General features: G+C 40.1%; 7 protein-coding genes across 10 annotated transcripts; 4 read left to right on the plus strand and 3 right to left on the minus strand.

Annotated features, from left to right (window-relative positions):
- Nucleotides 1-1268: 1268 nt before the first annotated feature.
- On the minus strand, nucleotides 1269-4483 carry LOC134678758 (enkurin). Its single transcript, XM_063537456.1, has 5 exons — nucleotides 4292-4483; nucleotides 3555-3679; nucleotides 3045-3207; nucleotides 2193-2409; nucleotides 1269-1486 (listed from the first exon to the last, which is right to left on the minus strand). Exons 1-5 carry the CDS (start codon nucleotides 4375-4377, stop codon nucleotides 1319-1321), a joined length of 759 nt encoding a protein of 252 aa, XP_063393526.1. The 5' UTR covers nucleotides 4378-4483; the 3' UTR covers nucleotides 1269-1318.
- Nucleotides 4484-4969: 486 nt separating this feature from the next.
- On the plus strand, nucleotides 4970-36169 carry LOC134678727 (pyruvate dehydrogenase phosphatase regulatory subunit, mitochondrial). 3 transcript variants are annotated; one of them, XM_063537394.1, is made up of 17 exons: nucleotides 4970-5372; nucleotides 7246-7458; nucleotides 7959-8122; nucleotides 8374-8507; nucleotides 9463-9565; nucleotides 10282-10383; nucleotides 17118-17290; nucleotides 26458-26650; nucleotides 27111-27260; nucleotides 28353-28516; nucleotides 29120-29268; nucleotides 30069-30276; nucleotides 31724-31813; nucleotides 32527-32706; nucleotides 33057-33257; nucleotides 34203-34309; nucleotides 35163-36169. In XM_063537394.1, exons 1-17 carry the CDS (start codon nucleotides 5125-5127, stop codon nucleotides 35284-35286), a joined length of 2703 nt encoding a protein of 900 aa, XP_063393464.1. In that variant the 5' UTR covers nucleotides 4970-5124; the 3' UTR covers nucleotides 35287-36169. The 3 variants fall into 3 exon arrangements, with proteins under 3 accessions (XP_063393464.1, XP_063393465.1, XP_063393466.1); XM_063537395.1 differs by lacking the exon at nucleotides 4970-5372 and having other exon boundaries at nucleotides 7339-7462; nucleotides 35163-36168; XM_063537396.1 differs by lacking the exons at nucleotides 4970-5372; nucleotides 7246-7458; nucleotides 7959-8122; nucleotides 8374-8507 and adding an exon at nucleotides 8650-8709.
- Nucleotides 36170-37589: 1420 nt separating this feature from the next.
- On the minus strand, nucleotides 37590-38981 carry LOC134679059 (cytochrome b-c1 complex subunit 1, mitochondrial-like). Its single transcript, XM_063537898.1, has one exon. It carries the CDS (start codon nucleotides 38979-38981, stop codon nucleotides 37590-37592), a length of 1392 nt encoding a protein of 463 aa, XP_063393968.1.
- Nucleotides 38982-39259: 278 nt separating this feature from the next.
- Nucleotides 39260-41187, plus strand: LOC134678505 (cytochrome b-c1 complex subunit 1, mitochondrial-like). 2 transcript variants are annotated; one of them, XM_063537079.1, is made up of 2 exons: nucleotides 39260-39616; nucleotides 40092-41187. In XM_063537079.1, exons 1-2 carry the CDS (start codon nucleotides 39307-39309, stop codon nucleotides 41171-41173), a joined length of 1392 nt encoding a protein of 463 aa, XP_063393149.1. In that variant the 5' UTR covers nucleotides 39260-39306; the 3' UTR covers nucleotides 41174-41187. The 2 variants fall into 2 exon arrangements, with proteins under 2 accessions (XP_063393149.1, XP_063393150.1); XM_063537080.1 differs by having other exon boundaries at nucleotides 39463-39585.
- Nucleotides 41188-41908: 721 nt separating this feature from the next.
- On the plus strand, nucleotides 41909-46625 carry LOC134679060 (mitochondrial-processing peptidase subunit beta-like). The gene is made up of 3 exons (XM_063537899.1): nucleotides 41909-41929; nucleotides 44862-45054; nucleotides 45530-46625. Exons 1-3 carry the CDS (start codon nucleotides 41909-41911, stop codon nucleotides 46609-46611), a joined length of 1296 nt encoding a protein of 431 aa, XP_063393969.1. The 3' UTR covers nucleotides 46612-46625.
- Nucleotides 46626-47948: 1323 nt separating this feature from the next.
- LOC134678778 (protein bric-a-brac 2-like) lies at nucleotides 47949-76644 on the minus strand. Its single transcript, XM_063537479.1, has 9 exons — nucleotides 76439-76644; nucleotides 76157-76345; nucleotides 71571-71744; nucleotides 62577-62722; nucleotides 62186-62299; nucleotides 60625-60698; nucleotides 59070-59295; nucleotides 58141-58218; nucleotides 47949-57276 (listed from the first exon to the last, which is right to left on the minus strand). Exons 2-9 carry the CDS (start codon nucleotides 76340-76342, stop codon nucleotides 57204-57206), a joined length of 1071 nt encoding a protein of 356 aa, XP_063393549.1. The 5' UTR covers nucleotides 76343-76345; nucleotides 76439-76644; the 3' UTR covers nucleotides 47949-57203.
- Nucleotides 76645-82700: 6056 nt separating this feature from the next.
- Nucleotides 82701-85935, plus strand: LOC134678750 (UDP-sugar transporter UST74c). Its single transcript, XM_063537445.1, has one exon. It carries the CDS (start codon nucleotides 82920-82922, stop codon nucleotides 83907-83909), a length of 990 nt encoding a protein of 329 aa, XP_063393515.1. The 5' UTR covers nucleotides 82701-82919; the 3' UTR covers nucleotides 83910-85935.
- Nucleotides 85936-105205: the final 19270 nt, after the last annotated feature.

The raw sequence follows: 105205 nt of genomic DNA on the forward strand, positions 1-105205 counted from the left end.
GCGCTTCGGCCGGTTGTTGGCGCTCGCGCGCTCGGTGCGGCTCGCGTGATGCGTGATGTTTGAAGTACTGGTTGATTTCGCGGAGAGATACGTAATGCCATATTACGTGTTCGAGAGATATCTCATTTGTGATATTACGAGCATTACTTACACATGTCTACAAATCACCCCGATATATTCCTATTAGCAAAATATTACAATTTTAGCAGCTTTATTGTTACCTTGAGTAAGTACGAGTAATTCATAGCAAGTAGTAAAACTTCTGTAAGTTTTGTCACATCGAGTAAAATTTATTGACTTAAATACCATATTGTGGTTTGTTTACATTTAGTTCAATACCTATCTAAAGAAATACACTATAGCATAACACATCGCCGGTGCGCACGTCTGCACCTATAGTTTTTTTGCTGTTGTATTTTTGATTATTAAGTGCAATTTATGGTGACTAAAAATGTACCATATATTTGATTATTTTTCTCACCTACGATTCCTACGAGTCTGATTTGTAAAAAAGCAAAAAAAAATTAAATAACATGGTGTTTTTTGGAGCTTTCAAAATTTCTCGAGATACTCGAGAAACTCGAGAAATCTTGGTCGAGAATTCCCGTGCCTCGAGAAATTAAAAAGGTCGAGAAACCAGAAACCCTAATCCAGCCTGACTGCCAATGCCTCACTCTCACCCACTGGTCACCGATCAGATCAGGCAAAATAACGAGGTCGCATCGTGATTGAGTGACAAAAAAGGCCCATATAAGTATATGTCTGTATCTAGAATGTGACATTAGTGACGTAACCTTATATGCATTTTAATATGGCTATGGTGTGTTGTACTATAAAATTAAACGCCTCTGAAAGAAAAGTACTTTAAAAACCTACAAGCGAGGCGGATAGGGGCGGCAAAATCGGCATAGCCTACGGGCGGCAAATGTCTAAATCCGGCACTGGCAATAATATTGGAGCGACGTTAATAATAGCGTAAGCGCCAATGGCCATAATGTACCTTTACTCCTGGGACGTCACATGTGTAGGTACTAACCAACTTATTTCCGATACAATGTGTCCAGAACGGACAGGTAAAAGCCATAACGTAAAGGATGCTGTCTACAGAAGGCCTACCGCGAACAGGCATATCAACGTTGAATTTCGCTTTCGAAAATGAAACAAATACCTATTACATACACAGTTTTATTTCACACGCACATACGCATTCTTTCCATATAATAAGATTAATTAATACATAATAACAAAAGAGATTCTCTACCAAGAGTAGAATCGACCTCCTGAGATAAATTTAGTTGCGGCCCCGTATTATGTACACTCAATAAATGTATATATACGGGTTGGACTCGACGAGCTGTATGTCCTTCTCGAGCTGTTTCAGCTCCTGCTCCATCTTAACTTTCTTCATGATTTTCGGCACCGTGTCTGTGAGCATGGGTAGCTGGAGGAACGCCTTCTGCTTCAGCTGCCATTTGTTTTTCAGGTCCTGGAACAACACAAATCGATAACCTTTTTTTATCAAGTATAACCGGACAAGTGCGAGTCGGACTCGCCCACCGACGGTTCTGTACTTTTTAGTATTTGTTGTTATAGCGACAACAGAAATACATCATCTGTGAAAATTTCAACTGTCTAGCACGGTTCGTGAGATAGTCAGGTGACAGACGGACAGCGGAGTATTAGTAATAGGGTCCCGTTTTACCCTTTGGGTACGGAACCCTAAAAAAGCACACCGGTCAGTTTCAGTCAAACGGGTAGGTACCATTAACTTTTTTCTATTCAAAGTCACGAGGCCTATTGAATCGATCGATCGAGTAACTTAGTCATTTAGCATAGCCGGCCCCCCGCTAAAAGGAAGCAACTTCTCATAAACTCAGAGCAGTACCTAATATATCTACTGTACCTAGGTTAGGGTCTAGGCTCTTTCTTTCACAGTAGCATTGAGCTACTTACGACCCGTACGTACCAGAATCCCTCAATATACATTTTCCTCGTACCTTGGGTATCGTCTTGGGTCGTCCCATTCGTTTTTCGTCAAGTTCTTAAATTAGTCCGATTCTCCTTTCGTCACGCATTCTACATTGAAAGCCACCGACAATTATGACGAATGTAGAATGGGTGACGAAAGCGGAATAGGACTAATTTAAGAACTTGACGAAAAACGAATGGGACGACCCAAGACGATACCGTACCTTGAGCAGTTTCTCTCTCTCCTCATCAGCAAGCTGCTTGCACAGACTCTCCTTGTGATCATCAGCGTACTGCATGGCTTCCTGTTCCATTCTGATTCTCCTGTTGCGACGCACCAGGTAAGCCGGCATACGCCCGAAGTCCGGTCGGAGACAGTATTCCGGGACTTCACCGGAGCCCTTGATCTTCTTTATATGGCCGTCGCGGGTGTCTACTAATCTGAAAACGTTAATATTGGTCAAGTAGCTTATTATGGCTCTTCTACACGATGGGCCAGCGCCGGCCGAGCGCCGTTGATACCGTTTATGACGAGCAATCATAGTAGGTCGGAATTATAATAAAAAGTTAGTTTTTAAGAAATAATCCTGTGTACTTCCTCCAATAAGACTTTTTGAATAATTTGCATTTGTTGATGAATATACCAAATCGCTATATGTATGCCTATGACATTTGAGGAATTCCTCATAAATCCCATTACGTATCAGAACTGGATTTTTGCAAAAAATGGGACCAAAATGTAACTATATTATATGTCTACTTTTAATCAGAAAAAAACGTTTTCCAAATCGATTCAAAAATGACGGCGTTCTGAGGTATTTAACAAACATACATCAAAAAATACGGTCGAATAGATGAGGGGAGTTTTGACGTCGGTTAAAAGTAAAACGTACACTCAGCAAAACTGTTACCTAGTTTAGCTCTCTGCATACAAATGTGTGTGCAGGGGTACGTGGGGCATACTGAAAATTTCTGGATTGTGATACCTATATGAGACGACTTATATTATCAAAGTGGCCAGTTCCAGCTAACAGCTTTGCCGACTGCACTTATTAAAACAAACAATAAAGTCATACCTCGGCTCTACGGGTCTACCCTTAACCTTGACGGCTTTCTTAATGTTGAGTACCCTAAAGTTGACCTTAGGTTTTTCTGGCCCCTTTCCTGGCGGGGGTCGCCTCGGCACGGCGGGTAAGTCGCCCTTGATGCATTTGTGGTCTGACTTCTTTACGGGTTGACCTGGACAAAGGGAGGTTAATATTAAATAAGTTTTGTCTCCATAATCCACCCGAAATTCAACCTATAGGACAGTATCAGTTCAGTATCTCATCTACTAATAAAGGCATTCATGCTATCTATAAAAAAAAAGATATCTATACCAGTGGCGGATCGTAAAATCAGGCAGATCATGAAATTCCTAGGTAATAAGAATATCGTGCATCGTGTAAATCACTGCCTCGTTCTATGAGTCGACGTATTTCTAGAGTCCCCCTCCCCTATGATCCTCCCCTCCACAGAGTCCCCTTCTAAGTTTGCGCTCTAAGACTTCTAAGCCTAATACCTACTCAAGATGAAAGAGAACTCACTATATCCTTCCCCCTTCTTAAGGAACTGGTCAGGGGGGTTGACCGGCGTCTCCGCGTACCCAAATGTCCGACGCAGTTGGGGTATCTTTCGGGCCTTCAGCTGTTTCTCTAGCTCAGAGTGGTACCTGGTGAACATAGGCAAATATTATGATCTAAAAGTATCCTGCTCATGCGGATCCTGGGCCCATGAGAGTTATGAGAGTAAATATTAATGAAATGACCCCCATGGCTGGATTAAAACGGCGCTACTCCATCTTAATATTCTTGACAACCGCGCGTTTGTATCGATTGTATCGCTCCTGTCGCATGTTAACGAAACCCAGCAATAAGTCTCCATTTGCGACCTGTCAGATCAGAGCCTACAGGACCGGGAACAGAACAATGCGCTGTTACTTATGTATGGATCTAATTGTTAAAATGTCCTTCGCGCTACGGTTTTCCACGGCAGACCCGACAGGTCAATTTTTGAATGACTACCCCTAGTTGCATTATTAAAAACGGTCTAATTGGACCAATTATCACTTCAACTTGACGTCAGCATCATCATCTTTATCTCTAGGTATTCTAGGTTAACACAACATTAGGTAAAAGTAAACAAAGTGTAATCACTAGAGCGAGATTAGTGTAGGTAACTAAAGTAAAAAAATAATAGGAATATTAATTTACTGTACGAGAATGGACATTTTCTTTAATTTAGGATGGTCATGGGTTGGTCTTGTAGGAAGTATTTTACAAACCTGGGCGTCTTCGGTGGATCCGGTGGGGGTTTGTCGAGAATGGTGTAAATGACTTCGTTATGGTGTGCGATTTCCACTATCGACATGCCTTTACCTATACAAAATAACTAGCAAAAATATATTATGATTTACCGTAAATATTCTAAGGCCTAACGCCAAACACTCCCCCGGTTTCCATGGATATATAAGTTACTCTATGGAAACGAGTTGGACAACTGTTTTATAAATAGTTTTATTTAAAGCGAGAAAATATATAAGTTACAATTAACTTAATTAGAAGACATATTGTATATGTGTTAAAGTTAGAGTTAAATGTTAGCACAATCTCGATAATATTTAAAACTGTGGCCTATTTTATAAAGCTACAAGTTACAATTTACAAGCGGAAGTCTCGTTCTAAAACATAGGGTTAGAAAGAGACTTCCGCTTGTAAATTGTAACTTGTAGCTTTATAAAATGGGCCACTGAACGCAATATTGACGCACTACCTTACAATAATACTTTCCGCTTTTGCGGGTGGCAAAAAAAGGAACTAGAGAATATTCGATGCAATTTCTTTGTGTTTCCATTGAAAATAGAAATGCGCATGTCCAATGCAATTTAATTTGAATGCTGGCGCCACACCACACCCGCAGATAGATCGTGATTGGCTCAAGGGTTGGACTGGGAAATATTTCGTCTGACAACACAGTTACCCAATTGTCAAAACAAAATGTCTTTTTCTTCGTGTTGATTCTTCCCTGAATATTATTTTTAGACATTTTACGTTTTATCCAATGCAGTTTTTCCGGAAAGATCTTTTCATTTTCATTTTGAGGTGATAACCGGTGAAAATGTTGATAAGGCGGGTGCACAGGCGCGACGTTTCGCGGTGCATAAGCCTATTCGGCGCGGGGCACCGTCAGTTTTCGAGTCGCTTAGATGCCCTGAATCATGAAGAGAAGCTGGACGGGTGCCTGGAGAAGTTGCCGTCGGAGGCGAAGGTGGTGATATGCGGCGGGGGTGTGATGGGGGCGGCGGTGGCGTACCACCTGGCGAAAAGAGGCTGGGGCGACAAGACTATACTTATCGAGAAAGAGAAGTAAGCGTTTTTGAATAAATTAACTTTTGTAACGTAAAAATCTGCCGCTTAAGCTTTACTTGGCGTTTGATAGTGAGTTTTTTGGATGTTTAGAATACTTTTTTAGCTAGTGCTGCCAAATGTGTCGTGAATTGGTGATATGATAATTGTTCATTGATTTTTTGGTGCCAATTCGATAGGTAGGTATGTAGTGACAGTTGTGCATCGGGCGCTAGAAGGTGGTTGCGTAGTGCGAGCCAATTGCATTCACAATTGCATTGTTAAAAGATTTGCTTCTTGTCACCTTGTGAGACTTCCTTTCAATGCTTTAGACAGTTTGATTAAGGAAAATGCTGGCCTGTTGCACAAAAGTGCAAGTGCATATTGAAAATAGATGAATCAATACAAAGAAATCTTAAGCACCTGTGGATATGAAGGTAGATTTAAATTGTAGTATTGATTGGGTTAGTTATTTTTTCAATTAATAAAGATTTTTAACTTATCACACATTAAAAATTTACTTCGTAAGCATGTTTTATTAGGCTCTCAATGACTTTAATTAATGTTACCATTTTTTCTGTATTGAGGGCCCAATTTTGAATCAATAGTGGGTAGTTTCATACAGTATGCACAGTCAACATTAGTAATTTTTATTGGGACTTAATAAAATATTTTTTATGCTCAGACTTTCCTACTGTTTTATCACAATATGTTGATATAAATTCAGGAGTTATGTGATTGCATACCTGTTAAGTCCAGACTGGTTTTGAAGGAGTTATTGAAAACACCTGGTACGATGGATAACATACACAATTTTTGAACAAATATCGATGCTAATCACAGTTATTACAGTAATCCAATTTTGGTCTTGGACTCAAGTGCTGTTGTGTGGATGTAGGGGGCACCTTGAATCCCTTAGCCCCCCTAAATCTGCTACTGATGTGTCGTCCAAAGATTTTTGTAATGTATGTAATTGTTGTTTTTATGGTTCCGTACCCCAAGGGCAAAAACGGGACCCTATTACTAAGACTTCATTGTCCATTGAAATTTTAAATTTTCACTGATGATGTACTCGTATTCCTGTTGCCGCGGTGGTCTGACTCACATTTGTCCGGTTTTTTTATTTATTTCTTTTTTTTACTTGTTGATGTTATTGCATGTAAATTGAATTGCTGCATCTTTGCTATTTCTATAATTTTGCGTGTTTTTGCTCCTGCGACTTTTATGTTGTTAATATTGTCATTGTGTTAATGAACAAATACATTTAATGGCGACGTCATATTATGGCACCATTTTTGCGTGATGGGTTGAGGCACTATTCTTGCCAACCTAACTCTACCAATAAGCCTAGCAGACCTTTGACGTTGCTGACGATTTCTAGGAGGGATCCGGTGAACTGAGGTCGGAGTACCGGGCACAATGGTACTTTGTACCCTGTTCTCAAAACATATTTCTAGATGTTTGAGTAATGACGAAAGCAGTTTAAGCGTGAAGGTAACAGATAGGCAGGAGGAGTTACTTTTGCATTTATAAATTTTAAAATATTATGTAGGGATCTCTCTCTCTCTCTAGCCTTTTTCTACCCTTCGGGTGTAGGCCTCCTTCATTTTACGCCATTTGTCACGGTCTTTTGCAACCTGGAGCCACTTCTTCCCCGCAGTCCTTTTGATGTCGTCGTCCCAACGCATCTTGGGTCTACTTTGGGGACGCTCTTCCCCCCATGGTCGCCACTCAAGTAGTCGTTTACTCCACGAGTCGGTCTTTCTTGCTATATGACCCGCCCATTCCCACTTCAAATTTGCTACGCGTTTCACAACATCCGTGACCTTGCTCTGCTGTCTCAGCCACTCGTTTGTTTTATTTAGGGATAAACTATTTGTATTTGTTATCGCAGGGTCGGTGCCGGCAGCCGCTGGCACTCCTCAGGGCTCATCGGGGCTTTCAAACCGTCCCTCGCCCAGGTCAAGCTGGCGCAGTCCTCTATCAAACTCCTCGAGGAGTTGGAGACGGCTGGACAGATCACGGGGTGGAAGCAGTGCGGGTCCCTGCTGCTGGCGAGGAATAGGGATCGTATGACCGTGTATAGAAGGATGAAGAGCCAGTCTGTGTAAGTACGTATACCTACTGTAAAGCCCCGTCTCCATTTCGCGTGGCAAACCATCGAACACTGGCTCGCGCGGCAGCCGCGCGCAATGGATACTGGGCTGCCGCGCGAGCCATCGAGTTGGCTGGATCGATGGTTTGCCGCGCGATATGGAGATGGGGCTGTATGTGAATACGAGTATTATCAAAGTATATAAGACATTTCGAAATCATGCACGTGGGTGGGTTTGGGCGATGCACTTACGCAAGGAACAAATATGGTTAGGTACACGTAAGAGTCCGCCCCGGAGATTTTGCTGGATGCCGGCCCGGAACCGCGTTATTTCCGGCTCAGCTGTTATCCGATTTAATTTTACTCGTTCCTTTATAACGCATCGTGTGACAATTTTACAAGCCTCTGCTGTAACCTCAGTCAGCCGTAACTTAGTACAATGTTAACTGGATTGAATTTTACTGAAATTATTTTTTAACCAACATTTTTACAACTAAAAATTTTTCGTACAGTTCATGGGGCATCCCTTGCGAGCTAGTCTCCTCCGCTCGCTGCCGGGAGCTCTGCCCCCTCCTGAACGTAGAAGACATCTTGGGCGGCCTGTGGATACCTGGCGACGGTGTAGCTGACCCTCATCTAGTTTGCATGGCGCTTATGAGAGAGGCTGTGGCCAAAGGTAAGCGGTGACGAAGCCTTCAAGGGGCAACGCCCCGTCTGATCGTGGAAAACATTTTAAACAGTCCTTGGAGATGGTGTAGCTGATCCTCATCTAATTTGCATCGCGTTGATGAGAGATATGTGTCTTTAGGGGCATCACTCCATTCTGAACGCAAACATACGTGTGTAAATTACAGATACACTATTCACGGCTGACTAGAACTGGACATTATTTATTTATTTCGCGGAATAACTAACGAATGCCCCCAGGTGTCGGCGTAATGGAGAACTGCTCCTTAACCGCCGTGCACTCTAAGGACGACCGAGTGGCGGGCGTGGAAACCAGCCACGGGTCCATACAGTGCCAACACTTTGTCAACTGCGCGGGCTTCTGGGCGAGGCAGGTGAGTGGTGCCCACGAGGCAAGTGGATAGGCCGCGAGTGCGTTTGCTTCGCCCGAGGCACGTACGAGTATACACAGACCGAGCTGCTCGCGGGGCGAAATCCTCGCGAGGCAGCTCGTTCTGTGTAGACTCGACGGAGACAAGCCATTGGTTCATGCAGTGCGAACACTTCATCAACTGCGCGGGCTTCTGGGCGAGGCAGGTAAGGCCCATTTGTACCATTTCACTAACCCGCGATTAACCGGTTAAACCTGGAGTTGCCATGGTTACCAGTACACTTTGACAGTAGGTTAACGGTTTAACCGCTTAACCCCGAGTTAGTGGGATGGTGCAAGTGGGCCTAAGTGATGCCCACGAGGCAGGCATAATTGAAATTATCCGAGGCGATATTCCGGCTCAAACTTTCTGTTAAACGAAAGGCATTGCTTCTTTTATGCAGCGCGGCTAGCTAGAGTAGCTACCGAATCTCGTATGAGTGAAAAGAACTAGCCCGTTTAAAAATTAATTTTACAGTAACTACTTATGGCGTTATTATTCATAAACGCGTTACTGGATTGAATTAGCTATGAATTGTTTGTCTTTATCTGTCATTTTGACTTATGTATTTGTAAGAAAAGGATAAAACATAATTTAACTAAATCAGGCCCATTAAAAAAGGGGGTTAGTACTTATACAGTTCAAATTGGCATTTGAAAGATAGGCAATTTTATTCATTGTGGGTTGTGTTTTGCACTATGTACATTGCGACATACTTATGTTTTGCCACTACGTATAATGGCTCCTCTACACGATGGCCCAGCGCCGGCCACTCCAAGGGACGCATTTATGCGTTAGAGGGAGCAAGTGATATTGCTATCTCATTATACCGCATGGCTGCGTCCCTTGGAGTGGCCGGCGCTGGCCCATCGTGCAGAGGAGCCATATATAACAACTTATATTTATTATTAATTGAAAGGTGGGACAGCTAGCGAAGCCCCAAGTGAAGGTGCCTCTGCTGCCTTGCGAGCATTACTACCTGCACACGAAACCCATTGACGGACTCGACCCCATGACGCCAGGTAAAACTAAATATCTTTTATGTGATTTGTTGAAAAAGTAATTTTTATACGATTTCTTTTATCTTTGACTGTATTTTTAGGGTTTTGTAGTCACTTAGAAACCCTTATAGTTTCGCCAGGTTTGTCTGTCTGTCTGTCTGAGGCTTTGCTCCGTGATCGTTAGTGCTAGAAAGCTGCAATTTGGCATGGATACATAAATCATGCATTGCGACAAAACGGTAAAATAAAAAGTACCAATATTTTTTTTAGGGTACCTCCCATACATACATTTTTTGATTTTCCTCCTGGGTCAACGTTGCTCAAACGCTCTGTTCAAAATCCAATACAAAAATAGACATAACGCAAACGCGAACGCTCGTCACGCTATCGAATGAAATTTACACTAGGGGTTCTATGTGGCTACCATTAGTTTGGCACTCACATAAACGCTATCGAGAACCTAACTCACTTTCTATGCATCTCGCTTGTACTCGCATATTAGGGCCCCCCCCACATCTGGCGTCTGTCGGCGTCGGTCCAGCGCTATGAAATATGACGTCGCTGCGCAGTTGCGTCGACGCTGCGTCGACGTTGCGTCGACGTCGGCCATAGAATTGTAGACGCCGACGCTCGAAAGACGCCAGATGTGGGGGAGCCCTTAGTGCGAGCGAGATGTGTAGAAAGTAAATTACTGATGTTGATGACTAATTTGAGATGAAAGTATTTCATTCCCGCAGTGGTACGAGACCCGGACGGGTACATATATATGCGGGAGAGGGACGGCTGTATCCTGGCGGGCGGATTTGAACCTGTCGCCAAGCCTGTAAACGAGGAGGAAAGTAAGTTCTTAGAAAAACCTTACAAATTAATCGTCAGCTGACAACCAGAGGGACGATTTTTTTATATAGAGCGCTCTATTTCATGTGGCTCCCTTCAATACTATCCCCACTACTAGGCATTGTCAGGCGAGCCTTGCCGGAAGCGGAGATATTTTCCTTTAAATAAATAAATAAATATTATAGGACATTTTTACACAAATTGACTAAGCCCCACGGTAAGGTAAGAAGGTTTGTGTTGTGGGTACTCAGACAACGATATATATAATATATAAATTCTTAAATACATATAAAACAACCATGACTCAGGAACAAATATCTGTATCATCATACAAATAAATGCCCTTACCAGGATTCGAACCCGGGACCATCGGCTTCATAGGCAGGGTCACTACCCAACCCACTAGGCCAGCCCGGTCGTCTTTATTCCTTTAATAGAACCGTTTTTCCCCCGAAGGGTAAAAAACGGATATTTAGGTTCCTGCCGAAGCTTGAACCACATTATGAGATAACACCCTTGTAACTCAGCCCTAATCAAGCGAATTCATCAACTAGTAGCGCTATCTATCGCGCCATTCAAGTACTAATGTCGCCCGGTTGCCAGCGCTCGGCTGCTTTCTCTTCAGTACCACATAAGCCGGCAAGGCCCTTAGGTGTGGTTCAAGCTTCGGCAGGAACCTAAATATCCGTTTTTTACCCTTCGGGGGAAAAACGGTTCTATTTAGGTGTCCGTGCCTTCGCTTGAACCACATTATGAGACGTGTTTAAACCTCTGCCGGCGCTGGTCCGGGCGTACTGTGACTGATAATATTTATATATATGCAAAAATCACATAATAAGAACGTGGGCTTGAAATTTATTCCATATAGATATACTAAAGGATTGTTTGCGTCAAACCTTAACTAGATTTTCCTTATTTGGAATTACCGATAGATGAGACAATTGTTAGCACTGACTGGCAACATAAGTTATCCGTTGCTACTATAAAATTACTTAACTTTTTATATAAAACAACTGTGTAATTATTAGTTGAAAAGTTGTCCCTAAAATCATAATTAAAGACATAAGAAGGTACTTGTAGGTTGTACAATTTTTAAGTGTAACCACTATCTGAAGTAGTAGCTCTGATGCATGTAACGTGAACCACATCGAGTGAGTTTTACACTAAACCCGTCCAAACTACCTCTGATGCTCTGATGCTTTCCTTACAATAGCCCACTAGGTGATAAAGGTTTTGCTGTATGATGTAATGATATTACTACTACTTATCTACTGCTTACCACAAAAATAGCACTGTCGGCCCATCTACTGTTAAAAATTTGTAACTAATTGGAAAAGCTTGGGTTCTCTCTGATTTATCGTATTTTCCAACAATTTAATGTAAATTGGTAAGTTGCATCATATGATAGGCCAGATGTAATGTTATATAGGTCTATGTGGACAAATAACCAAATGTTTGTAAGTATAGGTACCCACTAGAATACGACATTGTCATTATTTAGATATAAACAGTTATTGACTAGGTATACCAGGTTTATTTGTTAATGGGCTATCATTACATAAGGACAACATATTCCTTAAGCAAACGTGTAAAAAAAAAAAAATATAAACATAATGTACTTATTTGTGGAAGCCATTGAGATTTATTTCGAATCGAGTACTCCTCTGCCTGAAAGTAGCGTCAGAAAGTGAAGAAGAAAATACAACACTTCATGACTTGATGCATGCGTTGCTAACTAGTAACAACTCTCAGCAGTAGATAGTTTCAACTGAGCCGATAATACATCCTACCTTACTGATTAGTTTTAGGCGAGGGTTGCTTTAAAAACAACCATATTAATAGTAATTCATGAATAGATATTAATTCTTTTATGAAAAGGTAGGCCTCCTAGTTCTCCTACCTATTTCAAGTGTCAATTATGAATCACAGATAACTGGAAACATGTCAATTAAGCTGGTGCCGGGTCAACCAAGCTTTTATATTATATGCTTGTCAGTCATGCAAGCGAATGTATTTAACGAATGAACAAAATCACTGACACGCAGGTGACAATCGTATGAAGGCGATGATTATGAATTTAAAGTGATGCTGACAACTCCAGTTGTTGTGGATGACATCTCTCCATGATATTGTGCATAGACTGAAGATCCGTCTACCATGTAGGATATTTTAGAAGATTTTTTAATCTTTGAATAATTCCAATGCCTTCACCTATAATTTTTAGGCTAATTATAACAAAGGCTTGTAATTGTAGGTTGTTTAATGTTCACTCTTTCTGGTGGTAAGCTGATTCCCAAACTGAAGATTTTATGGTTCGCGCGCTGGTAATGGATTGTACGATGCTTTATTGTTAGACTTAGCGCGATTTGTGAGTTTTTAATGCTTTCGTATACATACAATCTTCTATAAGAGTGTAAAAACCTCTTGACTGATGGTGGAAGACTCTTTGACTAAGAAAAGAGTGCAACCTTTTCAAACCAATTGCGAAACTTTCGTAACACCCAGAAAAATTAAAACATTATTATTATTTGTATATGGTGAGAACCAATAACTTCTTGGCATTATAGCATTGTAGTTGCACAAGCCACGGGTGTCTCATGATATCATCTAATCTCAAGTGCTGCGCCAGCAACGGCGCGCGCGGGCGATGCTGTGGCACAATTCCTGTCAAACCTTAACATGTGTAGACGCATTAATTACCAAATATTAATTTGATTACTTAATTTGTACTTTGAAGCCCCAATCCGCATTAGGCCAGCATGGAGACCCTAACCCAAGCCCTCTCGCGAGTGAGAAGAGGCCTGTGCCCCGTAGTGGGACGTATATAGGCTGAATTATTATTATTAATAATTTGTAGGTACTTTGGTTAGAAATTTAGCAATACAAGGACGTTGTATGATATTTATTGGCTTTCGTGCAATTAAGTTGTGTATCAATTGATTTTAGACTGTTTTTATTGTCGTGAGGGAACCCTAGGGTTAATTAGGCATCATGATGCCCACAAATAAACAATTATTTGATGATCTTGGCCTCTCTGCGACATATTATATTTATGTCACTACCTTGACGTAATCATAGAATAAATAATAGTATGTACTGTAGGTACAGAAGGTTCACTCTCTAACAAAACGCGTCTATTACGACAGATTATGACCGCAAGGTGGCGCAAACGCGAGCAGGTGTCCGTTACATAACGGTGCGCGGCAGCTACTAGTGCTAGACACCAAAATTGGTGTGGGCCGCATTTACTTGGAGCGACGCGACAAAATCGCGGAGTGAGCTACGCCTGACGTAACACTGATATATGTCTACAGATATCTCATATGCAATGATGTAAGCATATTATCATGAATATATAAATATATGAATTGTAGTTGTCTTCACAACTAATGCTGTAATTCTATTAGCAGCACATCTGCCCTTTAACCAAGACACGATGATTTTGTAGGGTACTACACCTGGAACTCTAATTGATTGCATTGACGATGATGTTTCCAATTACATGCCCTACGAGACTTGTTACAACAGTATGCTGTAAACCCTGGACTACTACCTTTCAGCTAAGCTTGTAGTACTTAGATCTGGCAATGCTGCAATGTCGGCAGAACTAGTGTTGATTTTCAGAGTAAATTGCAGGCTCTATTTAACCGGCGAACATATTTGTAGTCTTGATTCACTACCAGGATCACATTTCGCTTAGATCTTGCATTTTGCCTGAACCACCGTATGTTGTTATTCTTTATAAAATCATGTGAGTACTTCCTTATCTGCCAAGGAAGCCTCTCATCTGGAAATCGAAAGAAGGATATTTCTGGTCCGTGTTCTTTCAGAATCCGGTATCTGCTATCAGTGACTGCCTGCAAATATTTTCTACATATTACGGATAGTATGTACGTTTACGTACGTTGTACATTTGTATGTATATTGGCTTGCTCCGCAGTCCACTTGGTTTCAAAGTTTCTGAAGTGACTTCATTTTAAGTTATCTATTTGGAAAAATTAAACAATCATCGTTTAGATGTAGGTAAAGCCGTGGACCGTGGCTGTTGGTTCGACAGTTTAGTCCCTTAGTCGGCTTCACCTCTAATTCAATACGTGATTTTTCGAAACAGAATCAGTAACTCCACTCTAACTAAACTACCGAAAAATCTTTTCATTAATTCTTTATTTATTTGCATAATTTGAAGGGGTGCTTCATCGTCTACATAGGCATAACATTTACCACTATAGAAGCCGATGTTTCACGTCCTATTTAACAATCATGGGTAACTATGCGGATTGCTGTACTAAATTAATATTGTACTATATAGGGTCCTTTTAGACATTATGTAAAAGCACCTCCTACAAATGCCGTCTGTTTCCGATAGTTATATCACCAGTAGGAGTTCATTTCCTTTGAAATTGAACTATGTAACGTTTACGGTCAACGTTTTATGATGCATGATTGTTATACCGACGGCGCAGGTTGATTGACAAACCGCTGCTTAGATACTCTTCCGAAGTGGAGCTTGTTGCTTACAGCATTAAAAATGCCTTTGTCAGTTCGGTCTCATGGACGGAATGCGATCCTGCCCCTGTGTTTTCTAGGTATTACTCTTAGTTCAGTGGTCTCAGTTTCACAGCTACATAGTAGACGATTTAACCTAAGTAAAAGATTTATCTGTGACAGGTCGCAATTTTTTAGCTAATTGTCAATATTTAGAGATGCTTCAGTATTCCCAAAGACACTATTAAGTCGCATAGTCATTCATCATTTAAGAGAGGGATTTAGTGCGACGATTATACACTCATATATATCATTAACTCTTTATTTATTTTCAGGTTTAGAGCCGCAATAAAGAGATATCCTTTGTAAGCCTATGACAGAGCCGTTAATGAATTGGCATTATACGTGTATTGGTATTCCTATTTAGAAGCGAGAGCTTTAGTCTTCTTTCCTTCTTTAAAGCTAACGTCAATTTTTCTTCCCTCCCCCTCTCTCTTTTTGGTATAGGATCTAGTTGGGCAAAGTATAACACACGGTTTTTCACTTTGTACTCTTCCCTTTTCACAGTTTCTTAACTGCTATTTTCCATGGCCAGTTAGTCATTCAGTTTAGGATCCTCAGAATGTATATTTTTGGTTTGTTTGGTATCTCACGGCAATTGAGATGGCAGTTATCGACCAAGACCAACATTTGTACACGACCAAGACGGAAACCTGCCTTTTTCCCCGGCAGGTTGAAACAATTACTGTAACTACATTTCGTTATCAATTTCGCGCCAAACCCGCCAATAGAAATTCTGCTGCTCGTCGTTCTAAAAGGTGACACACCATTTGGTCAGCTACAATGATGATGACGCCCACTGACTGGGTCGCACATTGGTTCATGACCATGCAGACCTTAAATGCGAGTCCGGCCGTGCAGACATCGAACGATAAAGCGACCAATAAGACGTCCGCTACCGTATTAGTGGTAGACCATGAGACTGATGTCATTTCAATTTCAATGTCTTTTCAGAGGACGATGCGATATCGTCTCATAGGACGACGCATTAATGTCTCACGATACGACAAAATGTAGTTTTATGGAACAACGCAATGTAGTCCAATAGCCCATAGGACGCAATATCCTCTTACGGGACGACCACAAGATGGTGAAATGTCTTCTCACATGATGACATAACTCATCGCGATGCCTGTCGTATCACAGGATGACGCCTTATTGTTTACAGGACGACGCTTGATGTCCCACAGGACAATGTCATGTCAACTCACGGGACTATGCTATGTCGTCTTACGCAACGACGCTTGTCGTCCAACGGGACGACGCCATGTGCCATTTATACCCGTAGGTATTCTGTTTATGATGATGGCTATAGGAGCTCACTTAGTCTCATCGCTGGGCCACGGGCACTGAGCGGAATGTCACAAGGTCTTTTACCGAGACGATGCTCGTTGTCTTGCAAGACGCTGCCATGTCGTCTGTCAGGACGATCACGGGACGACGCCATGTCGTCTCACGGAACGACGCATGTCGTCTCGCGGGACGACGCCATGTCATCTTGCGGGACGACGCCATGTCGTCTCACGGGACGACGCCATGTCGTCTCACGGGACGACGCCTTGTCGTCTCACGGGACGACGCCTTGTCGTCTCACGGGACGACGCCATGTCGTCTCACGGGACGACGCCATGTCGTCTCACGGGACGACGCCTTGTCGTCTCACGAGACACGAGACGATGCTTGTCGTCTCACGGGACGACGCCATGTCGTCTCACGGGACGACGCTTGTTGTCCCACAGGACAAGGCCATGAGGCGTAAGTACCCGTGTACTTTTTATGACGGTGCCTGTAGGAAGGTCACTGCGTCTCGTCGCTGGGCCATGGGCACCGAGCGGAATGTCACGAAGTCGGAGATTTTCAAAATATTTTTTCGATTTAAATTTCTCGATCTTTTTAAACTTGCTTTGTAAACGTGTTGCTCGGCTGAGTTACAAAAGCGTACTGAAGAGAAAGCAGCCGAGCGCTGGCAACCGGGCGACATTAGTACTTGAATGGCGCGATAGATAGCGCTACTAGTTGATGAATTCGCTTGATTAGGGCTGAGTTACAAGGGTGTTATCTCATAATGTGGTTCAAGCGAAGGCACGGACACCTAAATATATAAATTTGTGATATGGCTGGCAGACGTACCTGCTTAGTAAAATTAGTATACATAGAGAAGTTTGTCCAAAAAGATTAATCGGTTTTCTAGTCGACACGGCGGCCCAGAGATGCGTCCAAGAAGACTGGGACCACTTCCACGTGTTGCTGCAACAGCTGCTGCGTCGCGCGCCGAGCCTCGCCCAAGCGCAGCTGCACAAACTGTGCAACGGGCTGGAAGCCTTCTCCCCGGACTGCAAGTGGATAGTGGGCGAGGCGCCTGAGGTATGTTGCTGTAGCTGTTGCTGTAACATGCCCCGAACACAAGCGGTGTAACGGGCTGGAGGCCTTCTCGCCGGACTGCAAGTGGATCGTGGGCGAGGCGCCTGAGGTATGTTGCTGTAGCTGTTGCTGTAACATGCCCCGAACACAAGCGGTGTAACGGGCTGGAAGCCTTCTCGCCGGACTGCAAGTGGATCGTGGGCGAGGCGCCTGAGGTATGTTGCTGTAGCTGTTGCTGTAACATGCCCCGAACACAAGCGGTGTAACGGGCTGGAAGCCTTCTCGCCGGACTGCAAGTGGATCGTGGGCGAGGCGCCTGAGGTATGTTGCTGTAGCTGTTGCTGTAACATGCCCCGAACACAAGCGGTGTAACGGGCTGGAAGCCTTCTCCCCGGACTGCAAGTGGATCGTGGGCGAGGCGCCTGAGGTATGTTGCTGTAGCTGTTGCTGTAACATGCCCCGAACACAAGCGGTGTAACGGGCTGGAAGCCTTCTCGCCGGACTGCAAGTGGATCGTGGGCGAGGCGCCTGAGGTATGTTGCTGTAGCTGTTGCTGTAACATGCCCCGAACACAAGCGGTGTAACGGGCTGGAAGCCTTCTCGCCGGACTGCAAGTGGATCGTGGGCGAGGCGCCTGAGGTATGTTGCTGTAGCTGTTGCTGTAACATGCCCCGAACACAAGCGGTGTAACGGGCTGGAAGCCTTCTCGCCGGACTGCAAGTGGATCGTGGGCGAGGCGCCTGAGGTATGTTGCTGTAGCTGTTGCTGTAACATGCCCCGAACACAAGCGGTGTAACGGGCTGGAAGCCTTCTCGCTGGACTGCAAGTGGATCGTCGGCGAGGCGCCTGAGGTATGTTGCTGTAGCTGTTGCTGTAACATGCCCCGAACACAAGCGGTGTAACGGGCTGGAAGCCTTCTCGCCGGACTACAAGTGGACCGTTGGCGAGGCGCCCGAGGTGAGCATTAGATACATAGTTGGGCGATTTTTGACCGAAGCGTAGCGAAAGTCTACGTTTTGACTCGGGCATTTTGCTTTTCTTCTCCTCTACAGGTCACAATTCTCAACCGTATCTCGTGAAATTTTTTGACCAGATTTTATGATTGAGTAGATTTTTTGGTCGATCCGGTTTTCGGAAATATTTAAAAATGGCGGAGTCGTGATCGTGATACCTCGGGCCTAAACAAATAGTCGTATCGATATCATAAGAATTTTGTTATTTTTGAGACATATTTACAGAGTAAACGGCAAGTAATGCAGAAAAATTATATAGCTGGTTTAGGCGATATTAAGATATTGACTCGAGAATAAGTATCCGAATTTCGTCAGCTTAGCTAAGAACTATAATGGCGCATTTTGAAACCATTCGCTTATTTTTGTTTGCACACGGAAGGTCCCCGGTTCAATCAGTAATTGTATGCTAGGACATAACTTATTGTTTTGTTTTTACACTCAAATTTCGTATTGTTTTTTTCATTTATGAATATATTTAAAATTTCGTATTGTTGAATCACGGTGGGATGAACTATGCTCGCGACTTCTATAGTTCACAGAGACACTAGTTATTTTATCGCCCAATATGTTTTTAATCAGTAGGTATATTAGACAGCTAATCAAGACCTGGAACCTCTGAAAATATCTTCAGACAGCTTATCAAGACCTGGAACCTCTGAAAATATCTTCAGACAGCTAATCAAGACCTGGAAAGAATCCTTTGACGGGTATGAAAGACCTGGAAGAGCTGGAAACCGAGCGCTCTCGGCTCGTTCGATCTCGCGTAACTTGGCCGTGTCCGTGCGCTAAATTCGTGACATCGAACGTTCCGTGGACGCTGTCAGCGACGTGAAGACGATACAAGATGATTAGAAGATGCAACAAATAAAATGATTACGATTATGAAATATATGTGAAACTAGAATACAACTGCAGACTACGTGTCCCGATGGATATGTTCTCGTCTAGTCACAGCAATTTCTGAAGTTCTCCCATTTTGTTAAAAGTCAATAGTGTACGTACATCAGCATTTTCCAAACTATTGGTCGCGACGCGACCGAAATTTGAGTGGGCCCTGATACATTAGATGACATGCCGACCAATCGGGTTAGAAGCCGATACTAATAATTTTTCATGCTGACTCTTTAACATGGCCAAGAAGAGTTGGATCCTGAACTTGGCACTTTTTGTTAGGTGGGTCGGAGTCCAGGCAACTTTGGGTGTAGATTAAAAAATCAATAATGTTTAACACTTTGACTACCGAGAACCCGCCTGGTAGGCACTCGTAATGTTTGCTCAGATGCCGGACAACCCGCCCAGCGGGTTCTTTTGTACGCAGATATAGACGACCGGTTTCTGGGGTAGTGCACCGTTTTTTGCCCGGTTGCGAAAGTGTTAACACTAACGGCCGTATTCGAACAATGCTTATAAGATACCACAGCGATACGATACCTATCTGCCAGTGTCAAAAGTTACGATCCTATAACGATGTATTGTTCAAATACGGCCGTAATACTAATGTACTTACTTTTTTACATGGAAATATTGAATTAACACATTCAGCGCCAGCCCGAGCTACGCGCTACGAGCGTGGCCGATAACACGGGAAAAACCGTATGTAGCGAAAAGCGCCTACGAACAGTGAACTCCCCTAGGCAGTCACTAGCACTGAATGTGTTAAACAAAATTATAATATCTTGTTTTCTTGTCTTGTAACATGGCAAACCTGCATGTACAGTCACCGCGCGCACTGGCCGGTTGTAAATAAAAAAGCTAAGGGTCTCGCCCGTCTTTTGTTTTTTATTCATAAATTTTTCCTTTGGAAATGTTGTTGGAGATAGCAATTCTGTAATTATTATTTTAATAATACTGTATGGTTATAATTAGTGATAAAGTTTAATACTAGGGCTGCCACTAATGCAGGTAAAGTTTGTATAATTGTATATATAGCATTAAGTTTAGGTTTATGTTGAAATTAAACCTAATCCAAGTCTTATTTGTATAATACATGTCACTGGTTCTTGTAACGGAATAAGGCTTGGGTTAGGTTTCGACTACAAGTCTAAGAACGTACGATTGTTCCAGCCCTTTCTTCTACCTTTAAATTGAAGAGCTGTTTATTACTGTTGCTGTTTATTATTTGGACGTTTGCTGCTGAAGCTTTTCTCTACCCACGGACCTCGCTGAGCCTGCGTTGCCAAAGCTGACTCCCGCAACCGCGGCCTCATAAAGTTGATCGTACGGTTCGACAAAGAATGGGATTCAAGAACGCTAAGGCCAGTGACGATATTTTATTGGTTTAGATTCAAGTACTGACAGAAACTAGTTTATTTTATTGTACCTACATATTTTCATATTATATTGTTTATTGCAAAGAACTTGGTTTTCTTTTACCGCTCTAGCTAGCCGGTTACATTGGCGCCCAAAGGGTTTTCTGTCAGTACGTGGGTCTTTAAAGACTTGGATTGGGTTATGTACATACTTGTAAATACTTTATGTGTTTGTACATACCTTATTAATTTTATTGTATATGCTGTTTTTTTTTTCGTAGTTTTTGTGTACTAATTAAGCATATAGTCATTAATAGACTTATTGGCGTTACCAAATTTGCAGTTTGCATTTTGCCGTTTTATTCGTATGCATATTAATATACCTAGCTAAGTATACACTTCTTATAGTATAACGTATACATAGTACATATTATGTACTATTTATTTGTATGTATGTCTGTATGTTTTTCTTGTAAATAGTCTGTTTTATTTGTACTTGCGTTATTTCATAGGGATCTAACATGGATTTGTCTAGTGTAAATGTAAATATGTTAAATAAGTCTGAACTTATTTACGAAATAAGTATCAGACAAGAAAAGCCTCTCGACACTGTTGTAGAACTGAGACAACAGTTGAGTAACTTGTTAATAAAATATGCGGATGAGGATTTGCTCTCTAGTTTTTCAGTCGCCGATGACTTGTCAGGCGCTGAAAAATCACTTTCCTTTATTGAGGATAAGATAGTATTATACGAAAGTACCGGTGACTCAAAACTTGTAAATAAAATTCAGGCCTATCTTGTACATATATACATGCGCCTTCAGCGTATTGATGCGGACACTGAGCAACATCGTAACACTTATAAAGGTCTCGTATCTAAATTCAGCGCGTTGAAAATGCGTTTTGATACAAAAAATGTTAACAACAGCGATTCTTCATCTTCATTTGTTACCGCGAGTTCTGACAAAGGTTCTGAGGGTAAACTTATTGTTCATTGTGACAGGGCGGTAACTAGCGAATTTCGGAAGTTTACATACGCGGGTGAAGGTTGTCCCCGTAGTTTTGTGCAGAAGGTTGAGGAATTTGCGATTTCTAGGAGCTTGCCTACTAGTACCTTATTAAAACATTCTTATGAAATATTTACGGATGCAGCACTTCACTGGTTCCGTGCCTACAAGGACAGTTTTTCCACCTGGGAAAGCTTAAAAGTAAAACTGTTTGATGATTTTGGTGTTCTGGATTATGACTATAAACTAATGCGTGAAATTCAGGACCGTACTCAGGGTAAGGATGAGTCGGTCGTTGCGTACTTTGCCGTTATGTCAGGTTTATTTGGCCGGCTCAGCTATACTATGCCGGAGACGGATAGGTTGCAAATTTTATTCAGAAATATCCGTCCTGAATACGATTGTATGGTAGCTCAAGCTGATATTAAAACTATTGAGCACTTGAAGGCTGTATGTAGGAAGTATGAGGCGTGCCTTGATCGCTCGAGGAACTTTAAGGAGCCTCCTACTGCCAGTCCATCGTCTTTGACTGATGATTTTGTATATAAACCTGTAAATAGTAAGTCGATAAATATAGTTAGTTCAAGTAAGCAGTTTTGTGTGCGCTGTAGAGTGAATGGCCATTCTTTGCGTTCATGTAAGGAACCGCGCAAGATAGTGTGCTTTAAATGCGGCCAAGATGGTTACCGCAGCACTGAATGTCCTCAATGTAACAAGTCTACTCGTACTACTAGTATGCCAAAAAACGAGTAAACGAGGATCAAAGATTGGATGTAAATAATAGTGATAAGTTTTCACGTCGCGAGTGGGAAGATTGGCTATCAGTTGTTCGTCTTTTCATGTTATCATGTAAAACATCTTTGATCCTCTTTGATGATCAAAATGATCACGATCGGCCGTATGTAAATATTAATGTAAATAATTTGTCTCTCTGCGGTCTCTTGGACAGTGGGAGTTCTCTTACTATACTTGGTAATAATTCTCACCATGTTTTACTAGAACAAGGTTTTGTTCTTAACACATCACACAAACTCTCTGTACGAGTTGCTAAAAAACAGAACGCTTCCGCTGACTCTATTGGTTACATTGACTTACCAGTATGTTTTGATAATAAATGTCTTAACATTACTGCACACGTTATCCCTGATATTTCGTCACATCTAATACTTGGTATTGATTTTTGGAAAGGATTTGACCTTTTACCTAAATGTGTTACACACGCTAAATTGATGCAACCTTCTAATTGCTCTACTTTAATTGCGAATAATGATACAAATACTACTAGTACTAATAAACAAGTTCTTCCTTTTGAAGACTTATCTCAAGAACAACAGGCTCAAGCGAATGATATTATATCGCGATTTCATGAAGCGTCGACGGAATCTAGTCCGCTCGGTCGCACGCATTTGATTGAGCATCGAATTGACACTGGTGAACATGAACCGATCAGGCAGAGATGTTATAGACTCTCTCCTGAAAAACAAAAGGTGTTGGTAGATGAAGTTGACAAGATGCTTGCTTTAGACATCATAGAACCGTGCGAAAGTCCGTGGTTGAGTCCTGTTCTTGTTACTCCTAAAAAGGATGGAAGCTGGAGATTCTGTTTGGATAGCAGAAAACTTAACTCAGTTACTAAAAAAGACGCATATAAGCTGCCTTTTATAAATGAAATACTAGACAATTTACGTGATGCAAAATATCTATCTAGCATTGATATTGCCAAGGCCTTTTGGGAAGTGCCTCTACGCGAAGAAGATAGGGATAAGACCGCGTTTTATGTAGCAGGCCGTGGCATGTATCGTTTTAAGGTCACTCCTTTCGGTCTTACGAATGCGCCAGCCACCCAGCAGCGTCTAATGGATATGCTATTTACTCCTGAATTTGAAAACCGCGTGTTTTGGTATTTAGATGATATTATTGTAATATCAAACAGTTTCGATGAACACATTTCTTTACTATCCCGAGTTTTAGACAAGTTAAAATTTGCTCAGCTTACAATTAATTATGAAAAATCTGCGTTCTTTCGACGTGAGTTGAAATATCTTGGTTATATTGTTGACCACAAAGGCTTAAGAACCGACCCTGAAAAAGTGAAGGCAATTCTTGATATTCCTGTTCCTACCACGAGACGTGAACTTAAAAAGTTTCTCGGTACGGCCAGCTGGTACAGGCGTTTTGTACCTAATTTCAGTACTTTGGCCGCTCCTCTTAATATGCTTACATCTACGGGAAAAAAGACTCCTCCATTTAAGTGGCATGAGGAGGCTAGCATTGCTTTTGACAATATAAAGCAAGCACTTGTGTCTAGTTCTGTTTTGGCTTGTCCTGATTTTTCTAAAACATTTTCTGTCCATTGTGATGCTTCAAATTACGGGATCGGTGCTATGCTGACACAAGATGAAGACGGTATTGAAATACCTATAGCTTATTTTAGCCGTTCCTTATCAAAACAACAACAAAATTATTCAATAACGGAACGTGAACTTTTGAGCGTTATTCTAGCATTAGAACACTGGCAATGTTATTTAGATAACGGTCAGAAATTCATTGTATATACTGACCATGCGGCTCTCAAATGGTTTTTAAGTTTAGACAACCCTACTGGGCGTTTGGCTCGTTGGAGCGTCCGTTTGTCTTCATTTAATTTTGAGATAAAACATAAAAAGGGTAAAGATCATGTGGTGCCTGATGCTTTATCGCGCTCAGTACCAGTCGATTTGGTTTATGTTCAGTCTAACGACGACTGGTTTAATAACCTCTTACAAGGTTGTCAGGACAACCCTTCTGAATTTCCTGACTACAAAGTTGTAAATAATAATTTGTACAGACTCAAGCGAACTAGTTCTTTTCTGACTTCTGAATATGATTGGAAACTGGTAATTCCAAAAGAAATGAGGCAAGATATTATCCATGAGAATCATTCACAGCCTACTGCTGGTCACTTTGGTATTTTTAAAACGCATAAAAGGATTTCTTTGCGTTATTTCTGGCCTGGCATGTACAGGGACATCAGTAAATATATAGCAAAATGTGAGACATGTTTAGCCTATAAGTACCAGAATCATCAAACTTTGGGGATGATGGGCAAACCAAAAGAGTGTTGCAGACCGTTTCAGTGTTTGTCTATCGACCTTGTTGGCACATTACCAATGACTCGTAAACAAAATCGGTACATTTTAGTTGTCAATTGCTGCTTTTCCAAATACTGTTTAATATTTCCAATTAAAAAGGCAACGTCTAATATAATTTGTAAAATTTTGGAAGATTTTGTATTCTTGGTACACGGTTTTCCACGGACTGTTATAATGGACAATGGTGCTCAGTTTATAAGTAATGATTTACAGGATCTTTTTAGTAAATATCAAATCCCTGAAGTACATTTTACTCCTAAATATTGCCCTCAAGTAAATTCTGTTGAGCGATACAATCGAACCTTAATGACAGCTGTTAGCTCTTTTGTAGAGAACGATCACAGAAATTGGGATCTTAATATTCCTAAAATCCAATTTGCTATGAACACCAGTGTTAATGAAGTAACTGGGTTCAGTCCAGCTTTTCTGGTGTACGGTAGAGAGCTTGTCCCTTGCGGGTCTTTCTATGGTGCCCCCAATTCAAGTGAAATCGATTATGACGACTTAATTTTTGCACCGCGTGATATATACGCTGAGAACTTAGGCCACTTGTCCCCTATTCTCGACAAAGTGCAGGCTGCAATTTGGGATGCACATGTAAAAAATTGTAAATATTATAATTTAAGGCGTAAACATGCAGAGTTTAATGAAGGCGATGTTGTTTGGCGTCGTAATTATCAGCTTAGTGATGCTGGTAAATATTTTACTGCAAAACTAGCGCCTAAATTTGTAAAATGTACTGTATTAAAAAAAGTATCTCCTCTTGTATATGAACTTGCCGATTCTAATGGGCGTGCCCTGGGTAGATGGCACATTAAGGATCTGAAATTGTAAATATTGTATAATATAGGTATTTTAAAGTTTTTTTTTTCTTTCTGGAATTTTCCTTCATGTTGTATTCTGGAAAATTCTCCTGGGCGCGAGGGGTACTGTAACATGGCAAACCTGCATGTACAGTCACCGCGCGCACTGGCCGGTTGTAAATAAAAAAGCTAAGGGTCTCGCCCGTCTTTTGTTTTTTATTCATAAATTTTTCCTTTGGAAATGTTGTTGGAGATAGCAATTCTGTAATTATTATTTTAATAATACTGTATGGTTATAATTAGTGATAAAGTTTAATACTAGGGCTGCCACTAATGCAGGTAAAGTTTGTATAATTGTATATATAGCATTAAGTTTAGGTTTATGTTGAAATTAAACCTAATCCAAGTCTTATTTGTATAATACATGTCACTGGTTCTTGTAACGGAATAAGGCTTGGGTTAGGTTTCGACTACAAGTCTAAGAACGTACGATTGTTCCAGCCCTTTCTTCTACCTTTAAATTGAAGAGCTGTTTATTACTGTTGCTGTTTATTATTTGGACGTTTGCTGCTGAAGCTTTTCTTTACCCACGGACCTCGCTGAGCCTGCGTTGCCAAAGCTGACTCCCGCAACCGCGGCCTCATAAAGTTGATCGTACGGTTCGACAAAGAATGGGATTCAAGAACGCTAAGGCCAGTGACGATATTTTATTGGTTTAGATTCAAGTACTGACAGAAACTAGTTTATTTTATTGTACCTACATATTTTCATATTATATTGTTTATTGCAAAGAACTTGGTTTTCTTTTACCGCTCTAGCTAGCCGGTTACAATTATTTCGGGAAGGAATTTAACAGAATATGTAAAAAGGGCTATTATTAGGGAAAGCATTAACCTGATATCGATTCGAAGTCGAATCGATAGGAACTAAAGGATCAAAATCAGCCATAAAATGTTTGCGCCCGCAGATGTTCAATTATCACGTAGCGGCCGGCATGAAGACCGTAGGCATATCAGCGGCCGGCGGCGTAGCCGAGGCGACCGTAGAGCAGCTCACGGACGGCTACACGCGCTACGACATGCACGAGCTCGACATCAACCGGTTCCTGGGTCTGCACAACAACAAGCGCTTCCTGAGGGACCGGATCAAAGAGGTGCCTGGTCAGTTCATACTTAAAATATTCTTGCCTACATTTGCTACGGCGTATTCGATACCAACGTAGAACACTCACGGACAGTTCTACTAATTTTTATACTCTACGAACGGCTAAAAGTGCTACAGCGTAGCCGATGCCACCGTAGATCAGCTCACGGACGGTTATTTTATCTACTTCTGATACTTTGAAAGAGGTGCTCACTCAATTCATACTTAGAAATAACATTCTGGTATTTTATTATATTGGTTGGTCTTAGCAGTGTAAGGCAGTAGAAAAACGAAGCAAGTTACATAAATCCTCAAAGAATCGTGATTAAGAAAACTATAATAGGGCCAATGAAATCTATGCGTTAAAATAAACACAATTTTGAAGTGATTTAAATTAGTTAAATAGCTAGTGCCTATCTACTGTCAAGTCAGAGATTCCTATTAAGCAATACAATTAAAACATCTTTGTTTTCACAGGGGTCCACTACGGCTTACCGTACCCGTTCCACGAGTTTCAAACCGGTCGAAATCTGCGCATGTCCCCCATATACCCCACACTACGAGACAACGGCGCCGTGTTCGGCCAGGTCATGGGCTACGAGCGGCCCGCGTGGTTCGAGCCCGTCGGTGAGTGTCAACTATATTACACCCACAAGCCTTTAGGCCTCGGCATCTACGAGACAACGAGGTCATGGGCTGCGAGCGGCCCGCGTGGTTCGAGCCCGTCGGTGAGTGTCAACTATATTACACCCACAAGCCTTTAGGCCTCGGCATCTACCAGACAACGGGGCCGTGTTCGGCCGAGTCATGGGCTACGAGCGGCCCGCGTGGTTCGAACCTGTCGGTGAGTGTCAACTATACTACACCTACAAGCCTTTAGGCCTCGGCATCTACGAGACAACGGGGCCGTGTACGGCCAGGTCATGGGCTACGAGCGGCCCGCGTGGTTCGAGCCCGTCGGTGAGTGTCAACTATATTACACCCACAAGAGGCCTCGGCATCTACGAGACAACGGCGCCGTGTTCGGCCAGGTCATGGGCTGCGAGCGGCCCGCGTGATTAAAGCCCGTCGGTGCCATATATTCCGTCCGAAGTTTCGCGCTGTGCCACATCTTTTATCCCATTCTAATTGCTAATTTAGTTTCTAATTAATTAAACTAAAAATTTAGATTAATACTGGAATACCTGAAACTGGAAAGGCGGTGAAGAAACAGCTCGCACGGCGTGTCCGATCTCGCGATACTTGGCCGTGCCTTTGTGCTAAATTCGTGACATCGGACGCTCGGTGCAGCTTACACTAGCTACCGGAGCGACGGCGATCCGAAGAATAATTATACATATTTAGTTTCACCGCACCAGCTTGTAAAGAATCTTCTTTAAAAACTGAGAAGGTTGCATTCTGTCCTCAGGGTTGACGTTGAATTTTGAGTTATTTCCTCATGTTGGCTAGTACAATTGACTTTTAAATAATTCTTTTGAATACACAATCCAAATGAGCACTTTAATTAGGATCTAATTCGTGATATTTTACTGTTAGTCTTCTCCTCGAGTTGGCTGGTGAGAAATTTTGACTTCTGAATATTTTTATTATTGCATAGAAAGCATATATGCATACATGCACATAATAATTCTTTATATGTTTTCTCGGCTTTTAAACAAGACATTACAAATTTAATTGTCTTTAAATAATACAATTATGATCACAATATACATTGTGCAGAAAAATCACCCGACGACACGCTAAAACCTCGTCCGTTCAAGATCGCCTACACGATGACGTTCGGCAAGCCGCACTGGTTCGACACAGTGCAGCGCGAGTATTGGGCCTGCAGGGAGGCCGTGGGCCTCGCGGATTACTCCTCATTCACGAAGATAGACCTGCAGGTAATGTGACACACACGCTATGACAAACCGCTCTGTATCGATACAGTGCAGCGCGAGTACTGGGCCTGCAGGGAGGCCGTGGGCCTCGTGGATTACTCCTCGTTCACCGAGATAGACCTGCAGGTAATGTGACACACACGCTATGACAAACCGCTCTGTATCGATACAGTGCAGCGCGAGTACTGGGCCTGCAGGGAGGCCGTGGGCCTCGTGGATTACTCCTCGTTCACCAAGATAGACCTGCAGGTAATGTGACACACACGCTATGACAAACCGCACTGTATCGATACAGTTCAGCGCGAGTACTGGGCCTGCAGAGAAGCCGTGGGCCTCGCGGATTACTCTTCGTTCACCAAGATAGACCTGCAGGTAATGTGACACACACACTATGACAAACCGCACTGGTTCGACACAGTGCAGCGCGAGTACTGGGCCTGCAGGGAGGCCATGGGCCTCGCGGATTACTCCTCATTCACGAAGATAGACCTGCATGTAATGTGACACACACACACCACCCTAAATGAAAAAAAAAACAGGCTTAACAAAATTTGACGCTCATATGCATCATCGACATTACCACTTGTTTTATGGTTTGTTCAACAGTCGAAAGGGCGCGAGGTCGTCGACCTGCTCCAATACCTGTGCTCCAACGACGTGGACGTGCCCGTCGGCTCCATCATACACACGGGCATGCAGAACGAGAGGGGCGGGTACGAGAACGACTGCAGCCTAGCCAGGATATCGGACAACCAGTGAGTGAATTACTGCATTAAAACTATTCTCTCCGTACATTAATGTGGCGCCGCTCTAGCGGATGTGGTATTACTGATACTGGAATTGCTTATGTGATAGTTGGCAGCTTTCAAATAGTACCACAGAATAAATAATGGTACTAGGTACAGAAGACTCACTCTCTAACAAAACGCGTCTGTTACGATCAGCACAGATATGGCTTTCCCCAAAATTGGTGTGGAACGGATGTACTTTTAGCTACCTGTACTGTAGCAAAGCGACGAAATCGCGGAGTGAGCAACGCCTGATAGTACGAAGATGTCGTCCCATGAAAGTTCATGTTTTCACCATTCCCCCTCCAACAATTACGCACTTAGCCAATTTCAAACTTGACATACACTCCAAGACTCGGAAACCGGTTAAATTTCCAAACCGTTATCTTGTACTTGACGCAAAACCTTTTAATTTGGGTTTCGCTCGAAAACCGTTATTTTTAAACCGGTTCTTTGAAGAAAATGTATATAAAGTTCTTGTCTAATGTGTTTTAGAACAATAAACACCGGTTTCTTCCTATGTCGGTGTCTATCGCCGTCGAATAAACCGGTTTATTTAGGTTACATTAAAGTTCTTAAAAAGTTCGCGTTATTGTTAAGGTTCGGAGGAAAACCTAAATAAACCGGTAAATACCGGTATTTTATAAACCGAGTCCTAGATAAACTCTCCTTTGATTCATTTTCAGCAAATTCTTTATTCATATATGGTACAAAAACAACTCAAAAAACAATAAATAAAAATAACCTAAAATTAAACTATATTTCAGCTACATGATGATAGCCCCGACAATCCAACAAACCCGGTGCAAGGTGTGGATAAAGCGTCACCTGCCGCGCGACGGCTCCGTGACGCTCTCCGACGTGACGCCGATGTACACCGCCATCTGCGTCATGGGGCCCTTCACCAGGAACCTCATGTCCGAGCTCACCGACACCGATCTCTCGCCAAGCAACTTCCCCTTCTTCACGTTTAAGGTAAATAAATAAATAAATAAATACATCACTGGCTCAGTGACCCAAAGAGGATCTTGGCCTCTGACACAAGGGAGCGCCATTCTGCCCTATTCTGCGCCACTTCACGCCAGTTGGGTATTCCGAGGGCGGACAGGTCTTTGTAAATAAATAAATAATAAATAAATATTATAGGACATTCTTACACAGATTGACTAAGTCCCACAGTAAGCTCATGAAGGCTTGTGTTGTGGGTACTTAGACAACGATAAATATAATATATAAATACTTCAATACATAGAAAACAACCATGACTCAGGAACAAATATCGGTGTCATTACAAAAATAAATGCCTGGGATTCTAACCCAGGACCATCGGCTTCACAGGCAGGGTCACTACCCACTGGGCCAAACCGGTCGTCAAAACCGGTATGATGCCTATGTGACTCATTGAGCGAAAAATGAGTTTACAGTAGAACCTCGATCTGTAAATTATATGTACACCCCAGACCAAAAGTATGTAAACAAGCTTATATATCTCAATAAAAAGAACTGATTTTCATTGTCACCCGAGTTTTCCTCGCCAGGCTTGGGATGAACCCAGAGGAAAATCACGGACATTTCATCATCATCATTCATTTCGGCCTATATACGTCCCACTGCTGAGCACAGGCCTCCTCTCATGCGCGAGAGGGCTTGGGCTATAGTTCCCACGCTAGCCCAATGCGGATTGGGGACTTCACATACATCTTTGAATTTCTTCGCAAATATATGCAGGTTTCCTCACGATGTTTTCCTTCACCGAAAATCTAGTGGTAAATATCAAATGATATTTCGTACATAAGTTCCGAAAAACTCATTGGTACGAGCCGGGATTTGAACCCGCGACCTCCGGATTGAAAGTCGGGTGTCATATCCACTCGGCCACCACTGCTTCACGGACATTTAAAGTTTTTAAAATAACTAATAAACCTTGCAAATCCAACTCTGCCAAAATATATTAGTGACATAAAAAAGATGGATTTTTACTACTCATTGACAATTAGAAAACAAAATAGTAAAAATGATAATAGGTAGGTATATTGTTTTAATACATATGGTGTATTTTTAATCATGTGGTATGGCGTAATTAATGTAAGTTTTTGGTTAACAATATACAATAATAATAATAGAATCATGGGATATTACAGAGAAAAACGTTTATTCCATACTTTGGGCTTGGGGTGGATATACTCAAGGCTCGGAACCGGTTTTTTTATTCATACAATAATTACCAGTATTATTACGTTCTTTTTCGTTCTTTGGTTTATTATTTTATTTCTAATGGGACAATATAATAATACGAAGTTGTCAATAAATACATGATTCAGTCCCACGTAAACACCATAAAATGATTAAAAATATTGAGCTAAAAAAAACCAGTTCCGAGCCGGATATACTATACTATTATTTCAAAAACGTTTGTTGTCAGGAGTTGGACGTGGGTCTGGCGAACGGCATTAGAGCCATGAATCTCACTCACACCGGCGAGCTGGGCTACGTCCTCTACATACCTAACGAGGTAAGGAAAACTGTATGAGACGGTACGGACTGTGGTGACATGCCGTGTACGACAGCCGTAGCGAATTTTATAAGTTTCTTTTATACTGTGAGAAAGAATTAAAACAAATTTCCATGTACGTTTTTCTCCATAAATCAATATACATAAACTGCACGTTTTTTTTATGTGTTTATCATTGATTTTCAGATTGGAGTTTTTTTATGGGTCTAATAATTAAGCTCAAAAATAATTATTGAATTAAAAAGCTGAAAAAATATGCACGAAATCGAATGCGTTGGTACGGGACGGCCCGTTTCACACTACTGATTTTTTTGGTTATTCCCACTAGTTACCAACTTACCATAAAGTTCTTACCAGTGGTAACTACTGGGAATTTTTTTAGTATTGAACTCTACCAAAATTTTGGTGGTAACTACTGGGAAAAAAAAAATCCCACCTTTTACCAGTGGTAACTACTGGGAGTAAAATTCCCAGTAGTGACCACCAAGCCGAGTTAGTAAAAGTGGTAAAAGGTGGGAAAAAAATCCCAGTAGTTATCACTGGTAAGAACTTAGCGGTAACTAGTGGGAATAACCCAAAAAAATCAGTAGTGTGAAACGGGCCGTCCCGTACAAACGCATTCGATATTGTGGATATTTTTTAACGTGGTAACGAGTGGGAATAACCCATTTTTTTCGAAAGACAAAACTAAAAACATTGCCACACTTGTTCAGTTCGCGCTGCACGTGTACCAGCGCATCATGGCGGCCGGGGCCAAGTATGGCATCAGCCACGTGGGGTACTACGCGTCGCGCGCGCTCCGCGTGGAGAAGTTCTTCGCGTTCTGGGGCCAGGACCTGGACACCACCACCACGCCACTAGAGTGCGGGAGGACTTGGCGCGTCAAGTTCCAGGTCTAACAATAGTTATTTGTTTTTACAAGGGGGCAAAGTTGACTTTGATCCTTGTTCTATTATACTGTTTTTGTTATTTTTTGCATTCTTTTTTTTTTTAGCTTGAATAATATTTTGAAACAATAATTTGTGTCAACACTAAGATTTTTTATTTTCCTCATAGTTGATATGAAAAGCAGTATGTGTGATACGGTATCAAAATTATTTCGTCTTGGGCGTTAACACTTGAATCCCTCATTACGCCCAGGATTCTACTTTAGAATCCCTTGTAACACAAACTACTATTGCTTTTTTGCAACGACCACGATATTTTTGCAAAAAAACCCTCAACTGATACATTTTGAATACAGAAAGACATCCCGTTCATCGGTCGCGCGGCGCTCGAGCGCCAACGGTCGGAAGGCATCCGCCGGCAATACGTGCAGCTGCTCCTGACGGATCACGAGCACGAGCTGGACCCGTGGTGCTGGGGCGGCGAGCCCATCTACCGCGACGGCGCGCAGTGCGGCTCCACCACCACCACCAGCCACGGGTTCACCTTCAAGAAACAGGTACACTCACCACACCATCATCGTCAATCACCACAGGATCTCAGATCATCACAGGATCTTTGCAGATGATAGTTGCAGCGACTAAAGAAAGTATTTTGAGGAGGTAGTCTACAGCCTACATCGACTGCGATGACTGTATAGACCAATGGCCGATCGGCACTTCTTGCCGTATCGATCACAGACGTGTCTTGACTCCTGGGGTGGTCCAGCAGCTCTGCGATTTCGTTTCTGCCTGAGTTGGTCCAGCCAGAGCTCGTCATGCTTTGCCATGCCTTCCCGCAGTTTACGATGCTACTCCGGTCTCGTCTCCGCGCGTTACACCGCATTGTTAGAAATACGAATGGTTTATTCGCAGTAATATGGTTACAATAGTGGTCTTAAGTAGGTACAAAATTGTTCTACATATTACGCCTTTTCTTGCGTGCGAATATCAAATGAAAAACTTAACTAATATATTACAGAGTACTAGTTTATTGAGTAAAATACTCTATGAGTAAGCCATTGGTGGAGCTGAGCTTTGAATTTATTCAAGGGCAAGTTACTTACGCCATGGGGGTGTTATGCCATTAAGGGGCCCACTCGTTACCAGTTCGCCGGACGATGTCAGCCTGTCAGTTAAACGCAAAGGAGTATTCCGCGGGCTGTCCCGTACAAACGCATTTTATTTCCTGTGTTGCGACTTTTTTCGGCATTTAAAGCAGGCGATTATTTTTCTGTGCATATTTTTGACTATTTGTCATAGAAAAGGAAACTCTTATTCTATTTAATTTACAGGAGTACTGACGTAATATGTAGTGAGCGCAACTGAAATAAGAGGTGGCGCTCCCACACTAAATTTGTACGGGAGCGCTTATGGGTGGTGACCTCGATTCTCTTATATCCATGCACCGTAGTTGAGGTGTTCTGTGGTCTAAATAATTACGTAATCGACTGCTTTGCCTTTAGGTGTGTCTCGGCTTCGTCCAGAATCTGGACGAAAATGGCGTCGCGCAACGCGTCACCAACGACTACGTGCTCAGCGGACATTACGAAGTTGACATAGCCGGGATCAGGTAAACACCTCTTATAATTATTAGAGTTTCGGCAAAAAACTGATTAGATCGGAGAAGGGCGAGACGAAACTTAAAATCCTCAAAAACCCCTCACGTAATGGTCGCCCCCATAAATAATCTGTGCTATGGGACTGTCCATAAATTGCGTCATCGATTTTTTACGAGTTTTGACCGACCCCCCCCCCATTTTATTTTAATTGATTTATGGTTCAAGACATAATAAATTCTCACTTTCGTAGTCTCTTGTCAGGCGTGGCTCACTCCGCGATTTTGTCACGTCGCTACAAGTACCGCCCACACCAAGTTTGGTGTCTAGCTGCAGTAGTTGCCGCACACTTGTGCACAAATCACGCGAGTATCGATAGGGGGGGGGGGGGTCGCGAAAAAATCACGACAGATCACGGTGGGGGAGGAGGGTATAAGGAGACCTCACGTGTATTCTACAGTGAACGAAACTAAGAAAAAACTGAGTAGATACTTTTTCTCGGTTTCGTTAAACATAAATCTTCACTACGCTCTTCAAAATAGCGAGTCTATTTTACGAAATTTTGGAGCGAGTGGCCGTGACCCGTCGGATAGAAAAATTTCAATAAAATACACGTGAGGTTATGTATTGGGGTAGCCAAAAACCTCAACCAAATATCACCAGGGGAAGGGAGGGGTCAAAAGTAGCCGGAAACACCTCGCGTGATTTGTGCACAACCCCCTACGGAACGGACGCGTGCTCGCGTTTGGCGCAAGTAATAGACGCGTTTTATTAGAGTGTGAAAATTCTGTACCTAGAACAATTATTTATTTTATTCTGGGCTCTTGTGTAGAGTTCCCCACATTAACCAAACTGTTGTTCACACAGATACGCAGCGAAAGTGAATCTGCATTCGCCCAACTTGCCGACCAAGTACCCGGATAAAGAGCGGGACGTGTACCAGGCGACCAGGAAACACGACCAGCACCTGGGCAGGCACTACCAGCCCTAGTTTTCCAAAATATGCTGTTAAAACTTTATAAAACTTTCCCGAGAATTGTACTTTTAACACATTCACTGCCCCCGATGCACATGTGCGTCCACCGTCTTACAAGTTTGTTCCTAGGCCACGCCCCCTGGCAGTGAATGCGTTAAAAAGGTAAGCAAGGCTTGGAACCGGTTTTTTCTTCATAAAATAAATACCGGTATTATTACGTTCTTTTTCGTTCTTTGGGGTTTTATTTCAATTTTAATAGAACAATGTAATAATACGAAGTTGTTACCTAAATACATGATTTAGTCCTATGTAAAGAGAATAAAATATTTAAAAATATCGGGCCGTATCGGGGTTTAGAAAAAAAACCGGTACTAAGCTTTGAAGGTAGGTTCCTTTAGATTCGCGTAGGACGTGAGAAAATTAAGCTTCCGTGTTAAGGTTGTTTAGTAATTTGAAAACTTTCGGTATTTAAAGTTAGTATTTGTACATAATGTACATGGCTGTCGAGTTTAATACCTAAAAGCGGAGAAGGCTAGAGTCCGACCAAGACAACTCTGCATGGCTTTGCAATGACATTTAGCTAATAATCGTTTGTCCTCATCTGTCATTTTGACTTATGTATTTGTAAGAAAGGGATAAAACATAATTTAACTAAATCAGGCTCGTACAGTTTTATGAATAAGGGGATTCTAATGTATATAATCATTCTTTGATATGTATATTATCATTATAATAGAATTATATAAATATAAATAATATATAAATGACGCCAAGCGTCAATCTTGCCTTATTATGGACTAGCTCAATTTTTGAATTGTATTATTAGTTGAAATTAAGCAATAATAAGCCAATTATGAGTAGGTAAGTGTCAATTTTATAAGTGATTCTGATTAATAAATGTTAGATAAAAAAATTGTTTTATTTTTATTAACTCTCTATTCGACACAAAACCGGACATGTGCGAGTCGGACTCGTCCACCGAGGGTTCCGTACTTTTTAGTATGTTTGTTTGTTATAGCAACAACAGAAATACATTATCGGTGAAAATTTCAACAGTCTAGCTGTCATGGTTCATGAGCCTGGTGACAGACAGACAGACGGGCGGACAGCGGAGTATTAATAGTAATAGGGTCCTGTTTTTACCCCTTGGTTACGGAAGCCTAAAAAGCACTGCTTGAAAATCCACATTCATTTAAAAGATTTCCCTTATCATACATGACCAGATTTTTTCGTGTCCACACTAGTAATCAAACCATAATGACCGAATAAGTGTTCCGTGGACAAAGTTTTGTACGGAACACTAAAAATTAATGATTTATCGCAATAATAACATTTTCGCAGATAATAAATAATGATACGGCCCGCAGGTCGCATTCGATCCGCAAAAAGAAAGCGGAGGCCAGAGCCCAGAAGACCTACCGCGAACCACGTTCGACGTTTTGCCTCTCTGTCGCACTTGTAGATTCTTACGTAAGTATAACAGGGAGGCAACATGTCGAGCGTGGTTCGCGGTAGGCCCTCTGGCTGCGGCCCCCGGATTCAAGTTTAGATACCCTGTTATTTGCATATCTATCTTAATATAATATGGCTCTAGCGACTCTTCTTTGGACGGCCAATGAAGGCAAGCCAGAGCTGAGAGTCCTGCGGGTCCCCTTGGGGCCGGCTCCGACCGACGAAGACACGCCGGAGACCCTAACCGATTCTCGGGAGCACTCGGGTCCGTGGGGTCGTTACTCCCCAACAGCTCGCCACAAGCTGCCAAGTAAGTTTATTAATAGTTTTTGCAAATTAACAAAAGAATGGTGGATGAATAAAATTACGCAGTAAGCTCGATTTCGCCTTCATTTTAATTTCGATCGGCTCTCTACTCACTTTGTTAATAAATCAACGTCATTTCGTTTTAGTCTTACTTTAAACTTTTAATGGGTTAAAAATTTAATGGTAGAAAACGGAGGGAGCAGGGGGCCGATTTTTGAAATTCGACCACTGGATTTCGTGTATTTTGTTAAATGATATCTCCACTACTAGGCGTTTAAATTCTACTAATAGAATTGAAATCGAGTGGTCAATACCACTAGATTCCAAAATTCGATCGCTCGTATTTCAAAAATTAGCATTTCGCCGTTTTCCACCGATTTTCGAATGACGAAATCGAGTGATCGAAATTCAAAAATCGGCCCCCAGGTGATAATATTAAATTTTAAATGGCGCTGACAGATTCATGAATACAAGACGTCTTGTTATTTGTATTCTCCCTACGGTTTCGTTCTCTTTGATGTCTACGGGGCAACGTAGTATTGATGTTTTACTAAAATCTTTTACAATCGAATCCAATACTGACTAGCAGCGATCCTGTTATAGTCCGGTAAACATTCCGTCGGGCCCGCGGCCGATATCACCGGCTGCGCGTTGTAGATCATCTTGAAGGCTAAATCCTTCAGCTCATACGTCTCCATGATGTCCACGGCCCGTCCGTAATCCTTCAGTGACGGCCGCATGCCCCTATACAAGAGCTCTTTACCCATAGAAACGCTCGAGTTGTAAGCGCCAGCTCGTTCTTTAAACAGCTCCAACTTCGTCGCCCGCTTCGCGCGCTTAGCGTCGCTATTCTTCAACGAGCAACACATATATTTCAAAACATCCTGCCAATTGTGTAAGAAATCTTCCGAGTCCATCTTATCGCACACGAAGTAAACTCCCCAAAGACCGACGTCACCAAAAGTTATGTAGAAGCTCTCGAAACTATTGCAGAGTTCCGTGTCAACGCAACGCATGGCGAGCTCCGGCCACGCCCCGAACATAGAGTCCGACTTACTCCAAGATCCGATTACATTTTTAAGTACTCGCATAGCAACGTAATCATCGCTTAAAAAACCAGGTGCTTCAAAAGCCACTGCCACATGAACGAATTCTTTAGAATCGTCACGGAAAATGATAGAAGAGCCTGTGTATCTTCTGCCGCCACGGTCGGAGTCCGGACAGGTCGTTGGCATGCAATTAAGCATGTTACATACGTCGGCGAGTATGCACCCGTTTTGAACGGGAGCAGAGCTTGCGAACGCCAGTCTCCAAGGCTGGTAGTGAGCGCACATGTACGTCTGAGCCATGCAGCCATCAAATCGGGCTATATTCGTCAACGACCCGACCACCTTCTGGCTGAGACTCGTACCTTGAAACGCTGACTGTATCAAGTTCTCAAAAACGATTGTTTTGAAATTCCTGTCTCCGTCTTGCAGCTCTAGGCACATATTGTCTTTTTCTCGTTCGACCTCGCAGTCGTCCAATTGCAATTGGTTGACTATTCCGCACAGAAGGAGAGTAGCAGTCTGGATCCATTCGGGATTACATGTGATGGTGAATCTTTGGTACTCCTGGGTAGTTTGAGCGTCCAGGCGCGAGCCGGAAGCGTAGTAGAAGTTTTCTACAGAGCATTTGGGCCTGCAAGTTGAACCTTTGAAAGCCATGTGTTCTATAAAGTGGTTTATTCCATTGTATTCACGATTCTCGTAACGCGGGCCTGTCTGGATGAAGAGGGAAATGCAGGCGAGAGGAAAACACGTTTGCTCAGTGCATACTATAATCCCATTGTCGGTAGTCGCCATTACAGTCTCAGGCTCGTAATAATCTGCAGGAATTGGACATTCTGCATAACGTTTGCTTGAGAATATCAGCCGATGTACTTTTAAAAGGTTTCTAGCAATCCTGTTCATTGTTTCAAAATAAAGATTATAAGTTTTTCGGATACTGACAATAAAATGTCAATGTTTAAATCAAAGAGTAATTTTTTAATCATTTATTTGGAGCATAAGAGTAAAGCATGGAGTATAGATTTGGTATAGATAAAGTAAAAAGTATAAAATACGAGTTTCTTTGGTCGTGATAGAAGTAGGTACTACATTCTTTGGGTCTAATACTTCGTGATCATAAATATATAAATAAAAAAAATAACACTAATCTATGGAACTTGTACAATACCTGACAGAAAACATTGTTAAAAGCTCATAAGCCAACTATTTTTTTAAATATCACAGCATAATGCAAAGATTACTACGCCACCATTTAATTCCCACGCTTTCTTTTACTCGCCAATATCGCTATCCAACTACCTTCCTCCAGTACCTTCGAAACCAGCCCAAGCCCCAACATACTCAGCTTCTTAATGGTGTGAATGTTGTGACACTGCAGACAGAGGGATGTAAAGCATGTGTGGGTATATTTGCGGATATTGGGTCGCGGTACGAGTTGGAATTCGAAAATGGCATAGCACACCTGTTCGAGCATATCGTTTTTAAGACTACGAAGTGTACGTCGAGGGTGAATTTGAGGAGGAAGATTAATGCTTTAGGTTTGGTATTTACAATCATATATTCATAACGTATGCGCACAGAATAAATGATAGTACTAGGTACAGAAGACTCGCTCTCTAACAAAACGCGTCTGTCTCGATCAGCACAGATATGGCCGCTAGGTGGCGACAGCGCCACGCGCGGCTTATGGCTTTCCCCAAAATTGGGGTAGAACGGATGTACTTTTAGCTACCTGTAGCAAAACGACGAAATCGCGGAGTGAGCCACGCCGGCTAGGTCACTTCGGCAAGCCCGTGGGGATTGTAGGAGGACCATGCGATTCTGGATTGTGTATTTTGACGTGCAGCTAGAGCATAGGCAAACGGATAATTAGCGTCATTTTTAAACTAAAATTAAACTATTACACACCCACCTTTTAGTTTCTGTAAAATTAGAATTCCTTCAAGTTTTGAGAACATGAAAATGTAGAGCTAAAATCTAATTTGCTTGCGCTAAATAATCGTAATTTTCCAGGCATAAAATTACACGCGTTCACAACTCGAGAGATGGTAGGCTATTACGCCTACTGCCTGCCGGAGAACGTAGGCGACGCCGTCACCATCCTGTCCGAGTGCGTCATTAACAACGCCCTCGCGGACAACGACATCTGCTGCGAGAAACTCACCATCTACGAGGAAATCATCAAACAAGACACGGACCCTAAATCCTTAGTGTTCGACTACCTACATTCCACCGCTTTCCAAGGCACCGGGCTAGCCAACACTGTACTCGGCACCACAAGAAATCTTTACAACATAGACCGGGCCCTAACAAGCCAGTATTTGCTTAGAATCATGCATCCGTGTAGATTCTGCTTATGTGCTGTAGGCGCTGTGTGTCATGAGCCGATAGTCCAGCTGGCGAGCAATTTTTTTTGTTGGTCCGTACCAAGTACCTGTACGGAAACACTGTACAGATATACCGGGTCGGATGTACGCTACAGGAACGACGCAATGCCAAAAGCGTACGTAGCTTACGCCTTAGAAGGTCCAGCGTTTACTAACATTGATACGGTGTTTATGGACTTGGCTGCGACTTTGATAGGTGGTTGGGATAAAACACAAGTCGGAGACCAAAATCATGGAGTGAGTGTGGCTAGGAGAGCTTCGCTAGGCGACTTCTGCGATTCTTACAAATCGTTCAACATAAAGTATAAGGACACTTCGCTTTGGGGTGTTCAGTTTATATCCTCTACGTTGCAACTGGAAGACATGATTTACACCCTTCAGGACTCCTTGCTCGGTATATGCACGATAGTTACTGAAGGCGAATTGGAGAGAGCTAAAGAGCAATTGAAGAGTAAGATACTATACGAAAACGCGACTTGCTACGGCGCAGCGAAAGACTTGGCGACTCACATGTTGTACAAAGGTTGTCACTGGCAAGCGATACCGGACAGGTTGGAATTTATTGACAAGATATCAATGGAGGACTTCAAGAGTACGCTGTATGACTATATTTACAATAAATGCCCGGTCATCTCGGCAGTGGGCCCCACAGAAGGTTTGCCAGATTATACACGGATTAGAGGTGGCCAATACTGGCTTAGACTTTAACATTAGCATTGTGCCTTCTGTACGGCTACCATCAGTTTGGCATTGACATAAACGCTATCGTGAACGTAATTTACTTTCCATGCATCTCGCTCGTACTGACATGTTCGTGCGAAAGAGATATATATAAAGTAAATTACGTTCACGATAGCGTTTATGTCAATGCCAAACTGATGGTAACCGTACAGCTCTTTAACGCAGTATCTTGGTACGTTTTACAATTGTTTTGGTGAATGACAAAAGGGTTCTCCCTTAATATGCGGAACGAAATTATTCTATTATATCGGCATTTGACCACATGAAAAAAACTGTAAAAAGTCACTTGCTCGCTTTCCGCGGTAAGAAGATTACGACTGATCATCAGCTTCGTTGTTGTTATATATTTTTTTATAATTCCTAAATATGTATTAGAAATACAAAAATATTCAATACTTTTTATTTGTTCTTTCTTCTGTGCTATTACAATGTAACAAAGAATAAGTTTCCCGACATCGCATCTTAGCATAAATAGCATTCGATGCCGTTATCGGTTATGTTTTGTAGTAGCTAAATTATAAAACTTGACAACGCCTGCTACATACAGTTGCCATCAGATATATCGAAGCGGCCATGGTGCTCACAAATACCCAAACACGTCGCTATTGTCAGGGCGCTGGAGTGACGATTAATTAGATGGAAACGGAGTAAGTATGTGTACATTGCAATGCACAATGGGCATTACGAGTTAGGATAACTCTGATGGATATGAAGATCGCAAAGGCAGCTTAGCAATAAGCACAGCAAAGAAAGAAATCATCGCTTTGCACAAATATTTCGCCGAAAGCTCAAAATCATAGACATTCGCCGAACAATAATCGAATAAAGATGTAGTGCATAATTGTTTTCCTTCGTATCTTCTCGGAAACGTTAGTATTTGTCACGCTACTTCAATCAACCTCGCTTTTTGTACCGAGACTGACTGATATAGCAAGACACGTTCTAAAGTTTCCGTGAAAATACGAAGGAAAATGATTTTGCACTACATCTGATCTGTAAGTGAAAGAGGTTTTTGAGGCCGTACCGCGAACATCGCAAATCGAGATTTCATAATCTGCCTCTATATCGCTCCAGTATTGCAAGCAGATAACGAAATTTCGATTTCGACGTTCGCTTTAGTTCGATGTGGCTCATATTTTTTTGTGTGTACCTATATCTAAATGCTAGTTTTACTTTACATGATATATCATTAACTTCATTCATACCAGCTTCGCAGGAAGACAAATCACATTTACATACTATTGAAAGAGCCTTACACTTTTAATATCTAAAACGTTATAAAAAGAGAATTAAAATCAAACAACTTCTTACAAAATTATAATTTATTACGTTAAGACTAACATATAAAAATATAAAAAAATTATTGAGTACACAAAGACTGAGTTCCAACTAGATACAAGACAAATATATACATAAAAGACAAAAAATGACACCGTTTAAGTGGGATAGAGATTCATTGAGAATACTTTAACCTAAAATCGAATGAAAACTTGTGGTCAGGTTAAACATGTACATTTTTCACATAATTTGAACCTTTTTTACACTTTCGTCTTTTATTAGGTTAAAATTACGTAAATCTTGCGTGATTTTTTTGTTCATAATTTTATGAATGTTTTTTTAATTGATTCAAAGAGTAAAATTGAGCACCGTTTCTGTATATTTCATATATCGTTTAATATATTTACCAAAAAATCTCTGTTATTACGTATCAGTTCAAAAAAAGTGCATTGAAACGCTATGTATAGGTACATATGTTAGTGAATAGAATGTCGTTTAAAATACGTCATTATTTCGAATTGACGATGCTTTAAATAGCTCAGACTTTAAATAATACTAAATTACATTCAGTCATAACAGACTTGCAAAAATATTGATTATAACATCGAAAAGTTACAAAACTGAATGTTTAATAATTTTTAGCATAAACATTTGAACGCACTATGTGAAACAAAAATTATTAAAAAAATATATAAATTAACGATCACTTCATGATTGAAAATGATTACAGACACTCATACAAATGTTGTTGATCTAAAAGACATAAATAGACATTCAAATACTAAATTGACATATAGGTATAATTGTGAATTTTACTTCATCGTGAACAAGTTTGGTTCATACTTTCACAAGATTTAGTGATTTAGTATCAGTATGGTATAAAATATCTAATATTATGAATTACGAAGTTCATAGAATCTATCTTTTCAATCACAAACAGAGAGTAAATAAGGTACCTATATTAAGATAAAATAGAGACAGTATTAGAAAAAGTGTTGTAGAAGATTATCATTCGAACCCAAACTTGTTCTTTTTCACAAAATCGTTTAAAACGAGTATTCTTAATATAACGATATCATTCACAGTAGACAATAGTCCGTTACAGTAGTATAACTAAAGTATTGAAGAAAGCATTACATGCGCCAGGTTGCGGCCGAACGAGAACGCGGTTAGTACAGTCAGCATAAATAGTAGCTGATGAAACAACGCGCCAAATGTATCCGCCACCCTGGATCACTTTTCCGAAAAGATATATATCTCTACAGTTCGCATTCAAAAGTATCTGTTATATGTGTTATATATGTATACATATAGAAACATATCTCTTTTTTCTAAAGTTATTAGAAAGTGGTACATAGATCCTTTTGACGCGCAGTCTGACCCACTACCAATTTGTGGCTTGACGTTTATTACTTCGTCAACGTGGCGACGCAGAGGTTGATGCTGACTGTACCACTTACTATACGCAAAATTCTTAACTGAACATTTGTGTACCCTATGTGTTTACAATAAGGTCTACAAGTTGATAGTTAACAGTGTGCGACAGTACATTCGATATTATTTTTGAGTTCTATGAGTACCTGATCGATTATCTATAATATATTATTGTTTATTAAGATTTAGAGAGCATTCGCGGTAAAAACATCGATGTACAACATCAAATACAAATTTACTAACAAATATTATACGCAAAATCTCGAATGAAACTTGATTGTGTTAAGTGCGGTAAGCGTCAGCGCAATTTGCAGAAACTGTTTCTTAAATACCCCTTGTTTTATTTTAGTTAACATGAGATTATGGTTCTTTGCACTGACTACAAAAAATTACCTATTTTAAGACCAACTCTCAGTGGGCCCTTCTTTAATTTTGTTCCAATTTATCGTTATGAAAATGTTAAAAGCTTTTCCTTTAATCAGTGCCCCATACATAGATCACAACCGCTTTTCTATTCAAAGATTAAATGCTTAACACCCTGTCAAAGTTATTACTATAATTCGTACTTTTATACTTTTTTCACATTTTAGCCGCCATCTTGCCTTTTTAACCTTTTTAGGTTACAAAGAAGCGTTAACATTAAATAACGGGTGCGAATAACGCGTTCTGTATACTCCTATAATGTTCAAAACCTACCTTTTTAATCACAACATTCGAAACTGTATCACAACTTCGTTTACAATGTATACCAGCCTTTAGTTACGTTGAGATTCTATCTCTTCTGCACCTCAATACATGTTCAATACTGGCCAGTTACATTTTAAAATGTTCAAATTTCATTCGATAAACGTACTTATATATTAATATGTAGGTATATAATATATAAGAAGACACATCAAGTGTAGGTATATTATACACTTATCTGCTTAATGGTACTACTCAGCTTCTTAATGGTGTGAATGTTGTGACACTGCAGACAGAGGGATGTAAAGCATGTGTGGGTATATTTGCGGATATTGGGTCGCGGTACGAGTTGGAATTCGAAAATGGCATAGCACACCTGTTCGAGCATATCGTTTTTAAGACTACGAAGTGTACGTCGAGGGTGAATTTGAGGAGGAAGATTAATGCTTTAGGTTTGGTATTTACAATCATATATTCATAACGTATGCGCACAGAATAAATGATAGTACTAGGTACAGAAGACTCGCTCTCTAACAAAACGCGTCTGTCTCGATCAGCACAGATATGGCCGCTAGGTGGCGACAGCGCCACGCGCGGCTTATGGCTTTCCCCAAAATTGGGGTAGAACGGATGTACTTTTAGCTACCTGTAGCAAAACGACGAAATCGCGGAGTGAGCCACGCCGGCTAGGTCACTTCGGCAAGCCCGTGGGGATTGTAGGAGGACCATGCGATTCTGGATTGTGTATTTTGACGTGCAGCTAGAGCATAGGCAAACGGATAATTAGCGTCATTTTTAAACTAAAATTAAACTATTACACACCCACCTTTTAGTTTCTGTAAAATTAGAATTCCTTCAAGTTTTGAGAACATGAAAATGTAGAGCTAAAATCTAATTTGCTTGCGCTAAATAATCGTAATTTTCCAGGCATAAAATTACACGCGTTCACAACTCGAGAGATGGTAGGCTATTACGCCTACTGCCTGCCGGAGAACGTAGGCGACGCCGTCACCATCCTGTCCGAGTGCGTCATTAACAACGCCCTCGCGGACAACGACATCTGCTGCGAGAAACTCACCATCTACGAGGAAATCATCAAACAAGACACGGACCCTAAATCCTTAGTGTTCGACTACCTACATTCCACCGCTTTCCAAGGCACCGGGCTAGCCAACACTGTACTCGGCACCACAAGAAATCTTTACAACATAGACCGGGCCCTAACAAGCCAGTATTTGCTTAGAATCATGCATCCGTGTAGATTCTGCTTATGTGCTGTAGGCGCTGTGTGTCATGAGCCGATAGTCCAGCTGGCGAGCAATTTTTTTTGTTGGTCCGTACCAAGTACCTGTACGGAAACACTGTACAGATATACCGGGTCGGATGTACGCTACAGGAACGACGCAATGCCAAAAGCGTACGTAGCTTACGCCTTAGAAGGTCCAGCGTTTACTAACATTGATACGGTGTTTATGGACTTGGCTGCGACTTTGATAGGTGGTTGGGATAAAACACAAGTCGGAGACCAAAATCATGGAGTGAGTGTGGCTAGGAGAGCTTCGCTAGGCGACTTCTGCGATTCTTACAAATCGTTCAACATAAAGTATAAGGACACTTCGCTTTGGGGTGTTCAGTTTATATCCTCTACGTTGCAACTGGAAGACATGATTTACACCCTTCAGGACTCCTTGCTCGGTATATGCACGATAGTTACTGAAGGCGAATTGGAGAGAGCTAAAGAGCAATTGAAGAGTAAGATACTATACGAAAACGCGACTTGCTACGGCGCAGCGAAAGACTTGGCGACTCACATGTTGTACAAAGGTTGTCACTGGCAAGCGATACCGGACAGGTTGGAATTTATTGACAAGATATCAATGGAGGACTTCAAGAGTACGCTGTATGACTATATTTACAATAAATGCCCGGTCATCTCGGCAGTGGGCCCCACAGAAGGTTTGCCAGATTATACACGGATTAGAGGTGGCCAATACTGGCTTAGACTTTAACATTAGCATTGTGCCTTCTGTACGGCTACCATCAGTTTGGCATTGACATAAACGCTATCGTGAACGTAATTTACTTTCCATGCATCTCGCTCGTACTGACATGTTCGTGCGAAAGAGATATATATAAAGTAAATTACGTTCACGATAGCGTTTATGTCAATGCCAAACTGATGGTAACCGTACAGCTCTTTAACGCAGTATCTTGGTACGTTTTACAATTGTTTTGGTGAATGACAAAAGGGTTCTCCCTTAATATGCGGAACGAAATTATTCTATTATATCGGCATTTGACCACATGAAAAAAACTGTAAAAAGTCACTTGCTCGCTTTCCGCGGTAAGAAGATTACGACTGATCATCAGCTTCGTTGTTGTTATATATTTTTTTATAATTCCTAAATATGTATTAGAAATACAAAAATATTCAATACTTTTTATTTGTTCTTTCTTCTGTGCTATTACAATGTAACAAAGAATAAGTTTCCCGACATCGCATCTTAGCATAAATAGCATTCGATGCCGTTATCGGTTATGTTTTGTAGTAGCTAAATTATAAAACTTGACAACGCCTGCTACATACAGTTGCCATCAGATATATCGAAGCGGCCATGGTGCTCACAAATACCCAAACACGTCGCTATTGTCAGGGCGCTGGAGTGACGATTAATTAGATGGAAACGGAGTAAGTATGTGTACATTGCAATGCACAATGGGCATTACGAGTTAGGATAACTCTGATGGATATGAAGATCGCAAAGGCAGCTTAGCAATAAGCACAGCAAAGAAAGAAATCATCGCTTTGCACAAATATTTCGCCGAAAGCTCAAAATCATAGACATTCGCCGAACAATAATCGAATAAAGATGTAGTGCATAATTGTTTTCCTTCGTATCTTCTCGGAAACGTTAGTATTTGTCACGCTACTTCAATCAACCTCGCTTTTTGTACCGAGACTGACTGATATAGCAAGACACGTTCTAAAGTTTCCGTGAAAATACGAAGGAAAATGATTTTGCACTACATCTGATCTGTAAGTGAAAGAGGTTTTTGAGGCCGTACCGCGAACATCGCAAATCGAGATTTCATAATCTGCCTCTATATCGCTCCAGTATTGCAAGCAGATAACGAAATTTCGATTTCGACGTTCGCTTTAGTTCGATGTGGCTCATATTTTTTTGTGTGTACCTATATCTAAATGCTAGTTTTACTTTACATGATATATCATTAACTTCATTCATACCAGCTTCGCAGGAAGACAAATCACATTTACATACTATTGAAAGAGCCTTACACTTTTAATATCTAAAACGTTATAAAAAGAGAATTAAAATCAAACAACTTCTTACAAAATTATAATTTATTACGTTAAGACTAACATATAAAAATATAAAAAAATTATTGAGTACACAAAGACTGAGTTCCAACTAGATACAAGACAAATATATACATAAAAGACAAAAAATGACACCGTTTAAGTGGGATAGAGATTCATTGAGAATACTTTAACCTAAAATCGAATGAAAACTTGTGGTCAGGTTAAACATGTACATTTTTCACATAATTTGAACCTTTTTTACACTTTCGTCTTTTATTAGGTTAAAATTACGTAAATCTTGCGTGATTTTTTTGTTCATAATTTTATGAATGTTTTTTTAATTGATTCAAAGAGTAAAATTGAGCACCGTTTCTGTATATTTCATATATCGTTTAATATATTTACCAAAAAATCTCTGTTATTACGTATCAGTTCAAAAAAAGTGCATTGAAACGCTATGTATAGGTACATATGTTAGTGAATAGAATGTCGTTTAAAATACGTCATTATTTCGAATTGACGATGCTTTAAATAGCTCAGACTTTAAATAATACTAAATTACATTCAGTCATAACAGACTTGCAAAAATATTGATTATAACATCGAAAAGTTACAAAACTGAATGTTTAATAATTTTTAGCATAAACATTTGAACGCACTATGTGAAACAAAAATTATTAAAAAAATATATAAATTAACGATCACTTCATGATTGAAAATGATTACAGACACTCATACAAATGTTGTTGATCTAAAAGACATAAATAGACATTCAAATACTAAATTGACATATAGGTATAATTGTGAATTTTACTTCATCGTGAACAAGTTTGGTTCATACTTTCACAAGATTTAGTGATTTAGTATCAGTATGGTATAAAATATCTAATATTATGAATTACGAAGTTCATAGAATCTATCTTTTCAATCACAAACAGAGAGTAAATAAGGTACCTATATTAAGATAAAATAGAGACAGTATTAGAAAAAGTGTTGTAGAAGATTATCATTCGAACCCAAACTTGTTCTTTTTCACAAAATCGTTTAAAACGAGTATTCTTAATATAACGATATCATTCACAGTAGACAATAGTCCGTTACAGTAGTATAACTAAAGTATTGAAGAAAGCATTACATGCGCCAGGTTGCGGCCGAACGAGAACGCGGTTAGTACAGTCAGCATAAATAGTAGCTGATGAAACAACGCGCCAAATGTATCCGCCACCCTGGATCACTTTTCCGAAAAGATATATATCTCTACAGTTCGCATTCAAAAGTATCTGTTATATGTGTTATATATGTATACATATAGAAACATATCTCTTTTTTCTAAAGTTATTAGAAAGTGGTACATAGATCCTTTTGACGCGCAGTCTGACCCACTACCAATTTGTGGCTTGACGTTTATTACTTCGTCAACGTGGCGACGCAGAGGTTGATGCTGACTGTACCACTTACTATACGCAAAATTCTTAACTGAACATTTGTGTACCCTATGTGTTTACAATAAGGTCTACAAGTTGATAGTTAACAGTGTGCGACAGTACATTCGATATTATTTTTGAGTTCTATGAGTACCTGATCGATTATCTATAATATATTATTGTTTATTAAGATTTAGAGAGCATTCGCGGTAAAAACATCGATGTACAACATCAAATACAAATTTACTAACAAATATTATACGCAAAATCTCGAATGAAACTTGATTGTGTTAAGTGCGGTAAGCGTCAGCGCAATTTGCAGAAACTGTTTCTTAAATACCCCTTGTTTTATTTTAGTTAACATGAGATTATGGTTCTTTGCACTGACTACAAAAAATTACCTATTTTAAGACCAACTCTCAGTGGGCCCTTCTTTAATTTTGTTCCAATTTATCGTTATGAAAATGTTAAAAGCTTTTCCTTTAATCAGTGCCCCATACATAGATCACAACCGCTTTTCTATTCAAAGATTAAATGCTTAACACCCTGTCAAAGTTATTACTATAATTCGTACTTTTATACTTTTTTCACATTTTAGCCGCCATCTTGCCTTTTTAACCTTTTTAGGTTACAAAGAAGCGTTAACATTAAATAACGGGTGCGAATAACGCGTTCTGTATACTCCTATAATGTTCAAAACCTACCTTTTTAATCACAACATTCGAAACTGTATCACAACTTCGTTTACAATGTATACCAGCCTTTAGTTACGTTGAGATTCTATCTCTTCTGCACCTCAATACATGTTCAATACTGGCCAGTTACATTTTAAAATGTTCAAATTTCATTCGATAAACGTACTTATATATTAATATGTAGGTATATAATATATAAGAAGACACATCAAGTGTAGGTATATTATACACTTATCTGAATATAAATATATGGCGTGATTTGACGAGTTGATAGAGAGCCCGAATATGTCAAATATGCTAGACAAGACAACAAAACCATATTTTGACTTAACACCGAATTTCACTAAACATTACAAGGATTTTGTAAAATAAATATATACGAGTATGTTCCTGTGATACAAAACAGATACGAACCAACTATTCTCCATTACTCCATTTTTCCAACTGTATCTATTCTCTGTGGTGTTTTCTCTTGTCCAGCATAAGATGAAGAATAAAAAACGAGACAGGGACGCTACTACAATCTACTACTAAAATATCCTAAAATTGTCATGGAATAATTCAGATTATTTAAACTTAAATTACGTTTCGTACTTGAGCACAAATTACTTATAATATGGAATGTATAAAAAATACAACACGTGATTAAGACGAGGACAGCCCTGGATCCAAAATATATATATAAAAAATCACTCATCAGGGCAGTCTCGTCTGTTTGGCCACAATATGAGTATTGTTTGCACTGTTTTTAACCTATTTGACACCAACATTTTAACCACTATTGCACTTAACTATAGATATTACCTTGAAAATAATGTCTTATCAGAATTGTAGCTATAGTATTTAATTGAATTATGAACATTGTTTATTATTACGCTTGTGATTGTCGGTGGTCAAAAGGTTAAAAAACTAGCAGCCACGCACATTCTTATGATCGGAGGCTTCACGCCCCCTTAGATAACCGCTAAAGGTACGAGCATTGGTATAAAACAATTTGGTAAATAAACTTGTTAATAACTACACAGCTACCAAAATGGAATGTCGGTGACTACTTACGTTATCTATAAATATCTTAACTATATCAGGTTGATTATGCACGCTTAACTAATTAATAGAGAAATGAAAAGTCGTCTAAGTAACACATCAAAAATATAATTCCATTCAATAGATTGTCAAATGTTATTACGTAGACGACTTTTTTTTCGCTATGACTAAAGTTAACTGTTGTCAACTTGACGGAAACAATAAATCTTAAGTTTTTTTTATTGTTAGTTTCAATAACCCCTTATAAATACGGTTAGAAATACCCAAACCTTTTATTGAATACGGACGTTTTTTTTTTAACTTTATCGCTGTCCAAAATATACATAACTTAACCGAACTCTTGACTTAAACTATGGTGAGATATGTGGACTTGTATTGAAAATCTCAAATGTTCGCATATAGTGCAACATGTTTCCAACTGACTCCTACGTACAGTTTTAGTAGATAAAATAGTGTGATTTACACCAGCTATTTGATCTATTGTGTTATACTTCATAAGATAATAATGCGGCTCTCACAGAGCCTTATACTTCTATGCTAAACAACTTCTACTTTTCTGGACATAACTGAATATGTCGAACTATACATTATGCCTTGAGGCTAGTCTTTTTATGGTGGAAAGAACAACCTTACACTAAAATTACATCGTTTACTTGCATGTATTAAAAACAATTTAATATAAATATGTAATGTGAACCACATGATTGTTTGACGTAAACATTCTATAAAGAAATTCAATTAAAGTGATCAAAATACTTATTTTACTTGAAAAGAGATCTAGATGCAAATAGTTAGAGTATAAAGGAAGAATAGCATAAAGTTTATTTTTAATAGTTGTATGGATTCATTAAAATGATAAGTATAATTATTTCCAAGACAGAATGTGAGTGAATCAACTTTTTATTGTTACACGTTGTCATGGTTACGGTCGCCTGGGTCACTCTTAAAACCCTACCATTAAACCAGTTTAATGGTATTTAAAATAAGTCTTTTCTTGGTCGTTTAAGCATATTCGAACGTAGTATATTATACATTTATTCTAACAAACTATGCTACTATTGTCGCCTGACTGATTGGATAGAATAACAACAGAAAGACTTGATCCACCCATGTTCGATAATGTAATATAATACACGACATTCACATTAAATTGTTTACCAAAACACCAAGATACAAAATATTACACGGATATTGATAATTTGAAAGTGAATTAATGGTCAATTATCGGCCAAAAAATTTAACTTTTAACCAATATATTTGTTAATGTGTGGTAAAGGTTAAAATTTACGAACAATGAATTATTTTCATTTTATTTTGATAACCTATTTACCGCGTCATATAAAGTGAATGGCCGACAACCAAGCATTTATTATATATATATTTAATATCTCTCTTTGTCCGTCATGAGCTCACCTGCCTAATCTAGTCTATATCTAACTAAACTAGAGACCATACGATGGGAATCTAACTTTAAAGCTTTACTAGATTACATTTCTTAAAACTTACACTGATGTTAATACTATACATGCCAACATTGAACGAGAGCGAACCAATCTCGAATAATTTCATATTTAACCCTTGATTCTCCCCACATTGTTATATGTACAAGTATATCGGCGGCGGTCACGCCTAAAGCGGTATGAATTTTTGTACTAAACCAAATGAAACTCAGCAATTATTGAGGTATTGATACTTAAGATTTAATTTTTGTAAAATATATAGAAAATGTGTACATTTTTACGTATTTAAAAAGTTTAAAAAAAATCAATAACCCTAATATTATAAACTTAAATACTACGTAAAGCATATTTTTCATAAATGAATAATATACACATATCGTTATTTGTACTGTTAGGTTAAATGAATTTTTGTTGAATATTTTCGGGATCAAGTTTGTACATGTCAACGAATGGCAACTTCTAATTTCTAATCTAAATCAACCTAGCTGCCTAATAAATAAAAAAACTTGTACTTAGATAAATAAAATCCGTGACCATTCTTTTAAAAAATCGTACATAAATGCAGCACCATAATTAATTATGAAAAAAAATTGCACCTGAGTATCTTTATTTCCATTGTTAAATCGAAGTAAGCGAGAATAATCATATTAAAATTAAGCAGTATTAATCAAAATCAACGTTATTTTTTATTTCGTCAAAATCAATAACTCGTGTTTTTTATTCTTTAAGTTAGACGATGCGGTCAAAAGGTTAAAAAGAATTAGTCACGGCACCGCTTTTTCCAGCTGCAAAACGCAATAAACCCACAAATTTGATATACATTCAGAGGTAGCGAACCTAAGAAAAGCCTGTGATTTTACAACGCCTATTTCCCCTTGTTTACACGCAGCACGCACACATTCACAAATCGAGAGCGAGCGGTGATTGGGTAAAACTGTGTGCGTGAGAAATCTGCTTGCCATCAAGTCACAATTTTGTCTTAGGGTGGTATTCCACCTGTCCAATTTCTTTCTCCAATGCCATTGCGTCCCACTCTCTCATTAAAGTAAAATGTGAGACGCAATACACATTGGACAAAGATATTTAAAAGATAGAATATCACCTTTAGCGAGCTGTCTGTCATATATGTAATTAAACCGAAACTATTAATTACGCTTCTAATTCGTTGTGTGACGCGCAGGGTGTTCAACTTAATAATAATTGTTTAGGACTAGGAAAATAAATTAGCAACCAGTTTTGATTAGGCTCCAACTGCTTTAGAACGTTGACGATGGTTTAAATATTAATTCACGGTTTTCCATCGTATTTTCTCGGAAACGTTCGTATTTGTCATGCTACTTCAGTCAACGTCAGTACTTTTTGCAAAGAGACTGACTGAAATAACGTTCGTACGTTACCGTGAAAATACGATGGAAAATAGTTATGCACTAACCCCCTTATTCATAAACGTTTACTGAAGTTGACAAGCCGATAATAATCGTTTGTCCCTTTCCATCATACCATTACGTCGGAAAGAGACAAACGATTATTATCGGCTTGTTAACTTTAGTAAACGTTTATGAATAAGGGGGTAAATCTGTAAATAGAAATTAATCCTTCAATGTATTTACCAATCAAATTAGACTTTAATTTACCGATTTTTGTACTCTTAAAGGCGTTTGATCATAACCTTTCACGATCAGTATTTTCGTTGCATATACAAAACTAACGTATCAAAAAATATTTTGGTAACATACAATAAGTACTTACGACCACCCTGCGCTTTTTCGAAACATAATACATACCGTGCCTAGCAATCATAAAAATGTACTATGATATATTCACTATGTGGTGTGGGTTATTGAATGCATATTTAACCCTTTGAACGCTTAATGTCATAACCACAAAGATCGCTCAAACGCCAAGATCCTGGACACAAGCGAGCTAATGTAAACCCTACTCGTAAGTGGGAGGTTACTTTGACAGCGTCCGCCATAACACTTAGTGGTCCTTGGCGCGGTGGGCACCAGTAACGACACCTTTGGGTGTTCTTGGCGTTCAAAAGGTTAATATTTCTCTAAACTTACCTAAATCTGAATCCCCAAAACTAGTATCGAACTATTTATATACATACATAATACATATACAGCAAAAAATTATTGATTGTATGAGATGTGTAAAGTCTTTCGAATTTGACTGCTAGTGTAGATGTCGCTGTACTCCTCCGTACGTTATGCCACAGAATAAATAATAGTACTAGGTACAGAAGACTCACTCTCTAACAAAACGCGTCTGTTACAATCAGGACAGATATGGCCGCTAGGTGGCGACAGCGCCACGCGCGGCTTATGGAAAGCCACCAAAATTAGTGTGGAACGGATGTACTTTTAGCTACCTGTAGCAAAGCGACGAAACCGCGGAGTGAGCCACGCCTAGTTATGCGTCAACTCTGGTTGTTAAAAGTTTACGTTTGACAATAAATTCAGGTATAGTTATATCGCCAGGAATGTTAAGGTGAGTAATTAGTAATCATTGATTATTCACACATCTACACAGAGTACTAATAACGAAAACAGTATTGAATGAGTGCATGTGACTTTGATCGCACGATATTAGGCTTTTCCAGGCATAGTGCACCTAGCGACCACATACTCGCCAATAGAATTTCAACCTTAGTAATCCGATTTAAGGTTCATATTCGATTGGTCTTTCGGGAAAAGTTACTTATCATTAAATTAATCATCATAGTTGCATAAATTTTAATATATTCGCATTTTTTGGAAAAAACCTTGTAGTTTGGTGCGGCCTGGAAAAAGGGTTAAGCTAAAAATAATAGAAAAAAACCTTGAACAAACTTTCTGCTTAATATTGCAGTTGGCAGTTCAACTTGCTATCGGTAAAAAACAGAATACTAATTTCAAAAACTGCCTGTCATAAAGGCGGGATTCCACCAGTCTGCGCAGCATACCGAAAATGCTTGTGCCGCATTTAATGTAATCTCACCCTTACATGATATGTTGTTGAGTGCGTGGCTTCAACTCTCACACAGTTAACTGACGGTTCGTAAACCTTATTACAAAAGGCATAAGGTCCACCCATGGACAGTTAGGGTGTTGCTGTTTGCACCCACACCTATACCACAAGCTTCTTCAACAGTCTATTTTTGGCCATAACTTTACACATCCTATACAACCAATAAATCTTTGTACGAAAGCAATAGCGGTACAGTTGTTATTTTCCATTGTATTTTCACGGAAACGTACGAACGTGTCATGCTATTTCAGTCAGTCTCGGTACAATAAGTACTGAGGTGGACTGAAGTAGTATGAGTAATACGAACGTTTCCGAGAATATAGGATGGAAAACAATTATGCATTAAGTGGATAAGTTTTAGGTTATATTAGGCACGATATATTTGTTCACGATCGCGTCAGTCTTTGGGAGTTGAGTGGTACTACAACAGTTTTTTTGTTCAAAAATACGTACCGGATCTCAAAATACGAACATAATTTTAAATAATAATAAACTAAAATTAAATGCTACGTTATATTTGATGTACAGTCGCCACCAGATATATCGGAGCGGCCAAGTTGTTCACAATATCTGAACACGCACTCTAACGCCCTGACAATAGAGGCGTGTTCAGATATTTGTGAACGCCTTGACCGCTCCAATATATCTGATGGCGACTGTACTACGTTATCTTTTATAAAGCTGAGTATGTAATGGCTAGGGAATGTTTGTTTTCGATAAATCAGATTTTTTTGGAATGTATAAAAACGTATAAATAATAATTTCACCTCGTACCTAAGAGAATAATTTGAGAATTATTAATCTTATATTTATGGAATGTTGTTTCAAGTTTCACACACCAAGGGTTTTAAGGGCCTTGTCAAATGTTACATACAATCATTAATTAATTATTGTGTTTTTGCAGGCACAAAGTTTTTAGAGAGCTTCATATGATAACCGTACGCAGTTAAAGGCCTGCCACCTCTTGGCGCAAATTTTAAACAGACATTATCGCGACATTAACTTTTAATGCAAGTGCTGCCACCTACAGTTCATAAAGTGTCATTATAAACTTCATATTTTCATATAAACATGACATTAATGATAACGTTACCACACTTTATCATTACAAATGCCACGGAGAGATAGCTTGGTAACAGATATTTCAAGAAAAATGGACAGTCTGCCACATAAGCGGACGAGATTTCGCGTCATGTCCCCCTAGAGGGGGCGTCAAATAAACCTATACCCTTGAGGTGTGAACTTGCGTCAGCTGTCTAAAGATACTAATGGTTATTAACCGTTTTTTTACGTGGTGTCCCCCCACAGACAAGACATCCTCCAGACTGAGCATAGTAGCTCTACCCCCTCTGCCACGCATACGGTAGTTTTACTCCATTTTCGAGTCGAAAGTCTCTTTGTGTGACGTCCGTGTCTTTGAACGGACCAATCACGGCACGGGACTCGCTCACATCGTCCCTCCGTATTTTTGGCAGCATCGGTTTCATGAAATAATTGCTCTAAACTCGGTGTAGAGGATTCCTAGTCTATGTGTCCCCCTAAAGGACCCTAACCCCTGATGGTGAACACGCTGCGCACCCACCGGCTCTGCTGCGTGAAGACGCGGTACAGCTGGTCGGGCGTGGCCAGCTCGTCCCACCTGCATCATGCGGTCTCCGTGTCCGGTTCCGGTTTGGCGGGCGCCTCTGCGGCCGGCAGCGGCATCGGGGACTGAAACCTGGAGTGTCAATAAAAAAATCACACTTTAAATTCTCGCGTTTTGTACATATATTTAATTCCGTGACCACAGCTGGTGCAACTCAGCTGAAACGTCGTCGTCGCTCCATCGTAGGCCACGTCTACGCCTCGGCTAGTCTGTGGCCATGAGTAAGCCCATTCATAATAATAAAAAAAAAAATTAAACGTAAAAACAATGAAATTATATCGCGGTTTATTACACAAACCGGTGTTTGTGTAATTAAATAAATAAATCATTTATTTCGCCGAAATACTTAAACCCTATTTGTACAGATTTTTTTCTGAGTAATTTGTGAGTGTCTATATGTTCTCTCTTTGGTCGGCCCCTCATGTCTGAGGATCGTAGTCGGTATCAGGGTTGCATCTGAAGCGGATGATCTTTCTCCAGCGGTTTCTGTCCAACGCGTCTCTGACGACCGTGTAGGAAGCAGAGGATGACAAGTCTTTAACTTGATCGGTTTTTTACTGGACCACAGAATAAATAATAGTACTAGGTATAGAAGACTCACTCTCTAACAAAACGCGTCTGTTACGATCAGAACAGATATGGCCGCTAGGTGGCGACAGCGCCACGTGCGGCTTATGGCAAACCCCAAAATTGGTGTGGAGCGGATGTACTTTTAGCTACCTATAGCAAAGCGACGAAATCGCGGAGTGAGACACGCCTGACTGGACCACTCCAAAGATACCAGAGTTTGAAGTTAAGCGACTCAATTGAGTAATAAATAAATAAATAAATATCATAGGACATTCTTACACAGATTGACTAAGTCCCACAGTAAGCTCAAAAAGGCTTGTGTTGAAGTGAATAAAGTAATTAAAGTGAATATTGATTTATACTTACGCGTCAGGATTGAACTTGTAGTCTACTGGTCCGTAGGGTCCCTCGGCGCGCCACACCTTGTCATCGACGTTCGGTACGCTGTAACAAGTGCCAAACGAAGTTACATCTTATGTCAGTTTTTTTTATGGTATAGGAGGCAAACTAGCAGACGAATCGCCTGATGGTAAGCGATTACCGCCGCCCATGGACACCTGCAATAACCACTGCGAAATAAAAAAGGTACTGATGCAAAAAAAACGCAATGTAACTATAAATCATGCAAAAAAAAACATGCGATATTATACCTTTTATGTGCGAGGTAGCATTTTCAGTGTGCTTCACACTTTATTTCCTGGAGTTCCATAGCTAGTCATAAGACCATAGGAGCCCCGTTGACTCAGGGAGCTGCTTTTCACGATTTACGATATGCCTAGGAATTTCATGATCTGCCTGACTTTAAGATCGGCCGATGTGACAGCTCAAATTACTCACTGGTTCTCAGGCTGGAGTTGCGCGAGATACGCAGCCTGCTTGCGGTGGTGGTACATGTGAACGCGCAGACAACTCGGTTTGTTCTCTTACAGCTGCGCGAGGTACTCCTTGAGGTGCTTGAGGTGGTACATATGACAGCTCATATTACTCACTGGTTCTCAGGCTGTAGTTGTGCGAGATACGCAGCCTGCTTGCGCTGGTGGTACATGTGAACGCGCAGACAACTCGGGTTGTTCTCTTACAGCTGCGCGAGGTACTCCTTGAGATACTTGAGGAGGTACATGTGACAGCAGATATTACTCACTGGTTCTCAGGCTGGAGTTGCGCGAGATACGCAGCCTGCTTGCAATGGTGGTACATGTGAACGCGCAGACTACTCGGGTTGTTCCCTTACAGCTGCGCGCGAGGTATTCCTTGAGGTACTAGAGGTGGTACATGTGACAGCTCATATTACTCACTGGTTCTCAGGCTGGAGTTGCGCGAGATACGCAGCCTGTTTGCGGTGGTGGTACATGTGAACGCGCAGACAACTCGGGTTGCGCATGCGTTTGTTGCATATCTCGCACTGGAGCGTGCCCTCGCGCGTGTCGTGCTTGTCCCGGATGTGCACCTTCAGATTGTACCGGTTGGCGAAGAACCGGTGGCATGAGGGGCATTTGACGCCGGTCGTTTTACAGTTCCAGCCTTGGGGTGGGGGAAAAAAGGGGTAAAATAAAATTGAACGTAATAAAAGTGCAATAAAGGATTCAATGAAAAATGTTAGTGTTCTCTTGTGCTCGAAGGCGGTTATGACACTGAATGCGATTCGCACGTTGCGCCGATGTGCGAGCGGGATGTCGCTATTATACGCGCATAGCGTTGTCTCGCTCAAACGTCGGAGCAACATGTGAATCGCATCCAGTGTGATAACCGCCTAAGTAGTAGTGAGATATGTGAATACAGTGCGGTTGTGTTCAACATGTTGTGTTATGGTACATAGTTGAGGAGTTCCTTTTCAAAAGGTCTTATATCTCTATGGAAACCATACAAAAATAAGCCCTTTGAAAGAGACTTCCCAATTACAACTCTAAAAGTTGTTCTGATTCGAAATAAAACAACAACTGAAAAGTAAGTTAATAATCCAATCACTAACAAACGAATATCATAAATTAATAGAAAATATAAAAAAAACGGTCAAATGCGAGTTGGACGCGCGTTCCAAGGGTTCCGTACGTTACCCAATTTATAACAATGTATTTTTTATGTGGAACGCGAATGAAATGTTTTTAAAAAACCCGTAGGGGTCTGATCAAAAACTAAGTAATTATATTAAGTCCGACTCACGCTTGACTGTACATAGATCCAGTAGTTTCAGAGATAAAGGGGGGGGGGGATGTTTGGACAGAAAGACAGACGCACGAGTGATCCTATAAGGGTTCCGTTTTTTCCCTTTAGAGGTACTAAACCCTAAAAATAGGATCTCTTAGGTAGAATTGGTAAGTATCATAAGATTCTGTCTATTTGATTTGGTAACCGTTTCAGCGAAAATAGAATTTCACGAAAATATGAAATAGGTAAATATATGTCGTTTTCCATCAGGGAAGGGTCCATATGCTTCATGTGCAATAAGGCCTTTCTATCAGAATTTCTGTTGAAATATATCAGGTAAAAAGGACATTATTGCACTTGAAGCGTAATAACCCTCCTGTGATGGAAAGCCACTTATATATCTTGCTGTAAGCACGTCCAATTATTCAATGGACAAATTTTACATTCCCGGGTGTGTATCCAATATGCCAATCGTATACCCACTCACATGATTGATATTTTTCAGTGACCTCCATTACTATGTGAAAATAAGGGTGACAGCTCGCAACTACAGTTACATGAATCATGTGAGTGGATATGCTCCGTAGCGAACAAAACGCTACTGTAACTGTCGCACGGAAAAGTTATAAAGAACAAATGGCATCTTGGCTACGCACCCAGGGCAGAAATGGACCGTTCCACGATATTCGTATGAACACTACTTACCAGATTCTTTAGCAGATTCGGGCATAGCAAGCACGCTGTGGTAAAGGTCGCTGTCGAAATCTATTAGGGGCTCGCTGGATATAAACAAAATGAAATTAACATAAACGCCATAAGAAGCAGGTGCAGCGTGCGGTTCGGCAGCGAACGAAACCATTAACCATTTGTGTCGCTTAACTTCAAACTCGGGTAACTCCATTCAACCCACTCAGCAAATATCTACCCTATTACCTTTGCTTGATACCAAAATAGCATAACCTGACAGATGGATTTACCCATTTGAAGTGAAGCGACTCAATTTTTCTTGTTATAGCCGAAGGATTTGACAAGAAACATTCTAAACAAAAGTATTCTTTCAGAGTTATTGACGAGCGTTAAAACCCGCGCGATTGTCAAATATTCCGTCGTAAATCGCGCGGCGCGTTATATCTTTTGTTCCTTTCCAATTTTCTGGCTTTACGCGCCCTCTTAAACTATGTAATGTAGATGTTGGTAACTAGTTTCGAATAAGGGCCAAACATCTACGCTTGCTAGGTACTTATTGTGAACAGGAAAAAAAAAACATCGATTGCAATTGGGTTCGTACAAGAACAAAGGAATATCTGACAAATAATCGTCGGTTTCGTACGCGGCCGAAGCGAGTGCGTGAAATGTAAACTAATCTCAAGGTAGCAAAATAATGGCACGTCTAAAAATTATCAATTTACTATTATGTGAAAACAGGGTTCTATTTTACGTGAAACTAAGAGTGAAAATCTAGAAAAAACTAGGTTACTAACTGAGGCTTCATTATTCTTTTTTGTACGATGTGCGTGGGCGTAAGAAGATATAATGCCCTAATGGTCCTTACTATAAGGGCTGATTTAGACGGCGTGCGAACTCGCATGCGAATTTCATTACATTGCGGTTTTCGATCGGTGAGTTGAATTGGACGTAACCAAGAGTCCGCAATTTAACTATTATGCGAGCTCGCGCGCCATCTAGTCGCCCTAACGCCTAAGAACATGTCCAGATGACGCTGGTTCGATTTCAGCCCTGGGCACTAGACGCCTTGGTCACTTTTTATTCTTATATGACGTTTAATTCGGTTTGTAATTTATATACTTAGTAGTGTTTTATTGAAACAACATAAATTATAATATTTTCAAAAAATGATGTACTTAAATCAAAACGCTTCGTTTGGACAGGCTCTAAAGGCTCCATCACACCAATACGTCGGAAAGGGATAAACGATTATTATCGGCTTGTCAACTTTAGTAGACGTTTATGAATAAGGGGGTTAGGGTTCGGCTGGGGCGCGTTCGGTGGGGCGTCGAGCGTGCAAGGGATTTGAGCAACGTTTCAAGGCCACCCTATATGAGCCTTAACAAATGCAAACTTGTTAGGGCTCATTTAGACGGCGTGCGAACTTGCATGCAATTTTCATTACATTACGGTATTTGATCGGATCGGATGTAGCCTCAATGGGCCGCAGCGTAGGTAACTAAACTCGCATGCGAGTCCGCTCGCCGTGTAAATGAGCCGTTATGGATGCGGCGAGCACCCGTTCGCTCGGTGTACTCACCCGTCTGACGCGCACTCGTTGTTCTCGGTGACGGGGACGGGGCTCTCGATCACGGGCCGGGGCTTCTTCTTAGTGCCGGAGAGGCTGTTCTTGGTCGGTGTGTTCTTCAGGAGCCTGGATACGACATCGAAAGAAGGAGTTCAAAAAGATGGAACATTATTTGGAGATTTAAGAGATAGCATTATGACTTGACTCGCCACATAGTTTTGCGGCAAGTATGCATAGTATTATATAGTCGCACCAATAAAAGTCTGCAGCGGATTTGATAGCCCACGCAGTGTAAGTGTTATGTATACGTCATAAATTCATAGAAGTTTGACATTTAAAATGACACTTGCACTGCGTGGGCTATCAAAATCGCTGCAGACTTTTTACGGTCTGCCTTTAGTACCGTTTGAGCGGGCTGCGGGCGTCGTCGCGGGGCGCGGGCGGGGCCTCGGTGGCGATGGTGTCGTCGCCGCCGGGGACCCACTCGGGCGCCTCTGTGGGCTCGGCCTTCGTGGGGCACTCTTCCACTGGCGGCGGGGATTCGGAGCGCTGGAGAAATATAGAGATGGTTAGAAATGTATTCGAACCTTGTCAATGTGAGTGTATGGCCTATGAACTCTTACAAATAAGTTTGCAATTTTTGGAGCAATAAAACATATTCTCATCAATCCTAGAGATGTAGGCCTTAAATGTTTGCCATCCTTATTATTATCTTCAAAACATTAACTCTATGATGATTTACGGCTTAGGGCGTCCGCTAGCGTGCGCGGGTGCACGGTGCGGGCGCACGCACGCGGGTGCCATTGTAGGTAAAATCCGTCGAATGCGTCCGCGCAAGTTAGCGTTGTTCATATTATAAGTGTTCCGTACAAAACTTTGTTCACGGAACGCTTATGGGATCACTTCGGTCTTGCAAATCAGTTAAACCGCTCACACGATCCGTGCGACTGTGCGCCAGCTATCGGACGCCCTAACGGCTCGGCCACGACATCGAGCGACTTGCGACGGCGGGAGCGATAACCATAGGTTGGAGCGTGACACAGCGATCGGACATTTCGCTCCAACCTATGATTATCGCTCCCGCCGTCGCAAGTCGCTCGATGTCGTGGCCGAGCCGTAAAGGGGCTACCCTACGCCAATGACCTTCGATCTGAATCCCTTAGTTTTCTAATGTTTTTTGTAGGTTATCATATTAACAGCAACGGCTTTAAGCAATATAGTATCCCAAATTTACTTCAAAGTTCATTGTCTTCGAGATATTTGGCATCAAAGTTGAACAATTTTAAGCTGAAAAACTGGTTTTCTGGCCATAACTTTTGTGTTGATTAGTTTAAAAATAAAACCCTCGACACATTTTTCGAGACGTCAAAGACGAGCCCAAATATGTAGATTTCGTACATGTAAGATCCTTCACTGCAAACTAGATACGAAAAAAGTGTTTATTTAGAAAATATTTAAAAAAATTCATAAAAAAAATAAGTATTCATTACTTTCAAAATCCGGTGGACAAAACCGGAGATAAAAGATTAAAAAAACCGATAACCGTTTGCCTTATAATTCTATCTGTAGTGTAAAAAAAGGAGATACGATTCAAAACCTGTCAGAAATCGATGAAAACCTCGGGTAGCCCCTTAAGCACACAAATAGCCAGTCTATTTTTAATTGCTCGCGAGTGCACCATAAGAGTGCATTGAAGCGTGTATTACACGTCCAGTATTTTCCTCCCAGCGAACATAACATAAAGTGACACAAGTGCATACTTGGATGAGTATTCGAATGTACATATAATTTAAATCCAGCAGCTCAGTGATTTGGAACGAACGTCGACAGTGTTCAGTGAGTTCAGTAACAATATAGGGTATATATACATATAGGGTGCCTAGGTAGTCAACTAGTCACCGTTTGTCCCATACAAATGCGAATTTTCTGAAGATTTGCACCTGCAAATACCTACCTAGGTATAAAAGTGTCCTTTTCTATGACAATGGTCAAAAATGGACAAATGGTAAAAAAATGATCGCCTGCTTTAAATGCCGAAAAAAAACGCGCAACTGATGAAAAATGAAAATGGAAAATGTTTATTCGGTTTAAGAATTAGGTACTTATACAGTTGTAAGTGTTGGCCTGTTGGCGCCTCTTTTTAAGTAACAAAGGCTCTGGAGCATTCACGAATTCACCGCCCTGGGTGTGTAATGTACCATATTGACTGTATTTGGGACTCACCTTCGATGCCATGTAATGGTTTGGATGGGATATCGGCGGCAAACCCATCTTTCTTGTTTATTTACTTATACTTTTAAGTTGTTTAGTAAAATATTTGAAGTAGGTATATAAAAAACCAACAAGCTATGAAAATGCAATTCCAGATTCAAAATTACAGTACTAAAAATTACGTAAAATTACGGTATGGACTCTTTTTTAATAAATTCGCGATTCTTAAAATTAGATCAATAAAAGTCGGCAGCGATTTTGATAGCCCGCGCAATGCAAGTCGTCGCTGTGCCTTCAAAAGTCGCCATGTGTTTTTAACCTACTTTACAGGAGACACAAAAAACTGTTTATTTCGATAACTATTGAACATATTCAAATCATAATTTTTATGATAAAAGTATTTGCACTTTAACATATATTACGGAATTACCTGAAATGATATTTTAGTTTCAATAGTGTGAAAAAAATATTTTTATATAAATATGTTACATAGCGATTTTTGTTTTAGTCGTAAAAACCGCTAAGTGTCTTAACCAGTTCATAGGTAGATTTAAATAAAATGATGGGGGTGTTCAATAAAACAGAAAAAAAAAACTTTTAAGTCGATATAATGGATATTTAATTATGATTGAATAGTCTACGTACTTTTTTATTATAACTAGATATTACTACATATTAATATTTCCTTGTTTGTAGGCAACACAAGGGTCACTGCGGTATTTGCGTGGCTACTAAATTGAAATTTTGTTGTCTTCTAATATTTCTTTAATTTACATGTATTTATTTAAGTACATAAAAAAAAAAATAAAAAAAAAAAATAAAAAAAAAACTTTAAACTTCTTTCTCCCAACACAGCATACGAAAAAATAAAATTCAATCGACTCTTTTACATATATTCTGGTACTAATTATTTTCCTTTGAAAAGACATGAATAATTAATAATGTATTTGTCTGATGTTTACTGCTTTTTTTTTTCATTTATTATCTAAGTTTGTGTTACAATATTAAACACGACACGAAATTGCCTAGCTGAGTTGAAAATAAACCATTTGTATTTAACATATTGACCCTGCCTGTGAAGGCGATGGCCCTGGGTTCGAATCGGGTCCATATTGGGTCGCATAATAATTGATTGTCCTAATGTAATGTTACGCATAAAACTCATTTCGCATTATTGTTATTGTGCTGGAAATATTAACATTTCTGAAAAATTATAACACAAACCATTTGCAATGCAAAATATTTTCGAAAATACTTTCTGTTTCAGTTGGAGAAAAAAATATGCGAAAAGAGATTTATGCGTAACATTACATTATGACAATCAATTATTATGCGATGCGACCTTAGGACCCCGTTCGAATCCCAGTAAGGGCATTTATTTGTGTGATGACACAAATATTTGTTTCTGAGTCATGGCTTGGTCATGGTTGTTTTCTATGTATGTAAATATTTATATATTATATATATCGTTGTCTGAGTACTCACAACACAAGCCTTCTTCAGCTTACAGCTGACTTAGTCAATCTGTGTAAGAATGTCCTATAAAATAACATGTTTTTTTTTTCTTTAAGTAATGCATAAATGCACTACATGTTCATGTTATAAAGTACATTGCGCTAACTTTATTAATTTTTTTTTATCAGAGATAAATCAAAATTACATAATTTTTTGATCCAAAAGCATCGGTAAACCAGAATGGTTTGTCTCGATACTCCATTCCGCAGTACTTAAATAAGTAAATATACAATAGGCAAAACATATTTCTATTTTTTATGTAATTTTTCATTCACTTGTTACCTTTAAAACTGCCAACAACTTGTAACGAAAACTCACAAAACTCAATTATTTGTACACATCCGTAATAACATACGGTAGACTGGATACTGGATTGTTATAAGAAAATTCCGCCATGTGTCGTAACAGGCACGGTCTGGGAACATAGCATCGACTCCAACTTGTACAAAAATTATCGCTATGTGCGAGGAAATACATATCGGGCGCAAGCGCATTTAATCATTTTTCAATAAACTTGTAGAAAATATCGCTATGTGTCAAGAATGACATAGCGAGCGCACGTCTGTAATTGCTGTTGAAGTAAGCTAATGTAGTTATGTGATTTATTCCAGTTAGCGATTATAGGAAGAGCATTCATTGTATGGGCATCACATACCTACATTTGTTAAATCCTTAAATAGTGAAATAAGCTCAACGCTGTTTTTGGAGCATATGCGTATGGAAATAAGGTTCAAAATGGCGTTAAAACCTAAAAATCGTCAAAAATCACATAGCGACTTTTGTAGGCACAGCGACGAAGTGTTATTTACACGGCATAATTTCATAGAAGTTTGACGTTTAAAATAACACGTGCACTGCGTAGGCTATCAAAATCGCTGCAGACTTTTCTTGGTCTAACTCTACAAATGTGTGACTGCTCTATATTTTAATTTACACATTATTTAATTTAAAAAAAGTAAGAAGTAAAGTCTAACGCAGGTAAAAAGTCAATTTGCAAAAGCTGATCAAGCAAATCTTGTCAGTAGAAAAAGGCGAGTAATTCAAATTTTCTATGGGACAATAACGCTTCGCTCCTACATGTTTTAAATTTGCCGCCTTTTTCTACTGACACGTTTGCTTGACCATTTATATGAATTGAACCTAAGGTCCTAAGGCTATAAGGTAAACGGTAGGTCTTAGCTTCGTTATATAAGGGTCAATTCATAACTGTCATAATTGTCTTCCTAACTTACAGCGACTATAGTGTCAACCAAAGCCAAACCAAAATCTCTTTCTAAAAAAAACACAGAGAAAAAATACAAAACCAAACCCGCCGACTTACAACGCATACGTAAAACCACAGATAGAAATTTCAAATCACGAAAATGGAATTATATTTTATTTAAACCGGCGGGACGGCCACACCGTTCGAATACCGTGAGCTGTATGAGTGGCCTACGAAACATTTTTTTTTAACCGACGTGACGGCCACACGGTTCGAATACCGTGAGCTACGAAAAAGGTTTTTTTTTAACCGGCGGGACCGCCACACCGTTCGAGTACCGTGAGCGGTATGAGTAGCCGGTACGCGCGCGGTACTCGAATGCATTGATTGTGGGATATTGATGCACGCAGTGGTGGCCAGTAGGTGAGCAATTCTCGAAAAGTTTGTTCATGATCATATCTTAGATTTTTATAAAAATTGGTATGCTGGTAAAGTGCAATGAAGCTGAACTGAGCAACTTCCACCACATTTTCCAAAATGTCCCAGAAAGTTTCTAAGAAACATTCCTTTTTTGTTACCAGATTTCCTTACACATTTAGTGAGCCTTATTTTTTTTCGCGATTTCAAGGTAGGTCCCATAGAAAAAGTATAGTATAATCCCAAAACCTCCTTGGCAACGGGAATGCAGTTATTTTTTAGCCATCCTGTATAAAATAAGCCACACACATCCGCGCCAGTTAGCGTTGTTCATACTATTTTTCGGTAACCCGCTCCGTGCATCCCGCCAGCTAGTGATCGCCTACGTTCTTACAGTTACTATGTACAGACTATGTACTTTCAAGACCTGACCTTCTGTAAACCTTGCTCAACTACACTATACAGGTGTACCCCTTGAAACTTAAAACTAATTCCGAGCGCGCACCGCTCGCAGGCAAGCGTTCGTCTCTCAAAACCAGAATAATAAGCAATCTTCAATCACATATGATTGTTACGGGTCTCGAGGCTAAACTTATCTGGTTTAGAAGAATGTCTGGATTTGAAGAAGAAAGGGAATACATACGGGAGGCTGGACGTCTGATGTTTGAAATACGAAACGCCACCCACCCTCCCACTCGCAACAACACGCCACCCGCATAAGAGCGATGGAGACGGTCAAAAATCGGTTTTATAATGCACGCACACATGCGATCAGTGTTGCCAACTTGGCATAAATGATGCCAGATCTGGCATATTTTCACTTGCATTGGCACCAAAATTTTCCATTTAGCATCTGGCATATTTTTTAGCATAATTCAGTCTAAGCCAAGTTCGCACCAACTTCGCAGCAACAATATGCGCCATCGCCTTATGTGGTTCATATTTTCATATGAATTTTGACTTTTGTGGACGGATGGACGTCTACGGACAATATAAAGTTGGTCAAGCAATTCTTGTCAGTAGAAAAAGGCGGCAAACTTGGAAAATGTATGTGTTTTAAGTATCTAATTTCAAGTTGACATTTTAGCATTATTTTTAGCATATTTCAAAAATCTTTGGCATAATTTTGGCATAATTTAGACATTAGTCTAGCATTTTTTCAAAATCCGAGTTGGCAACACTGCATGCGACAAGCGAATTATACAATTTATACATCGATAGATGTAGGTATGTACAGGGACAGGATACAGGCGTCAGACGTCAAAGATGTACAATCAAGGTATTTGATTACTCCGCCACTTACCGGAATGATTAGTTAATTATCCATACAAAGTTATGAGAGTTTCCCGAAATTGTTCCGTGTGCTTTCGCACTTATGGAAACTTTCCGATAGCACATAAGGGGGCATCAAATTGCGGAAAATAGTTATACATACTTCATCTAGTGTAGGTGATCTGTGAGCAGACTATTCCTGTACATAGAACTGGGTAGGTACATGACGGTTGTCATGGCGACGGGTGATAGAGGGTGGAAAGGTCAAAGGTCACAACTGTCATAAGTGTTTTTCATTCGACATAGCAACATGATCTAGAGGAAATGTACAGTGTCAACAACGTTCGTGAAAATATATTATTATTTGTAAAGCTGCGTAATTGGTAGATCGATTTGAAGATAATGAACGTCTGACCCGTAGGTCGCAAAGGTGCAGACATCCGTATTTATTATATTTATTTATATGTAAACTGTATCTATGGTAGGGCTAGGAAATTAGGGTTGTTTAGGGTTGACTAGGGCAGTAGGAGTTAGGCCAGGCGTGGCTCACTCCGCGATTTCATCGCTTTGCTACAGGTAGCTAAAAGTACATCCGTTCGACCCCAATTTTGGGGTTTGCCATAAGCCGCGCGTGGCGCTGTCGCCGCCTAGCGGCCATATCTGTGCTGATGGTGATAGACGCGTTTTGTTAGAGAGTGAGTCTTCTGAACCTAGTACTATTATTTATTCTGTGGTTAAGCATAGGTTTACAGCTCTCCCATAGATGAAGTTAATTGAATCCCTTCCGGATTTAACATCTGGTATGAATTCGTCGCTGGAGGGCGCTAGTGTAGCGAGCGGTCTCTAAAATCTCAATTTTTGTTTGTGGGTGGTTTACGCAGGTTTATTACAATTATCATCATCATCCTCGCGTTATCGTGCCATTTAGCTTGGGGTCCGCTTGACAACTAATCCCAAGAATTGACGTAGACATAAGTTCCAATCCAGAGAGTAAACTAGACCTTATTAAGGATCAGTCCGGTTTCCTCACCGAAAAACGACTGGTAAACATCAAAGAATATTTCGTACATAACTTCCGAAAAACTCATTGGTCGGGGTTTGAACCCGCGCCCTCCGGATTGAAAATCGCACGTTCTTACCGTTTGGCCGAGAGCGCTTTTTCTCTTACCGCTAGGCCACCAGCGCTCTTTTACAATACAGGATTTATTACAATTAACTTGTTGTAACATGTATCTCGGATTACTTATTGAAAATATGAGTTGCGGCTCAATGAGTGTCCGTTTTTAATAGCGGAGTTAAGAAAAAAAAGTTCAAAAGCTTTATCAATGGGTGTAGGAATCTGGTACAGAACAATCTAAGCTAGACCCTTGTGGATACCCAGGTTTGATTCTGCCAATCTCGCTAGAAATGTGTTGGGCTTTCCGAGTCCGGTCCGGACACATCCCTACAAACAAGTTTCTGTTTATGATGGGTGTTAAACCGTCTCCAGTGTCTAGACCAGGGCTATCCAAGCCCCAGCCCGCGGGCCAAATCCGACCCGCGGAGCGTTCCAATCCTGCCCGCCGACAGCGGTTCAATCCGGCCCGCGGGAGCCAGGCTCCAGGTGTTCAGCCCTGTAAAAAGTTTGGAGACCTCTGGTCTAGACTGTCAAAAGACTGATGACTTAAGTCTCACGTGTTGTTGGACTGCGTCCGGAATTCGGAGAAAAATAATTTTTGATAGTTTGGGCTCCATACACAATGGACAGATCAATTGTTGGTTGGCAGAGCCTTTATCTGACAAAGCAATCAGTGTATACCACTTTATTCATATTATTATTAGTAGGGAACCCTCCGTCCAAAGCCTCAATAAAAATGAGATTAAAAAAAAAACACATAGCGGGTCGAACGAGGAAAATGTCGTGAACGAAACCTCGATTTCTAAGATTTTTTTGCAGGATTATGGCCTACGCTGCAGTTGTCCTTATCGCAATAATTTGAGGAGTCGCCCCCGTCGGCGCGACGGAGATATTTGCCTAAAATATCTTAAATCTGAAAAGGGACTCAGCTAATCTTCTCCCTTAACTAACTTACCTCCCTTACCTAGGTAAGTCACTCGAGATCAAAAAGATCCCGCAGCTGTTTGAAGTTGCAGGTTTGGATCGAGAGTTGTAGTAGGTGGCGATCACAATAATACATATAGTCACAGTAGGTGGCGGTCGCAGGCTTTGGAGCTTTATATAGCCCCTAAGAAGAAGAAGAACTTACCTCCCGTCCCTGAGTGAGCCCCTTGACCTGCAGCAGCTCGGCAGTGTGCAGGAACCCGCTGAGCTCCTGCTGCCGCACGTGCACCTCGCCGCGGTACATGAACTGCAGGAGTTGCTTCAGAAGAAGAACTTACCTCCCGTCCCTGAGTGAGCCCCTTGACCTGCAGCAGCTCGGCAGTGTGCAGGAACCCGCTGAGCTCCTGCTGCCGCACGTGCACCTCGCCGCGGTACATGAACTGCAGGAGTTGCTTCAGAAGAAGAACTTACCTCCCGTCCCTGAGTGAGCCCCTTGACCTGCAGCAGCTCGGCAGTGTGCAGGAACCCGCTGAGCTCCTGCTGCCGCACGTGCACCTCGCCGCGGTACATGAACTGCAGGAGTTGCTTCAGAAGAAGAACTTACCTCCCGTCCCTGAGTGAGCCCCTTGACCTGCAGCAGCTCGGCAGTGTGCAGGAACCCGCTGAGCTCCTGCTGCCGCACGTGCACCTCGCCGCGGTACATGAACTGCAGGAGTTGCTTCAGAAGAAGAACTTACCTCCCGTCCCTGAGTGAGCCCCTTGACCTGCAGCAGCTCGGCAGTGTGCAGGAACCCGCTGAGCTCCTGCTGCCGCACGTGCACCTCGCCGCGGTACATGAACTGCAGGAGTTGCTTCAGCTCTTGGTGCGCCACGTCTTTGAGGATCACGATCGGGTGCTCGCAGGGGTTCATCTGCAGGGAAGCGTGGAGTTAGTTGGTGCAAAAAACAGCAGCATATTATTAAATTAATTATTTAAAAACTCCCAACGCTAATCATATGATTTTAAACCATTTTTTGCAAAAATGCCTTACAATTTAAATCATTTTTGAAAAGAGCTAATAGTCTTCAAACTGCTGGATCGATTTTTATCAAAGATAGCTAAGAACCACCGCAAGGAAACTCATACTAAACTTCATACCACATCAAGTGCTCTAATTTATTACCTTTACGATACAAGTGCGGAAAGTAGGAAATTCACAACGAGTGGTGATAAATTAAAACACGGCCGAAGGGAGTATTTTATATCGATACGAGTTGCGAATTACCTATTCGCACGTGTATCGTACACAGTTTTATAGTACATATGGCTGTTTAAATTTTCGACATAGGCACGGAAAGCGCTTATTACCGCACTAGTGCGGGAAAGTACTACCATATGTACTATAAAAGTAAATTTTAAAACTGTATAATTTTTATATTTCTCATAGTAGTCTAGTGTAAAAATATGGGTGCATATGAATTGCTCTAAAATATGTCCCATAGTTCTTAATTCGCTGACTAATAAGAGCTATGTGACAATTGTGACATATTTTTGAGATTGATGTGTTCACCCATATTTATACACTTGAATGTACCTACTGTTAGATTTCAGTTGGAAATCGAACTTTGTACTTCTCAGTCGGTGCTGTGTCAGTGTTCTTGTTAAAATATTGCATCATTAACAACATTAACAAGCAATTATACAATAGGGTATTTGACTGTTTTTAAATTAAATTAGTTTACACCGTGCAAGAAATAAAGAACGAGGACAACCGCGAAAATCGAAGTTCGCAAATTGCGGGGATTTTCCTCTGTCACTCTAATTACGCCTTCGTTGGAGTAAAAGAGAAAGATCCCCGCAATTTGCGAATTTCGGTTTTCGCGGTAGCCGCTCAGAAAAGTAATAGAGAAACATAGACAGCAGTTATTTTTAACTAGACACAGTTTTTAGTTTAAAACCTGTAGAAAACTATAAAGAGTAGGTCATTTGATTGTTGGTCACATCACAAGCTAAGTAGTGTTTCATATAAATTCCATAGTCGCAACATCGTTTTGACAGTTCGAATAAAGAAACTGATTATAAATCAGTCATAAGACCTGTCGTCATGTATGGATCAGAGTGTTGGGCCCTAAAGGTGACGGATGAAAAGAGATTGCATGTAGCGGAGATGAGAATGTTGAGATGGATGTGTGGCGTGACGAGAATGGATAGGATAAGGAATGAGTATATAAGAGGAAGCCTGAAAGTTGCACCCATAACAGAAAAAGTAAGGGCAAATCGCCTAGCGTGGTACGGGCATGTGATGCGGAGGGATGAAAGTCATGTGACGAGAAAGGTATTACGAATGAATGTGGAGGGAATTACGAGGAAAGGAAAACCGAGGAAAAGGTGGATGGACTGTGTGAGAGATGATATGAAACGAATGCAAGTGAATGATGAAATGACGGGCGACAGAGAGGTGTGGAAGAGAAAGACATGCTGCGCCGACCCCAAGTGAATGGGACAAGGGCAAGAGAATGATGATTTGACTAGTGGTCAAATACTAGTAACCAATAAAAAAATAACAGTCAATACTTCTAAACTTCAGTCTACTATACCCCTAGTGAAAATATCATTCGCTAGTATGACCAGGCGTGGCTCACTCCGCGATTTCGTCGCTTTGCAACAGGTAGCTACAAGTACAGTCACCTGCAATAATATGTTACTCTTTTGAGGCCCCAAAAATATCTGACACGATCTTATTTGTAGAGCCATAAGAGCGTGTCACATATTTTTGCGGCCTTCGAAGGGTAACATATTATTGCAGGTGACTGTACATCTGTTCCACACCAATTTTGGTGGATAGTCATAAGCCGCGAATAACGAACAGGCGTATTCACGTCACGCTTCTTCTTCCTCGCGTTATCCCGGCATTTTGCCACTGCTCATGAGAGCCTGGGGTCCGCTTGACAACTAATCCCATGATTTGACGTAGGCACTAGTTTTTACGAAAGCGACTGCCATCTGACCTTCCAACCCAGAGGGGACAATAGGCCTGGTTGGGATTAGTCCGGTTTCCTCACGATGTTTTCCTTCACCGAAAAGCGACTGGCAAATATCAAATGATATTTCGTACATAAGTTCCGAAAAACTCATTGTTACGAGCCGGGGTTTGAACCCGCGACGTATTCACGTCACGCTATGGAATGTAATTTACATGAGGGGTTCTGATATTATAAATGTTAAAGTTTGTACTTTGCAGTCAAAGAATTGAATTTCAGTACACTTTCGTACCTTGTCACAATCAATATGAAAGTCACTAAGGATAAGGATCTCATACTATTCTGTGACATGGTACGAAATGGTCCTGAAATTAAATTCCTTGACCATGGCAAAGATTCACTGCTTGTATAAAACAGAATAAGTAATCTCCATTAAAATTATTTTGACAGCTGAAACAGATGGCGCTATACGGCAGCTTATGTTTTGTGGAAATACGTATACATAGAAAACATCCATAAGTCAAGAACAAATATCCGTGATAAACACAAATAATTGCCCTAAACCAGGATTCGAACCCGGGACTTTGTAGGCATGGTCCTTACCACCTAGGCTAGAAGGCTGTTAAGGCCAGACCATTCCGGCTGCGTGTGCATAGACGTACACATGCACATGCACATTGTGCATGTTGTGCACGTTGTAATATACAGTTCCTTATGAGAGACGACACACCGCTTGGGTGACGTGTGCGTGCGCGACTCCAATGTTTTAGCGCACGCGTACGTGCTTGTCTATGCACACGCAGCCGGTGTGGCCAAGCCCTTAATAATGTTTCGCTTTATTTTGCTAGTTTCTGTATGAATTTTATACTTTGAAATATAATTTGTAGTATCAAGTATAGGTCCAAAGACAAACATAAATTTTCATATAATTTTTACATTAATTATATTATTCTACTGAAAATAAGCATATGAGAATAAAAACATTCGCATCAGCATATATATAGACAACAACCATTAATTTAAAGGAATTCAAATTCTTATTTAAAATAATGTACACAAAGAAATGGCCACATTAGACCAGAAAAATAATATTTACTACTCAACTCATAGTAAACACAAAACACCCTAGATTCAGCAAACTGTTTATGGATTAAAACTAATATAATTGTTAGAAAAACTAACTTTCCTTATTATTAAAACTTGGTTTAATTCGTTTATATTCTTTTAACTTCCTAAAAGAACACAGTGTTATGTACTTGTGTTCTAATTAATAATAGTATAATATGGTTATATTATGTTAAATCAAAGAGAATTTAGACTAGAGGAATATTGTCATAGTAAATTATGTAGTCAGTACATTTATTGTCATGTTTCGATACAAATGATTAAAACTTTTAGAATGCCATTTGACTTTGATGCCGATTTTTGTTGTGTTAAATTTGTGCTCAAGGATAGGCCAAAGGTAAGGTGCCATGTTTTCGAGGGATGGCATTCGGGCATTGGTTACATATGCTGCCAAGGAAGCATGACAAAGACATAAATAGGTTATAATATGCTTATTAATAAAGAAAATGAATTGCTTATTCATTTTAACTATAATTTGCTGATACTATGCACTGGGAAGGAACTGCATGGTTTTGGTTTAAAAACAGTTTGTGCCAATTCCTAAAAGCCAGACTGTATAAGGTCTTCTGGCCTTATACAGTGATGTTTCTACATCACTTGAGAATGGTTGGAACATTTCAATTTGATTTAAATGTTACCTTTCAATTCAATTCAATACTTTATTTCCAAGAATATGGTATATACAATGTTGGTTAGTAAAAGGTAAGGTAAGGTAAGGTGATTCTAGCTGACAATAACTGGGTAAAGTTGATTCAATAATACTAATGTGTTGTTACCATAAACATAGGTTTAAAAACAAACATGGTATTGGCACCCGGCATTAGATTTGTACTAAGTTGACAAAACAAAATTTTGGCATTGGAATAGGCCTTGGAATTGCCTGTTCAGGTCATTTTCCTTAAAATACCATGAATATGTAACTTTTACTATGCAAGAAAACGAAATGAGACATCTCATACATAACATCATCTGCTTCATCAGGTCCAGTGAAGGCCTCAAGTCTCAAGAGTTATGAAATGTTATTAATGGGTTAAATGATCAAAGTTAAGTGATCAATAGTTAATATTCAATACACAGATAAATATAAACAATTAATAATTATTAAAAAAATTCGCTACTGAAAAGATAGAACGCGCGCACTTATCTTACCATAAACAAACAATACTTGTTTTACTTACACCAGATAACTTGGCTCAGGCATAACAACAATGAAAATATAGTGAGTCATAGTTGATACCTTGAATAATTCCTTGAAATAGGGACTGCATACTGACAAGATGAGTTTGTGAGCGTGCACGTACTGGCCTCCCGCTGCCAATGTCACATCCACCAAGTCTTCTCCTTCCAACAACGCATGGAACGACTGAGACAGGTTCGAGTGGAAGTCATTCCATCGTAATGAAAACTGCTCCGGCATCGCCATCACCTGAAACCACGGTCACGTAAACACTGACGCCCTTATAACTGTAAATGTAATGACTCGGCCGCTTTCAGGGAACTACGCGTCCAAACAACTCACTGAAACAATTGCCCACGTAAACTGCACTGCGCTATCGATCCGTGGTACCTCCAAGCACGCTAAATATACATGTTTGTGAATCTATAACTAATTACAACAAAGCTAGCTAATTACGATCGTTTAGGATCTGAGTCGAATACTGTTGACTGGCATGGCAATACACGGAAAAAAATACCAAAATGTCGCTTGCTCAGTCCGTTTGTCTGACAACAGCCGGATTGGAATGCGTGCGTGTAAAAAAAATGTTTTACTTATTTACGCAAAATTAAACAACTGTACCGCTATTCGGAACCTAATAATAATATTGAGAATGGCAACCCTGTTGTCGGTCGTATTGTCCTTTTCTAGCATATACGTCCCTCTCTCTCCCACACTCCCACCACACAGCAGTTTGCTTTTTGGCGGTTGTCGCAAAAACAAATTTCCAACTCATTGGCTTGCTGTTTTTCCATCTGGAAGGTCGTGAAGCTAAACTGCTGGTGAGTTTTTGAATTGTACCCCAGTTTAGCTGACTATATTGAAAAACAGTTTCTAACGGCTTTTGCCGTTCGAAATAAATATTTAAATTTAGTGTCCGTTAAACTATCTAGCAAATAAAAACGATCCGGAATAGTAATGTGTAAGTTTTCAAAGGCTGCCTGCGCGCACCGTGGCTATGCTAATGAAAATACTAAAACACATAATGGTAGAAAACACATCGAGATGGTAAAGCGTGCACTTGTCACCATTAAAATTTAATTAATATTATACCTACATTAAGTCTCTTCTGAGTCTTATTACTTATTACTTTAAATCTTTGTGTGTCTATAATAACTGTTGAAATTAGGTATAACACTTAAATGGTGATGTGTGGAGGCATATACCCTTCAGTTTTCAAGTGATTTGTGTTTTCGAATACGAAAGGATCGGATAGTTAATACGTGTTACGTAGAACCTACGTATTAAGGTAGAAGCTTATAGACGTGTAGGGTTTATCTGTCCAAGTATCTATCAGCAACTTGTCGGTTTATCCCGTTCCGGGATAAATATAATATTGCAAAATGAATTTTTTGGTAATCAACTTGCTGATAAATAATGTGTACCCGCTTAGGAGTCGACGAAGCCCCGCTTCGCGGGGCTTCTATTTCCGCTCTGAGGGACACAAGGTAACGAACAAACCTACATCGCAAGAATTGCATTTATTTTTGTGGAAAGTGAGTACTTTGGCAGTACGTAAACTTAAGTCTGACTAGATAAAGAGAGATATTAGCATGGCTCTGCGCAAGAATGACATGGAAATCCTTAAGTATTTCACTCCCTATCAATTTATATCTCTCCAACTAGATCTAAGGATATTGAAAAAAAAAAAAAAAGGTTAAAATGTAGGTAGATAGGTATCTCTTTAAATAAATAACAGGTACTAACAGCTTAAAAGAACTCTTGCATGTAGTTGCTATATGTGCTTTTATTATTTTGGATTTGAATAACTTGATTATTCATTCTATATGTAACTATAGGTACATACAAGACGGTTCTTTAAGCCTACCTACCTACCTACATAAATAGTACCTACACTTGTAAACGTTTTAAGTAAAATCGGAAGCCTGTGACTTGAAAGGGCATTAACGATATGGGAATGTTTAGATTGATTCATTGACGAAGACGCATGGTTTGCTTCATAATTTCAAATTATATTCGCTAACTGTAGAGTTAAAGTTTAGTTATGGCAAATCTCGTCACCGTGAATGACACTTTCTAAAAGTGCCTATTAAAGTAAATCCTTTCCCCTTGTCGAGCGAAGAACTCGCAACTACTTAGGGGAATATTACCCATAAACATAAACTTCATTTGAATGATATTCTTAAGCTATGTCTGTTATGGTTCCACCTGCGTAAGGTGTGCCTAAGAGAATCTTTTATTCAGTCACAAACTAACGTCAAGTTATTTGTGATGAAACCAATATGTTGTGTACCTATTTAAGCCTGCGCAAGGCTGCCATGTTTCCACCTGCGTAAGGTGTGCCAAAGAATCTTTGATTCATTCACAAACTGATGTCAAGTTACTGATGATGATATTACAACCTATATAAGCCTGCGCAAGGCATGTCAGAAATTAAATGATATGGTCATAACACAGGCGAGCGAGTAGGCCACAATCATAAAAATATAACAAAGATGAATATGTAAATACCTCCTTTTGGACAAAGGACAAGTGAAAAGGGTTCTAACAAAATAATGTTCTGGGTAAAAATCAGTCGAAATAGGCTTCGTTATTCGAGGTTTAATTATTGTTTACCAATCTATTTTAAGGGTCCCGGACACCCTATTGGCTAAACTCAAAATTGGAATAATTAACATTTCTAAAATTATAATATAATAGATATGAAATAACCTAAGATTCCAGGCCTATCTCGACTCATTTTTATTTTAAAGATGAAAAAATCTTTGCACCCTAATATAAAATTGTGGTCTAGAGACGCTAAGCCTCATAACGTTGGTGGCATAGATAATACTAAGAGATTTAGTCACCTAAATTCGACCATAAGCCCAGACAGAATATTGATATTTAGAATAAGGTGTGGTCAATCCTCCAAGGTCCAGATAATCTGTGGACTCTAATTAAATCAGGCTCACTTAAGCTCACGACACAACATAGCTTACGGTTCAATTCTGAAATAAGCTATGTTTAATATCACTCATGGTGTGAAAATAAAATTACAAGAGCACAAACAGCCTGCTCAAGGTGTACAAAGGGTTCCGTTTAGCGGCCCTATGAATATCTAAAAACCTTTGAAGTCTATGCCTGCTATGACAGACTAGAAATTAATATAAATTATATTTGCCTCGAGAGCACTAGTCTTTCAGTTAACATTTTTACGAGTACCTACCTATGTAGGTACACGACATAACCAAGGTTAGGTACCTATTTAATTATTATATCCCTGACTGGCATGGTATATAGGAAAATTGTCATGTGCTGCACAAGCATGTTGGAAATAAAAATATACAAAACTGACCTAACGGGGCGTTTATGAATGATTTATTTTACATCCTTATGTCTGCCTTGTGAACCTTGAGGATTCGAACCACCTTGATCGTAAGTGCTCCTATGCACAGATTAAGTTTATTTTAAACTACCCATGCACTAATCTCAAAGGCACGTGCTTCTATGCACGGACCAAATATTGTTATCACTTAATTCACTTATCATTATTCGTCATAGTTTGATACTATACGTTTAACAAATGTACCCACCGTGGAATGTAAGGTACCCAGTCATAAGGTTTTTAATAAACAGTGACTTAATGGTTTGCACGAACGATTCTAGTATAACTTCTGGGCGGTCACGTCTAGGGCATGACCCTCTAGTTCTCAATTTATACAAAATTATAGCATTGCGATACTGTTTGCTTTGCACAATGTGAAACAGCAGCAAGCCTTGCGAAAAGGCGAAGCTATTTTGAAAGGCGAGTATTTTTCAAAAATACATTGTAATATATATAAATGTTTTTGTCGTGGAACAAGTACACCCAAACAAATGCAGTCATTTATTATAATATGTTGGCAAAACTCTGCAAAAGAGTTATATAGTCTGTCTGTACAGTGTAACTTGAAGGCATCAATGCACATGAATCTCTTGAAACATGGTGGATCAATTAATTTACACCCCGTTTGTGTCTTGCTCCTATTACCAAATCCACAAGTTAAGGACCTCAACCTATATATAGGTACCCTTCTTGCTCGAGACCTGTAAAAAATGTACACAATAATTTCATGCAGTCAAGTGTCGGAAAACTAGATCCACACACTTAGCGATATCGTGAATATATATCCATGAACTCTGTATATTGCCTCCCAGTAGGCGGGATGTTATTAGACTAACCTATATAGTAGGTAGTAGGCCAGAGATATAGTATACAAAAGTACACTGGCCCAAATTAAGTAATATTATATTTCAGAATATAAAATAATTTACAATCTTGCTATTATTGAAATATAAACAAGTAACAATTATCCTTAGTTCATAAGGAGGATAAGTATACCTAAATATCTAATAGATTCGACAAAGCGTTGATTCTAGCATTGGATAAAATAGGTCCCTCTTAAAGGGCCTCTGCGCTGTTGGCTTTGGGGCCACAGGCGCCCGGCAAATGGTCGGGAACCCCCTGGTTTCCCACAGCAAATAATGTAAAATCACGAAATAAGCACATAAATTTGTATTTCGGTTAAAAGCACCTATGCGATGAGCTAGGGTTTCGAATTAAGTATCTGATTCCTTATAATTTACACACTGAATATTCAGAATTAAGCAATGTCTATGAATAGTTTACAGAAATTAAGCCACTTTAGCGGTCAGAACCAATAAAGTTTTAAGGCTTATGTCTACCAGTAGGCACCAGATAAAGTAAACCACTGAGAAACTACTCTTACTACATATATACAAATTATTGAGTAAAATTAAGGTTATGATAGCTAAACATGAATTTAATTAGAATGACTCTGCAAATATTATTGATAAAGTTCTGTAGCAATTCTACACAAGAACACCACAAAGCGTCATAACTAGTGCCACAGCGCAGTGAACAATGAGTGTTGTGGCTTAAGCTCTCATAGTAACCTTCACACTTTTAAGTAAGGTTTATTTATGTATGTACAGTGACTTGCGTTCTCGTTAGTAAAGCATATAAAAGAGTTAAATGCATTTTATAGCTATAACTATAACCTATAACCAAGTATATGGCTTACAGTCATTAAATAAATTTAGTGATTCCCTATGACATTTGAATAAGTACCTAATTTTATTAACTCTGTTTGTGGTGATAGTGATATAACGAATAATTAAAATATTCGTCTACCTAATCCCGAGGGATTCTGGAAATAAGAAAGGTCCTGTCCTTGTTATATTCCTGCAACTGCTTACTTTACTATTATAGATAATTATTATCAAATTTGATAATAATTGTGACTTATAAATAAAAACTACTCTAGTACTTTATTATTTTTATCTTTTCATACTTGAATTACATTACTCCTTATAACAGATGTTGTATGCTCTTTGAAGAGTAGACTGACTTATCACATCTTCTTTTACCTAGTTTTCACATACCTACATTTAAGTAATTATGTATAGCACCCTTGTGGTGACTCACTTATTCTTTTTGAACATTTATAAGTACATTAAGTACGTATATAAAATGTTAAGTTAGTATCATAATATAATGGAATATCAAATTGTATGCTTTACTAAATACCTCTCTCCTCACAGGTGTTAAAATAAAGGGTGTACTGCATAATTAATTAAACACTCATAATATAATAATATTACATATACATAATAAGTACATGTATAATCACATTGGCTTGGCGTCTTCCCACCACCAGGCGATAACAAACACGTCTCAATATTATTATTAGGTTCCGAATAGCGGTACAGTTGTTTAATGACAGCGTTTTACACAAAAATAAAACGCTAATTAAATAACTTACCCTATTCGGAACCTAAAGTTTTAATCCTGCCTGGTGTAAATATGTATAATTTTGAGACAATGAGTTGGAAATTTGTTTTTGCGACAACCGCCAAAAAGCAAACTGCTGTGTGGTGGGAGTGTGGGAGAGAGAGGGACGTATATGCTAGAAAAGGACAATACGACCGACAACAGGGTTGCCATTCTCAATATTATTATTAGGTTCCGAATAGGGTAAGTTATTTAATTAGCGTTTTATTTTTGTGTAAAACGCTGTCATAAATAAATTTTAAAAATAAAATGTTTTACGATATTTTTATAATTTAAATGTCTGTTATCATAATATATATTTTTAGTTATAAGAAATTAATACTATTTATTTACACTTCATGATAGTATTATATTCAATTCATGATAATACTGCATGTTATGTTGGCCAGCCTGATTTTCTCCTACTACTCCTACTGAAAGATAGAAGTGGTATACGCGTGCCTCCGTAAGGGACAAAATATAGGCAATGCGACACTATGTCTAGTCGAATTTATTTGTTGCCCACCATAACCCATACTAATTTATGGTGGAGAATAAAAAAAAAGTGAGACTGTGACAAGGACAAACAATAATAATAGCGCTTTCGCCGCTACTCCTACTGAAAGATACATAAGACTATCCCGTTCGCTCATTCCCCCCACCCATCATGCGTTATCCAGTTAAAATTCATGGTTTATAAAAAGGTCCAACGGGTCCAACAAACATTGCCACGATTACAATCATGTGTGATATTTTTTTCGTTGGCAACATCATTCTGTACGTCATCGTCAAGTAAACCGCAAACCCAAATGTCACAAGCGGAAACGTAGATACGGCCGCGAAAATCCCACAAGGTTTCATGTATTATTTTATTTGTTCGTAATAGAGCCGTGGCCATGAGAGCGACTCACGCTATTAAACGACTATGACCGGTGTCGTGACTATCGGTAAGCGTATGACGTAGTATCAATGAGTTAAAGTCAGTAGATAATTAGCAATCACCGCGCGATGTCGGGCCGCGGGCAGGACGAGGCCGAGAGCGAGTCTAAGCTCATGAAACGGGCGCTGAGCGCGGCCTTCTATGCGTTCGCCTCCTTCATGATCACCGTTGTCAACAAGACGGTGCTAACCACGTACGCCTTCCCATCGTACCTGGTGCTCGGACTCGGGCAGATGATAGCGACTTTAGTGGTGCTGTGGGTCGGGCGGAGGATCCGGCTGGTGCAGTTCCCGTCGCTGGACATGAACGTCGCGCGCCGCATCTGGCCGCTGCCGATCATATACCTCGGCAACATGGTGACTGGCCTCGGAGGGACGAAGGAGCTGAGCTTGCCAATGCTTACCGCGCTGCGTCGCTTCAGCATTCTCATGACAATGATTTTGGAGAGAATCATACTGGGTGTAAGAGCAACATGGCAAGTGCAAGGAAGTGTCATGGCCATGGTGGGAGGAGCGTTGCTGGCCGCAGCTGATGACGTCACATTCTCCTGGCAAGGCTACACGCTAGTCCTCCTCAATGACGGTTTCACTGCGGCGAATGGTGTTATCAGTAAGAAGAAGCTTGACTCGAAGGAGCTTGGGAAGTACGGGCTCATGTTCTACAATGCACTCTTCATGATCGTGCCTGCAGCTTACGTTGCATGGCATGTGGGAGACATAGAAGCATCAATCAATTATGAGCATTGGGGTGATATGCTGTTCCTAATTCAGTTCCTAACATCGTGTGTCATGGGGTTCGTACTATCATACAGTGTCATGCTCTGTACACAATACAACAGTGCCTTAACAACAACTATCATTGGTTGCCTTAAGAACATTTTAGTTACTTATCTCGGTATGGTAATCGGTGGGGACTATGTGTTCTCGTGGCTTAACTTTGTAGGTTTAAATATAAGTGTGTTGGCGAGTCTTATATACACATATGTTACATTCAAACGTAAACCTCAGGCTGTGTACAGCAAGATTGCAGAAGCGAATGCTCGTGTGGATACTGTATAGCAGTATCTGAAACATAGGACCCAGTGCTCTACGTTCCTAGTATAGTATTGAGTTACCAAAGAACAGTGGATTTTGTGAAATCTCTTATTTTAACTGTTGATCAAAAGTGAACAAGTAAATTATTTGTGCTATACTTATATTTGAACGCTATACTCTGTATCTGTAGGTACTTGAATAAAAGTAAACATAATTGTACATTTTCGGGTAGCTATAACATTTATTGACTAAACAACCAAATACAAAACCACCGGGATCTGTCACTGAACTACCTGACTTTAACGTACATTATTTGATCATGTAATGTTTTCATCTACTCTCAACTGCCTTAAGAAGCCATTTGAGGGTAGATTTTATTTACTCTTTTTTAAATACCTAAAGATACAGACTATAGTACAGGAGCAAATCTCCAATATTTGAGGTAGAATGTTTTACTGCCTTTTCTTTACTATGTTAATGCATTCAAACACTGAAATCAGTGGTATCTTTTAGCTCCTCTACACGATGGGCCAACGCTGGCCACTTCAAGGGATGCATGTATGCAGATGGAGCAAGTGATATTGCTATCTCATTCTACCGCATGGCTGCGTCCTGTGGAGTGGCCGGCGTTGGCCCATCGTGTAGAGGAGCCATTACGATTTTATCATTCTAAACATTTGTTACTTTTTTTTGATAATAGACACTTTGTTCACATATTTGTGATCACTTTGGCTGCTCCGATATATTTGATGATGACTGTTATACTAATGCAAACAAAACAGAAAATTTTTTCTTACTAAATTTCAAGAATTGTTCTCAGATTTCGTTATAACCATAACATATTGGTTAGAATAAAGTTTGTACTGAAAACGCACTGAAACATTCCACGTTTCGATATTTATTTTACGACTAGAAACATAAAATAATTGCATTTCAATATTGTGGAACATTCGGCATTAGGTAATAGTTAGTGATAACTAATAAGTAATAAATAATGATACCTAAATGCAATAATTGTAATATAATATGCGAATTTGATATGCGTGTAGCTTAAAAAATAATGTCAAATCCTGTATGGCAAAACACACGTAATATACAACAATCAACTGGCAAAAACTTCCCTATACAAAGAGGTGTCAGGCAAGGTGACCCACTATCACCAAAGTTATTCTCCGCTGTCTTGGAACAAATTTTCAGGAAACTCGAATGGGAACACCTTGGCCTCAACATAAATGGCACACGCCTAAACCACCTCAGGTTTGCCGACGACATAGTCTTGTTTGAGGAAAACCCAAAAGAACTAGAATGCATGCTATTGGATCTAGCAAAACAGAGTGAGGCAGTGGGACTGGAGCTTAACTCAGACAAGACTAAATTGATGACAAATTCTAGGAGACAAGAAATTGCAGTTAATGGATTCAGTCTGGACTATGTTGAAGAATATGTATATCTAGGTCAAATAATATCATTCAAGAACCAAATGGATAAAGAAATTGACAAAAGAATAGCATCCGGCTGGAGCAAATATTGGTCACTCAAAGAAATCATGAAAAGCAACCTTGGTATACGGATAAAAAGCAAAACTTTTAACACATGTGTGCTTCCATGTCTAACCTATGGCTGCGAAACTTGGTCTCTTACTAAAAAACAACGAGATAAACTTGCAAAGTGCCAGAGAGCTATGGAGAGGAGCATGCTCGGTGTAAAATTACAGGACAGAAACCGCAGCTCTGACATAAGAACCAGAACAAAAGTGACAGACATCCTCACCCACATAGACAGGCAAAAATGGAGGTGGGCAGGCCACACTATAAGATGCAAAACAGAGAAGTGGAGCCAAAGAATTCTCATGTGGCACCCTACAGATGGATCAAGATCACAAGGCCCTCAATTAACACGATGGGAAGACGAAATTATACTCACAGTGGGACCACTCTGGACAAGGGTGGCAAGAGAGAGGAAATACTGGAAGGAGTTGGAGGAGGCCTTTGCCGACAGGCACACTGAACCAAGAGACTTCATATAAACATTCAAAACTAAAAATCAACAATCATGTTCAGAATAAAGGGCTATATAAATAAATAAAAATAAAAATATACAACACGTCTTTGGCCCCTTTGTATATATGGTGTTCATTGGCTAAGGTGGCCGCTCAGTGTATAAAAATAGCATGTGAGGCGTGTAACACTACCCTTACCAAGTTGTGTGGTGACTTTAGGCGTGGTTAAAATCTCACCGTTTTTATTAGATATTTATGTATTTGAATTTTTGGCATTTCGTTTCGGTTTTTACGACACCAGTAATGGACTAGGACAGAGGACGGACAGTTTACTGAAATTTAATCGACTTATAGTTATTTATTAAAAACTCTACTTTTACATGGTGTGTCTGACCATGGGGCTTTAAATCTAGGGTTTGATTTTACTCGCTAAACTGAGCTACTTTTACTATGGGACCAACCCTAAAACAGGGGAAAAATTTTTGGCTTTTCCATAGAAAAGCCAAAATGTTGCCAAAGGGTTGGTGCCATAATAAAAGTAGCTCAGTTTATCGAGTAGAATCGAGCCCTGGATTTAAAGCCCCATGGTCAAACACACCCTGTATTTATACTCTATTTAACTCTAACAAAAAGTTGGTGATAACTACTGGGAAAAAAAATCCTACCTTTTACCAATGGCATAACTACTGGGAAAAGAAAATACTATTAGTTACCACCAAACCGAGTACAAGGTGGGAAATAAAATCCCAATAGTTACCACTGGTAACAACTTAATGGTGACTAGTGGGAATAACTCATCCAAACCGACTCAGTAGTTTCTAGAAGTACAAGACACGCACATAGTACAGTCGCCGTCAGATATATCGGAGCGGCCAACATGTTCACTAATATCTGAACACGCCTCTATTGCCAGGGCGCTAGAGTGCGTTCCAGATATTTTTGGACACCTCGGCCGCTGCGATATATCTGATCGCAACTGTACATACATACATATATGTATAGACTGCTAAATCGCGACCCTTCGCCTACTACAGTCGGAAACATAACAAAATTACAACGTAATCGCTCAAAGAAAAATTCCAATGAATTGTTATCGACTTAAGTATCACGCAAAGATAAAAATAAAACGCTAATTGTATAAGACTTTACTTCCGACTAATTATCATTTGTTTTGTGGATATAGGTACCCTTACCAAACGATAGCGAAGTAGAAACAGTGACGATCGTAATTATTCAAGCTTAATATCAATATCATAGTCGCCCTTTCCTTTATGTGATCTTTTTCATAATAATTATGTATAAGTTACCCACCAAAAACATAAATGTAAAAAAGGAGAGCCAAGTTCAATACAAAAATTATGCTTGGCGGTGGGCTTCGCCGCAAAAAGAATGGAGATCTAAATGAGTGCCAAGTTCTATGCAAAATCCAAATATGTATTTATAGGAACAAAATAACATTATGAACAAGTATTAAACTCTATTTCTTTGCTTTATTAGATACCTATAACAATTGCTGTTATTTAAGAAAAATGTGAGAATTTAAAGTAGGTTAGATTTGACTTGGCCAGTTTTCATTACATCAGTCAATTTATAAAGTTATTCAACATATATATTAATTTTTGAATTCTGATAAAAACAGTTTTTTTTTAAATAACAGCTATTGTTATAGGTTTCCAATAAAGCAAAGAAATAGAGTTTAATGCTTGTTCATAATGTTATTTTGTTCTTATAAATACATATTTGGATTTTGCATAGAACTTGACACTCATTTAGATCTCCATTCTTTTTGCGGCGAAGCCCACAGCCAAGCATAATTTTTGTATTGAACTTGGCTCTCCTTTTTTACATTTATGTTTTTGGTGGGATATCATTACTTTTTGTAAAGAAAACTAGGCAGTAATTGAGATTTAATGTTACGACACACCGTTGGCCGGTTGTTTAGCGCGTATTACAAGTTTTTTGTATGGGGACACCACTTATTTTTTGACTTAACTTTATTTTTATATTTCTGTTATATAGCAAATATAATAATACATATATTGAGAAAATTTCAAATATCTGCTTGTAACGGTTCCAACACTACAATTTAAATAAAATGTATGGGGACCCCCGCCCCCTATTTTTTAACTTTTTTTTTATTTTTAGATTTTTTTCCTACGCTTACACACAAATACCGAGCTGGATTCCAAATTTCATCCTTCTAGGTCATCTGGAAGTAGGTCAGATTTAGGTACTATATGTCAGTCAGTCAGTGCTAAAATTTACGACTTTTTGACCTTCATATCTTTATAACCGTTTGAGCTAGCTTCATGAAATTTGGGCTTCTAGGTGTCCTTATGGTTATAATTAAACAAACGTAGTTTTATGTGTTTACGTTAAAGAGGTTTTGAGTTATAGAAGTGTCAAAAGTGGCACCAAGTGGTTCGTGTAATATTACACTCGGAGTTCTCTAGCCAGTTCTTTTGCTTGAACTTGGCTTGACACGCTACCGCGTGTCTAGATACCGCGTTTATAAACATTTAAATGAATTTCATCTTAGTGTCTAGTGACACCAAATAATATGATATTGTGGCCTACTCCACATAAGTATTCAAAGTACGTTGATAAAATAAATTCTTCAAACCTTCTTCGCGTGGACCCACAACGAAAGTTAACAACATGGCGGCGCGCGAGTCGGCAACCGTTGCTAAGCAACGATCGTCGCCCGCGCCGGTGCCGCGCGCACCGCGCCCCTCCGGCAGTGTTACCTATGTCACGATATAGATCACACGCGCATCATCACTGTGAATCTCGTCCGTATAGCTTTGTAAATACCGCGATACTAACCTATAGACTTATTCACTGACTATGTAAATGGTGTGTGCATGAACATAACAAGTTCTCCAGTGAACTGCGTGCTACTGTGTTTGTGCTAACCGCTTGTCTCTAAAATACTAACCCTAGTAATAATAACTCTAGCTGTATTTCAGACATTATAATATTGTTAACTAAGTGCGTGTGTTATTATTTGCGATCCACGTTATCCACGTAGGTTTAACACCCACACTGGTGACCACGACAATAAGAACATGGCTAACCAAAATGGTGATAATTCCGTCAAGATGCCTCAGGGAAACGACACCGAAGCTAACGCGCAACCGCAAGCGGACGGCGTAGCACCCGTCCCGCTTCCACCGACGCAGCTCGTAGCTGTACCCGTCTCGCTCCCACCTGCGCAGCAGAACACCGCGCCCGCCTCACTCAGCGCCCCGCCAGCTGCGCACTCGACCGGCGCTTCTACGACCCAGACGAACAACGCCGAAGCTGAGTTTTCGCAACTTACGCAGGCAAGTTTATTCCGAATTGGAATTAAAGTACCAGCATTCTGGGCGGATAACCCTGCGGTGTGGTTTGCGCAACTAGAAGCTCAATTCGACCTGGCACGCATCACATCTGATTCTACAAAATTCTACCACGCCATGGCGCATCTAGAACGTGAAATCGCTGCAGAAGTAGAGGACGTTATTATCAACCCACCGAAGGAAAATAAATATCTTACGCTGAAAACTGAGTTGATACGTAGACTGTCCGTGTCACAACAACAGAAAGAGAAGCAGCTTCTAATGCATGAGGAGTTGGGTAGTAGAAAACCATCTCAATTTCTTCGCCACCTAATTCACCTTGCTGGCCCAACTAAATTACCAGAAAATTTCATACGCACCGTTTGGTCCAGCAGGCTCCCACTCCACTTACAAACTGTAGTAGCTCAACACCCAGATATTCCCCTGGCAAAGTTATCAGAATTAGCAGATCACATTCATGAGATTGCCTCGCCTAGCCCTCGCATCGCGGAAGTGTCACCCACAGCTGCACAATCGCAACCGCTCTTACCCGTCGCTACGCCTTCAATGCTGTCAGCGCACAACCCTTACACTACGCCGCACCCGACGTCGCCTCTAGAGACGATGTCCTTGCAGATCGCTGAACTCACCCGACAGATGGCAGCACTCACCAGTCACGTGTTTGAAGTTCGCTCTCGCTCTCAGACCAGGTCATCCCGTCGAAGCAATAGTCGTTCACGTTCCAAGTCCGGGGCGCGCCCGCAAGTGCACGACGGCGTATGTTGGTACCATCGTAGATTCGGTTCGGAGGCAACGAGGTGCACCCATCCCTGCGATTACAAGACGGAAAACTAGCGCGGCAGCCCGAAGTGGCCGAAAATGACTGCCCTACGCGACCCGGCCGCCTATTCGTAACAGACAAAAACAGTAAAGTACAATTTCTAATCGACACGGGAAGCGATCTTTGCGTTTACCCTCGATCAGATGTCAGAGGTCGTCGATCCAAAACCGACTTCCAGTTATACGCCGCAAACGGTTCTATCATCGCAACATACGGATATGCTCACCTGGAGCTGGACCTAGGCCTGCGACGTTGCTATCGCTGGCGATTCATTGTTGCGGACGTCACAAAAGCCATAATCGGAGTCGATTTTCTGTCCCACTACAATCTCCTCGTCGACTGCACTAATAAACGCCTCATAGACTGCCTAACGTCGCTGCAATCCCCAGCGCAACCTGTCCCATCATCAAATACGATAGCCTCAATCAAGACTATCATTGGAGAATCAACATACTACGATATTATACGCGACTTCCCTGACGTCACTCGCCCGGCCGGCACCCATCGTCAGTTGAACCACGGCACCGTACATCACATACGTACAACACCCGGTCCGCCAGTCGTCAGCCCACCTCGTCGCCTAGCGCCAGACAAGCTGAAGATAGCGAAAGCAGAATTTCAGTCGATGCTCGAAAGTGGAACAGCTCGACCTTCTGAAAGCCCATGGTCTTCACCCTTGCACCTCGCGCCGAAGAAAGATAACGGATGGCGTCCATGCGGTGACTATCGAATGCTCAACGCCCGCACCATACCTGATTGCTACCCCATCCGTCACATACATGACTTTACACAGAACATCACAGGCTGTAAAGTATTCTCCACCATCGACCTCGTAAAAGCCTACAACCAAATCCCAGTCAACGAAGACGACATCCCGAAAACTGCTATTACTACGCCATTCGGTATGTACGAGTTCCCCTTCATGACCTTCGGACTCCGAAACGCCGGTCAGACTTTCCAGAGGTTCGTCGACGAGATGACGCGAGGACTAGACTTCTGCTACACATACCTGGACGATTTCTTGGTGTACTCTACGTGCCATGAAGAGCATGAAGACCACCTTCGCCAGTTGTTCTCCAGACTCCAGCAATACGGTATGGTTATAAATACATCGAAGTGTGTCTTTGGGAAGTCGCAAGTTACTTTCCTCGGCTACAGTATTTCGGCAGACGGTATCAAACCTCTAGAAACAAAGGTTCAGGCTATTAAGGATTACCCTGTACCTAAGACGGTAAAGGAGCTTAGAAGATTTTTGGGCATGCTCAATTTTTACCGCCGTTTCATCCCACATGCAGCCAAACTCCAAGCACCGCTTAACGCTTTCTTGACTGGCTCCGTGAAAGGCTCACACCCCGTGGACATATCGGGTGATGCACTCAAAGCATTCGAGGGCTGCAAGCAAAGCGTATGCGATGCAGCACTCCTAGCACATCCAGACTGCAATGTTCAGCTCTCTTTGGTCACAGATGCGTCTGACACATCGATCGGCGCAGCCATACATCAATACAAAAACGGAGCATGGCAGCCTCTGGCATTCTTTTCGCGCAAATTAACTACAGCACAGCAAAAATATTCTCCTTACGATCGGGAACTTCTTGCCATCTACGAATCCGTACGCCACTTCAGACACATGCTGGAAGCAAGAGACTTTATCGTGTTTACCGACCATAAGCCCATCACTTTTGCTTTCACCACAAGACGCGACAAGTGCTCACCAAGGCAATACCGTTACCTAGATTACATCGCCCAGTTCACCACAGATATTCGCCATATCTCTGGCACAGATAATTCAGTCGCCGACGCGCTGTCACGCATAGCATCTGTCGCAGTAACCATAGACTACAAGGCACTCGCAGAAGATCAGGATTCAGATTCTGAACTGCAGCACCTCCTAACTAATGGTTCCTCCCTAAGACTGCAAAAAGTGAACACCGAAGGCGCAAGTATATACTGCGATCTCTCTCAAAGTGCACCAAGACCTTATGTGACACCACCGTTCCGCAAGCAAGCGTTTGACAGCATTCACAATTTAAGCCACCCAGGCGCCTCAACATCGGCCAAACTAATCGCTGACAGATATGTGTGGCCCGGCGTTCGTCGCGATTGCAAGATCTGGGCACAGAGTTGCCCAGACTGCCAGCGCAGCAAAATACATCGCCACACTTCAGCTCCACTTACTCCCATACAAACTCCTTCCGATCGCTTTTCCCACGTGCATATGGACCTCATTGGCCCCCTTCCCGTCTCTTCAGGCAACAGGTACTGCCTCACCGTCATCGACCGGTTCACAAGATGGCCTGAGGTGTACCCACTACCAGACATGACGGCAGAGACGTGTGCAAAAGCGTTTGTCTTCGGCTGGGTGGCACGTTTTGGCTGCCCAAACAAAATAACGACCGATCGTGGAAGACAGTTCGAGTCGCAACTATTCAAAAGCATCACAGGTTTCCTCGGCTCCAACCATTGCCCCACAACATCATACCACCCTGAGTGCAACGGCATGATCGAACGTCTGCATAGACAGCTAAAAACCGCAATCATGTGCCACAATAACCCACAATGGTCAGAGATCTTACCACTCGTACTCCTGGGAATAAGGAGTGCCTGGAAGGACGACCTCAAAACTTCGGCAGCAGAACTGGTTTACGGCGAACCCCTCAGATTACCAGGTGAATTTTTCAACCCATCCACCAACCTGGACATTGACGTGACTGACTTCGCCTCACGCCTTCGTAGACATATGGCCAACCTCAGCCCAGTTCCAGCGTCGTGGCACACAACAAAGACGTTTTACGTACCAAAAGATCTGCTCTCTTCAGAATATGTTTACCTGCGTCAGGGTCCCGTCCGAAGATCCCTAGAAGCTCCATACTCTGGCCCATATAAAGTCCTGGACAGATGCGAGAAAACTTTTAAAATAGATATACAGGGCAAAGAGTCAACAGTTACTATAGACAGATTAAAACCAGCTTACCTGCTTCGCAATTCCTGCAATCAGCCACAACTACAGCCAGATAGAGTCCCCGAAAAACAAACCAGAAGCGGCCGAGTAGTTCGATTTCCAGCTCATCTAGATCACTATCGCCCGTGAAACGGTCTCGGCGGGGGAGTATTTGTGGCCTACTCCACATAAGTATTCAAAGTACGTTGATAAAATAAATTCTTCAAACCTTCTTCGCGTGGACCCACAACGAAAGTTAACAACATGGCGGCGCGCGAGTCGGCAACCGTTGCTAAGCAACGATCGTCGCCCGCGCCGGTGCCGCGCGCACCGCGCCCCTCCGGCAGTGTTACCTATGTCACGATATAGATCACACGCGCATCATCACTGTGAATCTCGTCCGTATAGCTTTGTAAATACCGCGATACTAACCTATAGACTTATTCACTGACTATGTAAATGGTGTGTGCATGAACATAACAAGTTCTCCAGTGAACTGCGTGCTACTGTGTTTGTGCTAACCGCTTGTCTCTAAAATACTAACCCTAGTAATAATAACTCTAGCTGTATTTCAGACATTATAATATTGTTAACTAAGTGCGTGTGTTATTATTTGCGATCCACGTTATCCACGTAGGTTTAACACCCACAATATTATTGATATTTTATGTCATCTCTTAAAATTGTGACTTATGAACGTACGGAAAGTTTTAGCTAATTTAGCTAGTTATAAACTAAATAAGTTACTTATCGACATAAATAGCACGACATACATTCGACGTCAAAAATATGTTTACACTTTTGCACGTTTCTCCTATGGGCTCATCCATTAATTACATCACACGTTTAGGGGGAGGGAGGGGGTCAAGAAAATGTGACATATTGTGACATGGGGGAGGGGGGAGACACAAACTTTGTGACGTCACTTTAACTTCATCAGTAACCGAAAATTTATTTAAATTATTTTATTCGCTGTACATTTAAATAACAAGTTTTTAAAACGATAATCGTTTTTATTCGTTTAATTTTCTTTCCTAAGCAGTTTTGGGTTATAAAATTACTAATATTTATATTGTCAAAAATATTTTGATAAAATATAAATAATACTTAGGTACTTACTTAATTCGATTTGGCGATTTCGTAGAAAAAATGTGACGTCACACTAGGGGGGAGGGGTTTGCCAAATGTGACCAAGTGTGACAAGGAGGGGGGGAGGGGTCAAAAAACCTAGAAATTCGTGTGACGTAATTAATGGATGACCCCTATGTAACAAGGCGAAAAATGTAAACATATCTTTGACGTCGACTGTACTACACTAAATTATAGCGACCAAGGTGTACTGTAGTGTAGAGTGTGTAGAGTATTAAAGCACCCATTAAGGTACTTGCGCCTAAGATGGCTCGTTGTTATTTTTCTTATTTTTAATATCATCATCTCAGCCATAAGACGTCCACTGCTGAACATAGGCCTCCACCTTTTTTGGGGGGTGAATGCCATAATCGCCACTCTTGGCAGGCGGGTTGGCGATCGCAGTCGAGTACACCGAATTTGAGGGACGCTGCTGCCCGTCCACCGGTGGTCTTGGACGTGGTTTAAAGACATACCCGGGTCCTGGACGTAGTTTAAGGACATACCCTGGGTCATTTTTAATATAAACGTGCAGTTTTGTCCAAATCCATTCGCACTAATAAAAGTATAAAATTTCGAAGGTAGGCAAGCTTAAGAACCGGGCCATCTGAGGCGCAAGTACAGCCAAAGAATTTAATTTCTATAGGTACCGTTTCGTACCTACCAGTGACAATCGATATGAAAGTCCTCAGACCTCATAGGGTCCTAGTATTGTCACTATGACAGGGTATGAAATGGTTTATAATTAAATAGTTCTGAGGGCATATCGCGAATTTAGAAATTCGTGTAAGGTGGTGGTACTAGTCCTCGACATGCTAATGCCCAATAGATTACATCCTGCTGTCACCTCTATTGACAATGATTTAAGTTTCAAGATGACATGTACTGGGACCGCGTCGAGCACCAGTACCACCGCCTTATCCACTCTTTTACTCCATTGAAGAGCGTTAGCTTTCTGTTACGTCGCTAATTTTAAGGTTACCATTTCGTGTAGTTCCATATGTCCGTACAAACAGCAACAGTTCTAACTGTACATCGGTGGTCCTTATTACAAAAGGCATAAGGTCCACTGATGTACAGTTAACAGTGTGGGCGATGGTACTGCCAAGAATAAGCAATAGTATGTATATTTGGACTAGCTGTTGCCCGCGACTTCGTCCGCGTGAAATCTTATCTTCAACATTTTACATCTTTAGTACCTATAATTTTCATGTCCAAGCAATGTTGAAATTAAGTACTTTTCTTTTTTAGCACGTTGTATGAAGTTTTAAGTCAAGTGGATTTTGATGTTGGTTGCAGAAATTACTTTTTTTGTATTCTCATAATAGGTACCTATGCCCTTATACAAAGATTCAAGTTCCGCACTCACAAATACTTGAGTTTCCAAAAACGTTGCAATTACTTTTTTTTGTAATAGGCTATTATGCCTTTCTAAGAAGTTTCAAAGCATTTGTAATGGATTCAAACTTTGAAACCCATTTTAACCCTGTTAGGGGATGCATTTTACAAAACGCTGAAATTACTTTTATTGTCTTCTAATCGTATTCCCAAATACAAAGATTCAAGTCCCGCGCTCGAAAAAATGTTTGATATCCATACAAACTTTCAACCCCTTTTTCACCACCTTAGGGGATGAATTTTCAAAAACGCTGTAATTAGTTTTCTTGTACTTTAATTTAAAACGTTTTTACAAAGTTTCAAGTTCCTTGCTTGAAATAAAATTTGCACCCGCAGACGAACTTTCATCCCCCTTTTTAAACCCCTTAGGGGTTGAAATTCCAAAAACGTCGCAATTACTTTTTTTTGTAATCGGCTATTATGCCTTTCTAAGAAGTTTCAAAACCATTTGTAATGGATTCAAACTTTCAACCCCTTTTTAACCCTGTTAGGGGATGAATTTTACAAAACGCTGAAATTACTTTTCCTGTCTTCTAATAATATCCCTAAATACAAAGATTCAAGTCCCACACTCGAAAAAATGTTTGATATCCATGCATACAAACTTTCAACCTCGTTTTCACCACCTTAGGGGATGAATTTTCAAAAACGCTGAAATTAGTTTTCTTGTATTTTAATAATATATCTTTCAACGAAGTTTCAAATTCCTAGCTCAAAAGAAAACTTTAACCCCATACAAACTTTCATCCCCTTTTTAACCCTGTTAGGGGATGAATTTTACAAAACGCTGAAATTATTTTTATTGTCTTCTAATCGTATTCCCAAATACAAAGATTCAAGTCCCGTGCTCAAAAGAATTTTTGATATCCATACAAACTTTCAACCCCTTTTTCACCACCCTGGGGGATGAATTTTCAAAAACGCTGAAATTAGTTTTCTTGTATTTTAATAATATATCTTTCAACGAAGTTTCAAATTCCTAGCTCAAAAGAAAACTTTAACCCCATACAAACTTTCATCCCCTTTTTTAACCCTGTTAGGGGATGAATTTTACAAAACGCTGAAATTACTTTTATTGTCTTCTAATCGTATTCCCAAATACAAAGATTCAAGTCCCGTGCTCAAAAGAATTTTTGATATCCATACAAACTTTCAACCCCTTTTTCACCACCCTGGGGGATGAATTTTCTAAAACGCTGAAATTAGTTTTCTTGTATTTGAATTTGATACTTTTTTACAAAGTTTCAAGTTCCTAGCTTAAAATAAAATTTGCACCCGAAGACGAACTTTCATCCCCTTTTTAACCCCCTTAGGGGTTGAATTTCCAAAAACGTTGCAATCCCTTTTTTTTGTAATCGGCTATTATGCCTTTCTAAGAAGTTTCAAAGCATTTGTAATGGATTAAAATTTTCAACCCCTTTTTAACCCTGTTAGGGGATGAATTTTACAAAACACTGAAATTACTTTTCTTATCTTTTAATAATATCTCTAAATACAAAGATTCAAGTCCACCACTCGTAAAAATTTTTGATATCCATACAAACTTTCAACCCCTTTTTCACCACCTTAGGGGATGAATTTTCAAAAACGCTGAAATTAGTTTTCTTGTATTTTAATAATATATCTTTTTACGAAGTTTCAAATTCCTAGCTTGAAAGAAAACTTTAACCCCATACAAACTTTCATCCCCTTTTTAACCCCCTTAGGGGTTGAATTTCTCAAAATCGCTTCTTATCTCTTGTACACTTTATAAATGCAATCTGGTGTGCAAATTTCAACTTTCTGGCTTGTGTAGTTTCGGCTCTGCGTTGATGAATCAGTCAGTCAGTCAGTCAGTCAGTCAGGACACTTGCATTTATATATATATATATACTAGCTGTTGCCCGCGACTTCGTCCGCGTGGAATCTTATCTTCAACATTTTACATCTTTAGTACTTACCTATAATTTTCATATCCAAGCAATGTTGAAATTACTTTTTTAGCAAGTTTTAAGTCAAGTGGATTTTGATGTTGGTTGCTGAGATCACTTTTCTTGTATTCTAATAATAGGTACCTACCTAATGTGCCTATGCCCTTATACAAAGACTCAAGTGCCGCACTCACAAAATATCTGATCAGCATACAAACTTTCAACCCCTTTCTCACCACCTTGGGGGATGAATTTTCATAAATGCTTAAATTCGTCTTCATGCTTTTAATTTAATACCTCTTTTTTTGAAAAAGTTCAAGTCCCTAGCTTAAAATTAAATTTACACCCCATGACGAAGTTTCATCCCCTTTTGAACACCCTTTGGGCTTGTATTTCCAAAAACGTTGCAATTACTTTTTTTTGTAATCGGCTATTATGCCTTTCTAAGAAGTTTCAAAGCATTTGTAATGGATTCAAACTTTCAACCCCTTTTTAACCCTGTTAGGGGATGAATTTTACAAAACGCTGAAATTACTTTTCCTGTCTTCTAATAATATCCCTAAATACAAAGATTCAAGTCCCACACTCGAAAAAATGTTTGATATCCATACAAACTTTCAACCCCTTTTTCACCACCTTAGAGGTTGAATTTTCAAAAACGCTGAAATTAGTTTTCTTGTATTTTAATAATATATGTTTTAAATAAGTTTCAAATTCCTAGCTCAAAAGAAAACTTTAACCCCATACAAACTTTCATCCCCTTTTAAACCCTGTTAGGGGATGAATTTTACAAAACGCTGAAATCACTTTTATTGTCTTCTAATAATATCCCCAAATACAAAGATTCAAGTCCCGCGCTCGAAAAATTTTTTGATATCCATACAAACTTTCAACCCCTTTTTCACCACCTTGGGGAATGAATTTTCAAAAACGCTGAAATTAGTTTTCTTGTATTTAAATTTGATACATTTTTTAAAGTTTCAAGTTCCTAGCTTAAAATAAAATTTGCACCCGAAGACGAACTTTCATCCCCTTTTTAACCCCCTTAGGGGTTGAATTTCCAAAAACGTTGCAATCACTTTTTTTGTAATCGGCTATTATGCCTTTCTATGAAGTTTCAAAGCATTTTTAATGGATTAAAATTTTCAACCCCTTTTTAACCCTGTTAGGGGATGAATTTTACAAAACGCTGAAATTACTTTTCTTGTCTTCTAATAATTTTCCTAAATACAAAGATACAAGTCCACCACGTGAAATTTTTTTTGGTATCCATACAAACTTTCAACCCCTTTTTCACCACCTTAGGGGATGAATTTTCAAAAACGCTGAAATTAGTTTTCTTATATTTTAATAATATATCTTTTTACGAAGTTTGAAATTCCTAGCTTAAAAGAAAACTTTAACCCCATACAAACTTTTATCCCCTTTTGAACCCCCTTAGGGGTTGAATTTCTCAAAATCGCTTCTTATCTCTTGTACACTTTATAAATGCAATCTGGTGTGCAAATTTCAACTTTCTGGCTTTTGTAGTTTCGGCTCTGCGTTGATGAATCAGTCAGTCAGTCAGTCAGTCAGTCAGGACACTTGCATTTATATATATAGATATATAAAGCCTAACAAGTTCCTTTTTAGCCCTCGCCACGTTGCGGATTTTCGATGGAACTAATTTATTTTAATGGCAATTATTTTGTTTGACATCCGACATTGAAAGTCATTGAATGTCACCGATGTAAACAAATCGAAAATGATTGTAAATATTTCAGGATAATAATAGATTTTGCAATCAAAATGCCCAAAAAAATTCACACCGATGCTAAACAAATAATTTTAAATACATTAAAATACTTGCGACAGAAAAAGGATACGGGATTCAGTAGCATTCCATTAAACAATGTTGTGAAATTATTTGTTGACATGACGGGTACTGATTTTCATAGTGAGTTTGTAATAAACTGGTTAGTTTTGTACTAAATATGAATATTAATTATTAAATTATTATTTTTCTCATTTAAGGCGTCTTTAGTGCTATAATCAAAAATATTTATTATAAGAATGAGCCATTACCACCACGAGTGACTGAATCTGGTAAATATATATACGGAGGTCGAATATTTAGAATCAAATTATGGCGGATAGGTAAATTATTCATACTTAATTATCAACTAAACATGCTCTTTCGATTGGGTTTCGATTGGGAAACATACTTCTACAACTCACATGTACATAATTGTAAACCTCACTCGCTCTTGCACGATGCCAATACACACTGTCCCGACTATTCATGACGTACACGTATTGTTGCTATATGTAAGCTGTTTGTAGCGACATTATATCAGGGCTAAAAAAGAACTTGTCAGGCTATATATAGAAGATTGATTACGTCGAGTTCATGAGACTTTATTGCGAACTTATCTGCTTTGCCTAAAGGTTGACTGGTAGAGAATGCCCTATGGCATTAAGTCCGCCTTTTGTACAGTGTATTTCCTTATGTGCAATAAAGATTAAATAAATAAATAGTACATCCATTAAAATAATATCCAGTGCCTCGTGTGTGTATACATATAAGATGTAGATATATGTCTTTTGACTTGAACATTGAAATGTGTAAATTTGTGTAACTTAATTTTAATTTACTCAGGCTATGACAATCGACGATGCAGTATACAGGGTATTATAGCCGGTCAAACAACTACGTCAGTAGAAAAAGGCGCAAAATTCAAATTTTCTAGGGACGATTACCTTTCGCGCGTACAGTTTTTAAATTTGCCGCTTTTTTTCTACTGACGGAAATGGCTTAACAGACTATATCCAATATCTTGGCACGTTTGTAAATTTTGTAATTATGATTATTGAACGACTTACTAATGGGACCAATCCCGAAACTGCAAAAATATTTGCTGATTCGGTCTCGAATCTCGGGGTTGATCAGACCCATTTATACAAGAAGAGTGACAGTTGCAGTTGAAATCAAATGTAGGAAATATGGTTGTGTTACTATTGTTTTAAAATCGAACGAAGCAATAAAAATGCAAGCTCTGCGTAGGTAGCACCATCTCAGCACCATGGTATGTACCACTAGCACATACAGTAAATAAACCTCATTGACATCATCAATACTACCGTGACACACGACAATCGAAAATTCGATTTCTGCCTCTCTATCACTCTTGCTTATTCGATCGATAGAGAGACAGATAAAGAAATTTCGATTTTCGCGTTTCACGGTGAGCCGCCTGTAACCAAACATAGTGAAAACTTGTCAAAAAACTGTTTTAAACCCAGTATGTACAAGTTACTCTATGGATTACTAAACAAATTAGTGCTGCACTCTGGCGGCAGAACATTGCAGTAATACTCCCTATTGAAAATGGTTTAAATTACATTTTAGAGTACCATAGGACCGTGGGCCTTATGAGGTAAGGCCACCCCACACTAACGTCTTTTGAACGCCGGCGTCAAGTCAGCGCTATGGAAAATGGCGTTGCTGCACTGCGTTAACCACAAAGGCGCGCTCATTCTTTCTTCCGTGGCGTTAACGTTGCGTCGAACAACAGCCATAGTGTAAGGCCTGAGTGGACGCTCGAAGCAGAACGTTCGGCGGGGCGTGCAGCGTGGCGTCGGGCTCACAAGTGATTTGAGCAGCTTGCATTAAGGCCGCTCCTATACGTTTGCATTTGTTTAACATGCACGCCGCGCCCCGCTGCACGCCCAACTCTAGCGTCCACTCAGGCCTTACATATAGCCCCCCCCCCACATCTAGCGTCTTTCGAGCGTCGGCGTCTACAGCTCTATGGCCGCTGCTCGACGCAACTACGCAGCGACGTCATTTTCCATAGCGCTGACCAGACGCCGACGCTCGAAAGACGCTAGATGTGGGGGGGGCATAGAGTTGACTCGATGCCGACGCTTGTATGGGGTGGCTCGGTACAGGTTGTTCAGCATGAGTATTGAGTAGAAACAAGTATGGATACGTTTGGCGAGTACTATTGTTTGAATGTATTATTATGAGGCTCATATCAATAACTACTGTGAAGATTTTCCTCATAAAGGATTATTACGCCGTGTCGAGTATGAGGCTCTCCCGAGAAATAGAAGTTTCCTTATCTGCCTCTATTTATCGCTACAATAAACATAAAATATAATATTTAATGCAAGAGCGATAGAAAGGCAGTTAATAAAACGTAGGGCCTCCAAGGGCCCAACCTTTTCTGTTCTCTTTCAAGGCGCAGCAACTAGTATCATTTCTCTCTCCTCGCTCTTTTAAAAATGCCGTTTGTCAAAAAAGGACAACCATAACAGTTGACAAGGTGGACTTCAAATCAAGTGTTGCCTTTCTTGATGCGCCCAGGCTGTGTATGTGTGCGTAAAAGCGTATATGTGTGCTCTTTTAGGGATGTGAAAAGTCGATTTTAATCATGTTATATATCGATAAACGCTACACAGCGGAACGAAATAGCGATTAATTGAAGCTTCAATATCTTCGTTAAACATAAACATAATTGAAATGCTAATGGATAATGAATATATTATAATATAATAATATAATTCAATTATTGCGGAACACGTATTTTAGGAGGTATTTATGTATTTTAATTAAATATCTGAACTTTCCCTTGGTTCCCTGCTGGGGCGTGACTATAAAATTGTGATCTGATAACCAATAAAGAACCACAATAAAGAATAAAAGCGTTTTTGGTCATTTTAGGTATCGTTAAGCCTTTGAAGTAAAATTAAAATTGCAAGAAATGTCGATAGTTTATCGATATGACTTTATCGACATGGCTACAGCAACGTGGGCCTCATTGTTAATCGTACACTAAACAAAAGTGGCAACAGTGACAGCTCGCTGAGACTACGTCTTTATATATTATAAGTCTATGAGGGCCTCGGTACCATAGAGTATATACTGTATAAGTAAAGAAAGAGTGGTCACATATATCCGTTTTCTTAAGCCTCCTCCACACTCGCGCGCGAATCGCGGCGCGAAGCCGCGAACGCGAGTGTGGCGTCGATTTTCGCAGACAGCGAAATCGACTCCACACTCGTCTGGAGGGGGCTTTACCAAAACCCGCGTTACTTCGTAGTCGACATCTATACGGCTACCATCAGTTTGGCATTAACATAAAGGCTATCGTGAACGTAATTTACTTTCTATGCATCTCGCTCGTACTGACATATTAGTGCGAAAGAGATATATAGAAAGATGGTAGCCGTACTAGCGTCATGTAGCGGAATTTATCAGTACCGATAGTTGACAATAGATGTCCCGGCGAACGAAAACTTTAATGCTCAACAATTTACAGTTAATATAACCGGATTAAGAGGAAGTCTATTTTCAACCAATCCCTTCTGTTTGTAATATTAGTTGTAAATTGTTTTAGTAGTACATTTTTCATCAGTACACTTGTGACATGGTGTCAAGTAGGGGTACTGATAGACTTGATGTTAGATGACGACTACGAAATAACGCATTTTGGTAAAAAAACTGATGTACAGTCGCCATCACATATATCGGAGCGGCCAAGGTGTTCACAATATCTGAACATGCACTCTAGCGCCTTGACAATAGAGGCGTGCTCAGATATTTGTGAGCACCTTGGCCGCTCCGATATATCTGATGGCGACTGTACTTATGGAGTTACCATTCTTTCTTTACTTACTCTATGTCGGTACAGGGCTATAACCGCAAAAATCGAAGTTCGCAAATTGGGGGGATCTTTCTCTGTCACTCCAGTTACGCCTTCATTGGAGTAAAAGAGAAAGATCCCCGCAACTTGCGAATTTCGGTTTTCGCGGTAGCCGCTCAGAGCCCGAGCCACCGTTGAATATAATTTGACTAAATGTGTTAATAACTAAGCTCTATGTAGATTTTAAGAGTCACACGAGTCTAGCCGCCTCCATACAATAGAAGTTGCGCTCTCAATGAAAGTCAAGTAACATATATATGTTACTTGACACAGAATAAATAATAGTACTAGGTACAGAAGGGTCACTCACTAAAATAACGCGTCTATTACGACAGATATGACTGAGAGGTGGCGCAAGCGCGAGCAGGCGTCCGTTCCGTAGTGGTGCGCGGCAACCACTCTGGCTAGACACCAATATTGGTGTGGGCCGCATGTACTTTTACCGACGCGACGAAATCGCGGAGTGAGCCACGCCTGGTCTGGTACAGTTATCGTTGCTAGAAATTGTAATACTTACAAAGAAATAAGAGCGAGTAGTAGATGTATGATGTATATGCAAAACCCCTACCCGCATGTTATGTTATGTAATAATTATGATTTATTGTAATATAATATGTAAGTGTTTTGGTTTAGAAAGGAATAGATAAAATAAAGAGGTTTGCAAACGTTCATGCCAAGAGAGTAACTTCGATCGTATGGATTTTTGCTGGTTTTAAACGCGTTAATAACTGGATACGTGCCGACAACAGGCATTTAGTTAACATTAAGTAGGTACATATTTATTAAAATATGTTGTTTATTTTTACAATGTTGCCATTTAATTATATTTATAGTACTTTCCCAAATCAACATCAAAATTGTTATGGTTAAGTATTTTAAGGTTATTGTATGGTTATTTAATTAAAAATTGTGACATTTATTTTTGTAATATTTCTCAGCGGCAATATGTGATGTGACCAATTTAATCAGACGCAATGATAAACGTAAGAGACGACACTATCTGTTTCGCTCTTGCAATATTCGAGCGAAAGAGATGCAGAAAGCCTCCCAGCAAACTAGCAAAGATCGGAATACGGTTTCGCGCATATATACTGAGGGCCTACCGCGAACCACGTTCGACATGTTGCCTCCCTGTCCCACTTACGTGCGAATTAACAAGTGCAACAGAGAGGCAACAAGTAGAACGTGGTTCGCGGTAGGCCCTCTGGAGCGGAGAGCGGATCCGCATATTAAGTGGGATATGAAGTCCGTCTATGCCAACCTAGCACCGATCTGATCAGAACCTTGAGTGAAAGAGTCATTAGAAACGTCATATTTTCATAGAAATTTGACATTAAAGATGACACTGCCACACTTTGTCGTTGCAAATATTATGGCTCCTTTACACGATGGCCAGCGCCGGCCACTCCAAGGGACGCAGCCATGCGGTAAAATGAGATAGCAATATCACTTGCTCCCCTTGCGTATAGAGATGCACCGGATATTCGGTTACTGTCCGGTACCCGGCCGGATACCGGATAGTGCCCTAATATCCAGCCGGATACCGGATAGTAACATTGCTTGATTTCGGAGTGAACAAAATTGGAATAAAAAACATTCACGATTATTATCGTACTCGTTTATTATTTTAATACAATTTAAACATTCCACTCACTTGCACGCGCACGGTCAAACCGAATATCCGGTATCCGGCCAAACAACTATCCGTTGCATCTCTAGTATAAATAAATGCGTCCCTATAAGATGATTAGGGGTCATCCATTAATTACATCACACGTTTAGGGGGAGGGAGGGGGTCAAGAAAATGTGACATATTGTGACATGGGGGAGGGGGGAGACACAAACTTTGTGACGTCACTTTAACTTCATCAGTAACCGAAAATTTATTTAAATTATTTTATTCGCTGTACATTTAAATAACAATTTTTTAAAACGATAATCGTTGTTATTCGTTTAATTTTCTTTCCTAAGCAGTTTTGGGTTATAAAATTACTAATGTTTATATCGTCAAAAATATTTTGATAAAATATTAATAATAATTAGGTACCTACTTACTTAATTCAATTTGGCGATTTCGTAGAAAAAATGTGACGTCA

The sequence above is a fragment of the Cydia fagiglandana genome, chromosome Z (assembly GCF_963556715.1).
Source record: "Cydia fagiglandana chromosome Z, ilCydFagi1.1, whole genome shotgun sequence".
Lineage (NCBI taxonomy): Eukaryota > Metazoa > Arthropoda > Insecta > Lepidoptera > Tortricidae > Cydia > Cydia fagiglandana.

What these genes read in the sequence shown, in the direction of transcription:
- LOC134678758 (XM_063537456.1), bottom strand. Translation starts at nt 4,377, where the DNA reads ATGTCGATAGTGGAAATCGCACACCATAACGAAGTCATTTACACCATT. An exon ending in TAAGAAGGGGGAAGGATATA is followed by an intron (nt 3,208 to 3,554) that starts GTGAGTTCTCTT and finishes CCCTTTGTCCAG; the next exon opens with GTCAACCCGTAAAGAAGTCA. An exon ending in AGAGAGAGAAACTGCTCAAG is followed by an intron (nt 1,487 to 2,192) that starts GTACGGTATCGT and finishes GTGTTGTTCCAG; the next exon opens with GACCTGAAAAACAAATGGCA.
- LOC134678727 (XM_063537394.1), top strand. Translation starts at nt 5,125, where the DNA reads ATGTTGATAAGGCGGGTGCACAGGCGCGACGTTTCGCGGTGCATAAGC. An exon ending in TAGTGGGCGAGGCGCCTGAG is followed by an intron (nt 17,291 to 26,457) that starts GTATGTTGCTGT and finishes TTGCGCCCGCAG; the next exon opens with ATGTTCAATTATCACGTAGC. An exon ending in CTTGGCGCGTCAAGTTCCAG is followed by an intron (nt 32,707 to 33,056) that starts GTCTAACAATAG and finishes TTTTGAATACAG; the next exon opens with AAAGACATCCCGTTCATCGG.
- LOC134679059 (XM_063537898.1), bottom strand. Translation starts at nt 38,981, where the DNA reads ATGAACAGGATTGCTAGAAACCTTTTAAAAGTACATCGGCTGATATTC.
- LOC134678505 (XM_063537079.1), top strand. Translation starts at nt 39,307, where the DNA reads ATGCAAAGATTACTACGCCACCATTTAATTCCCACGCTTTCTTTTACT. An exon ending in GAGGAAGATTAATGCTTTAG is followed by an intron (nt 39,617 to 40,091) that starts GTTTGGTATTTA and finishes GTAATTTTCCAG; the next exon opens with GCATAAAATTACACGCGTTC.
- LOC134679060 (XM_063537899.1), top strand. Translation starts at nt 41,909, where the DNA reads ATGGATATGAAGATCGCAAAG. An exon ending in TGGATATGAAGATCGCAAAG is followed by an intron (nt 41,930 to 44,861) that starts GCAGCTTAGCAA and finishes GGTACTACTCAG; the next exon opens with CTTCTTAATGGTGTGAATGT. An exon ending in GAGGAAGATTAATGCTTTAG is followed by an intron (nt 45,055 to 45,529) that starts GTTTGGTATTTA and finishes GTAATTTTCCAG; the next exon opens with GCATAAAATTACACGCGTTC.
- LOC134678778 (XM_063537479.1), bottom strand. Translation starts at nt 76,342, where the DNA reads ATGGCGATGCCGGAGCAGTTTTCATTACGATGGAATGACTTCCACTCG. An exon ending in CAACTCCAGCCTGAGAACCA is followed by an intron (nt 58,219 to 59,069) that starts GTGAGTAATATG and finishes CACTTGTTACAG; the next exon opens with CGTACCGAACGTCGATGACA. An exon ending in TACAAGTTCAATCCTGACGC is followed by an intron (nt 57,277 to 58,140) that starts GTAAGTATAAAT and finishes TTGACACTCCAG; the next exon opens with GTTTCAGTCCCCGATGCCGC.
- LOC134678750 (XM_063537445.1), top strand. Translation starts at nt 82,920, where the DNA reads ATGTCGGGCCGCGGGCAGGACGAGGCCGAGAGCGAGTCTAAGCTCATG.